At 51.9% G+C, this 139992-nt stretch overlaps 2 protein-coding genes and 28 pseudogenes across 33 annotated transcripts in view; 24 read left to right on the forward strand and 6 right to left on the reverse strand.

Moving 5' to 3' along the window:
• The first annotated feature begins 7508 nt into the window (after window positions 1-7508).
• LOC311431218 (feather keratin 1 pseudogene) lies at window positions 7509-7829 on the forward strand (annotated as a pseudogene). Its single transcript has one exon. The product of its transcript is annotated as a feather keratin 1 pseudogene (transcript).
• A 1904-nt stretch (window positions 7830-9733) lies between these two features.
• LOC311431220 (feather keratin 1 pseudogene) lies at window positions 9734-10054 on the reverse strand (annotated as a pseudogene). Its single transcript has one exon. The product of its transcript is annotated as a feather keratin 1 pseudogene (transcript).
• Window positions 10055-12477: 2423 nt separating this feature from the next.
• Window positions 12478-12798, reverse strand: LOC311431235 (feather beta keratin pseudogene; annotated as a pseudogene). Its single transcript has one exon. The product of its transcript is annotated as a feather beta keratin pseudogene (transcript).
• A 3039-nt stretch (window positions 12799-15837) lies between these two features.
• Window positions 15838-16158, reverse strand: LOC311431239 (feather keratin 1 pseudogene; annotated as a pseudogene). The gene has a single exon. The product of its transcript is annotated as a feather keratin 1 pseudogene (transcript).
• Window positions 16159-19858: 3700 nt separating this feature from the next.
• On the reverse strand, window positions 19859-20164 carry LOC311431241 (feather keratin 1 pseudogene; annotated as a pseudogene). The gene has a single exon. The product of its transcript is annotated as a feather keratin 1 pseudogene (transcript).
• Window positions 20165-22212: 2048 nt separating this feature from the next.
• On the reverse strand, window positions 22213-22533 carry LOC311431229 (feather beta keratin pseudogene; annotated as a pseudogene). The gene has a single exon. The product of its transcript is annotated as a feather beta keratin pseudogene (transcript).
• Window positions 22534-25891: 3358 nt separating this feature from the next.
• Window positions 25892-26212, reverse strand: LOC311431233 (feather keratin 1 pseudogene; annotated as a pseudogene). The gene has a single exon. The product of its transcript is annotated as a feather keratin 1 pseudogene (transcript).
• Window positions 26213-29938: 3726 nt separating this feature from the next.
• Window positions 29939-30259, forward strand: LOC311431221 (feather keratin 1 pseudogene; annotated as a pseudogene). The gene has a single exon. The product of its transcript is annotated as a feather keratin 1 pseudogene (transcript).
• Window positions 30260-32799: 2540 nt separating this feature from the next.
• On the forward strand, window positions 32800-33120 carry LOC311431223 (feather keratin 1 pseudogene; annotated as a pseudogene). The gene has a single exon. The product of its transcript is annotated as a feather keratin 1 pseudogene (transcript).
• Window positions 33121-37197: 4077 nt separating this feature from the next.
• On the forward strand, window positions 37198-37503 carry LOC311431243 (feather keratin 1 pseudogene; annotated as a pseudogene). The gene has a single exon. The product of its transcript is annotated as a feather keratin 1 pseudogene (transcript).
• Window positions 37504-39631: 2128 nt separating this feature from the next.
• LOC311431217 (feather keratin 1-like) lies at window positions 39632-54537 on the forward strand (annotated as a pseudogene). The gene is made up of 2 exons: window positions 39632-39732; window positions 54212-54537. The product of its transcript is annotated as a feather keratin 1-like (transcript).
• LOC311431224 (feather keratin 1 pseudogene) lies at window positions 39961-40281 on the forward strand (annotated as a pseudogene). Its single transcript has one exon. The product of its transcript is annotated as a feather keratin 1 pseudogene (transcript).
• LOC311431249 (feather keratin 1 pseudogene) lies at window positions 43360-43665 on the forward strand (annotated as a pseudogene). Its single transcript has one exon. The product of its transcript is annotated as a feather keratin 1 pseudogene (transcript).
• On the forward strand, window positions 50245-50565 carry LOC311431238 (feather keratin 1 pseudogene; annotated as a pseudogene). The gene has a single exon. The product of its transcript is annotated as a feather keratin 1 pseudogene (transcript).
• A 2868-nt stretch (window positions 54538-57405) lies between the features above and the next one.
• On the forward strand, window positions 57406-61437 carry LOC311431240 (feather keratin 1-like; the record flags this gene model as incomplete). Of its 2 annotated transcripts, XM_084508547.1 has the most annotated exons (2): window positions 57406-57685; window positions 61379-61437. In XM_084508547.1, 2 exons carry the CDS (start codon window positions 57406-57408, stop codon window positions 61435-61437), a joined length of 339 nt encoding a protein of 112 aa, XP_084364673.1. The 2 variants fall into 2 exon arrangements, with proteins under 2 accessions (XP_084364673.1, XP_084364674.1); XM_084508548.1 differs by lacking the exon at window positions 61379-61437 and having other exon boundaries at window positions 57406-57711.
• A 2903-nt stretch (window positions 61438-64340) lies between these two features.
• LOC311432479 (feather keratin 1 pseudogene) lies at window positions 64341-64709 on the forward strand (annotated as a pseudogene). The gene has a single exon. The product of its transcript is annotated as a feather keratin 1 pseudogene (transcript).
• Window positions 64710-67523: 2814 nt separating this feature from the next.
• LOC311431230 (feather keratin 1 pseudogene) lies at window positions 67524-67844 on the forward strand (annotated as a pseudogene). The gene has a single exon. The product of its transcript is annotated as a feather keratin 1 pseudogene (transcript).
• Window positions 67845-70822: 2978 nt separating this feature from the next.
• LOC311431245 (feather keratin 1 pseudogene) lies at window positions 70823-71128 on the forward strand (annotated as a pseudogene). The gene has a single exon. The product of its transcript is annotated as a feather keratin 1 pseudogene (transcript).
• Window positions 71129-76454: 5326 nt separating this feature from the next.
• On the forward strand, window positions 76455-76760 carry LOC311431242 (feather keratin 1 pseudogene; annotated as a pseudogene). Its single transcript has one exon. The product of its transcript is annotated as a feather keratin 1 pseudogene (transcript).
• A 4403-nt stretch (window positions 76761-81163) lies between these two features.
• Window positions 81164-81484, forward strand: LOC311431228 (feather keratin 1 pseudogene; annotated as a pseudogene). The gene has a single exon. The product of its transcript is annotated as a feather keratin 1 pseudogene (transcript).
• Window positions 81485-84540: 3056 nt separating this feature from the next.
• Window positions 84541-84846, forward strand: LOC311432480 (feather keratin 1 pseudogene; annotated as a pseudogene). The gene has a single exon. The product of its transcript is annotated as a feather keratin 1 pseudogene (transcript).
• A 3096-nt stretch (window positions 84847-87942) lies between these two features.
• Window positions 87943-88248, forward strand: LOC311431246 (feather keratin 1 pseudogene; annotated as a pseudogene). The gene has a single exon. The product of its transcript is annotated as a feather keratin 1 pseudogene (transcript).
• A 3972-nt stretch (window positions 88249-92220) lies between these two features.
• Window positions 92221-92541, forward strand: LOC311431236 (feather keratin 1 pseudogene; annotated as a pseudogene). The gene has a single exon. The product of its transcript is annotated as a feather keratin 1 pseudogene (transcript).
• Window positions 92542-95509: 2968 nt separating this feature from the next.
• LOC311431247 (feather keratin 1 pseudogene) lies at window positions 95510-95815 on the forward strand (annotated as a pseudogene). Its single transcript has one exon. The product of its transcript is annotated as a feather keratin 1 pseudogene (transcript).
• Window positions 95816-99468: 3653 nt separating this feature from the next.
• Window positions 99469-100184, forward strand: LOC311431216 (feather keratin 1-like; annotated as a pseudogene). Its single transcript has 2 exons — window positions 99469-99581; window positions 99773-100184. The product of its transcript is annotated as a feather keratin 1-like (transcript).
• Window positions 100185-105842: 5658 nt separating this feature from the next.
• LOC311431222 (feather keratin 1 pseudogene) lies at window positions 105843-106292 on the forward strand (annotated as a pseudogene). The gene has a single exon. The product of its transcript is annotated as a feather keratin 1 pseudogene (transcript).
• A 2834-nt stretch (window positions 106293-109126) lies between these two features.
• LOC311431248 (feather keratin 1 pseudogene) lies at window positions 109127-109432 on the forward strand (annotated as a pseudogene). The gene has a single exon. The product of its transcript is annotated as a feather keratin 1 pseudogene (transcript).
• A 2456-nt stretch (window positions 109433-111888) lies between these two features.
• On the forward strand, window positions 111889-112338 carry LOC311431225 (feather keratin 1 pseudogene; annotated as a pseudogene). The gene has a single exon. The product of its transcript is annotated as a feather keratin 1 pseudogene (transcript).
• Window positions 112339-115907: 3569 nt separating this feature from the next.
• LOC311431227 (feather keratin 1 pseudogene) lies at window positions 115908-116228 on the forward strand (annotated as a pseudogene). The gene has a single exon. The product of its transcript is annotated as a feather keratin 1 pseudogene (transcript).
• A 6683-nt stretch (window positions 116229-122911) lies between these two features.
• ARHGAP39 (Rho GTPase activating protein 39) overlaps window positions 122912-139992 on the forward strand; it is an 82179-nt gene continuing 65098 nt past the window's right edge. For all 3 annotated transcript variants that reach the window (XM_084508526.1, XM_084508528.1, XM_084508527.1), the window contains exon 1: window positions 122912-123021. In XM_084508526.1, coding sequence (XP_084364652.1) covers window positions 123011-123021 — 11 coding nt within the window. In that variant the 5' untranslated portion in view covers window positions 122912-123010. The remainder of the gene's footprint in view (window positions 123022-139992) is intronic.

Here is a 139992-nt window from a genome sequence, read left to right on the forward strand (position 1 = left end):
TCTCCTCCTCCTCAGCTATTCACATATGCAAGGCTTTAGGGCTCTTGCACATTTTCCTGAACAAACTGAGACTGTAATAGGCTGCAAGGGAATCTCACAAAAATATCCACAGAGCCTTCTGCTGGCTGTTTCACACAGAAAGATGAATGGAGCAGGAATTGCAGTTCTCAATGGCCACATAGCCTTTGCCAAGACTTCCAGGGCTAAAGGCAAAGACACACAACAGGAAAGAGGGCCTGCAAGCAACTATATGGCCACAAGCACAATGAGGATCGAGCACGAGAGTCGTTACAAGGGTTCTGGCACAAAGATGCACCTCACATTGCACTCACCCTTCCAAGTCTCATTCGACCAGCACAGAAACCTTTCTCTCCACTCCACAAAGTCACCAACCTGTCTCACAGCAGGCCCCCAGCCCAGCATGGCATTCCTCTCCTAAGCCTCTTGCCTGCCAGTCACCCCAGTGCCCAACAACAGAGAAGCACAGTCACCCTTCCCACCTCACCTCATCTCCTTCAGCAACAAGCCCTGCTCACCTGAGGGACAGTGCACAGGACATACACATGCATCGCAGGAAGGCAGGCCACCCACAAGTTCCCAGACAGCGATTTACCAATCCCATCAAACGTCTCTAAAAACCTGGGATGGTCCTTCACGAAACAGCGTGTCCCCTGCCTCCTCCCTGCACATCTCTCCTGCACAGTCCATGCTATTGCAGCCCTCCAGTCACACAAGCTGTTCCACCAGCCTCAGGTAATCCCAGTTCTCTGAGCTGACACAGGGCTCTTGTGCCTCCTGCCTACTTCCCAAGCTCTATGCTTTTGCATACAGGCACCTCAGGTGTATCCTTTTCCCACCTCTTGTTTCTTCCTAGGACTTCTCTGGCTCAGTCAGCACACCCTATGTACTGACAACCCACCCTGTGTTTCCCCACTTACCTGCAACCTACAGTCTTCCAACAGAACCAGCTTACATCCCTAGTCATCTGGTTTCACAGTATTGTGGAATGGTTGAGGTTGGAAGGGACCTCTGGACGTCACCTCATTCATCCCCTCCACTCAAGCAGCACCACCAAGACCAGATTACCCCGGACTGTCTCCAGGTGGCTTTTGAGTACCTCCAAGGAGAACTTGGTCACCCACACTATAAAAAAGGTTTCTACAGATTTACACAGAACATCTGGTCTTCTACTTTGTGCCCATTGCCTCTTGTCCTGGCACCACAGAATCACAGAATGGTTGAAGTTGGAGGGAACCTCTGAAGATCATCTAGTCCAACCCTCCTGCCAAGCAGGATCACCTAGAGCACATTGTACAGGATAGCATCCAGGCATGTTTTGAATATCTCCAGAGAAGGAGACTTCACGACCTCTCTGGGCAACCTGTTCCAGTGCTCTCTCACCCTCACAGTAAAGAAGTGCCCTCTCGTATTCAGATGAAACTTTCTGTGCTTCAGTCTATGCCCCTTGCCTCTCATCCTGGCACCGGGCACAACTGAAAAGAGTCTGGGTCCATCCTCTTGACACCCTCCCTTCATATATTTATATGCATTGATGAGATCTCCCTTCAGTCTTCTCTTTTCCAAGCTAAACAGGCACAGTCCTCTCAGCCTGTCCTCATATGACAGGTGCTCTAGTCCTCTAATCATCTTCATAGCCCTCCTCTGGCCTTGCTCCAGTAGTTCCATGTCCCTCTTGTACTGGGGAGCCCAGATCTGGACACAATACTCCAGGTGTGGCCTCACCAGGGCTGAGTAGACAGGCAGGATCACCTCTCTCGACCTGCTGGTAACACTCTTCTGAATGCACCCCATGATACCAATGGCCTTCTTGGCCACAAGGGCACATTGCTGACTCATGGTCAGCCTGCTGTCCACCAGGACTCCCAGCTCCCTCTCTGCAGAGCTGCTCTCCAGCAGATCAGCCCCCAGCCTGTATTGGTACTTGGGGTTATTTCTCCCTAGGTGCAGGACCCTGCACTTGCCTTCATTGAACTTCATGAGGTTCCCCTTGGCCGATCTCTCCAGCCTGCCCAAGTCCCTCTGAATGCCAGCACAGCCCTCTGGGGTATCAGCCACTCCTCCCAGCTTTGTGGCATCAGCAAACTTCCTGAGGGTGCACTCTGTTCCATTGTCGAGGTCACTGATGAATAAATTGAACAAAACTGGACCCAGTACTGATGCCTGGGGGACACTTCTAGCCACAGGCCTGCAACTAGACTCCTCACCACTGAGCCCAACCCACTAAGCTCTGCCATCCAGCCAATTAGCAATCCACCTCACTGTCCACTCATCTAGCCCACACTTCCTGAGCTTGCCTATGAGGATGTTATGGGAGATAGCATCAAAAGCCATGCTGAAGTAAAGGTAAATGACATCCACTGCTCTCCCCTCATCTACCCAGCTAGTCATCTCATCATAGAAGGTTATCTAATTAGTTAAGCACAATTTCCCCTTGGTGAATCCATGCTGACTACTCCTGGTCACCTTCTAATCCTCCACATGCTTGGAGATGACCTCTAGGATGAGCTGCTCCATCACCTTTCCAGAGATGGAGGTGAGGCTGACTGGTCTGTAGTTTCCTGAGTCCTCCTTCTTGACCTTTTTGAAGACTGGTGTGACACTGGCTTTCTTCCAGTCCTCAGGCACCTCTCTTGCACAACTCACAAGAGCCTGGTTTCATCCTCTCTGCATCCTCCCTTCAGGTATTCATAGACATACAGGTATGTGAGTTCTCTCATGAGCCAAGTCTTCTCCAGGCTCAACAGTCCAAGGTCCCTTAGCATTTCCTCATTGAGAAGGCCCAGGTTGGGCCTTACCACTGCTGAGTAGAGGGGAAGGATCACCTCTCTTGATGTGCTGGCAACACTCCCTCTAATATAATGCAAGACACCATTAACCCTCCTACCTTCAAGGGCACATTGCTGCCCCGTGTTCAATCTGGTGTCCACCAGGACACCCAGGTCCTTTTCTGCTAAGCTGCTTTCCAGATGGGCAGCCCCCAGCATTTCCTAGTGCCTGGGTCTGTTCCTCCTGAATTGCAGGGCTTGGCACTTCCCCGTTTGAACTCCAAGAGCTTCCCATCAGCCTGTTTCTCCAGCCTGTCAAGGTCCTTCAGGATGGCAAGACAATGCTGTGGCAGGTCAGCCATTCCTCAGCGTTCTGTCAGCAGGAACCATGCAGAGGGTATGCTCTGCTGCATCACCCTCACCGTAAATGAAGATGTTCACCAGGACTGGACCCAGCATTCTCCTCTGGGATCAATTTCTGACCCTTGACCTTAGGCCTGGCTGCTCACCCCATTTTTGATCCACCTCACTGCTTGGTCATCAAGCCGATACTTCAACAGCTTCTTCATAAAAATCTGATGGGAGACAGTGTCAAAAGCCTGGCTGAAGGCAGGCAGACAGACAACATCCACTACTCTCCTGTCACTTACCAAGCCAGTTGTTTCAGCCCAGAAGGTTATCAGGCCAGTATGTCAAGTATGACTTCCCCTTTGGGAATCCATACTGATGATGATGTTCTTGTCCTCTGTGTGCCTGGAAATGAATCACCTTCCCAGGGATCAGGCTGACTGGCTTCCAGTTCCTCGGGTCCTCCTTCCTGCCTTTCTTCGAGGAGGAGTGACTTTTGCTTTCCTCCAGTCCTCAGGCATCTCCTTCACTCCCCATGACCATTTGCACATTAATGAGAGTGGTGTTGCAATGACATCAGCCAGCTCCATCAGCACTCCTGGTTGCATCTCATTGCAGCCCTTAAACTTGTTTATGTCTGCTTGACTAGGGGACATCTTCCTTGCTCCTGAGTTTTGCGCTGGTCTCTGGGACACTGGATTCCTGAAGGCTGCTCTTGCTATTGGAGACTCAAGTGAAGAAGACATTCACTACCTCTACCTTTTCCACGTCCTCCGTCAACCATCTCCACCTCATTCAGTGCCTTCACTACTCCTCCTTTTACAGCTTTACACTTCGAGAACCCTTTCTCATTGCCTTTGACATCCCTGGATGTTTGTAAGTGAGTGGAAAAAGAGCTCTTTAAAAATAAATAAATAAGGGGGGAGGGAGGAGCAAGTGAGGCTGGCAAAATGCTGATTAAAAAGTAGTCGTGAAAATAGCATAGATAGACCACAAATGTAGGGTCCTGTCATGGCTCCCTCATACTGCAGGGTCCCAGACCCAATGTCCCCATGGCTTGCTAGGGCCACCGTCTCACTAAGTGCATATTACCCACTCAGTCTATGAGAGCTATAAAAAATACTGTCCAGCCTTCATCTGCAGTCCAGAAAACCCACATGGTCTCAACATTCTCGAGACTGCAACCCAGGCAGCATGAAATGTCCTTTCTTGTAGCTACAACCTTACAAGCAAGAAGGGCGCTACGCCACTGACACTGCACACCCAATGGGAAAGGCAAGGGCTGCAGAGATGCTAAGCAAGTTGGGACGAAATAGTCTACCTAGACTTCAGCAAGGCCTTTTGACACAGTCTCCAATAGTATTCCCCTGGAGAAGCTGGCACCCCATGTACTGTACCATGTACCATGGTACCCTGTACCATGACAGGTACACTCTTTGCTGGGTTAAAAACTGGCTGGACAGCCGGACCCAGAGAGTGGTGGTGAACGGAGTGAAATCCAACTGGCAACCGGTCACCAGTGGTATTCCCCAGGGGTTGGTGTTGGGGCCCATCCTCTTTAATATCTTTATTGATGATTGGATGAGGGAATTGAGTGCACCCTCAGAAAGTTTGCAAATGACACCAAGTTGGGGGGAAATGTTGATTTGCCAGAGGGTAGGAAGGCCCTGCAGAGAGACCTGGACAGGATGGGTCAATGGGCAGAGGCCAACGGGATGAGGTTCAACATGGCTAAGTGCTGGTTCCTGCACTTTGGCCACAACAACCCCATGCAGTGCTACAGGCTTGGGGAAGAGTGGCTGGAAAGCTGTGCAGATGAAAAGGATCTGGGGTTGCTAATTGATGCTCACCTGAGCATGAGCCAGCAGTTTGTCCAGGTGGCCAAGAAGGCCAACGGCATCCTGGCCTGTATCAGTAATGGTGCAGCCAGCAGGACCAGGGAGGTAATCATCCCCCTGTACTTAGCTCTGGTGAGGCTGCACCTCAAGTACTGTGTTCAGCTTTGGGCCTGTGAGAAAAATCTCAATTTTCTTCAGACAGGATCTTCTGTGAAGCTATTTTATTCGTGATTGCAATGGGGGGAGTCCTGTCAATCAGGAGCGCATTTTAGTAAATGAATCACAACCTTTTATTCCCTAGTACCCAACACCTATCACCTCCCCTGTTTCCTCATTGACTGAATAGTACAGGTTCACGAGCTACTTGACACTCCTCTATACCATGTATGTACATTTTTTCTTTTTTTTTTCAACACTTTAATTTCTCCTTTCTTATGTTTTGAGAACTTGTGATCTTTGTTTTACTGTTCTCACACTGCTCATCCTGTATTTCTCAAGCTTCTACCTTATTTTAGAACAGTGAGGCCTTCTACTATCCACTTATCTACTTAGCATTTCTCCTTATTAGGACTACACAACTACCTTGGAATACAGAAAAGTAATTCTCTACTGCAAAAACACAACTTTGTTTCTCACAGGCCCCTCACTACAAGAAGGACATTGAGGCCCTGGAACCTGTCCAGAGAAGGGCGACAAAGCTGGTGAAGGGCCTGGAACACAAATCCTATGAGGAGCACCTGAGTGAACTGGGGTTGTTTAGTCTGGACAAGAGAAGGCTCAGGGGAGACCTTACTTCTCTCTACGACTACCTAAGAAGAAGTGGTGGGTAGCTGGGGGTCAGCCTCTTCTTGCAGATAAATAGTGAGAGGACTAGAGAGAATGGCCTTGAGTTGCGCCAGGGGAGGCTTAGGTTGGCAATTAGGAAACATTTCTTCTCAGAAAGAGCAGTCAGGCATTGGAACAGGTTGCCCAGGGAAGTAGTGAAGTCACCGTTCCTGGGGGTGTTCAAGGAAAGGTTGGACCTGGTACTTAGGGACATGTTTTAGTGGATGACATTGGTAGCAGGGGGATGGTTGGACCAGGTGATCTTGAAGGTTTTTTCCAACCTCAGTGATTCTGTGAATCTGTGAAGCAATTTTATTCATGATTGAATAAAAGGCATCCTGCAAGTAGGAGTTCACAGCAAAAGTATATCATAACCTTATATTACCTATTACCCAACTCCTGATTCCTCCCTGGTTCCTCATTGACTGAGTAATACAGGTTCACAAACTACTTGACACTTATTATTATACCATGCATATACAATTTTACTTGACCAACTATTAATATCTCTTTTTCCTTTTCCTTTTCCTTTTCATCTCATGACAAGAAGGCCCTGATTATTTCTTTATACTGATTTTGCACTTCTCGTCCTCTTTGTAAGCTATGCTCCTTATCTGGGGACAGTGGCACTGGCACTGGTTAACATACTCCCCACTCCTATGCCACTGTCATGCCTGGGCAATCACTTTTTAATATGCAAGGTTCGTGGAATTTTCCACTGAAAAATTCCATTCAATGGCAAAGACACCACTTTTTTTTCTTTTCTTTTCCTTTCTTTTCTTTTCCTTTTTCTTTTCTTTTCTTTTCTTTTCTTTTCTTTTCTTTTCTTTTCTTTTCTTTTCTTTTCTTTTCTTTTCTTTTCTTTTCTTTTCTTTTCTTTTCTTTTCCTTTCCTTTTTTTTTTTTTTTTTTTTTTTTTTTTTTTTCTCACATAAGCTGACAAAGCAGCACACATAATGGGAAAGACAGGGGCTAGACTCAGACTTGCTGAGTTGGGTTGAAGGCATGGACAGAGTAAATGTGATGCAACTGGTAGCACATCACGTCCAGACACCTGGGAAGCCCAGAACAGATTGCTGGGGATACCAGCAAATGGCCCCCCCTTCTCAAAACAAAGCCACCGACCACACCTCATGAGTGCCAACCATGACCTCACTGATGACAACGCACCTCTCCCATGCCTTGGATGCATCTTCTACCCACCCTTTTACACACCTTAAAGAACTACACTTTGGTCTTTATTACTCTCACTTAAAATGTACTGCCAAGTTCAGACGCAAACTCAACAGTAGAAAATGAAAAGATTGAGTTCTGGGAACAACAACTCACCCAACCTCATTACTTGATCGTCTTTGGCATGTAAGAGCAGCTCACGCCAAATGCTGTCATTCACAAAGGGTTTCTTGTCCCGTGGACACTCAAAGACCAGCATAAAATCCGGCCCTGCACCTCGATCCCTCACACACTCTTCCAGACGCCTTCTCCCCTGCACCCAACAAGGTAAGCCTGAACCCTGATTGCCTCCTTTTACTCTCCACCTGTCCTCTGCCCCCAGCATGAGCAGCCATTCTGCCTCCCCAAAGCCAGGCTCCCCAAATCCTCACCCTAGGCCTCTTGGCCTCTCTTGGCCTCTCCCAGCACCGCTTCTCACACCCACAACACCCTCCACCTTCCCAACACCCTCTCTTCCAGGGACCCTCCACAACACAGACATGTCCTGCTACAACCTCTGCCGCCCCTGCGGACCCACCCCGCTGGCTAACAGCTGCAACGAGCCCTGTGTCAGGCAGTGCGAGGACTCCCGCGTCGTCATCCAGCCTCCTGCCGTGCTGGTCACCCTGCCAGGACCCATCCTCAGCTCCTTCCCCCAGAACACCGCTGTTGGATCCTCCGCATCAGCTGCTGTGGGCAGCAACCTCAGCGCCCAGGGAGTGCCCATCTCCTCCGGCGGCTTCGGAGGCTTTGGCCTTGGAGGCTTTGGCCTGGGAGGCCTGGGCTGCTTCTCTGGCAGAAGAGCCTGCTACCCCTGCTAAGGACCAACACCCCTGACAGCAGCTAACAATGCCCTGCAGCCAACTTCATGGACTGAGGATGCTCTGATCTCTGTGCTCTGGGAATACCTTCCACACAAAATGCATTGCTGCTGATGGTCACTGTGCCTGCACCTCTGACCAGGGCACTACTGTTTCTGCTCCTTTCAGAACTCAGTTCTCAGTTTCTGAACTGAAACAGAGAACTCTGCAAGTTGAAGTCCTGAGAACATACAAGGCAACCTGAGCATTAAAGCAGATGTAATCATCAAATGATTGAAAGTTTTGGGTTAGAAGGGATGTTAAGCATCATGTAGGTCCAACCAATCTGCCATGGGCAGGCATTTTTTGCAGTGGATCAGGATGCCCAAAGTCCCATCCAAGTTGGCCTCAAACACTTCCAAGGGGTGAGGCATCCACAGCTTTTTTGGGTTAGCTCACCATCCTCAGGGTAAAGAATTTCTTCCTTATATCTAATCTAAATCAAGTCTCTTTTAGTTTAAAACTGTTAACACTTGTCATATCACTACACGCCCTGATAAAGAGTTCCTCCCCACCTTTCCTGTAGCCTCTTCTAAGTACTAGAGGGCCTCTATACCGTCTCCTGGAGCCTTCTCTTCCCCACGCTGACCAAGCCTGGCTCTCTCAGCCTGTGTTTGCAGGAGAGGTGCTCCAGCTCTCTGACCATCTCATGCTCTGACAGGTCCAGATCTGTCTTATGCTGGCTGAAGACTCAAGCACTTAACACAGTCTTCCAGGTGGGATATGATGAGCAGAGTAGAGGGAGAATCACATCCCTCTGTTTGCTATCTGCACTTCTATAGGTGCAGCCCAGGAAACAGCTTTCTGGGCTGTCAGTGTACATCGCTGGCTCATGTAAAGACGTTTCTCCACCAGTAACCCCCAAGTCATTCTCCGAGCAGCTGCTCTCAATCCACTTGTTGCTCAGGCTGTATTGGTGTTGGGGATTGTCTTGACCCAAATGCAGGACCTTGCAATCAGCCTTCTTGAAATCCTTGAAGTTTCCTTGGGCCCACCGGATAAGCCTGTCAAGGTCATTCCAGGTGGCATCCCTTTTTCCTCTAAGGTGTCAGCCACCCAACTGAGCTTGGTGCCATGTGCAAACTTGCTGAGGGCCCATTCAATCCCACCGTGTATGTCAGGGATGAGGAGTTGAAATAAAACTGGTCCCAGGACAGACTCCTGTGAGATAGCACTCCACCCTGGTCTTTACCTGGGCATAGAGATGTTGGGTGCTTCTCCTTGAATGTTCTCACCCAGACAATTAGTTGTCTGAGAAGCAGACCGTCTGATAAATCTATGACTTCTTGTTTAAAAACAGAGTGCAGTCCAGCTGCATCTTGATCATAACCAGCTTGGGCCCTGCTGGCCTGCTGAGCCCTGCTTAATGTTGAGTGAATTAGAAGGAGTGTTGGGAGCAGAAAGGAAGAGGAGACATCACAGACTGAAATTCAGAAGAACTTTATTGTGGAAAAAGAATGAAAAGGCGTGCAGAGAAGAGGTCTGTTCTGTGGTGCAAGTAGTGCAACCATCAGGCTGTGTCCCATTGTAGAGCAGATTTGCCCAGAGCCCCAAGGTCTTCCTCCACTGCAATAGAATCAGCACATGGGAGGTGCCAGTGGGTTTGTGGCTGCAAATAAGTCGCTGCAGGGGAGAGTACTGGACATGGAAGATGGTGGTAGGAGTAGAAAGAAATGAGAGAGGAGTAGACCGTGTGTCCAGGCAGCATGGACTGGCCCACTTCCTGCTATAGTGTAGAGTGCCATGAGAAGAAGAGCCATGGCTGGTGAGCCCATCTGCCTTAAACAGTGAAATAGTGCACCCTCAGGCTGAGTTCTGGCTTGCACAGTGTTGCAGGCTTCTGTCAGCAGTGTTGGCATGGGTCCTTAGCAGGGGTAGCAGGCTCTTCCGCCAGAGATGCAGCCCAGGCCTCCCAAGCCATAGCCTCCAAGGCCAAAGCCTCCGAAGCCGCCGGAGGAGATGGGCACTCCCTGGGCGCTGAGGTTGCTGCCCACGGCAGCTGATGCGGAGGATCCAACGGCAGTGTTCTGGGGGAAGGAGCTGAGGATGGGTCCTGGCAGGGTGACCAGCACGGCAGGAGGCTGGATGACGACGCGGGAGTCCTCGCACTGCCTGACACAGGGCTCGTTGCAGCTGTTAGCCAGCGGGGTGGGTCCGCAGGGGCGGCAGATGTCGTAGCAGGACATGTCTGTGTTGTGGAGGGTCCCTGGAAGAGAGGGTGTTGGGAAGGTGGAGGGTGTTGGTGGCATGAAGAGCTGTGCTGGGGGAGGCCAAGGGAGTGGGGAGGCCTGTGATTTTATGAGAGCATGGCAGTGGCGAGGCGGAAGGGCTGCTGAGGCTGGGGACTGAGGGCATATGGAGAGTTACCCCGGTGGGGCAGGCGAAGGAGGGGGTCGGGGTTCAGGCTCACCTTGTTGGTCGCAGGGGAGAAGACGTCGAGAGGAGTGTGTGAGGGTGCGAGGTGCAGGGCCGGCTTTTATGCTGCTCCTTGAGTGCCTGCGGGGCAAGAAACCCTTTGTGAATGACAGCATTTGGCGTGAGCTGCTCTGAAATGCCAAAGCCTGGCAAGTAATGAGGTGAGGTGTGGTGTCCTTCCCACAACGCACCCTTTTCATTACCTCCTGTTGAGGACATGTCTATTTGCCTTGGTGGCATCTTTTAAGTGAGAGTGGCTCTTTGGATGGATTTGCATGGAGAGTGCGTTTGAGGGCAGTCGGCAGACGCGGCCAAAGCATGAGAGAGGTGGGTTGTCATGAAGTGAGGTCATTGTGTGTCACTCGTGTGTTGTGGTTTGCGGCTGTATTGTTGTGAGGAGGGGGCCCTATTTTCTGGCATCACCATACTGCAGGCTTGTCTGGGCTTCCCAAATGTGCTGGGCATGAGGCACAGGAATACTTATTTATGATGATGTTACCCCTCTCATTTATAACGTGTAGCCACCAGTAGGTGTAATCTCTTAGGAGTTCAGCAGAGATTTGATTAAGTTCCTCAGAATATCCTTCTGGACAAAATGTTAAGCACGCAGCTAGACTAATATCTAATGTGATGGTTGAGCAGTTGGCTGATAGGTCAGACTCAAAATGTAGTTGTAAATGGGGTTACCTGTGCCTGGCAGGGAGTCACTCTGGGGGTTCCCGAGGGCTCCATTTTGAGTAGAGAAGCCTCGCACATAGATGTTGAGAAATTAGAGGGCCGGGCTTTGAGCAACAGCATGAAATTTAACAAGGGCAACTGGCGAATTCCCCATCTGAGACAGGGCAACCCTGGATCTATGTCCAGACTGGGAGAGGAGAGGCTGGAGAAGACCCACCATGAAAGAACATGGGTCTTGGATGCAGGTAGGGTGACCAAAACCTCATCCTTGTGTGCAGAAGACTTTCTTGAAGCATGGAGATCTTCCTGCCCTGTGATGGGAGCAGTGGAGAGGGAGTCGATCCCTGGTGGTGTTTGGCTTGTGAGCATGTTATAGCAGCAGAGAGAACCAGACATAGGAGACAGTGCAAGTCAAGGAAAGAAGTGGGAGAATGGTAGAACGTAAGTCAGCCATGTTTCCAAACATCATGAAATAACCCACTTCCTTGCTTCTCTGGTTCATGCCTTGAGAGAAACAGCCGTGGATGTGGAGCTGATGACCCAATGGGTCAGCGACGGCACAAAGGAGCATCCATACTCCACAAAGAGTCTCGCAACATATGTGTGGTGTCCGTGTAACAGACAACTGTGTTAAATAATACAGGCCTTAATAGAGGCCCCAGGGGGACACCATGCCTCCCTGGTCTGCACCTGAGCACCGAGCTGTTGAGTGCAAATCTTGCTATGTGACCACGTAGGCAACTCATTATCTGCTGAGTGGGCACTGGGAGGCCCTTTATAGCTTGCTGAAACAGACCCTAATCAAACGTGGGATAAGTAAGTGCTGTATTCTCCTCACAGAGGCCAGCCCTGCAGCTCCTTCTACCAAAACCTTGCCGCGTAAACCCAAAACACTAGGGGAGGTCTCGTGGCATTTTTCAACCTGCCCTACCTATATCTTGACCAAGCATATGTGGGGCCTCACAAGGGCAGAGTAGAGGGGGACAATCAACTCCCTCACTATGCTAGCCAATCCTCTGTTGATGCAGCCAATGATGTAATTGACATTCCGGTCTGCAGGCGTGCACTTCTGGGTCCTGTTGAGCCTTTCATCTACCAGAACAACCCAAGTCCTTCTCTGCAGGGCTGCTCTCAATGAGTTCTTCTCCCAGTCTGTACTCCTGTCTGGGATTGCCCTGAACGAGGTGCAGAACCTTGCACTTGGACTTGTTGAACCTCATTCTGTTCTGATTGGCCTGCTTCTCCAGACCATCCAGGTTCCATTGGATGAAGATTGTTGTGTGAAGAAAGGAGGAGTGTCAGGCTGGCATGCATTAGAACTTTATTGAGGAAGACTCATGAAAAGGAAGGAGCACAAGCAGCAGGGCCCTGGTCAGAGGTGCAGACACAGTGACCATCAGCAGCTGTGCATTTTGTGTGGAAGGTATTCCCAGACCCTGGAGATCAGAGCATCCTCAGTCCATGAAGTTGGCTGCAGGGCATTGTTAGCTGCTGTCAGGGGTGTTGGCGTGGGTCCTTAGCAGGGGTAGCAGGCTCTTCTGCCAGAGATGCAGCCCAGGCCTCCCAAGCCATAGCCTCCAAGGCCAAAGCCTCCGAAGCCACCAGAGGAGATGGGCACTCCCTGGGCGCTGAGGTTGCTGCCCACGGCAGCTGATGCGGAGGATCCAACGGCGGTGTTCTGGGGGAAGGAGCTGAGGATGGGTCCTGGCAGGGTGACCAGCACGGTAGGAGGCTGGATGGCGACGTGGGAGTCCTCGCACTGCCTGACACAGGGCTCGTTGCAGCTGTTAGCCAGCGGGGTGGGTCCGCAGGGGCGGCAGATGTCGTAGCAGGACATGTCTGTGGTGTGGAGGGTCCCTGGAAGAGAGGGTGTTGTGAAGGCGGAGGGTATTGGTGGCATGAAGAGCTGTGCTGGGGGAGGCCAAGGGAGTGGAAAGGCCCAGAGTGGGGCTATGGAGAGCCTGGTGGTTGGGAGGTGGAAGGGCTGTTGAGGCTGGGGACAGAAGGTTTGTGGAGAGATGGGCCAGGTGCGGTGGGTGAAGGAGCAGAGCAGAGTTCAGACTCACCTTGTTGGGTGCAGGGGAGAAGGCTTCGGCAGGAGGGTGTGAGGGTGAGAGGCGCAGGGCCCGCTTTTATGCTGGTCCCCGAGTATCCACGAGGCGAGAGAGCCTTTGCGCATGACAGTATTTGGCGTGAGCTGCTCTTACATGCCACAACCCCTCAAGTAATGAGGTGGGGTGTGATCTCCCCACAATGTTCTGCCTCCATTTCTTCCTGTTCAAGATGTTAGAAGTGGTGGAACATTTCAAGTGAGAGTATTAAAGACCAAAGGATAGCTTTTGAGAGTTTGTGTATGGGCAGGTAGATGGTGCATGCATGACATGGGAGAGGTGCATTGTTGTCCATGTGGTCATAGTTTGGCACTCATGAGGTGTTGTCGTTGGCTTTGTTGTGAGGAGGAGGCCCCCCTTGTTGGCATCCACAGTAGGTTGGCCAGTGCTTCTCAGGTATGCTGGGTGTGATGCGCTACCACTTGCATCACATTCACTCCCTCCGTGCCTTCATCCCAACTCACCAGCCTGCGTTTAGCCCTTTTTTTTCCCTGTTGGGTGTGCTGCATTGGTGGCTTGGTGGCCATCTTGCACGTAGAGGCTGTATGTGGGAGCATGTGTATGGGAGCAAGACCCCTGTCTTGTCCCTGGGGCCGCAGTCCAAAGAGGCAGAGAAGAGGTGTTTGCATAGCAGGGTGTTGTAGTCGCAGGCCTGTCTCAGGGCTGACAAGACTAAGTGCATTGGGAGCCCTGCCATGCTTCTTCAAATGTTGCCTTGGCAACACCATATTGCTCCCTTTTCTGTGGCCAGCACAAGGACTTTGGCCTAATGCAGTTTGGTGGGAATCCCTTGGGCTTTCTGTTGAGGCCTGGGAGAGGCTGTGAGATTTGTGAGGGGCAGGCACAGACATGTGGGAGTGTCCAGAAGGTCTGGGCCCAAAGCACTGGGGTGTTCTTTGAGTTGAATTTCAAGGGGGAATGCAATTTCTGTGCATGGTTTTCAGTGTTGACACATACAATGTGGACGTTTCAGAGGGGAGCTGGAGGTGTGCATGCTGCTTGTGGCTGTGGACCTGAGGCCCCAGTGATCGTGTTTGTATTTCGAGGAGTGGGGGGATGGCAAGTGCAGCCCCTGATCTGCCAAGGTGACTGTTTTGTAGGCTGTCTCATTCAAGCTTGTTGATGAGAATGCTGGGGAGTCTGTTTGGCTGGTTATGAAGGAGTACGTGGGACCCAACGGGCTACACCTGCAAATGCTGAATGTCCCAGGTGATATGTTTGCAATAGCAGTTTCAGTTATTTTTGAAAGGTCATGGTGACCGGGAGAAGTTCCTGAAAACTGGAAGAGACTCATCCCAATCTTTTGTTCAAGAACAGATGAAGGGATGAATATCAGGGAAACTGCAGCCTGGTCAGCCTGATATCAGTCCCTGGGAAGGTTCTGAGGAAATCCTCCCTGAATGTATTCTCAAGTACGGAAAAGTGATGGAGAGTAGTCAGCATGGATTTATAGAGAGCATATCCCGTGTGTGCCTACACAGCATCTTCTACGTAGAAGTGACTGACGTCCTACCTATATGTAGGACTCTGTGATAGTGTTTGTTGTGAAGGTGGAGGATCAGAGAGGCACAAACAACATTGATTATTGGCTCGGCAGTATGCAGCATCAGGTCCCTTTGTAGATGGCTGAAACCGTCCCTTATCAAACATGGGGCAACTGCTTAATTCATCTCACTGAGGCCTCCTCTGTAGTCCCCACTACCAAAACCTTGCCACGTAACAACAGCACAATAGAGGAGGTCTTGTGGCACTTTTCGACCTGATCTAGAACCATGTACTTAAACAGGGTCAAGAAGGAATCATCATCAAATGGCTCACCTTGGAAGGGACTTTAAGGATCATCTTACTCCAGCCCTCGGCCATAGGCAAGGATGCCACCCACTACATCACGTTGGCCAAGGTCCCATCCAGGCTGGCCTTGAACACCACCAGAGCTGGGGTAACCAAAACTTACCTGTACCATTGCCTCACCACCCTCACAGTGAAGAATTTCCTCCTAATGTCTAGTCTAAATCTATCCTCTTTTAGTTGAAGACCACTACCCCTTCTCCTATCATTATCTACACAAGTAAAGAGACATTCTCCATCCTTTTTGAAGACCCCTTTAACTATTGAAAGATCTCAACGAATTCTCAGCAGAACCTTCACTTCTCCAGGCTGAACATCCCCAGCTCTCTGAGCCTTCTTTTACAGGAGAGGTGCTCAAGATGGTGCCTCACAAGAACAGAAAAGAGGGGGGCAATCAACTCCCTCACTATGCTGGTTACTGCTCTGTTGATGCAGCACTGCATGCAGTTGGCCTTCTGGGCTGCAAGCGTGCACTGCTGGATACTGTAGAGCCTTTCATCCACCAGAACAACCCAAATCCTTCTCTGCAGGACTGCTCTCAATGAGTTCTTCTCCCAGTCTGTACTCCTGTCTGGGATTGCCCTGACCCACGTTTACCACTTGGACTTGTTGAACCTCATTCAGTTCTGATTGGCCTGCTTCTCCAGCCTGTCTAGGTTCCTTTGGATGAAGTGTGTTGTGTGAAGAAAGGAGGAGTGTCAGGCTGGCATGCATTAGAACTTTATTGAGGAAGACTCGTGAAAAATGAATGAGCAAAAGGAGCAGGGCGCTGGTCAGAGATGCAAGAAGAGTGACCATCAGCAGCTGTGCATTTTGTGTGGAAGGTACTCCCAGACCCCGGAGATCAGAGCATCCTCAGTCCATGAAGTTGGCTGCAGGGCATTGTTAGCTGCTGTCAGGGGTGTTGGCGTGGGTCCTTAGCAGGGGTAGCAGGCTCTTCTGCCAGAGAAGCAGCCCAGGCCTCCCAAGCCATAGCCTCCAAGGCCAAAGCCTCCGAAGCCGCCGGAGGAGATGGGCACTCCCTGGGCGCTGAGGTTGCTGCCCACGGCAGCTGATGCGGAGGATCCAACGGCGGTGTTCTGGGGGAAGGAGCTGAGGATGGGTCCTGGCAGGGTGACCACCACGGTGGAAGGCTGGATGGCGACGTGGGAGTCCTCGCACTGCCTGACACAGGGCTCGTTGCAGCTGTTAGCCAGCGGGGTGGGTCCGCAGGGGCGGCAGATGTCGTAGCAGGACATGTCTGTGGTGTGGAGGGTGCCTGGAAGAGAGGGTGTTGGGAAGGTGGAGCGTGTTGGGGCTTTGAGGAGTGGTGCCTATGTAGGGAAGGGGAGCAGGGAGGCCTGTGTGTGTGGGGAGCATGGTGGTGGGGAGGTGGTAGGCCTGCTGGGTTTAGGGGCATAACACCTGTGGAGAGATGGGTTCAATGGGGCGGGTGAAGGAGGGAATTGGGGTTAAGACTCACCTTTGTTGCAGAGGAGAATGCGTTGAAAGGAGTGTGTGAGGGAGCGAGGTGCAGAGCCGGCTTTTATGCTGCTCCTTGAGTGCCCGCAGGGCAAGAGAGCCTCTGCGCATGACAACATTTGGCGTGAGCTGCTCTTGCATGCCAAAGCCTGGCAAGTAATGAGGTGGGGTGTGGTGTCATTCCCAGAATTTGACCTTTTCATTTCCTCCTGTTTGGACATGGTGTTGGGTCCTGACGGCACCTTCAAAGTGAGGGAATAAGAGGCTGGAGAATTTCTTTGAAAGTTGCACAGGAGGTCAGGTGTATGTTGTGTCCAAAGGCTGCTTGAAGTGCGGTGTCATGAGTGAGGTCTTTGCGTGGCATTCCTTTGGTGTGGCCCAGCCACAGTGGGCTTTGTGGCTGTAGGCAAGTCATTGGAGTGGAGAGCATTGGGCATAGAAGAGGATGCTATGAAAAGAAGGATCGAGAGATGAGTAGGTCCTACACTGGCCATGTTTCCTGACTTTTCCATGTTTCCCCTTTTCCTCCAAAGCTGAAGTCCCCAGAGAACACAAGACTTGATGCTCGCCTTGATGGGATTTCTCGGGCTGGGTGGTGTGGTCTGTGAGCAGCCCTGAGGTTCATGAAAGGCAGAGGACAAGATGGACTATGAGAAAAGTAGTCATCATATTATTGGGGATGGTGTTTGGGATTTATGTCAAGGGGGAGACCTATTTCTCTGCCCAGTGTTTAATTTTCTGGAAGATGATTTGGACATTTCGGTGACAAACTGGAGGCATGTGAGCAAAAACTGCAAAGGGTGAGTGAACATCAAGGCCTTCCACTGGTTCGCCAATGTGAGTGTTTCGTGGGCTGTCTCTCAGGTGAGTAGTGCACATTGCCGAGGAAGATGGAGAAGCTGTGCCACTGGATGTACTGAAGTGCACAGAACCTGTCAGGTTGCACCTACAAATGCTGAGAGTCTGTACTGTGTCTGGCTGGGATGTTATCTTTCCCTGCAGCAGCCCATACAGTGCTGTGCTCTGCACTTGTAGCTAGAAGAGCATTGTTATCACACCAGTGCTGTGTCTACGGCGGAGCAGTGCCGGCACATCAGGACTCTCTCTAACCCTCCTAGGGGGTGGACAAAAAGGTGAGAAGAGCAACATCACCAGGGCAGCTGACTTAAACCAGACAAAGGGATATTCCATACCATGTGGTGTCACACTCAGCAATAAAAATGGAAACAGGAAGAAGAGGGGAGGGCTGGGCTCTCATTGTGAAAACGTCGATCCTTCTCCCAAAAACAGGCTACATGGGTTGAGGCCCTGCTTCAAGGATGTGGTCAAGCATTACTCATTTGAGGGAAGTAGAGAGTAATTTCTTTCCTCTGCACCGCCACATAGCCTTTAGTTTTTATTTGTTTTGTTGTTTTTTTTTCCCTTTCCCCCTCCCTTTTCCCCTTTCCTTTTTTTTTCCTCTTTAGTTAGATTGTTTAGTTAATAATATTCATTTCTTAATAATAATAATTATTATTTTTCCCTTTAATTAAATTATCCTTATCTCAACCTGTGCGTTGTTCATTACTTTTCTTCTTCCCCTCCTCATCTCAGGAAGGGGGGTGAGAGAGCAGTTGTGGTGTTTAGCTGCCTAGCATGGTAAAACCACCACAGAGTCCTGGCTGATATCTTCACAAGGCTTTCAGTTTTCTTTGAAAGTTGATGGCAACTGGGTTCCTGAAGATTGCAAGAGACTCATCCCACTGTGATGTTCAACAGATGGAGAAGGAAGGTGTGGGGAACTGCAGGCTGGTTGGCCTGCCATCAGTCTCTGGGAAGGTATAGAAGTAAATCTTCTTGGGAAGCATTGCCAAGCACACAAAGGAGAAGAACGTTAAGGGGAGTATTCAGCATGGAGTTAGAGAACTGAAGTCATGCCTGGGCCTTCTCAGTGTCTTCCACATTGAAATAACTCTCCTGGTAGATGAGGGAAGATCAGCAGCTGTTGCTTATGTTGCCTTTAGTAAAGGCTTTGATGCTCCCTCCAATGACATGGTCATTCAGAAACTGAGAAAGTACAGGATTCTTTGAGAATGAGCTGGGGTTGAGGATTTGGTGAGCCCTAGATCCAGCCTCATCCCAGAGGTACAACCCTCATTCCATGACAGTGATTGCAGTGTCTTGATGGAATTTGTCAGCCATGGTGGCCAGGAAATCCTGATGGGAAAGAGAGTTATTCAGTGCATGTTGACTTCTGACTCATGCAGAAGTCCTTAGCTAGCCCAGACCTTTGGTTGGGCAAGTGAAGGGCTTGTGTCACATGCCAGAAGAACAGCAGCAGCCCATTGCTGCTGTTGTCAGTGACATAGTTGGTAGGAGAGCTCTTGTGTCCCTTTAGCTCACCATCCCCAGGGTGAAGAATTTCTTCCTTATATCTAATCTAAATCTACTCTCTTTTAGTTTAAAGCTGTTAACACTTGTCATATCACTACACGCCCTGATAAAGAGTTCCTCCCCACCTTTCCTGTAGCCTCTTCTAAGTACTAGAGGGCCTCTATACCGTCTCCTGGAGCCTTCTCTTCCCCAGGCTGACGAAGCCCGGCTCTCTCAGCCTGTGTTTGTAGCTGGAAATCCTTTCCTCTAAGGTGTCGGCCACCCCACTGAGCTTGGTGCCATGCACAAACTTGCCGAGGGCCCGCTCAATCCCACCGTGTATGTCAGGGATGAGGAGGTGAAATAAAACTGGTCCCAGGGCAGACTCCCTTGAGATAACACTCCATCCTGGTCTTCACCTGGGTATAGGGATGTTGGCTGCTTCTCCTTGAATGTGCTCATCCAGCCAATATGTTTTATGCTATGTGGTCCTTCTGTCAAATCTATGACTCTTCTTGTTTTAAAACAATGCTATATGTATGAGTGCTGTCAAGAAGCTTCTTGAACAACAACAGACTTGGGCCCTGCTGGCCTGCCGAGCCCTGCTTAATATTGAGTGAATTAGAAGGAGTGTTGGGAGCAGAAAGGAAGAGGAGACATCACAGGCTGACATGCACAAGAACTTTATTGTGGAAAAAGAGTGCAAAGGTATGAGAGCAGAATGGACCTGTTCCGTGGTGCAAGAAGTGGTGCAACCATCAGGCTGTGTCCCATGGTACAACAGATTTTCCCAGAGCCCCAAGGTCTTCCTCCACTGCAATAGAATCAACACATGGAAGGTGCTGGGTGGGTTTGTGGCTGTGAGCAAGCCATTGCAGGGGAGAGTAGTGGACATGGAAGATGGTGGTAGGAGTAGAAGGAAATGAGAGAGGATGGGCTGTCCGTGAGCCATGTGTCCAGGCAGCACGGACTGGCCCCCTTCCCTGCTAGAGTGTGGAGTGCCATGAGAAGAAGAGCCGTGGCTGGTGAGCCCATGTGCCTTGAACAGTGCAGAGGTGAATCCTCAGTCTGAGTTCTGGCTTGCATGGTGTTGCAGGCTCCTGTCAGTGGTGTTGGCATGGGTCCTTAGCAGGGGTAGCAGGCTCTTCCGCCAGAGATGCAGCCCAGGCCTCCAAGGCCAAAGCCTCCAAAGCCACCAGAGGTGATGGGCACTCCCTGGGCGCTGAGGTTGCTGCCCACGGCAGCTGATGCAGAGGATCCAACGGCGGTGTTCTGGGGGAAGGAGCTGAGGATGGGTCCTGGCAGGGTGACCAGCACGGCAGGAGGCTGGATGACAACGCGGGAGTCCTCGCACTGCCTGACACAGGGCTCGTTGCAGCTGTTAGCCAGCGGGGTGGGTCCGCAGGGGCGGCAGATGTCGTAGCAGGACATGTCTGTGTTGTGGAGGGTGCCTGGAATAGAGAGTGTTGGGAAGGTGAAGGGTGTTGGGGGCATGAGGAGTGGTGGTGGGGAAGGCCAAGAGAGTGGGGAGGCCTGTGCTTGTGGGGAGCATGGTGTTGGGGAGGTGGAAGGGCTGCTAAGTGTGGAGGCAGAGGGTAAGTGGAGAGATAGGGCCGGTGGGGTGGGTGAAGGATGGGGCCAGGGTTCAGGCTCACCTTGTTGGTCACAGGGGAGAAGGCGTCTGGTGGAGTGTGTGAGGGAGCGAGGTGCAGGGCCGGCTTTTATGCTGGTCCATGAGTGCCCGCGGGGCAAGAAATCCTTTGCACATGACAGCATTTGGCGTGAGCTGCTCTTGCATGCCAAAGCCTGGCAAGTAATGAGGTGAGGTGTGGTGTCCTTCCCACAACGCACCCTTTTCATTACCTCCTGTTGAGGACATGTCTATTTGCCTTGGTGGCATCTTTTAAGTGAGAGTGGCTCTTTGGATTGATTTGCATGGAGAGTGCATTTGAGGGCAGTCAGCAGATGTGGCCAAAGCATGGGAGAGGTGGGGTGTCATGGAGTGAGGTCATGGCGTGTCACTCGTTTGGTGCGATTTGCAGCTGCATTGTTTTGAGGAGGGGGCCCTATTTACTGGCATCGCCATACTGCAGGCTTGTCTGGGCTTCCCAAATGTGCTGGGCATGAGGCACAGGAATACTTATTTATGATGATGTTACCCCTCTCATTTATAACGTGTAGCCACCAGTAGGTGTAATCTCTTAGGAGTTCAGCAGAGATTTGATTAAGTTCCTCAGAATATCCTTCTGGACAAAATGTCAAGCACGCAGCTAGACTAATATCTAATGTGATGGTTGAGCAGTTGGCAGATTGGTCAGACTCAAAATGTTGTTGTAAATGGGGTTACCTTTGCCTGGCAGGGAGTCACTGTGGGGGTTCCCGAGGGCTCCATTTTGAGTAGAGAAGCCTCGCACATAGATGTTGAGAAATTAGAGGGCCGGGCTATGAGCAACAGCATGAAATTTAACAAGGGCAACTGGCGAATTCCCCATCTGAGACAGGGCAACCCTGGATCTATGTCCAGACTGGGGGAGGAGAGGCTGGAGAACGTCCCAGCATGAAAGAACATGGGTCTTGGATGCAGGTAGGGTGACCAAAACCTCATCCTTGTGTGCAGAAGACGTTCCTGGGGCACGGAGATCTTCCTGCCCTGTGATGGGAGCAGTGGAGAGGGAGTTGAGTGAGCAGCAGTGGGGCCCGAGGGACCAGCCTGAAGCTGTGTCAGGGCAGGTTCAGCTTGGATATTAGGGAAAGGCTGTTTCCCGAGAGGGTGGTTTGGCACTGGAATAGGTTCCCCATGCAGATGGCACAGCCCATCCCTGCAGACCCTACTACCAAAACCTTGCCATGTAAACCCAAAACAGTAGGGGAGTTCTTGTGGCATTTTTCGACCTGCCCTACCTATGTGTTTACCAAGCATTTGAGGGGCCTCACAAGGGCAGAGCACAGGGGGCCAATCACCTCCCACACTATGCTGGCCAATCCTCTGTTGATGCAGCACTGCATGCAGTTGGCCTTCTGGGCTGCAGGCGTGCATCTATGGATCCTGTTAAGCCTTTCATCCACCAGAACAACCCAAGTCCTTCTCCGCAGGGCTGCTCTCAATGAGTTCTTCTCCCAGTCTGTACTCCTGTTTGGGATTGCCCTGACCCACGTTTAACACTTGGACTTGTGGAACCTCATGTGGTTCATATGGGCCTTCTTCTCCAGCCCATCCAGGTCCCTTTGAATGAAGAGCGTTGTGTGAAGAAAGGAGGAGTGTCAGGCTGGCATGCATTAGAACTTTATTGAGGAAGACTCGTGAAAAGGAAGGAGCACAAGCAGCAGGGCCCTGGTCAGAGGTGCAGGCACAGTGACCATCAGCAGCTGTGCATTTTGTGTGGAAGATATTCCCAGACCCCAGAGATCAGAGCATCCTCAGTCCATGAAGTTGGCTGCAGGGCATTGTTAGCTGCTGTCAGGGGTGTTGGCGTGGGTCCTTAGCAGGGGTAGCAGGCTCTTCTGCCAGAGAAGCAGCCCAGGCCTCCGAAGCCATAGCCTCCCAGGCCAAAGCCTCCGAAGCCGCCGGAGGAGATGGGCACTCCCTGGGCGCTGAGGTTGCTGCCCACGGCAGCTGATGCGGAGGATCCAACGGCGGTGTTCTGGGGGAAGGAGCTGAGGATGGGTCCTGGCAGGGTGACCACGACGGTGGAAGGCTGGATGGCGACGTGGGAGTCCTCGCACTGCCTGACACAGGGCTCGTTGCAGCTGTTAGCCAGCGGGGTGGGTCCGCAGGGGCGGCAGATGTCATAGCAGGACATGTCTGTGGTGTGGAGGGAGCCTGGAAGAGAGGGTGTTGGGAAGGTGGAGGGTGTTTTGAAGGTGATTAGTGTCAGGGGTGTCTGGAGCGGTGGTGAGGGAAACGAAGGGATTGGGGAGGCCTGGGTTTGCAGGTAGCATGTTGGAGGGGAGGCGGAAGGGCTGCTGAGGATGGGGACAGATGGTGTGTGGAGAGATGGTTTCGATAAGGCAGGTGAAGGAGGAAAATGGGGTTAAGACTCACCTTTTTGGTCGCAGGGGAGAAGGCTTCAGGAGGAGTGTGTGAGGGTGTGAGGCGCAGGGCCGGCTTTTATGTTGGTCCTTGAGTGCCTCCAGGGCAAGAGAGCCTCTGCGCATGACAACATTTGGCGTGAGCTGCTCTTGCATGCCATAGCCTGGCAAGTAATGAGGTGGGGTGTGGTGTCCTTCCCACAACTTGACCTTTTTATTTCCTCCTGTTGAGGACATGGTGTTAGATCCTGACGGCACCTTCAAAGTGAGAGAATTAGAGGCTGGAGCATTTCTCTGTAAGCGGCATGGGTGGGCAGGTATATGATGTGTCGAAAGGCTCATAGATGTGCGGTGTCATGAGTGAGGTCTTTGTGTGGCATTCATGTTGTGTGGCACAGACACACTGGACTTTGTGGCTGTCAGCAAGTTATTGCAATGGACAGCATAGGGCATAGAATTGGGTGCTATGAAAACAAGGAATGAGAGGTAAGTAGGTCCTACACTGGCCATATTTCCCAACTTTTCCATGTTTCCCCTTTTCCTCCAAGCTGCAGTCCTCAGAACAAGCATAGTTTTTGAAGGTTCATGTAGGGGTGGATAGATGTTGCATTCAAGACATGGGAGAGGTGCATTGTTGTCCATGAGGTCATGGTTTGCCACTCATGAGGTGTTCTCGGTGGCTTTCTTGCGAGGAGGGGGCACCCCTTGCTGACATCTCCAGCAGGTTGGTCAGTGCTTCTCAGGTATGCTGGGCGTGATGCACTACCACTTGCATCACATTCACTCCCTCCGTGCCTTCATCCTAACCCACCAGCCTGCGTTTAGCCCTTGTTTTACCCTGTTGGGTGTGCTTCATTGGTTGCTTGGTGGCCATTTTGCATGTGGAGTTTGTAGTTGAGAGAAAGTACACTCCCTGTTTTGCTCCTGGATCCGCTGTCTGAAGAGGCAGAGCAGGGATGTTTGCATAGCAGGGTATTATAGTCGCAGGCCTGTCTCAGGGCTGACAAGACTAAGTGTGTTGGGAGCCCTGCCATGCTTCCAAAAGGGTTGTGTTGGCACCTCCATAGTGCTCCCTTTTCTGTGGCCAGCATGTCGACAGCTGGGGCTTTGGTCTCCAGCCATTTGCTGGGAGTCCCTTGGGCTGTCTGTTGAGGCCTGGGAGAGGCTGTGAGATTTGTGAGGGGCAGGGACAGACATGTGGGAGTGTCCAGAAGGTCTGGGCCCAAAGCACTGGGGTGTTCTTTGAGGTGAGTGTCAAGGGGGAATCCTATTTCTCTGTGTGGTGTTCAGTGTTGACACATACAATGTGGACGTTTCAGAGGGGAGCTGGAGGTGTGCATGCTGCTTGTGGCTGTGGACCTGAGGCCCCAGTGGTCGTGGTTGCATTCTGAGGAGTGGGGAATGACAAGTGCAGCCCCTGATCTGCCAAGGTGACTGTTTTGAAGGGTTTCCCACTGCAGCTTGTTGACGAAGATGCTTGGGAGGCTGTTTGGCTGGTTATGCAGGGGTCTGTGGGACCCAGCAGACTAGACCTGCAAGTGCTGAATGTCCTGGGTGATATATTTGCAATAGCAGTTTCAGTTATTTTTGAAAGGTCATGGTGACTGGGAGAGGATCCTGAAAACTGGTAGAGACTCATCCCACTCTTTTGTTCAAGAACAGATGAAGGAGGAATTTCTGGGAAACTGCAGCCTGGTCAGCCTGATATCAGTCCCTGGGAAGGTTCTGAGGAAACCCTCCCTGAATGTATTCTCAAGTATGGAAAAGTGAAGGAGAGTAGTCAGCATGGATTTATAGAGAGTATATCCCATGTGTGCCTACACAGCATCTTCTACGTAGAAGTGACTGACATCCTACATATAGGACTCTGTGATAGTGTTTGTTGTGAAGGTGGAGGATCAGAGAGGCACAAACAACATCGATTATTGGTTCGGCACTATGCAGCATCAGGTCCCTTTGTAGATGGCTGAAACAGGCCCTTATCAAACATGGGGCAGCTGCTGGATTCTTCTCACAGAGGCCACCTCTGCAGTCCCCACTACCAAAAACCTTGCAATGTAAAAACAGTACAATAGGGGCAGCCTTGTGGTACTTTTTGACACGATCTTGAACTGTGTACTTAAACAGGGTGAGGTGGGAATCATCATAGAGTCATAGAGTGTCTCACCTTGGAAGGAACTTTAAGGATCATCTTACTCCAGCCCCCTGCCGTAGGACAGGATGTCACCCACCAGATCACGTTGGCCAAGGCCCCATCCAGGATGCCCCTGAACTCCACGAGGGATGGGGCATTCACAGTCTTGTCTTGGCAACCTGTTCCAGTGCCTCATAACCCTCACAGTGAAGAATTTCCTCCTAATATCTAGTCTAAATCTATCCTCTTTTATTTGAAGACCACTACCCCTTCTCCTATCATTATCTACACGAGTAAAGAGACATTCTCCATCCTTTTTGAAGACCCCTTTAACTACTGAAAGACCTCAAGGAAGCCTCTGCAGAGCCTTCACTTCTCCAGGCTGAACATCCCCAGCTCTCTGAGCCTTCTTTCATAGGAGAGCTGCTCAAGGTGGAGCCTCACGAGAACAGAAAAGAGGGGGGCAATCAACTCCCTCGCTATGCTGATTACTGCTCTGTTGATGCAGCACTGCATGCAGTTGGCCTTCTGGGCTGCAGTCATGCATTGCTGGATCCTGTTGAGCCTTTCATCCACCAGAACAACCCAAGTCCTTCTCTGCAGGGCTGCTCTCAATGAGTTCTTCTCCCAGTCTGTACTCCTGTCTGGGACTGGCCTGACCCAGTTACACCACGCTGCACTTGGACTTGTTCAACCTCATTCTGTTCTGATTGGCATGCTTCTCCAGCCTGTCTAGGTTCCTTTGGATGAAGAGCATTGGGTGAAAAAGGAGGAGTGTCAGGCTGGCATGCATTAGAACTTTATTGAGGAAGACTCGTGAAAAGGAAGGAGCACAAGCAGCAGGGCCCTGGTCAGAGGTGCAGGCACAGTGACCATTAGCAGCTGTGCATTTTGTGTGGAAGGTATTCCCAGACCCCGGAGATCAGAGCATCCTCAGTCCATGAAGTTGGTTGCAGGGCATTGTTAGCTGCTGTCAGGGGTGTTGGCGTGGGTCCTTAGCAGGGGTAGCAGGCTCTTCTGCCAGAGAAGCAGCCCAGGCCTCCCAAGCCATAGCCTCCAAGGCCAAAGCCTCCGAAGCCGCCGGAGGAGATGGGCACTCCCTGGGCGCTGAGGTTGCTGCCCACAGCAGCTGATGCGGAGGATCCAACGGCGGTGTTCTGGGGGAAGGAGCTGAGGATGGGTCCTGGCAGGGTGACCAGCACGGTGGAAGGCTGGATGGCAACGTGGGAGTCCTCGCACTGCCTGACACAGGGCTCGTTGCAGCTGTTAGCCAGCGGGGTGGGTCCGCAGGGGTGGCAGATGTCGTAGCAGGACATGTCTGTGGTGTGGAGGGTGCCTGGAAGTGAGGCTGTTGGGAATGTGTATGGTGTTGGGGGTGTGAGGAGTGGTGCCTAGGTAGGCAAGGGGAGCGGGGAGGACTCTGCTTGTGGGGATCCTGGTGGTTGGGAGGCGGAAGGGCTGCTGGGGCTGGGGGCAGAGACTGTGTGGAGAGATGGGTCTGATGGGTAAGGAGAAGGAGGGGATCGGGGCTAAGGCTCACCTTGTTGGTCACAGGGGCGAAGGCGTCAGGAGGAGTGTGTGAGGGTGCGAGACACAGGGCCGGCTTTTATGCTGCTCCTTGAGTGCCCACAGGCAAGAGAATCTCTGCGCATGACAGCATATGGCATGACCTGCTCTTACATGCCAAAGCCTGGCAAGTAATGAGGTGGGGTGTGGTGTCCTTCCCACAACTTGACCTTTTCATTTCCTCCTGTTGAGGACATGGTATTAGATCCTGACCGCACCTTCAAAGTGAGAGTATTAGAGGCTTCTGCATTTCTCTGAAAGTTGCATGGGAGGACAGGTAGATGATTTTTGCGAAAGGCTGGTTGAGGTGCGGTGTCATGAATGAGGTCTTTGCATGGCATTCATGTGGTGTGGCACAACCACACTGGGCTTTGTGGCTGTGAGCCAGTCATTGCAGTGGAGAGCAGAGAGGGGGACAATCAACTCCCTCACTATGCTGGTTACTGCTCTGTTGATGCAGCACTGCATGCAGTTCGCCTTCTGGGATGCAGGTTTGCATCTGTGGATCCTGTTGAGCCTTTCATCCAGCAGAACAACCCAAGTCCTTCTCTGCAGGGCTGCTCTCAATGAGTTCTTCTCCCAGTCTGTACTCCTGTCTGGGATTGGCCTGACCCAGGTGCAGCACGCTGCACTTGGACTTGTTGAACCTCATGCAATTCACATGGTCCTGCTTCTCTAGCCCGTCCGGGTTCCATTGGATGAAGATATTTGTGTGAAGAAAGGAGGAGTGTCAGGCTGGCATGCATTAGAACTTTTAGATTAGAACTATCATAGAAGACTCGTGAAAAGGATTCTATGAGAAAGAGCTGCAGTTGAGGATTTGGTGAGCCCAAGATCCAACCTCATCCCAGAGGTACAACCCTCATTCCATGACACTGATTGCAGTGTCTTGATGGTATTTGTCAGGGGTGGTGGCCAGGAAATCCTGATGGAAAAGAGTTACTCAGTGTGTGCTGACTTCTGACCCATGCAGAAGTCCCTTAGCTAGCCAAGACCTTTGGTTGGGCAAGTGAAGGGCTTGTGTCACATGCCAGAAGAACAGGAGCAGCCCATTGCTGCTGTTGTCAGTGACATACTTGGTAAGAGAGGTCTTGTGTCCCTTTTCATACACTTCTACAACTCCAGAGGATCTAGACCTGTGAGGCTCTCAGTTCACAGTTCTCAGTGAGTTCTCAGTTTCTGAATGGCCATGAACTTCTCAGTTTCTGAACTGAGTTTCAGAACTTCTCAGTTTCTGAATGACCATGTCATTGGAGGGAGCATCAAAGCCTTTACTAAAGGCAATGTAAGCAACAGCCACAGCTCTTTCCTCATCTACCAGGAGAGTTATTTCAATGCAGAAGACACTGAGAAGGCCCAGGCATGACTTCAGTTCTCTAACTCCATGCTGAATACTCCCCTTCACGTTCTTCTCCTTTGTGTGCTCGGCAATGCTTCCCAAGAAGATTTCCTTCTGCACTTTCCCAGAGACTGATGGCAGGCCAACCAGCCTGCAGTTCCCCACACCTTCCTTCTCCATCTGTTGAACATCACAGTGGGATGAGTCTCTTGCAATCTTCAGGAACCCAGTTGCCATCAACTTTCAAAGAAAGCTGAAAGCCTTGTGAAGATATCAGGCTGGACTCTATGGTGGTTTTACCGCGCTAGGCAGCTAAACACCACAACCTCTCTCTCATTCCCCCTTCTTAGATGAGGAAGGGAAGAAGAAAAGTAAAGAACAACACGCAGGTTGAGATAAGGATAGTTTAATTAAAGAGGAAAATAATAATAATAAATAAGGAAAGAATATTATTAACTAAACAATCTAACTAAAGAGGAAAAAAAAAGGAAAGGGGAAAAAGGAGGGCAAAAGGGATAAAAAAGGAGAAAAAAATATAAAAATTAAGTCTGTGTGGCAGTGCAGAGGAAAGAAATCACTCTCTACTTCTCTCAAATGAGCGATGCTGGACCATGTCCTTGAAGCAGGGCCTCAATGTACGTAGGCCGTGTTCGGGAGGAAGACTGAAGTTCTCACAATGAGAGCCCAACACTCACTCTTCTTTTTGTTTCCATTTTTATTGCTGAGTGTGACACCACATGGTATGGAATATCCCTTTGTCTGGTTTAAGTCAGCTGCCCTGGTGATGTTGCTCTTCTCACCTTTTTGTCCACCCCCTAGGAGGGTTAGAGAGAGTCCTGATGTGCCAGCACTGCTCCGCCGTAGACACAGCACTGGTGTGATAACACTGCTGTTCTAGCTACAAGTGCAGAGCACAGCACTGTATGGGCTGCTGCAGGGAAAGGTAACATCCCAGCCAGACACAGTACAAACACTCAGCATTTGTAGGTGCAACCTGACAGGTCCTCTTCACTTCAGTACATCCAGTGGCAATGCCTCCCTATATTCCAAAGCAACATGCACTACTCACCTGTTGGACAGCCTGCAAAACGTTCACCTTGGCTAACCAGTTGAATGCCTTCGGAGTTTTAGCTCACATGCACTAGTTCTGCCTCAAATGTCCAAATCATCTTTCAGAAAATCAAACACTGCGCAGAGAAATAGGTTTCCCCCTTGAAACAAATTCCAAATATCCCCAATAACGCAATGGCTGCCAGCTAGCCATTTTTCACACTCGTTCTTCTCTTCTGCCTTTCATGAAAATCAGAACCACTCCCAGACCACACGACCCAGCCTGAGAAATCCCATCAAGCTGACTGTCAACCCTAGGGTTTTCTCTAGGGACTTTAGGTTTGGAGGAAAGGAGGGGAAGCCTATGCTGTCAAGAAACAAGGCCAGTGTAGGACCTATTCACCTCTCATTCCTTCTTTTCATAGCATCTTCTTCTATGCCCAATACTCTCCACTGCAGTGACATGCTCAGTGAGACAAAGCCCAGTGAAGCTGGGCCACACCACATGAACGCTATGCAAAGACCTCACTAATGACACCGCAGCTCATCCAGCCTCTGGCCACATCATCTACTTGCCCTCCCATGCACCTTTCAGAGAAATGCTCCAGCCTCTAATTCTCTCACTTTGAAGGTTCTGTCAGCATCTAACACCATGTCCTCAACAGGAGGACATGAAAAGGTCAAGTTGTGGGAAGGACACCACACCTCAACTCATTACTTGCCAGGCTTTGGAATGGAAGAGCAGCTCACGCCAAATGTTGTCATGCGCAGAGGCTCTCTTGCCCTGCAGGCACTCACGGACCAGCATAAAAGCCGGCCGTGCACCTCGCTCCCTCACACACTCCTTCCGACACCTTCTCCTCTGCGACCAACAAGGTGAGACTGAACCCCGATCCCCTCCTTCACCCGCCTCCCCACATACTCTCTACCCCCAGCCTCAGCAGCCCTTCTACCTCCCCACCACCATGCTCTCATAAAATCCCAGGTCTCCCCGCTCCCCTTGCCTACCTAGGCACCGCTCCTCACGCCCCCAGCACCCTCCACCTTCCCAACAGCCTCTCTTCCAGGCACCCTTCACAAGACAGACATGTCCTGCTTCGACATCTGCCGCCCCTGCGGACCCACCCCGCTGGCTAACAGCTGCAACGAGCCCTGTGTCAGGCAGTGCGAGGACTCCCACGTCGCCATCCAGCCTTCCACTGTGGTGGTCACCCTGCCAGGACCCATCCTCAGCTCCTTCCCCCAGAACACCGCCGTTGGATCCTCCGCATCAGCTGCTGTGGGCAGCAACCTCAGCGCCCAGGGAGTGCCCATCTCCTCCGGTGGCTTCGGAGGCTTTGGCCTTGGAGGCTATGGCCTGGGAGGCCTGGGCTGCTTCTCTGGCAGAAGAGCCTGCTACCCCTGCTAAGGACCCACACCAACACCCCTGACAGCAGCTAACAATGCCCTGCAACCAACTTCATGGACTGAGGATGCTCTGATCTCCGGGGTCTGGGAATACCTTCCACACAAAATGCACAGCTGCTGATGGTCACTGTGCCTGCACCTCTGACCAAGGCCATTCTGCTTGTGCTCCTTCCTTTTCATGAGTCTTCCTCAATAAAGTTCTAATGCATGCCAGCCTGACACTCCTTTCTTCACACAATGCTGTTCATTCAAAGGGACGTGGACGGGCTGGAGAAGCAGGCCCATGTGAACCACATGAGGTTCAACAAGTCCAAGTGTTAAACGTGGGTCAGGGCAATCCCAGATAGGAGTACAGACTGGGAGAAGAACTCATTGAGAGCAGCCCTGCAGATAAGGACTTGGGTTGTTCTGGTGGATGAAAGAATCACAGAATCACAGAATCACAGAATTTCTAGGTTGGAAGAGACCTCAAGATCATCGAGTCCAACCTCTGACCTAACGCTAACAGTCCCCACTAAACCATATCCCTAAGCTCTACATCTAAACGTCTTTTAAAGACTTCCAGGGATGGTGACTCCACCACTTCCCTGGGCAGCCTGTTCCAGTGTCTAACAACCCTTTCGGTAAAGAAGTCCTTCCTAACATCCAACCTAAAACTCCCCTGGTGCAACTTTAGCCCATTCCCCCTCGTCCTGTCACCAGGCACGTGGGAGAACAGGCCAACCCCCACCTCACTACAGCCTCCTTTAAGGTATGTGTAGAGAGCAATAAGGTCGCCCCTGAGCCTCCTTTTCTCCAGGCTGAACAAGCCCAGCTCCCTCAGCCGCTCCTCATAGGACTTGTTCTCCAGGCCCCTCACCAGCTTCATCGCCCTTCTCTGGACCCGCTCAAGCACCTCGATATCCTTCTTGTAGTGGCTCAATAGGATCCAGCAGTGCACAACTGCAGCCCAGAAGGCCAACTGCATGCAGTGCTGCATCAACAGAGGACTAGCCAGCATAGTGAGGGAGGTGATTGGCCCCCTGTGCTCTGCCCTTGTGAGGCCCCTCAAATGCTTGGTAAACACATAGGTAGGGCAGGTCGAAAAATGCCACAAGAACTCCCCTACTGTTTTGGGTTTACATGGCAAGGTTTTGGTAGTAGGGTCTGCAGGGATGGGCTGTGCCATCTGCATGGGGAACCTATTCCAGTGCCAAACCACCCTCTCGGGAAACAGCCTTTCCCTAATATCCAAGCTGAACCTGCCCTGACACAGCTTCAGGCTGGTCCCTCGGGCCCCACTGCTGCTCACTCAACTCCCTCTCCACTGCTCCCATCACAGGGCAGGAAGATCTCCGTGCCCCAGGAACGTCTTCTGCACACAAGGATGAGGTTTTGGTCACCTTACCTGCATTCAAGACCCATGTCCTTTCATGGTGGGCCACTATCCAGCCTCTCCTCCCCCAGTCTGGACATAGATCCAGGGTTGCCCTGTCTCAGATGGGGAATTCGCCAGTTGCCCTTGTTAAATTTCATGCTGTTGCTCATAGCCCGGCCCTCTAATTTCTCAACATCTATGTGCCAGGCTTCTCTACTCAAAATGGAGCCCTCGGGAACCCCCACAGTGACTCCCTGCCAGGCACAGGTAACCCCATTTACAACTACATTTTGAGTCTGACCAATCTGCCAACTGCTCAACCATCACATTAGGTATTAGTCTAGCTGCGTGCTTGACATTTTGTCCAGAAGGATATTCTGAGGAACTTAATCAAATCTCTGCTGAACTCCTAAGAGATTACACCTACTGGTGGCTACACATTATAAATGAGAGGGGTAACATAACCATAAATAAGTATTCCTGTGCCTCATGCCCAGCACATCTGGGAAGCCCAGACCAGCCTGCTGTATGGCGATGCCAGCAAATAGGGCCCCCTCCTCACAACAATGCAGCCACAAACCTCAACACACAAGTGACACGCCATGACCTCACTCCATGACACCCCACCTCTCCCATGCTATGGCCACGTCTGCTGACTGCCCTCAAATGCACTCTCCATGCAAATCCATCCAAAGAGCCACTCTCACTTAGAAGCTGCCGCCATGGCCAAATAGACATGTCCTCAGCAGGAAGAAATGAAAAGGGTGCGTTGTGGGTTGGACAAAACACCTCAACTCATTATTTGCCAGGCTTTGTTGTTTAAGAAGAGCTCACGCCAAATGTTGTCATGCACAAAGGGTTAATTGCCCCGCAGGCACTCAAGGACCAGCATAAAAGCCAGCCCTGTGCCTCGCTCTCTCACACACTCCTTCTGAAGCCTTCTCCCCTGCGACAAACAAGGTGAGCCCGAACCCCACTCCCATCCTTCACCTACCCGACCAACCTTATCTCCCCACACAGCCTCTCCCCCCAGCCTCAGCAGCCCTTTTGCCTCCCCAATGCCATGCTCCCCACAACAGTAGGCCTCCCTGCTCCCTTGGCCTCCTCCAGCAGTGCTCCACACACCCCTAAAACCCTCTGCTTTCCCAACACCCTCTCTTCCAGGCTCCCTCCACACCACAGACATGTCCTGCTACGACATCTGCCGCCCCTGCGGACCCACCCCGCTGGCTAACAGCTGCAACGAGCCCTGTGTCAGGCAGTGCGAGGACTCCCACGTCGCCATCCAGCCTTCCACCGTCGTGGTCACCCTGCCAGGACCCATCCTCAGCTCCTTCCCCCAGAACACCGCCGTTGGATCCTCCGCATCAGCTGCCGTGGGCAGCAACCTCAGCGCCCAGGGAGTGCCCATCTCCTCCGGCGGCTTCGGAGGCTTTGGCCTTGGAGGCTATGGCTTGGGAGGCCTGGGCTGCTTCTCTGGCAGAAGAGCCTGCTACCCCTGCTAAGGACCCACACCAACACCCCTGACAGCAGCTAACAATGCCCTGCAACCAACTTCAGGGACTGAGGATGCTCTGATCTCCGGGGTCTGGAAATATCTTCCACACAAAATGCGTAGCTGCTGATGGTCACTGTGCCTGCACCTCTGACCAGGGCCCTTCTTTTTGTGTTCCTTCCTTTTCACGAGTCTTCCTCAATAAAGTTCTAATGCATGCCAGACTGACACTCCTCCTTTCTTCACCCAATGCTCTTCATCCAAAGGAACCTAGACAGGCTGGAGAAGCAGGCCAATCAGAACTGAATGAGGTTCAACAAGTCCAAGTGCAGCGTGGTGTAACTGCGTCAGGCCAATCCCAGACAGGAGTACAGACTAGGAGAAGAACTCACTGAGAGCAGCCCTGCAGAAAATGACTTGGGTTGTTCTGGTGGATGAAAGGTTTGAACAGGACCCAGCAGTGCACGCCTGCAGCCCACAAAGCCCACAGCATCCTGGGCTGCATCAACAGAGGTGTGACCTTCAGGTCAAGGGAGGTGATTGTTCCCCTCTACTCTGTCCTTATGAGGCCCCACATGGAGTACTACCTGAAGCTTTATGGCCCACAGCACAAGGGGGAATGGTCTCCAAATAAAGAGGATAGATTTAGACTAGACATTAGGAGGAAATTCTTTACTGTGGGGGTGGTGAGGCACTGGAACAGGGTGCCAAGAGAAGTAGTAGATGGCCCATCCCTGGAGGTGTTCAAGGCCAGGCTACATGGGGCCTTGGCCAGACTGATCTGGTGGGTGCCATGCTTTCCTATGGCAGGGCTTTGGAGTTAGGAGATCCTTATATTCCCTTCCAAGACAAGCCATTCTGTGATTCTTTGATGATTCCCACTTCACCCTGTACAAACGCAGGAGAGAAGAGGCAGCGGCCCGTGGAGAGCCCCTGTAGGAATAGACCCCTGGGACAGAGCTGCAGGTTGTGGAGAGGAGCCCATGCAGGAGCAGGGGATCTGGGGAGAGCTGCTCCTTGTGGAGGACCCATGCTGGAGCAGTTTGCTCCTGATATATGAACCCTGTGGTACGGAGTCATATTGAAGCTGTTCTTGAAGAGCTGCTGCCTGTGGGAAGCCCACATAGGCTCGGTTCGGGAAGGATGGCATCCTTTCGGAAGGACCCTTGTGGAGCAGGCACAGAGAGGGACTATGAAGGAACGGCGGACACGAAGCAACAAGAACTGACTGCAGCCCACATTGGTCCTTCCCCTACGCCGCTCAAGTGGAGGAGGTGGAATGGGGTGGATGAAGTAGATATCTTTAGTTTGTTTGTGTTTTGCTTCTTTCTCACTGCTCTAGCTTGTTAGTAATAGATAACATGTTTTATTTATCTCCCTGTGCTTCAGCTTGTTCTGACCATGACTAACACTGCTGAGTGATCTCCCAGTTCTTATGTCAACCCTTGAGCCCTTTTCATTGTATCTTCTCCCCCTTTCCCTTTGAGAAGGGGGAGTGAGAAAGCAGTTATGGCAGAGCTCAGCTGCCCAGCTAGGTGAAACCACCACACCTGGCGAGGATGTCACCAACATCACCACAAGTGGGCACCACCTGGGCTTTCAGCGCATCACCCAAGACCTACATGTGCCCAGCTAAAGCCTTGGGCACATTAAGGCTCTTCTTCTATGCCCTCTGAAGCAATCTGCCCATGTCAGCACATCCTTGACTGCTTTCTTCTGCAACATCATCCTACACCTTCACAACAAACGCTATCACAGAGTCATGTATGTGACATATATGTAAGACATCAGTCAATTCTATGTAGAAGACTCTGCGGAGGCACACATGGAATTTGCTCTTTGTAAATCCATGGTGACTCTTCTCCATCACTTCTCTGTGCTTGAGAATACATTCTGGGAGGATTTCCTTCAGAGCCTTTCCAGATACCTTGAGAAACAAGGTTGTGTTTTTGCAAGAGAAGGTGTTTTCGCACCGTAAAATTTCACTAAACTTGCATATTCAAAAGCGATTGGGCAGGCATGACAGTAGCTTTACAGTGGGGAGTATGGTAAGAACATAAGGGGAAGGTCCTACTGTCCCAAAATAAGCAAGATAGCTAGAAAAACAGGACGAGCAGTGCAAAATTAGTAAAAACAAAAAATTGCGATCCCTCTGGTCATGAAAGAAGGGGAAAAAAAATGAAAAGGAGAAATTAAAGTTTGGTCAAATAAAATTGGGCATATATGGTATAGAAAGGCATCAAGTAGCTTGTGAACCTGTAGTATGCATCCAGTGAGGAAACGGGAGAAACCAGGCGTTGGGTACTAGGGAATACAAGTGATTATGATATACTTTTCCAGTGTACTCCTGCTTCCAGGCTGCACACCATTGCAATCGCAAATAAAACAGCTACACAGAAGACCCTGCCTGGGAAAATTATTGAGATTTTTGTCACAACACTGATGTCAGGCTGCCCAGGCTGCAGATTCGCAGAAAATCTTACTTCATCTGCTCTCAAACAGAAGAATGGGATGACTTTCTTCCAGTTTACAGGAACCTCTCCCAGTCACCATGACCTTTCAAAGATAACTGAAACTGCTATTGCAAACATATCACCTGGGACATTCAGTGTTTGCAGGTGCAGCATGTCAGGTCCCACAGACTCCTGCATAACCAGCTATACAGACTCCCCAGCATCTTTGTCAACAAGCTCCAGTGAGACAGCCTAAAAAAACACTCACCATAGCAGATCAGGGGCTGCACTTGGAATTCCCCACTCCTCAGAATGCAACAACGACCAATGAAGCATCAGGTCCACAGCCACAAGCAGCATGCACACCTCCAGCTCCACTCTGAAACGTCCACATCGTACGAGTCAACATTGAACACCACACAGAGAAATAGACACTCCCCTTGACACTCACCCCAAAGAACACCCCAGTGCTTTGGGCCCAGACCTTCTGGACACTCCCACATGTCTGTCCCTGCCCCTCACAAATCTCACAGCCTCTCCCAGGCCTCAACAGACAGTCCAAGGGATTCCAACCAAACTGCATTAGCCCAAAGCCCTTGCTCTCAACGTGCTGGCCACAGAAAAGGGAGCTCAATGGAGGCGCCAACGCAACCCTTTGGGAAGTATGGCAGGGCCCCCAATACACTTAGTCTTGTCAGCCCTGAGACAGGCCCGCAACTACAACACCCTGCTATGCAAAAACCTCTTCTCTGCCTCTTTGGACTGCAGCCCCAGGGACAAGACAGGGGTCTTGCTCCCATACACTTGCTCCCACGTACAGCCTCTATGTGCACGATTGCCACCAAGACAACAATGAAGCACACCCAATGGGAAAGACAAGGGCTAAACACAGGCTGGTGAGTTGGGATGAAGGCACGGAGGGAGTGAATGTGATGCAAGTGGTAGCGCATCACGCCCAGCATACCTGAGAAACACTGGCCAACCTACTGTGGATGCCAACAAGGGGGGCCTCCTCATCACAACAAAGCCAACGACGACACCTCATGAGTGCCAAACTATGACCTCATGGACAACAACGCACCTCTCCCAGGTCTTCAATGCAACATCTATCCACCCCTACATGAACCTTTAAAAGCTATTCTTCGGTCTTTAATACTCTAACTTGAAATGTTCCGCCACTTCCAACATCTTGAACAGGAAGAAATGCAGGCAGGACATTGTGGGGAGATCATACACCACCTCATTACTTGAGGGGTTGTGGCATGTAAGAGTAACTCACACCAAATTCTGTCATGCGCAAAGGCTCTCTCACCTCACGGATACTCGGGGACCAGAATAAAAGCCAGCCCTGCGCCTCGCACCCTCATACTCTCATCCTGACACCTTCTCCCCTGCACCCAACAAGGTGAGTCTGAACTCTGCTCCGCTCCTTCACCCACAACACCTTGAACATCTCTCCACAAACCTTCTGTCCCCAGCCTCAACAGCCCCTCCACCTCCCAACCACCAGGCTTTCCATAGCCCCACTCTGGGCCTTTCCACTCCCTTGGCCTACCCCGGAACTGCTCTTCATGCCACCAACACCCTACGCCTTCACAATACCCTCTCTTCCAGGGACCCTCCACAACACAGACATGTCCTGCTACGACATCTGCCGCCCCTGCGGACCCACCCCGCTGGCTAACAGCTGCAACGAGCCCTGTGTCAGGCAGTGCGAGGACTCCCACGTCGCCATCCAGCCTTCCACCGTGGTGGTCACCCTGCCAGGACCCATCCTCAGCTCCTTCCCCCAGAACACCGCCGTTGGATCCTCCGCATCAGCTGCCGTGGGCAGCAACCTCAGCGCCCAGGGAGTCCCCATCTCCTCCGGTGGCTTTGGAGGCTTTGGCCTGGGAGGCTTGGGCTGCATCTCTGGCGGAAGAGCCTGCTACCCCTGCTAAGGTCACATGCCAATATCCCTGACAGTAGCCTCCAACACCATGCAAGCCAGCTCTCAGTCTGAGGACCCAATTCCTTGCTGTCCATGGAATACGAGCTGACAAGCCACAGCTCATCATTCCATGGCACAGCAAAGCAAGCAAGCAAGGAAGGGGACAGCCCTTGCTGTCAGGAAACATGGCCAACATACCTCCTTCTTTCTTCCTCTTTCTTCTTTCCATAGCACCACCACCTACCACCACTACTCTCTGCTGCAATGCCTTGCTCACTAGCATAGTCCCTCGGGAACCTTTCTGGGGCTGCTCCCACCATGGGTAGGGAGACCTAAGGGCTCTGGGAAAATCCGCTGTATGCAAGGACATAGGTTAGTGGTCATCCTCCAGCCACCTCAGAATGTGCATCTCCCACATGACTTTCCCTCTGTTTCATGTTTTCCTCAATAAAATCAATCTGCATCCCAAATCCTGAGATGCCTTCTCTTTCTTTCTTCTCCCAGCGCTTTTCCAAATTCACGCGACAAAAAGAACAAAAAGCAGGGCTCAAGTGGCCATCAGGGCCCAAGCCTCTTGGTGTTCAAGAAGTATTTGGACAATGCTCTTACATATCTCCTTGGCACTAAAATGGAAAGACATGATGGGCCACTCAGCAGATAAGGAATTGCCTGCACGGTCACATTCCAAGAGTTGCGCTCAACAGCTCGGTGCCCAGGTGGGGACCAGGGAGGAGTGGTGATCCTCTGGAGTCTCTATTGAGGCCAGTATTATTTCACCGAGTTGTCCCTCACACGGACACCACACGTATAGTGCAAGACTCTGGTGGATGTGGATGCATCTTTGTGCCGTCGCTGACCCACAAGTTCTCAAGCTGCCGGCCTGACGTGCTTCCTTTTCCCTTCTTCTTCCCACTTCCCTCAGCACAGAGGCAAAGCTCTAGAGGTCATCGGGATAGGTTGAAAAGGGCCACAACACCTTCAAATACATCACCCAAGACTTACAAGTGACCAAACACAAGCTTCATCATTCTAAAGCCCTTCTGCCCATGCCTTCTGAAACAATTTCCGCTCATTAGCACACCCTACAGCTGCTTTCTTTTGCACCAAGATTGTACACAGTGACCGATCACAAAGTGACCAGCCTGCAGTTCCCCACACCTTTCTTCTGCATCTGTTGAACATCACAGTGGGATGAACCTCTTCCAGTCTTCAGGAACTCAGTTGCTATCAACTTTCAAAAAAAGATGAAAGTAGCCTTCTGAAGATATCTGCCAGGACTCTCAGCATTTCTAGGTGCAACCTGACAGGTCCTGTGCACTTCAGTACATCCAGTGGCACAGCTTCTCTGTCTTCCTCGGCAACATGCACTACTCACCTGAGAGACAGCCCACAAAACACTCACCTTGGCTGACCACTGGAAGGCCTTGATGTTCATTCACCCTTTGCAGGTTTTGCTCGCATGCCTCCAGTTTGTCACCGAAATGTCCAAATCATCTTCCAGAAAATTAAACACTGGCCAGAGAAATAGGTTTCCCCCTTGACACAAATCCCAAACATCATCTCGAATAGTATGCTGACTACCTGCTGGTCCTTTCTCATAGACCATCTTGTCCTCTGCCTTTCATGAACCTCAGGGCTGCTCACAGACCACACCACCCAGCCCGAGAAATCCCATCAAGCAGAGCATCAAGCCTTGTGTTCTCTGGGGACTTCAGCTTTGGAGGAAAAGGGGAAACATGGAAAAGTCAGGAAACACAGCCAGGGTAGGACCTACTCATCTCTTGTTCCTTCTTTTCATAGCATCTTCTTCTATGCCCAATGCTCTCCACTCCAATGACTTGCCTACAGCCACAAAGCCCAGTGTGGCTGGGCCACACCACATGAATGCCACGCAAAGACCTCACTCATGACACCGCACTTCATGCAGTCTTTGGACACAACATACACTTGACTTCACATGCAACTTTCAGAGAAATGCCCCAGTCTCTAATTCTGTCACTTTGAAGGTAATGCCAGGACCCAATACCATGTCCTCAACAGGAGGAAATGAGAAGGTCAAGTTGTGGGAAGGACACCACACCCCACCTCATTACTTGCCAGGCTTTGGAATGGAAGAGCAACTCACGCCAAATGTTGTCATGCGCAGAGGCTCTCTCACCCTGCGGGCACTCAAGGAGCAGCATAAAAGCCGGCCGTGCACCTCGCTCCCTCACACACTCCACCAGACGCCTTCTCCCCTGTGACCAACAAGGTGAGCCTTAGCCCCGATCCCCTCCTTCTCCTAACCCATTGGAACCACACACCTTCTGGACCCAGCCTCAGTAGCCCTTCCACCTCCCAACCACCATGCTCCCCACAAACACAGGCCTCCCCACTCTCTTTGCCTTCCCGATCACTGATCCTCACACCCAAAACACCCTCATCCTTCAGAACACCCTCTCTTCCAGGCACCTTCCACAACACAGACATGTCCTGCTACGACATCTGCCGCCCCTGCGGACCCACCCCGCTGGCTAACAGCTGCAACGAGCCCTGTGTCAGGCAGTGCGAGGACTCCCACGTCGCCATCCAGCCTTCCACCGTGGTGGTCACCCTGCCAGGACCCATCCTCAGCTCCTTCCCCCAGAACACCGCCGTTGGATCCTCCGCATCAGCTGCCGTGGGCAGCAACCTCAGCGCCCAGGGAGTGCCCATCTCCTCCGGCGGCTTCGGAGGCTTTGGCCTTGGAGGCTATGGCTTGGGAGGCCTGGGCTGCTTCTCTGGCAGAAGAGCCTGCTACCCCTGCTAAGGACCCACGCCAACACCCCTGACAGCAGCTAACAATGCCCTGCAGCCAACTTCATGGACTGAGGATGCTCTGATCTCCGGGGTCTGGAAATATCTTCCACACAAAATGCGTAGCTGCTGATGGTCACTGTGCCTGCACCTCTGACCAGGGCCCTGCTGCTTGTGCTCCTTCCTTTTCATGAGTCTTCCTCAATAAAGTTCTAATGCATACCAGCCTGACACTGCTCCTTTCTTCACACAACAATCTTCATTCAAAAGGACTTGGACGGGCTGGAGAAGCAGGCCCATGTGAACCACATGAGGTTCAACAAGTCCAAGTGCAAGGTGCTGCCACTGTTTCAAGGCATTCCCAGACAGGAGTACAGACTGGGAGAAGAACTCATTGAGAGCAGCCCTGCAGAGAAGGACTTGGGTTGTTCTGCTGGATGAAAGGCTCAGCAGGATCCAGCAATGCATGACTGCAGCCCAGAAGGCCAACTGCATCCTGGGCTGCATCAACAGAGCAGTAACCAGCATAGTGAGGGAGTTGATTGTCCCCCTCTTTTCTGTCCTCGTGAGGCTCCACTTTGACCAGCTCTCCTACAAAACACGGCTCAGAGAACTGGGGATGTTCAGCCTGGAGTAGTGAAGGCTCTGCGGAGGCTTCCTTGAGGTCTTTCAGTAGTTAAAGGGGTCTTCAAAAAGGATGGAGAATGTCTCTTTACTCGTGTAGATAATGATTGGACAAGGGGGGAATGGTCTTCAAATAAAAGAGGATAGATTTAGACTAGACATTAGGAGGAAATTCTTCAGTGTGAGGGTGATTAAGCACTGGAACAGGTTCTCCAGACAAGACTTTGAATGCCCCATCCCTGGAGGAATTCAAGGCCAGCCTGAACTGGGCCGTGGCCAAGGTGATGTGGTGGGTGACATCCCTTCCTACGGCAGGGGGCTGGAGTAAGATGATCCTTAAAATTCCTTCCAAGGTGAGCCATTCTATGATGATTCCTTCTTGAACCTGTTTAAGTACATAGTTCAAGATCAGGTCGAAAAGTGCCACAAGACCTCCCCTGTTGTGCTGTTTTTACATTGCAAGGTTTTGGTAGTGGGGACTACAGAGGTGGCATCTGTGAGAAGAATCCAGCAGTTGCCCCATGTTTGATAAGGGCCTGTTTCAGCCATCTACAAAGGGACCTGATGCTTCATACTGCCGAGCCAATAATCAATGTTGTTTGTGCCTCTCTGATCCTCCACCTTCACAACAAACACTATCACAGAGTCCTACATATAGGTAGGCCATCAGTCACTTCTACGTAGAAGATGCTGTGTAGGCACACACGGGATATGCTCTCTAAAAATCCATGCTGACTACTCTCCATCACTTTTCCGTACTTGAGAATACATTCAGGGAAGATTTCCTCAGAACATTCCCAGAGACTGATTTCAGGCTGACCAGGCTGCAGTTTCCCAGAAATTCCTCCTTCAACTGTTCTTGAACAAAAGAGTGGGATGAGTCTCTTCCAGTTTTCAGGAACCTCTCCCAGTCACCATGACCTTTCAAAGATAACTGAAACTGCTATTGCAAACATATCACCCGGGACATTTAGTGTTTGCAGGTGTAGCTTGTTGGATCCCACGTACTCCTGCATAACCAGCCAAACAGACTCCCCAGCATTCTCATCAACAAGCTTGAGTGAGACAACCTAAAAAACAGTCACCTTGGCAGATCAGGGGCTGCACTTGCCATCCCCCCACTCCTCGAAATACAAACACGATCACTGGGGCCTCAGGTCCACAGCCACAAGCAGCATGCACACCTCCAGCTCCCCTCTGAAACGTCCACAGTGTATGAGTCAACACTGAAAAACATGCACAGAAATAGGATTCCCCCTTGACACTCACTTCAAAGAACACCCTAGTACTTTAGGCCCAGACCTTCTGGACACTCCCACATGTCTGACCCTGCCCCTCACAAATCGCACAGCCTCCACCAGGCCTCAACAGACAGCCCAAGCGATTCCCACCAAACTGCATTAGCCCAAAGCCCTTGCTGTCAAGGTGCTGGCCACAGAAAAGGGAGCTCAATGGAGGTGCCAACGCAACCCTTGGGAAGCATGACAGGGCTCCCAACACACTTTGTCTTGTCAGCCCTGAGACAGGCCTGCGACTACAACACCCTGCTATGCAAACACCTCTTCTCTGCCTCTTTGGACTGCGGCCCCAGGGACAAGACAGGGGTCTTGCTCCCATACACGTGCTCCCACATACACTTGCTCCCACATACAGCCTCTATGTGCAAGATGGCCACCAAGCCACCAATGCAGCACACCCAACAGGAAAGACAAGGGCTAAACGCAGGCTGGTGAGTTGGGATGAAGGCACGGAGGGACTGAATGTGATGCAAGTGGTAGTGCATCACGCCCAGCATACCTGAGAAGCACTGGCCAACCTACTGTGGATGCCAACAAGGGGGGCCTCCTACTCACAACAAAGCCAACGACGACACCTCATGAGTGCCAAACTATGACCTCATGGACAACAACGCACCTCTCCCATGTCTTGAATGCAACATCTATCCACCCCTACATGAACCTTCAAAAGCTATCCTTCGGTCTTTAATACTCTTACTTGAAATGTTCCGCCACTTCCAACATCCTCAACAGGAAGAAAGGGAGGCAGAACATTGTGGGGAGATCACACCCCACCTCATTACTTGAAGGGTTGTGGCATGTAAGAGCAGCTCACGGCTAATGATGTCATGCACAAAGGCTCTCTCACCTCATGGATACTCGGGGACCAGCATAAAAGCCAGCCCTTCGCCTCGCACCCTCATACTCTCATCCTGACACCTTCTCCCCTGAACTCAATAAGGTGAGTCTGAACTCTGCTCCGCTCCTTCACCCACAACACCTTGCCCATCTCTCCACAAAACTTCTGTCCCCAGCCTCAACAGCCCTTCCACCTTCCAACCACCAGGCTCTCCATAGCCCCACGCTGGGCCTTTCCACTCCTTTGGCCTACCCCAGCACAGCTCTTCATGCCACCAACACCCTCCGCCTTCACAATACCCTCTCTTCCAGGGACCCTCCACACCACAGACATGTCCTGCTATGACATCTGCCGCCCCTGCGGACCCACCCCGCTGGCTAACAGCTGCAACGAGCCCTGTGTCAGGCAGTGCGAGGCCTCCCACGTCGTCATCCAGCCTCCTACCGTGCTGGTCACCCTGCCAGGACCCATCCTCAGCTCCTTCCCCCAGAACACCGCCGTTGGATCCTCCGCATCAGCTGCCGTGGGCAGCAACCTCAGCGCCCAGGGAGTGCCCATCTCCTCCTGCGGCTTCGGAGGCTTTGGCCTGGGAGGCTTGGGCTGCATCTCTGGTGGAAGAGCCTGCTACCCCTGCTAAGGGTCCCATGCCAATATCCCTGACAGTAGCCTCCAACACCATGCCAGCCAGCTCTCAGTCTGAGGACCCAATTCCATGCTGTCCATGGCGTACGAGCTGACAAGCCACAGATCGTCATTCTATGGCACAACAAAGCAAGCAAGCAAGGAAGGGGACAGCCCTTGCTGTCAGGAAACATGGCCAACATACCTCCTTCTTTCTTCCTCTTTTTCCTTTCCATAGCACCACCACCTACGGCCACTACCTATGGCTGCAATGCCTTGCTCACTAGCACAATCCCTCCGGAAACCTTCAGGGGCTGCTCCCACCATGGGTAGGGAGACCTAAGGGCTCTGGGAAAATCCGCTGTATGCAAGGACATAGGTTAGTGGTCACCCTCTAGCCACCTCAGAATGTGCATCTCCCACATGACTTTCCCTCTGTTTCATGTTTTCCTCAATAAAATCAATCTGCATCCCAAATCCTGAGATGCCTCTTCATTATTTCTTCTCCCAACGCTCTTCAAAATTCACCCGATAAAAAGAGCAAACACCAGGGCTGAAGTGGCCATCAGGCCCCAAGTCTCTTGGTGTTCAAAAAGTATTTGGACAATGCTCTTACATATCTCCTTGGCACTAAAATGGAAAGACATGATGGGCCACTCAGCAGATAAGGAATTGACTGCACGGTCACATTCCAAGAGTTGCGCTCAACAGCTCGGTGGCCAGGTGGGGACCAGGGAGGAGTGGTGTCCCTCTGGGGTCTCTATTGAGGCCAGTATTATTTCACCGAGTTGTCCCTCACACGGACACAACACATACAGTGCAAGACTCTGGTGGATGTGGATGCATCTTTGTGCCGTCGCTGACCCACAAGCTCTCAAGCATGCCGGCCTGACGTGCTTCCTCTTCCCTTCTTCTTCCCACTTCCCTCAGCACAGAGGCAAAGCTCTAGAGGTCATCAGGATAGGTTGAAAAGGGCCTCAACACTTTCTCCCACCTACAACCTTCCAAGCACCACGGCCACCAAGCCACCAATACAGCACAACCAACAGGAAAGACAAGGGTAAAGACTGGCTTATCGAGTTGTTAGAAAGGCAGGGACGCAGCAAATGTGATGGAATCATGGAATCCCAGAATAGAACAAGTTGTGAGGGACCCACAAGGAACATTGCGTCCAACTCCTAGCTCCACACAGGACTACCCAAAAATCAAACCGCATTTCTGAGAGTGTTGTCTTGTGCTGCAGCAGGCTTGGTACTGTGATGGTTTCCACGGGGAACCTGCACAACCACCCTCTCAGGAAATAGGCTTTCCCTAATATCCAAGCTGAACCTGCCCTGACACAGCTTCAGGCTGTTCCCTCGGGCCCCATGCTTCTCACCAGACAGAAGAGATCAGCGCCTGTCCCTCTGCTCCCTTCGTGGTGAAGCTGTAAGCTCTGGTGAGGTCTCCTCTTCTCTGGGCTCAACAAAACAAGGGCCTGCAGCCACTCCTCATACGTCCTGTCCTCTACACCTTTTACCATCTCTGTAGTTCTCCTTTTGACAATGTCTAAGAGTTTTGTGTCGTTAGATTGCGGTGACCAATTCTGTACACAACACTTGAGGGAAGGCCGCACCAGTGCGCAGTAGAGCTGGACAATCACTTCCTTTGACAAGCTAACAATGCTGTGCTTGATGTAACCCAGGAAACGGGGGACCTTTGGGTTGCCAGGGCACCCTGTTGACTCTCAGTCCACTTGCTGTCAACCAGAACCCCCATGTCCTTTCATGCTGAGCCACTGTCCAGCCTGTCCTCCCGCAGTCTGGACATAGATCCAGGGTTGCCCTGTCTCAGATGGGGAATTCGCCAGTTGCCCTTGTTAAATTTCATGCTGTTGCTCATAGCCCGACCCTCTAATTTCTCAACATCTATGTGCCAGGCTTCTCTACTCAAAATGGAGCCCTCAGGAACCCCCACAGTGACTCCCTGCCAGGCACAGGTAACCCCATTTACAACTATACTTTGAGTCTGACCAATCTGCCAACTGCTCAACCATCACATTAGGTATTACTCTAGCTGCGTGCTTGACATTTTGTCCAGAAGGATATTCTGAGGAACTTAATCAAATCTCTGCTGAACTCCTAAGAGATTACACCTACTGGTGGCTACACATTATAAATGAGAGGGGTAACATCATCATAAATAATTATTCCTGTGCCTCATGCCCAGCACATCTGGGAAGCCCAGACCAGCCTGCTGTATGGCTATGCCAGCAAATAGGGCCCCCTCCTCACAACAATGCCGCCGCAAACCACACCAAATGAGTGACATGCCATGACCACACTTCATGACACCCCACCTCTCCCATGCTTTGGCCACGTCTGCTGACTGCCCTCAAATGCACTCTCCATGCAAATCCATCCAAAGAGCCACTCTCACTTAAAAGATGCCGCCAAGGCCAAATAGACATGTCCTCAACAGGAGGAAATGAAAAGTGTGGGAAGGGCAACACACCCCACTTCATTACTTGCCAGGCTTTGGAATGCAAGAGCAGCTCATGCCAAATGTTTTCATGCGCCAAGACTCACCCTGCGGCCAATCAAGGAGCAGCATAAAAGCCGGCCCTGCACCTCGCACCCTCACACACTCCACCAGACGCCTTCTCCCCTGTGACCAACAAGGTGAGCCTGAACCCCGACCCCCTCCTTTACCCACCCCACCGGCCCTATCTCTCCACTTGCCCGCTGTCTCCACACTTAGCAGCCCTTCCACCTCCCCAACACCATGCTCCCCACAAACACAGGTCTCCCCACTCTCTTGGCCTTCCCCACCACCACTGCTCACGCCCCCAATACCCTCCACCTTCCCAACACCCTCTCTTCCAGGGACCCTCCACAACACAGACATGTCCTGCTATGACATCTGCCGCCCCTGCGGACCCACCCCGCTGGCTAACAGCTGCAACGAGCCCTGTGTCAGGCAGTGCGAGGACTCCCGCGTCGTCATCCAGCCTCCTGCCGTGCTGGTCACCCTGCCAGGACCCATCCTCAGCTCCTTCCCCCAGAACACTGCCGTTGGATCCTCCGCATCAGCTGCCGTGGGCAGCAACCTCAGCGCCCAGGGAGTGCCCATCTCCTCTGGAGGCTTTGGAGGCTTTGGCCTTGGAGGCCTGGGCTGCATCTCTGGCGGAAGAGCCTGCTACCCCTGCTAAGGACCCATGCCAACACCGCTGACAGAAGACTGCAACACTATGCAAGCCAGAACTCCGACTGAGGATTCACCTCTGCACTGTTCGAGGCACATGGGCTCACCAGCCACGGCTCTTCTTCTCATGGCACTCCACACTCTAGCAGGGAAGGGGGCCAGTCCATGCTGCCTGGACACATGGCTCACGGACAGCCCATCCTCTTTCATTTCCTTCTACTCCTACCACCATCTTCCATGTCCACTACTCTCCCCTGCAATGGCTTGCTCACAGCCACAAACCCACCCAGCACCTTCCATGTGTTGATTCTATTGCAGTGGAGGAAGACCTTGGGGCTCTGGGAAAATCTGTTGTACCATGGGACACAGCCTGATGGTTGCACTACTTGCACCACAGAAAAGGTCCATTCTGCTCTCATACCTTTGCACTCTTTTTCCACAATAAAGTTCTTGTGCATGTCAGCCTGTGATGTCTCCTCTTCCTTTCTGCTCCCAACACTCCTTCTAATTCACTCAACATTAAGCAGGGCTCGGCAGGCGAGCAGGGCCCAAGTCTGTTGTTGTTCAAGGAGCTTCTGGACAGCACTCATACGTATAGCGTTGATTAAAACAAGAAGAGTCATAGATTTGACAGAAGGACCACATAGCATAAAACGCATTGGCTGGATGAGCACATTCAAGGAGAAGCAGCCAACATCCCTATGCCCAGGTAAAGACCAGGGTGGAGTGTTATCTCACGGGAGTCTGTCCTGGGACCAGTTTTATTTCACCTCCTCATCCCTGACATACATGGTGGGATTGAGCAGGCCCTCGGCAAGTTTGTGCATGGCACCAAGCTCAGTGGGGTGGCCGACACCTTAGAGGAAATGATTGCCAGCTACAAACACAGGCTGAGAGAGCCGGGCTTGGTCAGCCTGGGGAAGAGAAGGCTCCAGGACATGGTATAGAGGCCCTCTAGTACTTAGAAGAGGCTACAGGAAAGGTGGGGAGGAACTCTTTATCAGGGCGTGTAGTGATATCACAAGTGTTAACAGCTTTAAACTAAAAGAGAGTAGATTTAGATTAGATATAAGGAAGAAATTCTTCACCCTGGGGATGGTGAGCTAAAGGGACACAAGAGCTCTCCTACCAACTATGTCACTGACAACAGCAGCAATGGGCTGCTGCTGTTCTTCTGGCATGTGACACAAGCCCTTCACTTGCCCAACCAAAGGTCTGGGCTAGCTAAGGACTTCTGCATGGGTCAGAAGTCAGCACACACTGAGTAACTCTCTTTCCCATCAGGATTTTCTGGCCACCACCCCTGACAAATACCATCAAGACACTGCAATCATTTTCATGGCCTGAGGGTTGTACTTCTGGGATGAGGCTGGATCTAGGGCTCACCAAATCCTCAACCCCAGCTCATTCTCAAAGAATCCTGTACTTTCTCAGTTTCTGAATGACCATGTCATTGGAGGGAGCATCAAAGCCTTTACTAAATGCAACATAAGCAACAGCTGCTGATCTTCCCTCATCTACCAGGAGAGTTATTTCAATGTGGAAGACACTGAAAAGGCCCAGGCATGACTTCAGTTCTCTAAATCCATGCTGAATACTCCCCTTCGTGTTCCTTTCCTTTGTGTGCTCGGCAATGCTTCCCAAGAAGATTTACTTCTATACCTTCCCAGAGACTGATGGCAGGCCAACCAGCCTGCAGTTCCCCACACCTTCCTTCTCTATCTTGTTCAACACAGAAGTGGGATGAGTCTCTTGCAATCTTCAGGAACCCAGTTGCCATCAACTTTCAAAGAAAGCTGAAAGCCTTGTGAAGATATCAGCCAGGACTCTATGGTTGTTGTACCGTGGTGAGATAAAGGCAGCTAAACACCACAACCGCTCTCTCACCCCCCGTCCTTAGATGAGGATTGGAAGAAAAAAAGTAATGAACAACGCACAGGTTGAGATAATAATAATTTAATTAAAGGGGAAAATAATAATCATAATTATTAAGGAAAGATTATTATTAACTAAACAATTTAACTAAAGCGGAAAGAAAAGGAAAGTGAAAAAGGTAGGGGAAAAGAGAAAGAATCACAGAATCACAGAATTTCTAGGTTGGAAGAGACCTCAAGATCATCGAGTCCAACCTCTACCTAACACTAACAATCCCCACTAAACCATATCCCTAAGCTCTACGTCTAAACGTCTTTAAGAAGGAAGTTAAAAAAATGAATGCTATGTGAAATGCAGAGGAAAGAAATTTTTCTCTACTTCCCTCAAATGAGCGATGCGTGACCACATCCTTGAAGCAAGGCCCCAATGCACATAGCCAATTTTCAGTAGGAGGACCGACATTTTCACAATGAGAACCCAGCCCTCCCCTCTTCTTCCTGTTTCCACCTTTCATTGCTGAGTGTGACATCATATGGTATGGAATATCCTTTTGGCTGGATGCCAAAAGGCTGCCCTGGATGCCATTTCAGCTGCCCTGGTGATGTTGCTCTTCTCAATTTTTTGCCCACCCCCTAGGAGGGTTAGAGAGAGTCCTGATGTGCCAGCACTGCTCCGCTGTAGACACAGCACTGGTGTGATAACACTGCTGTTCTAGCTACAAGTGCAGAGCACAGCACTGTATGGGCTGCTGCAGGGAAAGCTAATGTCCCAGCCAGACACAGTACAGACTCTCAGCATTTGTGGGTGCAACCTGACAGGTCCTCTTCACTTCAATACATCCAGTGGCACTTCCTCCCCATATTCCAGAGCAACATGCTCTACTCACTTGTTGGACAGCCTGCAAAACACTCACCTTGGCTAACCAGTGGAATGCCTAGACTTTCAAACACTTCGGAGTTTTAGATCACATGACACGGCACCTCAACCAGCCTTTGGACACAACATACACTTGACCTCACATGCAACTTTCAGAGAAACGCTCCAACCTCTAATTCTGTCACTTTGAAGGTGCCGCCAGGACCCAATACCATGTCCTCAACAGGAGGAAATGAAAAGGTCAAGTTGTGGGAATGACACTACACCCCACCTCTTTACTTCCCAGGCTTTGGCATGTAAGAGCAGCTCACACCAAATGTTGTCATGCGTAGAGGCTCTCTCACCCTGCAGGCACTCACAGACCAGCATAAAAGCCGGCCATGCACCTCGCTCCCTCACACACTCCACCAGACGCCTTATCCCCTGTGACCAACAAGGTGAGCCTTAGCCCCGATGCCCTCCTTCTCCTGACCCATTGGAGCCACCTCTCCACACAACTTCTGTCCCCAGCCTCAGCAGCCCTTCCACCTCCCCACCACCATGCTCCCTAAAAACACAAGCCTCCCCACTCTCTTGGCCTTCCTGATCACTGCTCCTCACACCCAAAACACCCTCCACCTTCCCAACACCCTCTCTTCCAGGCACCCTCCACAACACAGACATGTCCTGCTACAACCTCTGCAACCCCTGCGGACCCACCCCGCTGGCTAACAGCTGCAACGAGCCCTGTGTCAGGCAGTGCGAGGACTCCCACGTTGCCATCCAGCCTTCCACCGTGGTGGTCACCCTGCCAGGACCCATCCTCAGCTCCTTCCCCCAGAACACCGCCGTTGGATCTTCCGCATCAGCTGCCGTGGGCAGCAACCTCAGCGCCCAGGGAGTGCCCATCTCCTCCGGCGGCTTCGGAGGCTTTGGCCTTGGAGGCTATGGCTTGGGAGGCCTGGGCTGCTTCTCTGGCAGAAGAGCCTGCTACCCCTGCTAAGGACCCACGCCAACACCCCTGACAGCAGCTAACAATGCACTGCAGCCAACTTCATGGACTGAGGATGCTCTGATCTCCATGCTCTGGGAGTACCTTCCACACAAAATGCATAGCTGCTGATGGTCACTCTGCTTCCACCTCTGACCAGGGCCCTGCTGCTTGTGCTCCTTCCTTTTCATGAGTCTTCCTCAATAAAATTCTAATGCATGCCAGCCTGACACTCCTCCTCTCTTCACACAACAATCTTCATTCAAAAGGACTTGGACGGGCTGGAGAAGCCGGCCCTTGTGAACCACATGAGGTTGAACAAGTCCAAGTGCAAGGTGCTGCCACTGTTTCAAGGCATTCCCAGACAGGAGTACAGACTGGGAGAAGAACTCATTGAGAGCAGCCCTGCAGAGAAGGACTTCGGTTGTTCTGGTGGATGAAAGGCTTAGCAGGATCCAGCAATGCACGACTGCAGCCCAGAAGGCCAACTGCATCCTGGGCTGCATCAACAGAGCAGTAACCAGCATAGTGAGGGAGTTGATTGTCCCCCTCTTTTCTGTCCTCATGAGGCTCCACCTTGAGCAGCTCTCCTACGAAACACGGCTCAGAGAACTGGGGATGTTCAGCCTGGAGTAGTGAACGCTCTGCGGAGGCTTCCTTGAGGTCTTTCAATAGTTAAAGGGGTCTTCACAAAGGATGGAGAATGTCTCTTTACTCCTGTAGATAATGATTCGACAAGGGGGGAATGGTCTTCAAATAAAAGAGGATAGATTTAGACTAGACATTAGGAAGAAATTCTTCAGTGTGAGGGTGATTAAGCACTGGAACAGGTTCTCAAGACAAGACTTTGAATGCCCCATCCCTGGAGGAATTCAAGGCCAGCCTGAACTGGGCCTTGGCCAACGTGATGTGGTGGGTGACATCCCTTCCCACGGCAGGGGGCTGGAGTAAGATGATCCTTAAAGTTCCTTCCAAGGTGAGCCATTTGATGATGATTCCTTCTTGAACCTGTTTAAGTACGTGGTTCAAGATCAGGTCGAAAAGTGCCACAAGACCTCCCCTGTTGTGCTGTTTTTACATTGCAAGGTTTTGGTAGTGGGGACTACAGAGGTGGCCTCTGTGAGAAGAGTCCAGCAGCTGCCCCACGTTTGATAAGGGCCTGTTTCAGCCATCTACATAGGGACCTGATGCTGCATACTGCCGAGTCAATAATCGATGTTGTTTGTGCCTCTCTGATCCTCCACCTTCACAACAAACACTATCACAGAGTCCTACATATAGGTAGGACGTCAGTCACTTCTACGTAGAAGATGCTGTGTAGGCACACACGGGATATGCTCTCTATAAATCCATGCTGACTACTCTCCATCACTTTTCCGTACTTGAGAATACATTCACAGAATCACAGAATCACAGAATTTTCTAGGTTGGAAGAGACCTCAAGGTCATCGAGTCCAACCTCTGACCTAACGCTAACAGTCCCCACTAAACCATATCCCTAAGCTCTACATCTAAACGTCTTTTGAAGACTTCCAGGGATGGTGACTCCACCACTTCCCTGGGCAGCCTGTGCCAGTGCCTCACAACCCTTTCAGTGAAGAAGTTCTTCCTAACATCTAACCTAAAACTCCCCTGGCTCAACTTAAGCCCATTCCCCCTCGTCCTGTCAGCAGGCACGTGGGAGAACAGGCCAACCCCCACCTCGCTACAACCTCCCTTGAGGTACCCATAGAGAGTGATAAGGTCGCCCCTGAGCCTCCTCTTCTCCAGGCTGAACAAGCCCAGCTCCCTCAGCCGCTCCTCGTAGGACTTGTTCTCCAGGCCCCTCACCAGCTTCGTTGCCCTTCTCTGCACCCACTCAAGCACCTCCATGTCCTTCTTGTAGCGAAGGGCCCAAAACTGAACACAGTACTCGAGGTGCGGCCTCTCCAGAGCTGAGTACAGGGGGACGATCACCTCCCTAGCCCTGCTGGAAGGGAATTCAGGGAAGATTTCCTCAGAACATTCCCAGAGACTGATTTCAGGCTGACCAGGCTGCAGTTTCCCAGAAATTCCTCCTTCAACTGTTCTTGAACAAAAGAGTGGGATGAGTCTCTTCCAGTTTTCAGGAACCTCTTCCAGTCACCATGACCTTTCAAAGATAACTGAAACTGCTATTGCAAACATATCACCCGGGACATTTAGTGTTTGCAGGTGTAGCTTGTTGGATCCTACGTACTCCTGCATAACCAGCCAAACAGACTCCCCAGCAATCTCATCAACAAGCTTGAGTGAGACAGCCTAAAAAACAGTCACCTTGGCAGATCAGGGGCTGCACTTGCCATCCCCCCACTCCTCGAAATACAAACACGATCACTGGGGCCTCAGGTCCACAGCCACAAGCAGCATGCACACCTCCAGCTCCCCTCTGAAACGTCCACAGTGTATGAGTCAACACTGAAAATCATGCACAGAAATAGGATTCCCTCTTGACACTCGCTTCAAAGAACACCCCAGTGCTTTAGGCCCAGACCTTCTGGACACTCCCACATGTCTGACCCTGCCCCTCACAAATCGCACAGCCTCTCCCAGGCCTCAACAGACAGCCCAAAGGATTCCCACCAAACTCCATTAGCCTAAAGCCCTTGCTCTCAACGTGCTGGCCACAGAAAAGGGAGCTCAATGGAGATGCCAATGCAACCCTTTGGGAAGCATGACAGGGCTCCCAACACACTTAGTCTTGTCAGCCCTGAGACAGGCCTGCGACTACAACACCCTGCTATGCAAACACCTCTTCTCTGCCTCTTTGGACTGCGGCCCCAGGGGCAAGACAGGGGTCTTGCTCCCATACACTTGCTCCCACATACACTTGCTCCCACATACAGCCTCTACGTGCAAGATGGCCACCAAGCCACCAATGCAGCACACCCAATGGGAAAGACAAGGGCTAAACGCAGGCTGGTGAGTTGGGATAAAGGCACGGAGGGAGTGAATGTGATGCAAGTGGTAGTGCATCACACCCAGCATACCTGAGAAACACTGGCCAACCTACTGTGGATGCCAACAAGGGGGGCCTCCTCCTCACAACAAAGCCAACGACGACACCTCATGAGTGCCAAACTATGACCTCATGGACAACAACGCACCTCTCCCATGTCTTCAGTGCAACATCTATCCACCCCTACATGAACCTTCAAAAGCTATCCTTCGGTCTTTAATACTCTCACTTGAAATGTTCCGCCACTTCCAACATCTTGAACAGGAAGAAATGCAGGCAGAAAATTGTGGGGAGATCACACCCCACCTCATTACTTGAGGGGTTGTGGCATGTAAGAGTAACTCACACCAAATTCTGTCATGCGCAAAGGCTCTCTCACCTCACGGATACTCGGGGACCAGCATAAAAGCCTGCCCTTCGCCTCGCACCCTCATACGCTCATCCTGACACCTTCTCCCCTGCACCCAACAAGGTGAGTCTGAACTCTGCTCCGCTCCTTCACCAACAACACCTTGAACATCTCTCCACAAACCTTCTGTCCCCAGCCTCAACAGCCCTTCCACCTCCCAACCACCAGGCTCTCCATAGCCCCACTCTGGGCCTTTCCACTCCCTTGGCCTACCCCTGAGCTGCTCTTCATGCCACCAACACCCTATGCCTTCACAATACCCTCTCTTCCAGGCACCCTCCACAACACAGACATGTCCTGCTACGACATCTGCCGCCCCTGCGGACCCACCCCGCTGGCTAACAGCTGCAACGAGCCCTGTGTCAGGCAGTGCGAGGACTCCCACGTCGTCATCCAGCCTCCTACCGTGCTGGTCACCCTGCCAGGACCCATCCTCAGCTCCTTCCCCCAGAACACCGCCGTTGGATCCTCCGCATCAGCTGCCGTGGGCAGCAACCTCAGCGCCCAGGGAGTGCCCATCTCCTCCGGTGGCTTTGGAGGCTTTGGCCTGGGAGGCTTGGGCTGCATCTCTGGCGGAAGAGCCTGCTACCCCTGCTAAGGTCACATGCCAATATCCCTGACAGTAGCCTCCAACACCATGCAAACCAGATCTCAGTCTGAGGACCCAGTTCCATGCTGTCCATGGCATACGAGCTGACAAGCCACAGCTAGTCATTCCATGGCACAGCAAAGCAAGCAAGCAAGGAAGGGGACAGCCCTTGCTGTCAGGAAACATGGCCAACATACCTCCTTCTTTCTTCCTCTTTCTTCTTTCCATAGCACCACCACCTACCACCACTACTCTCTGCTGCAATGCCTTGCTCACTAGCATAGTCCCTCGGGAACCTTTCTGGGGCTGCTCCCACCATGGGTAGGGAGACCTAAGGGCTCTGGGAAAATCCGCTGTATGCAAGGACATAGGTTAGTGGTCATCCTCCAGCCACCTCAGAATGTGCATCTCCCACATGACTTTCCCTCTGTTTCATGTTTTCCTCAATAAAATCAATCTGCATCCCAAATCCTGAGATGCCTCTTCATTATTTCTTCTCCCAACGCTCTTCAAAATTCACCCGATAAAAAGAGCAAACACCAGGGCTGAAGTGGCCATCTGGCCCCAAGTCTCTTGGTGTTCAAAAAGTATTTGGACAATGCTCTTACATATCTCCTTGGCACTAAAATGGAAAGACATGATGGGCCACTCAGCAGATAAGGAATTGCCTGCACGGTCACATTCCAAGAGTTGCTCTGAACAGCTCGGTGCCCAGGTGGGGACCGGGGAGGAGTGGTGTCCCTCTGGGGTCTCTATTGAGGCCAGTATTATTTCACCGAGTTGTCCCTCACACGGACACCACACGTATAGTGCAAGACTCTGGTGGATGTGGATGCATCTTTGTGCCGTCGCTGACCCACAAGTTCTCGAGCATGCCGGCCTGACGTGCTTCCTCTTCCCTTCTTCTTCCCACTTCCCTCAGCACAGAGGCAAAGCTCTAGAGGTCATCAGGATAGGTTGAAAAGGGCCTCAACACTTTCTCCCACCTACAACCTTCCAAGCACCACGGCCACCAAGCCACCGATACAGCACACCCAATGGGAAAGACAAGGGTAAAGACTGGCTTATCGAGTTGTTAGAAAGGCAGGAACGCAGCAAATGTGATGGAATCATGGAATCCCAGAATAGAACAAGTTGTGAGGGACCCACAAGGAACATTGCGTCCAACTCGTGGCTCCACACAGGACTACCCAAAAATCAAACCGCATTTCTGAGAGTGTTGTCTTGTGCTGCAGCAGGCTTGGTGCTGTGATGGTTTCCACGGGGAACCTGCACAACCACCCTCTCAGGAAATAGCCTTTCCCTAATATCCAAGCTGAACCTGCCCTGACACAGCTTCAGGCTGTTCCCTCAGGCCCCACTGCTGCTCACCAGACAGAAGAGATCAGCGCCTGTCCCTCTGCTCCCTTCGTGGTGAAGCTGTAAGCTCTGGTGAGGTCTCCTCTTCTCTGGGCTGAACAAAACAAGGGCCTGCAGCCACTCCTCATACGTCCTGTCCTCTACACCTTTTACCATCTCTGTAGTTCTCCTTTTGACAATGTCTAAGAGTTTTGTGTCGTTAGATTGCGGTGACCAATTCTGTACACAACACTTGAGGGAAGGCCGCACCAGTGCGCAGTAGAGCTGGACAATCACTTCCTTTGACCAGCTAACAATGCTGTGCTTGATGTAACCCAGGAAACGGGGGACCTTTGGGTTGCCAGGGCACCCTGTTGACTCTCAGTCCACTTGCTGTCAACCAGAACCCCCATGTCCTTTCATGCTGAGCCACTGTCCAGCCTGTCCTCCCGCAGTCTGGACATAGATCCAGGGTTGCCCTGTCTCAGATGGGGAATTCGCCAGTTGCCCTTGTTAAATTTCATGCTGTTGCTCATAGCCCGACCCTCTAATTTCTCAACATCTATGTGCCAGGCTTCTCTACTCAAAATGGAGCCCTCAGGAACCCCCATAATGACTCCCTGCCAGGCACAGGTAACCCCATTTACAACTACACTTTGAGTCTGACCAATCTGCCAACTGCTCAACCATCACATTAGGTATTACTCTAGCTGCGTGCTTGACATTTTGTCCAGAAGGATATTCTGAGGAACTTAATCAAATCTCTGCTGAACTCCTAAGAGATTACACCTACTGGTGGCTACACATTATAAATGAGAGGGGTAACATCATCATAAATAATTATTCCTGTGCCTCATGCCCAGCACATCTGGGAAGCCCAGACCAGCCTGCTGTATGGCTATGCCAGCAAATAGGGCCCCCTCCTCACAACAATGCCGCCGCAAACCACACCAAATGAGTGACATGCCATGACCACACTTCATGACACCCCACCTCTCCCATGCTTTGGCCACGTCTGCTGACTGCCCTCAAATGCACTCTCCATGCAAATCCATCCAAAGAGCCACTCTCACTTAAAAGATGCCGCCAAGGCCAAATAGACATGTCCTCAACAGGAGGAAATGAAAAGTGTGGGAAGGGCAACACACCCCACTTCATTACTTGCCAGGCTTTGGAATGCAAGAGCAGCTTATGCCAAATGTTTTCATGCGCCAAGACTCACCCTGCGGCCAATCAAGGAGCAGCATAAAAGCCGGCCCTGCACCTCGCACCCTCACACACTCCACCAGACGCCTTCTCCCCTGTGACCAACAAGGTTAGCCTGAACCCCGACCCCCTCCTTTACCCACCCCACCGGCCCTATCTCTCCACTTGCCCGCTGTCTCCACACTTAGCAGCCCTTCCACCTCCCCAACACCATGCTCCCCACAAACACAGGTCTCCCCACTCTCTTGGCCTTCCCCACCACCACTCTTCACGCCCCCAATACCCTCCACCTTCCCAACGCCCTCTCTTCCAGGCACCCTCCACAACACAGACATGTCCTGCTACGATATCTGCCGCCCCTGCGGACCCACCCCGCTGGCTAACAGCTGCAACGAGCCCTGTGTCAGGCAGTGCGAGGACTCCCGCGTCGTCATCCAGCCTCCTGCCGTGCTGGTCACCCTGCCAGGACCCATCCTCAGCTCCTTCCCCCAGAACACTGCCGTTGGATCCTCCGCATCAGCTGCCGTGGGCAGCAACCTCAGCGCCCAGGGAGTGCCCATCTCCTCTGGAGGCTTCGGAGGCTTTGGCCTTGGAGGCCTGGGCTGCATCTCTGGTGGAAGAGCCTGCTACCCCTGCTAAGGACCCATGCCAACACCGCTGACAGAAGACTGCAACACTATGCAAGCCAGAACTCCGACTGAGGATTCACCTCTGCACTGTTCGAGGCACATGGGCTCACCAGCCACGGCTCTTCTTCTCATGGCACTCCACACTCTAGCAGGGAAGGGGGCCAGTCCGTGCTGCCTGGACACATGGCTCACAGACAGCCCATCCTCTCTCATTTCCTTCTACTCCTACCACCATCTTCCATGTCCACTACTCTCCCCTGCAATGGCTTGCTCACAGCCACAAACCCACCCAGCACCTTCCATGTGTTGATTCTATTGCAGTGGAGGAAGACCTTGGGACTCTGGGAAAATCTGTTGTACCATGGGACACAGCCTGATGGTTGCACTACTTGCACCACAGAAAAGGTCCATTCTGCTCTCATACCTTTGCACTCTTTTTCCACAATAAAGTTCTTGTGCATGTCAGCCTGTGATGTCTCCTCTTTCTTTCTGCTCCCAACACTCTTTCTAATTCACTCAACATTAAGCAGGGCTCGGCAGGCGAGCAGGGCCCAAGTCTGTTGTTGTTCAAGGAGCTTCTGGACAGCACTCATACGTATAGCGTTGATTAAAACAAGAAGAGTCATAGATTTGACAGAAGGACCACATAGCATAAAACGCATTGGCTGGATGAGCACATTCAAGGAGAAGCAGCCAACATCCCTATGCCCAGGTAAAGACCAGGGTGGAGTGTTATCTCACGGGAGTCTGTCCTGGGACCAGTTTTATTTCACCTCCTCATCCCTGACATACACGGTGGGATTGAGCGGGCCCTCGGCAAGTTTGTGCATGGCACCAAGCTCGGTGGGGTGGCCGACACCTTAGAGGAAAGGATTTCCAGCTACAAACACAGGCTGAGAGAGCCGGGCTTGGTCAGCCTGGGGAAGAGAAGGCTCCAGGACATGGTATAGAGGCCCTCTAGTACTTAGAAGAGGCTACAGGAAAGGTGGGGAGGAACTCTTTATCAGGGCGTGTAGTGATATGACAAGTGTTAACAGCTTTAAACTAAAAGAGAGTAGATTTAGATTAGATATAAGGAAGAAATTCTTCACCCTGGGGATGGTGAGCTAAAGGGACACAAGAGCTCTCCTACCAACTATGTCACTGACAACAGCAGCAATGGGCTGCTGCTGTTCTTCTGGCATGTGACACAAGCCCTTCACTTGCCCAACCAAAGGTCTGGGCTAGCTAAGGACTTCTGCATGGGTCAGAAGTCAGCACACACTGAGTAACTCTCTTTCCCATCAGGATTTTCTGGCCACCACCCCTGACAAATACCATCAAGAAACTGCAATCATTTTCATGGCCTGAGGGTTGTACTTCTGGGATGAGGCTGGATCTAGGGCTCACCAAATCCTCAACCCCAGCTCATTCTCAAAGAATCCTGTACTTTCTCAGTTTCTGAATGACCATGTCATTGGAGGGAGCATCAAAGCCTTTACTAAAGGCAACATAAGCAACAGCTGCTGATCTTCCCTCATCTACCAGGAGAGTTATTTCAATGTGGAAGACACTGAAAAGGCCCAGGCATGACTTCAGTTCTCTAAATCCATGCTCAATACTCCCCTTCGTGTTCCTCTCCTTTGTGTGCTTGGCAATGCTTCCCAAGAAGATTTACTTCTATACCTTCCCAGAGACTGATGGCAGGCCAACCAGCCTGCAGTTCCCCACACCTTCCTTCTCTATCTTGTTCAACACAGAAGTGGGATGAGTCTCTTGCAATCTTCAGGAACCCAGTTGCCATCAACTTTCAAAGAAAGCTGAAAGCCTTGTGAAGATATCAGCCAGGACTCTATGGTTGTTGTACCGTGGTGAGATAAAGGCAGCTAAACACCACAACCGCTCTCTCACCCCCCGTCCTTAGATGAGGATTGGAAGAAAAAAAGTAATGAACAACGCACAGGTTGAGATAATAATAATTTAATTAAAGGGGAAAATAATAATCATAATTATTAAGGAAAGATTATTATTAACTAAACAATTTAACTAAAGCGGAAAGAAAAGGAAAGTGAAAAAGGTAGGGGAAAAGAGAAAGAATCACAGAATCACAGAATTTCTAGGTTGGAAGAGACCTCAAGATCATCGAGTCCAACCTCTACCTAACGCTAACAATCCCCACTAAACCATATCCCTAAGCTCTACGTCTAAACGTCTTTAAGAAGGGAGTTAAAAAAATGAATGCTATGTGAAATGCAGAGGAAAGAAATTACTCTCTACTTCCCTCAAATAAGCGATGCTTGACCACATCCTTGAAACAAGGCCTCAATGCACATAGCCAATTTTCAGTAGGAGGACCGACATTTTCACAATGAGAACCCAGCCCTCCCCTCTTCTTCCTGTTTCCACCTTTCATTGCTGAGTGTGACATCATATGGTATGGAATATCCTTTTGGCTGGATGCCAAAAGGCTGCCCTGGATGCCATTTCAGCTGCCCTGGTGATGTTGCTCTTCTCAATTTTTTGCCCACCCCCTAGGAGGGTTAGAGAGAGTCCTGATGTGCCAGCACTGCTCCGCCGTAGACACAGCACTGGTGTGATAACACTGCTGTTCTAGCTACAAGTGCAGAGCACAGCACTGTATGGGCTGCTGCAGGGAAAGCTAATGTCCCAGCCAGACACAGTACAGACTCTCAGCATTTGTGGGTGCAACCTGACAGGTCCTGTGCACTTCAATACATCCAGTGGCACTTCCTCCCCATATTCCAGAGCAACATGCTCTACTCACTTGTTGGACAGACTGAAAAACACTCACCTTGGCTAACCAGTGGAATGCCTAGACTTTCACACACTTCAGAGTTTTAGATCACATGACACGGCACCTCAACCAGCCTTTGGACACAACATACACTTGACCTCACATGCAACTTTCAGAGAAACGCTCCAACCTCTAATTCTGTCACTTTGAAGGTGCCGCCAGGACCCAATACCATGTCCTCAACAGGAGGAAATGAAAAGGTCAAGTTGTGGGAAGGACACCACACCCCACCTCTTTACTTGCCAGGCTTTCTCATGTAAGAGCAGCTCACACCAAATGTTGTCATGCGTAGAGGCTCTCTCACCCTGCAGGCACTCACGGACCAACATAAAAGCCGGCCGTGCACCTCGCTCCCTCACACACTCCACCAGACGCCTTCTCCCCTGTGACCAACAAGGTGAGCCTTAGACCCGATGCCCTCCTTCTCCTGACCCATTGGAGCCACCTCTCCACACACCTTCTTTCCCCACCCTCAGCAGCCCTTCCATCTCCCCACCACCATGCTCCCTAAAAACACAGGCCTCCCCACTCTCTTGGCCTTCCCGATCACTGCTCCTCACACCCAAAACACCCTCCGCCTTCCCAACACCCTCTCTTCCAGGCACCCTCCACAACACAGACATGTCCTGCTACAACCTCTGCAACCCCTGCGGACCCACCCCGCTGGCTAACAGCTGCAACGAGCCCTGTGTCAGGCAGTGCGAGGACTCCCACGTTGCCATCCAGCCTTCCACCGTGGTGGTCACCCTGCCAGGACCCATCCTCAGCTCCTTCCCCCAGAACACCGCCGTTGGATCCTCCGCATCAGCTGCCGTGGGCAGCAACCTCAGTTCCCAGGGAGTGCCCATCTCCTCCGGCGGCTTCGGAGGCTTTGGCCTTGGAGGCTATGGCTTGGGAGGCCTGGGCTGCTTCTCTGGCAGAAGAGCCTGCTACCCCTGCTAAGGACCCACGCCAACACCCCTGACAGCAGCTAACAATGCCCTGCAGCCAACTTCATCGACTGAGGATGCTCTGATCTCCATGCTCTGGGAGTACCTTCCACACAAAATGCATAGCTGCTGATGGTCACTCTGCTTCCACCTCTGACCAGGGCCCTGCTGCTTGTGCTCCTTCCTTTTCATGAGTCTTCCTCAATAAAGTTCTAATGCATGCCAGCCTGACACTCCTCCTTTCTTCACACAACAATCTTCATTCAAAAGGACTTGGACGGGCTGGAGAAGCAGGCCCATGTGAACCACATGAGGTTCAACAAGTCCAAGTGCAAGGTGCTGCCACTGTTTCAAGGCATTCCCAGACAGGAGTACAGACTGGGAGAAGAACTCATTGAGAGCAGCCCTGCAGAGAAGGACTTGGGTTGCTCTGGTGGATGAAAGGCTCAACAGGATCCAGCAATGTAAGCCTGCAGCCCAGAAGGCCAACTGCATGCAGTGCTGCATCAACAGAGCAGTAACCAGCATAGTGAGGGAGTTGATTGTCCCCCTCTTTTCTGTCCTCATGAGGCTCCACTTTGACCAGCTCTCCTATGAAAGAAGGCTCAGAGAACTGGGGATGTTCAGCCTGGAGAAGTGAAGGCTCTGAAGAGACTTCCTTGAGATCTTCCAGTACTTAAAGGGGTGTTCTTAAAAAGATGGAGAGTATCTCTTTACTCATGTAGATAGTGATAGTTGAAGGGGTAATCGTCTTAAACTAAAAGAGGATAGATTTAGACTAGACATTAGGAGGAAATTCTTCAGGTTGAGGGTGATGAGGCACTGGAACAGGTTGTCAAGACAAGTAAAATGATCCTTAAAGTTCCTTCCAAGGTGAGACAGTCCATGACTCTATGATGATTCCCACCTCACCCTGTATAAGAACACGGTTCAAGATCAGGTCTAAAAGTGCCACAAGACCGCCCCTGTTGTGCTGTTTTTACATTGCAAGGTTTTGGTAGTGGGGACTACAGAGGTGGCCTCTGTGAGAAGAATCCAGCAGCTGCCCCACGTTTGATAAGGGCCTTTTTCAGCCATCTACAAAGGGACCTGCTGCTGCATAGAGCCGAGCCAATAATCGATGTTGTTTGTGCCTCTCTGATCCTCCACCTTCACAACAAACACTATCACAGAGTCCTACATATAGGTAGGACGTCAGTCACTTCTACGTAGAAGATGCTGTGTAGGCACACATGGGATATGCTCTCTATAAATCCATGCTGACTACTCTCCATCACTTTTCCATACTTGAGAATACATTCAGGGAGGATTTCCTCAGAACCTTCCCAGAGGCTGATATCAGGCTGACCAGGCTGCAGTTTCCCAGAAATTCCTCCTTCAACTGTTCTTGAACAAAAGAGTGGGATGAGTCTCTTCCAGTTTTCAGGAACCTCTCCCAGTCACCATGACCTTTCAAAGATAACTGAAACTGCTATTGCAAACATATCACGTGGGACATTCAGCATTTTCAGGTGTAGCCCGTTGGGTCCCACGTACTCCTGCAAACCCAGCCACACAGACTCCCCAGAATCCTCATCAACAAGCTCCAATGGGACAGCCCACAAAACAGTCACCTTGGCAGATCAGGGGCTGCACTTGCCATCCCCCCACTCCTCAGAATGTAACCACGACCACTGGGGCCTCAGGTCCACAGCCACAAGCAGCATGCACACCACCAGCTCGCCTCTGAAACGTCCACAGTGTATGAGTCAACACTGAAAAACATACACAGAAATAGGATTCCCCCTTGACACTCACCTCAAAGAACACCCCAGTGCTTTGGGCCCAGACCTTCTGGACACTCCCACATGTCTGACCCTGCCCCTCACAAATCTCACAGCCTCTCCCAGGCCTCAACAGACAGCCCAAGGGATTCCCACCAAACTCCATTAGGCCAAAGCCCTTGCTGTCAAGGTGCTGGCCACAGAAAAGGGAGCTCAATGGAGGTGCCAATGCAACCCGTGAAGAAGCGTGGCAGGACTCCCAATGCAATTAGTCTTGTCAGCCCTCAGACAGACCCGCGACTCCAACACCCTGCTATGCAAACACCTCTTCTCTGCCTCTTTGGACTGCGGCCCCAGGGACAAGACAGGGGTCTTGCTCCCATACATTTGCTCCCACATACAGCCTCTACGTGCAAGATGGCCACCAACCACCAATGAAGCACACACAACGGGAAAGACAAGGGCTAAACGCAGGCTGGTGAGTTGGGATGAAGGCACAGAGGGACTGAATGTGATGCAAGTGGTAGCGAATCACTCCCAGCATACCTGAGAAACACTGGCCAACCTACTGTGGATGCCAACAAGGAGGGCTTCCTCCTCACAACAAAGCCAACGACCACACCTCACGAGTGCCAAACTATGACTTCATGGACAACAACGCACCTCTCCCATGTCTTGAATGCAACATCTATCCACCCCTACATGAACCTTCAAAAGCTATCCTTCGGTTTTTAATACTCTCACTTGAAATGTTCCGCCCCTTCCAATATCCTCAACAGGAAGAAATGGAGGCAGAACATTGTGGGGAGATCACACCCCACCTCATTACTTGAGGGGTTGTGGCATGTAAGAGCGGCTCACGCCAAATACTGTCATGCGCAAAGGCTCTCTCGCCTCGTGGATACTCGGGGATCTGCATAAAAGCCGGCCCTGCGCCTCTCACCCTCACACACTCCTGCCGAAGCCTTCTGCCCTGCACCCAACAAGGTGAGTCTGAACTCTGCTCCGCTCCTTCACCCACAACACCTTGCCCATCTCTCCACAAAACTTCTGTCCCCAGCCTCAACAGCCCTTCCACCTCCCAACCACCAGGCTCTCCATAGCCCCACTCTGGGCCTTTCCACTCCTTTGGCCTACCCCAGCACAGCTCTTCATGCCACCAACACCCTCCGCCTTACTAACACCCTCTCTTCCAGGGACCCTCCACACCACAGACATGTCCTGCTACGACATCTGCCGCCCCTGCGGACCCACCCCACTGGCTAACAGCTGCAACGAGCCCTGTGTCAGGCAGTGCGAGGCCTCCCACGTCGTCATCCAGCCTCCTACCGTGCTGGTCACCCTGCCAGGACCCATCCTCAGCTCCTTCCCCCAGAACACCGCCGTTGGATCCTCCGCATCAGCTGCTGTGGGCAGCAACCTCAGTTCCCAGGGAGTGCCCATCTCCTCTGGTGGCTTTGGAGGCTTTGGCCTTGGAGGCCTGGGCTGCATCTCTGGTGGAAGAGCCTGCTACCCCTGCTAAGGGTCCCATGCCAATATCCCTGACAGTAGCCTCCAACACCATGCCAGCCAGCTCTCGGTCTGAGGACCCAATTCCGTGCTGTCCATGGCGTACGAGCTGACAAGCCACAGCTCGTCATTCCATGGCACAGCAAAGCAAGCAAGCAAGGAAGGGGACAGCCCTTGCTGTCAGGAAACATGGCCAACATACCTCCTTCTTTCTTCCTCTTTTTCCTTTCCATAGCACCACCACCTACGGCCACTACCTATGGCTGCAATGCCTTGCTCACTAGCACAATCCCTCCGGAAACCTTCAGGGGCTGCTCCCACCATGGGGTAGGGATTCCTGAGGACTCTGGGAAAATCTGCTGTATGCAAGGACATAGGTTAGTGGTCACCCTCCAGCCACTTCAGAATGTGCATCTCCCACATGACTTTCCCTCTGTTTCATGTTTTCCTCAATAAAATGAATCTGCATCCCAAATCCTGAGATGCCTCTTTATTATTTCTTCTCCCAACGCTTTTCCAAATTCACGCGACAAAAAGAACAAAAACAAGGGCTCAAGTGGCCATCAGGCCCCAAGCCTCTTGGTGTTCAAGAAGTATTTGGACAATGCTCTTACATATCTCCTAGGCACTAAAATGGAAAGACATGATGGGCCACTCAGCAGATAAGGAATTGACTGCACGGTCACATTCCAAGAGTTGCACTCAACAGCTCCGTTCCCAGGTGGGGACCAGGGAGGATTGGTGTCCTTCTGGGGTCTCTATAGAGGCTAGTATTATTTCACTGAGCTGTCCCTCACACGGACAGCACACATATGTTGCAAGACTCTGGTGGATGTGGATGCATCTTTGTGCCGTCGCTGACCCACAAGCTCTCAAGCATGCCGGCCTGACGTGCTTCCTCTTCCCTTCTTCTTCCCACTTCCCTCAGCACAAAGGCAAAGCTCTAGAGGTCATCAGGATAGGTTGAAAAGGGCCACAACACTTTAAAACACATCACGCAAGTCCTACAAGTGACCAAACACAAGCTTCATCATTCTAAAGCCCTTCTGCCCATGCCTTCTGAAACAATTTCCCCTCATTAGCACACCCTACAGCTGCTTTCTTTTGCACCAAGATTGTACACAGTGACCGATCACAAAGTGACCAGCCTGCAGTTCCCCACACCTTTCTTCTGCATCTGTTGAACATCACAGTGGGATGAACCTCTTCCAGTCTTCAGGAACCTCATCACAGTCTACAACTTCCTCGTAAGGAGTTGTCAAGAGGCAGGAGACCTTTTCTCCATTAACACTAGTGACAGGACCCGTGGGAACGGGGTTAAGCTGAGGCAGGGGAAATTTAGGCTGGACATCAGGAGGGGGTTCTTCACAGAGAGGGTGGTTGCACACTGGAACAGGCTCCCCAGGGAAGTGGTCACTGCACCGATCCTGTCTGAATTTAAGAAGAGATTGGACTGTGAACTTAGGCACATGGTCTGAACTTTTGGGTAGACCTGTGCGGTGTCAAGAGTTGGACTTGATGATCCTTAAGGGTCCCTTCCAACTCAGGATATTCTATGATTCTATGATAACCCAGTTGCCATCAACTTTCAAAGAAAGATGAAAGTAGCCTTCTGAACATATCTGCCAGAACTCTCAGCATTTCTAGGTGCAACCTGACAGGTCCTGTGCACTTCAGTACATCCAGTGGCACAGCTTCTCCATCTTCCTTGGCAACGTGCACTACTCCCCTGAGAGACAGCCCACGAAACACTCACCTTGGTTAACCAGAGGAAGGCCTTGATGTTCATTCACCCTTTGCAGGTTTTGCTCGCATGCCTCCAGTTTCTCACTGAAAAGTCCAAATCATCTTCCAGAAAATTACACACTGGGCAGAGAAATTGGTTTCCCCCTTGACATAAATCCCAAACATCATCCCCAGTTATATGATGGCTACCAGCTGGCCCTTTCTCATAGTCCATCTTGTCCTCTGCCTTTCATGAACCTCAGGGCCGCTCACAGACCACACCACCCAGCCCAAGAAATCCCATCAAGCAGAGTGTCAAGCCTTGTCTTCTCTGGGGACTTCAGCTTTGGAGGAAAAGGGGAAACATGGAAAAGGCAGGAAACATTGCCAGGGTAGGATCTACTCATCTCTTGTTCCTTCTTTTCATAGCATCTTCTTCTATGCCCAATGCTCTCCACTCCAATGACTTGCCTACAGCCACAAAGCCCAGTGTGGCTGGGCCACACCACATGAATGCCACACAAAGACCTCACTCATGACACCGCACTTCAAGCAGCCTTTGGACACAACATACACCTGACCTCACATGCAACTTTCAGAGAAACGCTCCAGCCTCTAATTCTGTCACTTTGAAGGTGCCGCCAGGACCCAATACCATGTCTTCAACAGGAGGAAATGAGGTCAAGTTGTGGGAATGACACCATACCCCACCTCATTACTTGCCAGGCTTTGGCATGCAAGAGCAATTCACGCCAAATCTTGTCATGCGCAGAGGCTCTCTCACCCCGCGGGCACTCACGGACCAACATAAAAGCCGGCCGTGCACCTCGCTCCCTCACACACTCCACCAGACGCCTTCTCCCCTGTGACCAACAAGGTGAGCCTTAGCCCCGATCCCCTCCTTCTCTTGACCCATTGGAGTGACCTCTCCACACATCTTCTGTCCCCAGCCTCAGCAGCCCTTCCATCTCCCCACCACCATGCTCACTAAAAAAAACAGACCTTCCTGTTCTCTTTGCCTTCCCGATCACTGCTCCTCACACCCAAAACACCCTCCGCCTTCCCAACACCCTCTCTTCCAGGCACCCTCCACAACACAGACATGTCCTGCTACAACCTCTGCAACCCCTGCGGACCCACCCCGCTGGCTAACAGCTGCAACGAGCCCTGTGTCAGGCAGTGCGAGGACTCCCACGTCGTCATCCAGCCTCCTGCCGTGCTGGTCACCCTGCCAGGACCCATCCTCAGCTCCTTCCCCCAGAACACCGCCGTTGGATCCTCCGCATCAGCTGCCGTGGGAAGCAACCTCAGCACCCAGGGAGTGCCCGTCTCCTCCGGTGGCTTTGGAGGCTTTGGCCTTGGAGGCTTTGGCTTCGGAGGCCTGGGCTGCTTCTCTGGCAGAAGAGCCTGCTACCCCTGCTAAGGACCCACGCCAACACCCCTGACAGCAGCTAACAATGCCCTGCAACCAACTTCATGGACTGAGGATGCTCTGCTGCTTGTGCACCTTCCTTTTCATGAGTCTTCCTCAATAAAGTTCTAATGCATGCCAGCCTGACACTCTTCCTTTCTTCACACAACAATCTTCATCCAATGGAACCTGGACGGGCTGGAGAAGCAGGCCCATGTGAACCACATGAGGTTCAACAAGTCCAAGTGCAAGGTGCTGCACCTGGTTCGGGGCAATCCCAGACAGGAGTACAGGCTGGGAGAAGAACTCATTGAGAGCAGCCCCGCAGAGAAGGACTTGGGTTGTTCTGGTGGATGAAAGGCTCAACAGGATCCAGCAATGTAAGCCTGCAGCCCAGAAGGCCAACTGCATGCAGTGCTGCATCAACAGAGCAGTAACCAGCATAGTGAGGGAGTTGATTGTCCCCCTCTTTTCTGTCCTCATGAGGCTCCACTTTGACCAGCTCTCCTATGAAAGAAGGCTCAGAGATCTGGGGATGTTCAGCCTGGAGAAGTGAAGGCTCTGCGGAGGCTTCCTTGAGGTCTTTCAATAGTTAAAGGGGTCTTCACAAAGGATGGAGAATGTCTCTTTACTCGTGTAGATAATGATAGTTGAAGGGGTAATGGTCTTCAACTGAAAGAGGATAGTTTTAGCCTAGACATTAGGAGCAAATTCTTCAGTGTGAGGGTGGTAAGGCACTGGAACAGGTTGTCAAGACAAGACTTTGAATGCCCCGTCCCTGGAGGAGTTCAAGGCCAGCCTGGACTGGGCCTTGTCCAACATGATCTGTTGGGTGACATCTCTTCCTACGGCAGAAGGCTGGAGTCAGATGATCCTTAAAATTCCTTCCAAGGTGAGCCATTCAATGATGATTCCTTCTTGACCCTGTTTAAGTACATAGTTCTAGATCAGGTCGAAAAGTGCCACAAGACCTCCCCTGTTATGCTGTTTTTACATTGCAAGGTTTTGGTAGTGGGGACTACAGAGGTGGCCTCTGTGAGAAGAATCCAGCAGCTGCCCCACGTTTGATAAGGGCCTTTTTCAGCCATCTACAAAGGGACCTGATGCTGCATACTGCCGAGCCAATAATCAATGTTGTTTGTGCCTCTCTGATCCTCCACCTTCACAACAAACACTATCACAGAGTCCTACATATAGGTAGGCCATCAGTCACTTCTACGTAGAAGATGCTGTGTAGGCACACATGGGATATGCTCTCTAAAAATCCATGCTGACTACTCTCCATCACTTTTCCGTACTTGAGAATACATTCAGGGAGGATTTCCTCAGAACCTTCCCAGAGGCTGATATCAGGCTGACAAGGCTGCAGTTTCCCAGATATTCATTCCTTCATCTGTTCTTGAACAAAAGAGTGGGATGAGTCTCTTCCAGTTTTCAGGAACCTCTCCCAGTCACCATGACCTTTCAAAAATAACTGAAACTGCTATTGCAAACATATCACCTGGGACATTCAACATTTGCAGGTGTAGCACGAAGGGTCTCACGTACTCCTGCATAACCAGCCAAACAGACTCCCCAGCATCTTCGTCAACAAGCTGCAGTGGGAAATCCTTCAAAACAGTCACCTTGGCAGATCAGGGGCTGCACTTGCCATTCCCCACTCCTCAGAATGCAACCACGACCACTGGGGCCTCAGGTCCACAGCCACAGGCAGCATGCACACCTCCAGCTCCCCTCTGAAACGTCCACATTGTATGAGTCAACACTGAAAACCATGCACAGAAATAAGATTCCCCCTTGATACTCACCTCAAAGAACACCCCCGTGCTTTGGGCCCAGACCTTCTGGACACTCCCACATGTCTGACCCTGCCCCTCACAAATCTCACAGCCTCTCCCAGGCCTCAACAGACAGCCCAAGGGATTCCCACCAAACTCCATTAGGCCAAAGCCCTTGCTGTCAAGGTGCTGGCCACAGAAAAGGGAGCTCAATGGAGGTGCCAATGCAACCCGTGAAGAAGCGTGGCAGGACTCCCAATGCAATTAGTCTTGTCAGCACTGAGACAGACCCGCGACTCCAACACCCTGCTATGCAAACACCTCTTCTCTGCCTCTTTGGACTGCGGCCCCAGGGACAAGACAGGGGTCTTGCTCCCATACACTTGCTCCCACATACAGCCTCTACGTGCAAGATGGCCACCAACCACCAATGAAGCACACCCAACGGGAAAGACAAGGGCTAAACGCAGGCTGGTGAGTTGGGATGAAGGCACAGAGGGACTGAATGTGATGCAAGTGGTAGCGAATCACTCCCAGCATACCTGAGAAACACTGGCCAACCTACTGTGGATGCCAACAAGGAGGGCTTCCTCCTCACAACAAAGCCAACGACCACACCTCACGAGTGCCAAACTATGACTTCATGGACAACAACGCACCTCTCCCATGTCTTGAATGCAACATCTATCCACCCCTACATGAACCTTCAAAAGCTATCCTTCGGTCTTTAATACTCTCACTTGAAATGTTCCGCCCCTTCCAATATCCTCAACAGGAAGAAATGGAGGCAGAACATTGTGGGGAGATCACACCCCACCTCATTACTTGCCAGGCTTAGGCATGTAAGAGCAGCTCATACCAAATACTGTCATGCGCAAAGGCTCTCTCGCCTCGTGGATACTCAGGGACCAGCATAAAAGCCGGCCCTGCGCCTCTCACCCTCACACACTCCTGCCGAAGCCTTCTCCCCTGCACCCAACAAGGTGAGTCTGAACTCTGCTCCGCTCCTTCACCCACAACACCTTGCCCATCTCTCCACAAACCTTCTGTCCCCAGCCTCAACAGCCCTTCCACCTTCCAACCACCAGGCTCTCCATAGCCCCACTCTGGGCCTTTCCACTCCCTTGGCCCCCCCCAGCACAGCTCTTCATGCCACCAACACCCTCCGCCTTCACAACACCCTCTCTTCCAGGGACCCTCCACAACACAGACATGTCCTGCTACGACATCTGCCGCCCCTGCGGACCCACCCCGCTGGCTAACAGCTGCAACGAGCCCTGTGTCAGGCAGTGCGAGGACTCCCACGTCGTCATCCAGCCTCCTACCGTGCTGGTCACCCTGCCAGGACCCATCCTCAGCTCTTTCCCCCAGAACACCGCCGTTGGATCCTCCGCATCAGCTGCCGTGGGCAGCAACCTCAGCGCCCAGGGAGTGCCCATCTCCTCTGGTGGCTTTGGAGGCTTTGGCCTTGGAGGCTTGGGCTGCATCTCTGGCGGAAGAGCCTGCTACCCCTGCTAAGGTCCCATGCCAATATTTCTGACAGTAGCCTCCAACACCATGCCAGCCAGCTCTCGGTCTGAGGACCCAATTCCGTGCTGTCCATGGAATACGAGCTGACAAGCCACAGCTCGTCATTCCATGGCACAACAGAACAAGCAAGCAAGGTATTGGACAGCCCTTGCTGTCAGGAAACATGGCCAACATATCTCCTTCTTTCTTCCTCTTTCTTCTTTCCATAGCACCACCACCTACGGCCACTACCTACAGCTGCAATGCCTTGCTCACTAGCACAATCCCTCCGGAAACCTTCAGGGGCTGCTCCCACTATGGGGTAGGGAGACCTGAGGGCTCTGGGAAAATCTGCTCTACGCAAGGACATTGGCTGGTAGTCACCCTCCAGGCACCTCAGAATGTGCACCTTCCACTTGACGTACCCTCTGTTTCATGTTTTCCTCAATAAAATCAATCTGCATCCCATATCCTGAAAGCCTTGTCTTCCTTTCTTCTCCCAACGCTCTTCCAACTTCACCCGACAGAAAGAAAAAAAAAGCAGGGCTCAAGTGGCCATCAGGGCCCAAGCCTGGTGGTATACAAATAGCGTTTGGAAAACGCTCTTACATAGCTCCTTCTGACTGAAGTAGAAAGACATGATGGGCCACTCAGCAGGTCCTTAACTGACTACATGATCACATTCCAAGAGTTGCGCTCAAGAGCTTGGTGCCCAGCTGGAGACAAGGGAGGCATGGTGTCCCTTTAGGGTCTCTCTTAAGGCCTGTATTATTTAACACGTCTGTCACACAAACACCTCACATATGGTACAAGACTCCTCGTGGATTGTGGATGCGCCTTTGCATTGTCACTGACCCACTGGCTCATTAGCTCCACAACCACAGCTATTTCTTTCAAGGCATGAACCAGAGAAGCAAGGACGTGGGCTATTCCATGATGTTTGGAAACATGGCCCACTTACATTCTACCATTCTCCCACTTCTTTCCTTGGCTTGCACTGTCTCCTACATGCAGTACGCTCTGCTGCTATGATGTGCTCACAAGCCAAACACCACTGCCAAACACCACCAGGGATCTACTCCCTCTCCGCTGCTCCCATCACAGGGCAGGAAGTTCTCCGTGCTCCGGGAAAACCTTCTGCGCACAAGAGTGAGATTTTGGTCACCCTACCTGCATCCAAGACCCCCAGGGACTGTTCCACTTGATGCTCCTTCCTTTCCATGCACTTTCCTCAATAAAAGTCTCAAGCCTGCCAGCCTGACACAACTTCTCTTCCCTTCTTCCCACTTCCCTCACCACAAGGCCAAAGCTCAAGAGGTCATCGGGATAGATCAAAAAGGGCAAAAACACCTTAAAATATATCACCCAAGAACTTCAAGTGACCAAACACGGGCTTCATCATGCTAAGGCTCTTCTCCCCATGCCTTCTGAAACCATTTCCCCTCATTAGCACACACTACCACTGCTTTCTTCTCTACTATGATCCTACACTGTCACAACAAACACTATCTCAGAATGATATAGTCAGGAAGGACATCTTGACACCAGGTAGGGCAACAGCTGTGGTCAAGAACGGTCAGCAAGCTGTCCAGGATCATGTGCAGTGGCATGCTGCCTCTTTTCAGACCACCCCACTGTTTGTTTGTGTAACCTGTACTTGTCAGCTTCTCTGCAAGCGTGTCATGGGAGCAAGCATCAAAGTCTTTCCTAAAGGTAAGGTAAGCAACAGCTGTTGCTCTCCCCTTGTGCACCCAGCAGGTCACTTCAACGTAGACGACACTGAGAAGGCTCCAGTATGATCTGCTCTTCATAGATCCATGCTGACTACTCCCCATCTCTTTCTTGCCATTCATGTGCTTGTCGTGTGCTTTCCAGGAGGATTTCTTTCAGAACCTTCCCAGTGACGCATGACAGACCGAACAGCCTGCAGAGTTGTGGTGGTTTTAGCGTGCTGGGCAGCTAAACCCCACAACCGCTCTCTCACTCCCCCTCCTTTAGATGAGGAGGGGGAGAAGTAAAGCAAAGAACAACTCACGGGTTGAGATAAGGATAATTTAATTAAAGGGAAATAATTATAATAATTAAATAAAGACTACCATGAACTAAACAATCTAACTAAGGGGAAATAAAAAGGGAAAGGGGAAAAGGGAGGGGAAAAGGAAAAATAAAAAGAAGGGAGGAAAACAAACAAGCAAAATAAATGAAGGCTATATGGAAGTGCAGAGGAAAGAAATTACTCTCTACTTCCCACAAATGAGCGATGATTGACCACGTCCTTGAAGCAAGGCCTCAACGCACGCAGCCGGTGTTCGAGAGGAGGACCGACGTTTCCCAACGAAAGCCCACCCCTCCCCTCTTCTTCCTGTTTCCACCTTTTATTGCTGAGTGTGACATCACATGGTATGGAATATCCCTTTGATTGGTTTAGGTCAGCTGCCCTAGTGATGTTTCTCTCCTCACTTTTTGCCCACCCCCTCGGAGGGTTAGAGAAAGGCCCAATGCTGTGCCACTGCTGCTCAGCAGTAGACACAACACTGGTGTGATAACACTGCTGTTCCAGCTACAAGTACAGAGTACGGCACTGTATGGGCTGCTGCCGGGAAAGTTAACATTCCAGCCAGACCCAGTACAAGAGTCCCAGTCCTTCCTTCTCCTGCTTCTTGAACATAGGAGTGGGGTGAGTTTCATCGAGTTTCCAGGTCCTGTCCCAGTTGCCATAACCTTTCAAAGATAATTGAAAATGGCCTTGCACAGACATCAGCCAGAACCCTCACCTTCCTTGGGTGCAGCCCATCAGATCCTGATTACTTCTGCATATCCAGATGCACAACCTACCCATCTGCCTCTGCAAGAAGCTCTGCTCACCTGAGAGACAGCCTGCAAAACACTCAGCTCAGCTGCCCTCAGGCAGGCCTTGCCATCATTCCTCCCTTTGGAATGCAAACACCAGCGCAAGGTCTACTAATCTAGATGCCTCCAGCTCCCCTCTGAAATATCCAAATCCTCTTTCTGACCATCAAACATGGGGCAGAAAAATCGCTGTCACCTTGACACTCACCCTAAAGAAGACCCCCAACACCTGGGTCCCCAGCTAGCCCTTCCCCACAGTTCCACTCCCTCAGCCCCTCATGAGTCTCAAGATATCTTGCTTGCATCCCCAATCAACCCAAGGGGCCCCTATCAAGCAGTGTGTTGGGCCAAAGCCTAGCCTGGGAACATGCTGGCATCAGCAAAGGGAAGCGCTACGGAGTGGCCAAAGCAAGTCTTTGAGAAGAATGGCAGGACTGCTGACATCAAAGGGCTTGCGAGCTCAGTACCAGGCCGCAGGGGACAACAGCCTGCTCTCACAAACAGCCCTCTCCTGCCTGCTTGGGCAGCCACCCACAGGGATGGCCCCAGGTTTGCACTAGACAAAGCAGGCAGCTTCCTTTCTCCCACCTACAACCTTCCAAGCACCACGGCCACCAAGCCACCGATACAGTACACCCAACGGGAAAGACAAGGGTAAAGACTGGCTTAGCGAGTTGTTAGAAAGGCAGGGAGGCAGGAAATGTGATGGAATCATGGAATCCCAGAATAGAACAAGTTGTGAGGGACCCACAAGGAACATTGCGTCCAACTCGTGGCTCCACACAGGACTACCCAAAAATCAAACCGCATTTCTGAGAGTGTTGTCTTGTGCTGCAGCAGGCTTGATGCTGTGATGGTTTCCATGGGGAACCTGCACAACCACCCTCTCAGGAAATAGGCTTTCCCTAATATCCAAGCTGAACCTGCCCTGACACAGCTTCAGGCTGTTCCCTCAGGCCCCACTGCTGCTCACCAGACAGAAGAGATCAGCGCCTGTCCTCCGCTGCCCTTGTGAGGAAGCTGTAAGCTCTGGTCAGGTCTCCTCCTATCTGGGCTCAACAAACCAAGGGGCTACAGCCACTCCTCATACATCCTGCCCTCTAAACCCTTCACCATCTCTGTAGTTCTCCTTTTGACAGTCTAAGAGTTTTGTGTCGTTAGATTGCGGTGACCAATTCTGTACACAGCATTTGAGGGAAGGCCGCACCAGTGCGCAGTAGAGCTGGACAATCACTTCCTTTGACCAGCTAACAATGCTGTGCTTGATGTAACCCAGGAAACGGGGGGAACTTTGGGCTGCCAGGGCACCCTGTTGACTCTCAGTCCACTTGCTGTCAACCAGAACTCCCATGTTCTTTCATGCTGGGCCGTTCTCCAGCCTCTCCTCCCCCAGTCTGGACATAGATCCAGGGTTGCCCTGTCTCAGATGGGGAATTCGCCAGTTGCCCTTGTTAAATTTCATGCTGTTGCTCATAGCCCGGCCCTCTAATTTCTCAACATCTATGTGCCAGGCTTCTCTGCCCAAAATGGAGCCCTCAGGAACCCCCATAGTGACTCCCTGCCAGGCACAGGTAACCCCATTTACAACTACACTTTGAGTCTGACCAATCAGCCAACTGCTCAACCATCTCATTAGATATTAGTCTAGCTTTATGCCTGACTTTGTCCAGAAGGATATTCTGAGGAACTTAATCAAATCTCTGCTGAACTCCTAAGAGATTACACCTACTGATGGCTACACATTATAAATGAGAGGGGTAACATCATCATAAATAAGTATTCCTGTGCCTCATGCCCAGCACATCTGGGAAGCCCAGACCAGCCTGCTGTATGGCGATGCCAGCAAATAGGGCCCCGTCCTCACAACAATGCAGCCGCAAACCGCACCAAACGAGTGACACACCATGACCTCACTTCATGACACCCCACCTCTCCCATGCTTTGGCCACGTCTGCTGACTGCCCTCAAATGCACTCTCCATGCAAATCCATCCAAAGAGCCACTCTCACTTAAATGATGCCGCCAAGGCCAAATAGACACGTCCTCAAAAGGAGGAAATGAAAAGGGTGCGTTGTGGGAAGGACAACAAACCTCACCTCATTACTTGCCAGGCTTTGGCATTTCAGAGCAGCTACGCCAAATGCTGTCATGCGCAAAGGGTTTCTTGCCCCGCAGGCACTCACGGACCAGCATAAAAGCCGGCCCTGCACCTCGCACCCTCACACACTCCACCAGACGCCTTCTCCCCTGTGACCAACAAGGTGAGCCTGAACCCTGGCCCCATCCTTCACCCACCCCACCGGCCCTATCTCTCCACTTACCCTCTGCCTCCACACTTAGCAGCCCTTCCACCTCCCCAACACCATGCTCCCCACAAACACAGGTCTCCCCTCTCTCTTGGCCTTCCCCACCACCACTCCTCATGCCCCCAGCACCCTTCACCTTCCCAACACCCTCTCTTCCAGGGACCCTCCACAACACAGACATGTCCTGCTACGACATCTGCCGCCCCTGCGGACCCACCCCGCTGGCTAACAGCTGCAACGAGCCCTGTGTCAGGCAGTGCGAGGACTCCCGCGTCGTCATCCAGCCTCCTGCCGTGCTGGTCACCCTGCCAGGACCCATCCTCAGCTCCTTCCCCCAGAACACCGCCGTTGGATCCTCCGCATCAGCTGCCGTGGGCAGCAACCTCAGCGCCCAGGGAGTGCCCATCTCCTCCGGAGGCTTTGGAGGCTTTGGCCTGGGAGGCCTGGGCTGCATCTCTGGTGGAAGAGCCTGCTACCCCTGCTAAGGACCCATGCCAACACCGCTGACAAAAGACTGCAACACCATGCAAGCCAGAACTCCGACTGAGGATTCACCTCTGCACTGTTCGAGGCACATGGGCTCACCAGCCACGGCTCTTCTTCTCATGGCACTCCACACTCTAGCAGGGAAGGGGGCCAGTCCGTGCTGCCTGGACACATGGCTCACGGACAGCCCATCCTCTCTCATTTCCTTCTACTCCTACCACCATCTTCCATGTCCACTACTCTCCCCTCCAATGGCTTGCTCACAGCCACAAACCCACCCAGCACCTTCCATGTGTTGATTCTATTGCAGTGGAGGAAGACCTTGGGGCTCTGGGAAAATCTGTTGTACCATGGGACACAGCCTGATGGTTGCACTACTTGCACAACAGAACAGGTCCATTCTGCTCTCATACCTTTGCACTCTTTTTCCACAATAAAGTTCTTGTGCATGTCAGCCTGTGATGTCTCCTCTTCCTTTCTGCTCCCAACACTCCTTCTAATTCACTCAACATTAAGCAGGGCTCGGCAGGCGAGCAGGGCCCAAGTCTGTTGTTGTTCAAGGAGCTTCTTGACAGCACTCATGCATATAGCGTTGTTTTAAAACAAGAAGAGTCATAGATTTGACAGAAGGACCACATAGCATAAAACGCATTGGCTGGATGAGCACATTCAAGGAGAAGCAGCCAACATCCCTATGCCCAGGTAAAGACCAGGGTGGAGTGTTATCTCACGGGAGTCTGTCCTGGGACCAGTTTTATTTCACCTCCTCATCCCTGACATACATGGTGGGATTGAGTGGGCCCTCGGCAAGTTTGTGCATGGCACCAAGCTCAGTGGGGTGGCCGACACCTTAGAGGAAAAAGGGATGCCACCTGGAAGGACCTTGACAGGCTTAGCAGGTGGGCCCAAGGAAACTTCAAGGATTTCAACAAGGCTGATTGCAAGGTCCTGCATTTGGGTTGAGACAATCCCCAGCATGAATACAGACTAAGCAACAACTGGATTGAGAGCAACCTCTCAGAAAATGACTTGGGGGTACTTGTGGAGAAACATCTTAACATGAGCCAGCGATGTAAACTCACAGCCCAGAAAGCCAGCCGTTGCCTGGGCTGCACCAATAGAAGTGCAGCTAACACACAGAGGGATGCGATTCTCTCTCTCTACTCTGTGCTTTTCCAATCCCACCTGGAAGACTTTGTTGAGTGCCTGGGCCCCCAGCATAAGACAGATCTGGACCTGTTAGAGCATGAGATGATCAGAGAGCTGGAGCACCTCTCCTACAAACACAGGCTGAGAGTGCCAGGCTAGGTCAGCCTGGGGAAGAGAAGGCTCCAAGAGATTGTATACAGACTGTGTAGTACATAGAGCAGGCTACAGGAAAGGTGGGGAGGAACACTTTATCAGGGTGTGTAGTGATATGACAAGTATTAACAGCTTGAAGCTAAAAGAAAGTAGATTTAGATTAGATATAAGGAAGAAATTCTTTTCCCTTAGGATGGTGAACTAACCCAGACAAGCTGTGGATGCCTCACCCCTTGGAAGTGTTAGAGGCCAGCTTGGATGGGGCTTTGGGCATCCTGATCCACTGGAAAGAATGCCTGCCCATGGCAGATGTTTGGAGCTACATGATGCTTAACATCCCTTCCAACCCAAAACACTCAATCATTTGATGATTCCATCTGCTTTAATGCTCAGGTTGCCTTGTATGTTCTCAGGACTTGGACTCGAAAAGCCTCATGGGTCTAGATCGTCTACAGTTGTAGGAGTGTATAAAAAGGGACACAAGACTTCTCTTACCAAGTATGTCACTGACAACAGCAGCAATGGGCTGCTGCTGTTCATCTGGCATGTGACACAAGACCTTCACTTGCCCAACCAAAGGTCTGGGCTAGCTAAGGGACTTTTGCATGGGTCAGAAGTCAGCACACACTGAGTAACTCTTTTCCATCAGGATTTTCTGGCCACCACCCCTGACAAATACCATCAAGACACTCCAATCAGTGTCATGGAATGAGGGTTGCACCTCTGGGATGAGGCTGGATCTAGGGCTCACCAAATCCTCAACTGCAGCTCATTCTCAAAGAATCCTGTACTTTCTCAGTTTCTGAATGGCCATGTCATTGGAGGGAGCATCAAAGCCTTTACTAAAGGCAACATAAGCAACAGCTGCTGATCTTCCCTCATCTACCAGGAGAGTTATTTCAATGTGGAAGACACTGAGAAGGCCCAGGCATGACTTCAGTTCTCTAACTCCATGCTCAATACTCCCCTTCACGTTCTTCTCCTTTGTGTGCTCGGCAATGCTTCCCAAGAAGATTTCCATCCGCACTTTCCCAGAGACTGATGGCAGGCCAACCAGCCTGCAGTTCCCCACACCTTCCTTCTCCATCTTGTTCAACATAGAAGTGGGATGAGTCTCTTGCAGTCTTCAGGAACCCGATCACCATCAACTTTCAAAGAAAACTGAAAGCCTTGTGAAGATATCAGCCAGGACTCTGTGGTGGTTTTTCCGCGCTTGGTAGCTAAAAACCACAACTGCTCTCTCACTCCCCCTCCTTGGATGAGGAGGGGAAGAACTGAAGAACAACTCCCTAGTAGAGATAAAAATAATTTAATTAAAGGGAAAAGCTAATGATAATTCATATTAAGGAAAGATTATTATTAACTAAACAATTTAACTAAAGAAAAAAAAAAAAAGGAAAGGAGAAATGGGAGGAGGAAAGGGAAAATAATAAATAAATAAATAAATAAATAAATAAATAAAGGCTTTGTGGCAGTGCAGAGGAAAGAAATTACTCTCTACTTCCCTCTAATGAGTGATGCTTGACCACATCCTTGAAGCAGGGCCTCACCCTGAAGCAGGGCCTCAACGCACGTAGCCGGTGTTTGGGAGGAGGACTGACGTTTTCACAATGAGAGCCCAACAATCCGCTCTTTTTCCTGTTTCCATTTTTATTGCTGAGTGTGACATCATATGGTATGGAATATCTCTTAGCCTTGTTTAAGTCAGCTGCCCTGGTGATGTTTCTCTTCTCAATTTTTTGCCCACCCCCTAGGAGGGTTAGAGAGAGTCCTGATGTGCCAGCACTGCTCCGCAGTAGACACAGCACTGTAGAGATAACACTGCTGTTCTAGCTACAAGTGCAGAGCACAGCACTGTATGGGCTGCTGCAGGGAAAGCTAACATCCCAGCCAGACACAGTACAGACTCTCAGCATTTGTGGGTGCAACCTGACAGGTCCTGTGCACTTCAGTACATCCAGTGGCACAGCTTCTCCGTCTTCCTCGGCAATGTGCACTACTCACCTGAGAGACAGCCCGCAAAACACTCACCTTGGCTAACCAGTGAAAGGCTTTGATGTTCACTCACCCTTTGCAGGTTTAGCTCGCATGCCTCCAGTTTCCATCTGAAATGTCCAAATCATCTTTCAGAAAATTAAACACTGGGCAGAGAAATAGGTTTCCCCCTTGACACAAATCCCAAACATCATCTCCAATAATATGATGCCTACCAGCTGGCCCTTTCTCATAGTCCATCTTGTCCTCTGCCTTTCATGAACCTCAGGGCCGCTCACAGACCACACCACCCAGCCCAAGAAATCCCATCAAGCAAAGTGTCAAGCCTTGTCTTCTCTCGGGCCTTCAGATGTGGAGGAAAAGGAGAAACATGGAAAAGTCGGAAAACACCGCCAGGGTAGGACCTACTCACCTCCCCTTCCTTCTTTTCGTAGCACCCGCTTCTATGCCCAATGCTGTCCACTGCAATAACTTGCTGACAGCCACAAAGTCCAATATGGATGGGTCACACCACATGAATGCCACACAAAGACCTCACTCATGACACCGCACCTCTACCAGTCTTTCGACACATCACCTACCTGCCCTCCCATGCCACTTTCAGAGAAAGGCTCCAGCCTCTAATTCTGTCACTTCGAAGGTAACGCCAGGATCTAACACCATGTCCAAACAGGAGGAAATGAAAAGGTCAAGTTGTGGGAAGGACACCACACCCCACCTCTTTACATGCCAGGCTTTGGCATGCAAGAGCAGCTCACGCCAAATGTTGTCATGCACAGAGGCTCTCTCACCCTGCGGGCACTCAAGGAGCAACATAAAAGCCGGCCCTGCACCTCGCTCCCTCACACACTCCTTTCAACACCTTCTCCTCTGCGACCAAGGTGAGCCTCAACCCCAATCCCCTCCTTCACCCGCCCCATCGAAACCATCTCTCCACAGGTGCTATGCCCCTAAACCCAGCAGGCATACCACCTCCCCACGACCATGCTCCCCACACACACAGGCCTCCCCATTCTCCTTGCTTACCTAGGCACCACTCCTCACACCCCCAACACCCTACACATTCCCAACAGCCTCTCTTCCAGGCACCCTCCACACCACAGACATGTCCTGCTACGACATCTGCCGCCCCTGCGGACCCACCCCGCTGGCTAACAGCTGCAACGAGCCCTGTGTCAGGCAGTGCGAGGACTCCCACGTCGCCATCCAGCCTTCCACCGTGGTGGTCACCCTGCCAGGACCCATCCTCAGCTCCTTCCCCCAGAACACCGCCGTTGGATCCTCCGCATCAGCTGCCGTGGGCAGCAACCTCAGCGCCCAGGGAGTGCCCGTCTCCTCTGGGGGATTCGGAGGCTTTGGCCTTGGAGGCTATGGCTTTGGAGGCCTGGGCTGCATCAACGGAGGAAGAGCCTGCTACCCCTGCTAAGGACCCACACCAACACCCCTGACAGCAGCTAACAATGCCCTGCAGCCAACTTCATGGACTGAGGATGCTCTGATCAACGTGCTCTGGGAGTACCTTCCACACAAAATGCACAGCTGCTGATGGTCACTGTGCCTGCATCTCTGACCAGGGCCCTGCTGCTTGTGCTCCTTCCTTTTCACGAGTCTTCCTCAATAAAGTTCTAATGCATGCCAGCCTGACACTCCTCCTTTCTTCACACAACAATCTTCATCCAATGGAACCTGGACGGGCTGGAGAAGCAGGCCCATGTGAACTGCATGAGGTTCAACAAGTCCATGTACTGAACGTGGGTCAGGGCAATCCCAGATAAGAGTAGAGACTAGGAGAAGAACTCATTGAGAGCAGCTCTGCAGAGAAGGACTTAGGTTGTTCTGCTGGATGAAAGGCTCTACAGGATCCAGCAGTGCATGCCTGCAGCCCACAAGGCCAACTGCATGCAGTGCTTCATCAACAGAGGACTGGCCAACATAGTGAGGGAGTTGATTTTCCCCCTCTTTTCTGTTCTCGTGAAGCAGCACCTTGAGCACCTCTCCTGTGAAAGAAGGCTCAGAGAGCTGGGGATGTTCAGCCTGGAGAAGTGAAGGCTCTGCGGAGGCTTCCTTGAGGCTTTTCAGTAGTTAAAGGGGTCTTCACAAAGGATGAAGAATGTCTCTTTACTCGTGTAGATAATGATAGGAGAAGGGGTAATGGTCTTCAACTAAAAGAGGATAGATTTAGACTAGACATTAGGAGGAAATTCTTCACTGTGAGGATGGTGAGGATGGTGAGGATGTTGTGGTTAAACACAACAGGTAAGTTGTGGTTACCCCAGCCCCAGTGGTGTTCAGGGCCAGCCTGGATGGGACGTTGGCCAACGTAATGTAGTGGGTGGCATCCTTGCCTATGGCCGGGGGCTGGAGAAGATGATCCTTAAAGTCCCTTCCAAGGTGAGCCATTCGATGATGATTCCTTCTTGACCCTGTTTAAATACATGGTTCTAGATCAGGTCGAAAAGTGCCAGAAGACCTCCTCTATTGTGCTGTTGTTACATGGCAAGGTTTTGGTAGTGGGGACTACAGAGGAGGCCTCTGTGAGATGAATTCAGAAGTTGCCCCGTGTTTGATATGGGCCTGTTTCAGCCATCTACAAAGGGACCTAAAACTGTCCAGTGCCGAGCCAATAACTTATGATGTTTGTGCCTCTCTGATCCTCCACCTTCACAACAAACACTATCACAGAGTCCTACATATAGGTAGGATGTCAGTCACTTCTACGTAGAAGATGCTGTGCAGGCACACAGGGGATATGCTCTCTATAAATCCATGCTGACTACTCTCCATCACTTTTCCGTACTTGAGAATACATTCAGGGAAGATTTCCTCAGAACCTTCCCAGGGACTGATGTCAGGCTGACCAGGCTGCAGTTTCCCAGATATTCATCCCTTAATCTGTTCTTGAACAAAAGAGTGGGATGAGTCTCTTCCAGTTTTCAGGAACCTCTCCCAGTCACCATGACCTTTCAAAAATAACTGAAACTGCTATTGCAAACATATCACCTGGGGCATTCAGTGTTTGCAGGTGTAGCTTGTTGGGTCCCACGCACTCCTGCATAACCAGTTACACAGACTCCCCAGCATCTTCTTCAACAAGCTGCAGTGGGAAACCCTTCAAAACAGTCACCTTGGCAGATCAGGGGCTGCACTTGCCATTGCCCACTCCTCAGAATGCAACCACGACCACTGGGGCCTCAGGTCCACAGCCACAAGCAGCATGCACACCTCCAGCTCCCCTCTGAAAGGTCCACATTGTATGTGTCAACACTGAAAACCATGCACAGAAATTGCATTCCCCCTTGAAATTCAACTCAAAGAACACCCCAGTACTTTGGGCCCAGACCTTCTGGACACTCCCACATGTCTGTCCCTGCCCCTCACAAATCTTACAGCCTCTCCCAGGCCTCAACAGACAGCCCAAGGGATTCCAACCAAACTGCATTAGGCAAAGGCCCTTGTGCTGGCCACAGAAAACGGAGCAATATGGTGTTGCCAATGCAACATTTGAAGAAGCATGGCAGGGCTCCCAATGCATTTAGTCTTGTCAGCCCTGAGACAGGCCTGCGACTACAACACCCTGCTATGCAAACACCTCTTCTCTGCCTCTTTGGACTGCGGCCCCAGGGACAAGACAGAGGTCTTGCTCCCATACACTTGCTCCCACATACAGACTCTATGTGCAAGATGGCCACCAAGCCACCAATGTAGCACACCCAACGGGAAAGACAAGGGCTAAACGCAGGCTGGTGAGTTGGGATAAAGGCATGGAGGAAGTGAATGTGATGCAAGTGGTAGCGCATCACGCCCAGCATACCTGAGAAACACTGGCAAACCTACTGGGGTTGCCAACAAGGGGGGCATCCTCCTCACTACAAAGCCAACGACCACACCTCCTGAGTGCCAAACTATGACCTCATGGACAACAACGCACCTCTCCCATGTCTTGAATGCAACATCTATCCACCCCTACATGAACCTTCAAAAGCTATACTTCGGTCTTTAATACTCTCACTTGAAATGTTCCGCCACTTTCAACATCCTCAACAGGAAGAAATGGAGGCAGAACATTGTGGGGAGATCACACCCCACCTCATTACTTGAGAGGGTTGTGGCATGTAAGAGCAGCTCACGCGAAATGCTGTCATGCGCAAAGGGTTTCTTGCTCCGCAGACTCTCGGGAACAAGCATAAAAGCCGGCCCTGCGCCTCTCACCCTCACACACTCCTGCCGAAGCCTTCTCCCCTGCACCCAACAAGGTGAGTCTGAACTCTGCTCCGCTCCTTCACCCACCGCACCTGGCCCATCTCTCCAGAGAACTTCTCTCCCCAACCTCAGCAGCCCTTCCACCTCCCAACCACCAGGCTCCCCATAGCCCCACTCTGGGCCTTTCCACTCCTTTGAACTCCCCCAGCACAGCTCTTCAAGAAAAGAACACCCTCTGCCTTACTAACACCCTCTCTTCCAGGGACCCTCCACAACACAGACATGTCCTGCTACGATATCTGCCGCCCCTGCGGACCCACCCCGCTGGCTAACAGCTGCAACGAGCCCTGTGTCAGGCAGTGCGAGGCCTCCCACGTCGTCATCCAGCCTCCTACCGTGCTGGTCACCCTGCCAGGACCCATCCTCAGCTCCTTCCCCCAGAACACCGCCGTTGGATCCTCTGCATCAGCTGCTGTGGGCAGCAACCTCAGTTCCCAGGGAGTGCCCATCTCCTCTGGTGGCTTCGGAGGCTTTGGCCTGGGAGGCCTGGGCTGCATCTCAGGTGGAAAAGCCTGCTACCCCTGCTAAGGTCGCATGCCAATATTCCTGACAGTAGCCTCCAACACCATGCAAGACAGCTCTCGGTCTGAGGACCCAATTCCGTGCTGTCCATGGAATACGAGCTGACAAGCCACAGCTCGTCATTCCATGGCACAACAAAGCAAGCAAACAAGGTATTGGACAGCCCTTGCTGTCAGGAAACATGGCCAACATACCTCCTTCTTTCTTCCTCTTTCTTCTTTCCATAGAACCACCTCCTACGGCCACTACCTACAGCTGCAATGCCTTGCTCACTAGCACAATCCCTCCGGAAACCTTCAGGGGCTACTCCCACCATGGGGTAGGGAGACCTAAGCGCTCTGGGAAAATCTGCTCTACTCAAGGACATTGGCTGGTAGTCACCCTCCAGGCACCTCAGAATGTGCACCTTCCACTTGACGTACCCTCTGTTTCATGTTTTCCTCAATAAAATCAATCTGCATCCCATATCCTGAAAGCCTCGTCTTCCTTTCTTCTCCCAACGCTCTTCCAACTTCACTTGACAGAAAGAAAAAAAAGCAGGGCTTAAGTGGCCATCAGGGCCCAAGCCTGGTGGTATACAAATAGTGTTTGGAAAACGCTCTTACATAGCTCCTTCCTGCTGAAGTGGAAAGACATGATGGGCCACTCGGCAGATCCTTAACTGGCTGCATGATCACATTCCAAGAGTTGCGCTCAAGAGCTTGGTGCCCAGCTGGAGACAAGGGAGGCATGGTGTCACTTTAGGGTCTCTCTTAAGGCCTGTATTATTTAACACTTCTGTCACACAAACACCTCACATATGGTACAAGACTCCTCATGCATTGTGGATGCGCCTTTGCATTGTCACTGACCCACTGGGTCATCAGCTCCACAACCACAGCTATTTCTTTCAAGGCATGAACCAGAGAAGCAAGGACGTGGGCTATTCTATGATTCTTGGACACATGGCCCACTTACATTCTACCATTCTCCTACTTCTTTCCTTGGCTTGCACTGTCTCCTATGTCCAGTTCTCTCTGCTGCTACAACGTGCTCACGAGCCAACCACCACCAGGGATCAACTCCCTCTCTGCTGCTTGCTTCCGTCATAGGGCATGAAGTTCTCCGTGCTCTGGAAAAGTCTCCCGCACACAATGATGAGATTTTCGTCACCCTACCTGCATCCAAGACCCCCAAGGGAAGTTCCACTTGATGCTCCTTCCTTTCCATGCACTTTCCTCAATAAAAGTCTCTGCCAATAATCGATGTTGTTTGTGCCTCTCTGATCCTCCACCTTCACAACAAACACTATCACAGAGTCCTACATATAGGTAGGATGTCAGTCACTTCTACGTAGAAGATGCTGTGCAGGCACACAGGGGATATGCTCTCTATAAATCCATGCTGACTACTCTCCATCACTTTTCCGTACTTGAGAATACATTCAGGGAGGATTTCCTCAGAACCTTCCCAGGGACTGATATCAGGCTGACCAGGCTGCAGTTTCCCAGAAATTCCTCCTTCAACTTTTCTTGAACAAAAGAGTGGGATGAGTCTCTTCCAGTTTTCAGGAACCTCTCCCAGTCACCATGACCTTTCAAAAATAACTGAAACTGCTATTGCAAACATATCACCTGGGGCATTCAGTGTTTGCAGATGTAGCTTGTTGGATCCCACGTACTCCTGCATAACCAGCCACACAGACTCCCCAGCATCTTCGTCAACAAGCTGCAGTGGGAAACCCTTCAAAACAGTCACCTTGGCAGATCAGGGGCTGCACTTGCCATTCCCCACTCCTCAGAATGCAACCACGACCACTGGGGCCTCAGGTCCACAGCCACAAGCAGCATGCACACCTCCAGCTCCCCTCTGAAACGTCCACATTGTATGTGTCAACACTGAAAACCATGCACAGAAATAGGATTCCCCCTTGACACTCACCTCAAAGAATACCCCAGTTTTTGGGCCCAGACCTTCTAGACACTCCCACATGTCTGTCCCTGCCCCTCACAAATCTCACAGCCTCTCCCAGGCCTCAACAGACAGTCCAAGGGATTCCCACCAAACTCCGTTAGGCCAAAGCCCTTGCTGTCAACGTGCTGGCCATACAAAACGGAGCTCAATGGAGGTGCCAATGCAACCCTTTGGGAAGCATGGCAGGGCTCCCAACGCACTTAGTCTTGTCAGCCCTGAGACAGGCCCGCTAGTACAACACCCTGCTATGCAAACACCTCTTCTCTGCCTCTTTGGACTGCGGCCCCAGGGACAAGACAGGGGTCTTGCTCCCATACACGTGCTCCCACATACAGACTCTACATGCAAGATGGTCACCAAGCCACCAATGAAGCACACCCAACAGGAAAGACAAGGGCTAAACGCAGGCTGATGAGTTGGGATGAAGGCACGGAGGGACTGAATGTGATGCAAGTGGTAGCGCATCACGCCCAGCATACCTGAGAAGCACTGGCCAACCTACTGTGGATGCCAACAAGGGGGTCCTCCTCCTCACAAAAAAGCCTCCGACCACACCTCATGAGTGGCAAACCATGACCTCATGGACAACAACGCACCTCTCCCATGTCTTCAATGCAACATCTATCCACCCCTACATGAACCTTCAAAAGCTATCCTTCAGTCTTTAATACTCTCACTTGAAATGTTCCGCCACTTCCAACATCCTGAACAGGAAGAAATGGAGGCAGAACATTGTGGGGAGATCACACCCCACCTCATTACTTGAAGGGTTGTGGCATGTAAGAGCAGCTCACGGCTAATGATGTCATGCGCAAAGGCTCTCTCACCTCATGGATACTCGGGGATCAGCATAAAAGCCGGCCCTGCGCCTCTCACCCTCACACACTCCTGCCGAAGCCTTCTCCCCTGCACCCAACAAGGTGAGTCTGAACTCTGCTCCGCTCCTTCACCCACCGCACCTGGCCCATCTCTCCACAAACCTTCTCTCCCCAACCTCAGCAGCCCTTCCACCTCCCAACCACCAGGCTCCCCATAGCCCCACTCTGGGCCTTTCCACTCCCTTGAACTCCCCCAGCACAGCTCTTCAAGCAAAGAACACCCTCCGCCTTACTAACACCCTCTCTTCCAGGGACCCTCCACAACACAGACATGTCCTGCTACGACATCTGCCGCCCCTGCGGACCCACCCCGCTGGCTAACAGCTGCAACGAGCCCTGTGTCAGGCAGTGCGAGGCCTCCCACGTCGTCATCCAGCCTCCTACCGTGCTGGTCACCCTGCCAGGACCCATCCTCAGCTCCTTCCCCCAGAACACCGCCGTTGGATCCTCCGCATCAGCTGCCGTGGGCAGCAACCTCAGCGCCCAGGGAGTGCCCATCTCCTCTGGTGGCTTCGGAGGCTTTGGCCTGGGAGGCCTGGGCTGCATCTCAGGTGGAAGAGCCTGCTACCCCTGCTAAGGTCGCATGCCAATATTCCTGACAGTAGCCTCCAACACCATGCCAGCCAGCTCTCGGTCTGAGGACCCAATTCCGTGCTGTCCATGGAATACGAGCTGACAAGCCACAGATCGTCATTCCATGGCACAACAGAACAAGCAAGCAAGGTATTGGACAGCCCTTGCTGTCAGGAAACATGGCCAACATATCTCCTTCTTTCTTCCTCTTTCTTGTTTCCATAGAACCACCTCCTACGGCCACTACCTACGGCTGCAATGCCTTGCTCACTAGCACAATCCCTCCGGAAACCTTCAGGGGCTGCTCCCACCATGGGGTAGGGAGACCTAAGCGCTCTGGGAAAATCTGCTCTACGCAAGGACATTGGCTGATAGTCACCCTCCAGGCACCTCAGAATGTGCAACTTCCACTTGACGTACCCTCTGTTTCATGTTTTCCTCAATAAAATCAATCTGCATTCCATATCCTGAAAGCCTCGTCTTCCTTTCTTCTCCCAACGCTCTTCCAACTTCACGCGACAGAAAGAAAAAAAAGCAGGGCTCAAGTGGCCATCAGGGCCCAAGCCTGGTGGTATACAAATAGCGTTTGGAAAACGCTCTTACATAGCTCCTTCCTGCTGAAGTAGAAAGACATGATGGGCCACTCAGCAGATCCTTAACTGGCTGCATGATCACATTCCAAGAGTTGCGCTCAAGAGCTTGGTGCCCACCTGGAGACAAGGGAGTCATGGTGTCACTTTAGGGTCTCTCTTAAGGCCTGTATTATTTAACACGTCTGTCACACAGACACCTCACAAATGGTGCGAGACTCCTCATGCATTGTAGATGCGCCTTTGCATTGTCACTGACCCACTGGCTCATTAGCTCCACAACCACAGCTATTTCTTTCAAGGCATGAACCAGAGAAGCAAGGACGTGGGCTATTCTGCGATTCTTGGACACATGGCCCACTTACATTCTACCATTCTCCCACTTCTTTCCTTGACTTGCACTGTCTCCTATGTCCAGTTCTCTCTGCTGCTACGATGTGCTCACGAGCCAAACACCACCAGGGATCGACTCCCTCTCCGGTGCTTCCATCATAGGGCATGAAGTTCTCCGTGCTCCGGGAAAGTCTGCTGCACACAAGGATGAGATTTTGGTCACCCTACCTGCATCCAAGACCCCCAGGGGCTGTTCCACTTGATGCCCCTTCCTTTCCATGCACTTTCCTCAATAAAAGTCTCAAGCCTGCCAGCCTGATGCTTCTCCTCTTCTCTTCATCTTCCCACTTCCCACAGTACAAACCAAAGATCAAGAGGTCATTGGCGTACGTCAAAAAGGACCACAACACCGTAAAATACATCACCCAGAACCTACAAGTGCCCAAACAGAAGCTTCATCATGCTAACGCTCTTCTCCCCGTGCCTTCTGAAACAATTTCCCCTCATTAGCACACACTACCACTGCTTTCTTCTCTACTATGATCCTACACTGTCACAACAAACACTATCCCAGAATGATGTAGTCAAGAAGAAAACTCTTGACACCGGGGAGGGAAATAGCTGTGGTCAAGAAAGGTCAGCAGGCTGTCCAGTACCATGTGCAGTGGCATGCAGCCACTTTTCAGACCACCCCACTGTTTGTTTGTGTAACCCATACTTGCCAGAGTCTCTGCAAGTGTGTCACGGGAGCAAGCATCAAAGCCTTTCCGAAAGGTAAGGTAAGCAACAGCTGTTGCTCTCCCCTTGTGCACCCAGCAGGTCACTTCCATGAAGAAGACACTGAGAAGGCTCCAGTATGATCTGCTCTTTGTAGATCAATGCTGACTACTCCCCATCTCTTTCTTATCATTCATGTGCTTGTGGTGTGCTTTCCAGGAGGATTTCTTTCAGAACCTTCCCAGTGATGCATGACAGACCGACCAGCCTGCAGATTCCCAGACCTTCCTTCTCCAGTTTGTTGAACATCACAGTGGGATGAACCTCTTCCAGTCTTCAGGAACCCAGTTGCCATCAACTTTCAAAGAAAGATGAAAGTAGCCTTGTGAAGATATCAGCCAGCACTCTCAGCATTTTTGGGTGCCACATTACAGGTCCTATGCACTTCAGAACATCCCGTGGCACATCTTCTCCATCTTCCTCAGACACATGCACTACTCACCTGAGAGACAGCCCGTGAAACACTCACCTTGCCTTGCAATGGAAGGCCTTGATATCCACCCCGTCTTCTGAGTTGCAGATTGTGAAATGTGTTCATCTGATTCGTGTCAATATGGAACAATGCTAGGGCCGCATGGTATGCTGAATGTGACCTTCTGCCTTACATACCCTTGAATAACCACAAGTCTAAGAAAAACAGAGTGGTTAATGTATATAGTTCTTGTATCTTACAAAGGAATGTTTTAGCAATTCCTGTCAATAGATGTTTGAAGGGAAATCTATTTGTGGGCTTCTCCTTGAAGTCTCTGATATCTGGGGGGATTCAGAATAAGTGCTAACTATTATGACTATTGCATGGGACACTATGCAAGTCTGCTGTTATCTGGCCAGGAGATTAAGGAGAAAGGGAAAGCTGAGGGATAACTAAAAGACAAAGCTTGCAGGGAACGCTGCACAAGTCTCTGACATACAGCCAAGTTGGACAAAGGAGAAGGACAAGAAAACAAAAGCCTGGGAGGAAGACTATGAGCCTTCAGCACGAGAGACACCCAGAGACCTCAGAGGGACCACCGGAGACTGATACGCATGCTCCAGTTGGAGGGTTTGGATTCCGGAAACTAATTAATAACCCCGTTTTTTTCTAGAAGTAGTAATGAATATTTGTTAGCCTTGGAGCATAAAATTCATCTGCTTGATGTAACTGGCATGGGTCTTGGTGGAGCAGAGACTCCCGGCGCACCGAGCGCTGTTTGCATAGCTCTATTCCTTTCATAAATAGTAAAATTTGATTATAGTTCTATTTTGAAGACTGAGCCATTTATAACAAGATCATACAATTCCAGGTTTGTCTGAAATTTCCAAACCATCTTTCACAAAATCAAATGCTGGGCAGAGAAATAGGTTTTCCCCTTGACACAAATCCCAAAATCATCCCCAATAACAAGATAGCTCCCACGTGGAACTTTCTCACACTCCCTCTTGTCCTCTGCCTTTCATGAACCTCAGGACCGCTCACAGACCACACAACTCAGCCCGAGAAATCCCATCAAGCCGAGCGTCAAGCCTTGTGTTCTCTGGGAACTTCAGCTTTGGACGAAAAGGGGGGGAAGCCCATGGTGTCAGGAACCAAGGCCAGTGTAGGACCTACTCACCTCTCATTCCTTCTTTTCATAGCACCCAATTCTATGCCCGATGCTGTCCATTGCAATAACTTGCTGACAGCCACAAAGCCCAGTGTGGCTGGGCCACACCACATGAATGCCACGCAAAGACCTCACTCATGACACCGCACCTCAGCCAGCCCTTGGCCACATCATCTACCTGCCCTCCCATGCACCTTTCAGAGAAATGCTCCAGCCTCTAATTCTCTCACTTTGAAGGTGCCGTCAGGATCTAACACCATGTCCTCACTAGGAGGACATGAAAAGGTCAAGTTGTGGGAAGGACACCACACCCCACCTCTTTACTTGCCAGGCTTTGCAATGGAAGAGCAGCTCACGCCAAATGTTGTCATGCGCAGAGGCTCTCTCGCCCTGCAGGCACTCACGGACCAGCATAAAAGCCGGCCCTGCACCTCGCTCCCTCACACACTCCACCACACGCCTTCTCCCCTGCAAACAACAAGGTGAGTCTAAACCCCGATCCCTTCCTTCACCTGCCTCCCAACACAGTCTCTGCCCCCAACCTCAGCAGCCCTTCCACCTCCCCACTACCATGCTCTCGTAAAATCCCAGGCCTCCCCACTCCCTTGGCCTCCTGCACCACCACTCCTCATGCCCACAACACCCTCCACCTTCCCAACACCCTCTCTTCCAGGCACCCTCCACAACACAGACATGTCCTGCTACGACATCTGCCGCCCCTGCGGACCCACCCCGCTGGCTAACAGCTGCAACGAGCCCTGTGTCAGGCAGTGCGAGGACTCCCACGTTGCCATCCAGCCCTCCACCGTCGTGGTCACCCTGCCAGGACCCATCCTCAGCTCCTTCCCCCAGAACACCGCCGTTGGATCCTCCGCATCAGCTGCCGTGGGCAGCAACCTCAGCGCCCAGGGAGTGCCCGTCTCCTCCGGTGGCTTTGGAGGCTTTGGCCTTGGAGGCTTTGGCTTCGGAGGCCTGGGCTGCTTCTCTGGCAGAAGAGCCTGCTACCCCTGCTAAGGACCCACACCAACACCCCTGACAGCAGCTAACAATGCCCTGCAACCAACTTCATGGACTGAGGATGCTCTGCTGCTTGTGCACCTTCCTTTTCATGAGTCTTCCTTAATAAAGTTCTTATGCATGCCAGCCTGACACTCCTCCTTTCTTCACCCAATGCTCTTCATCCAAAGGAACCTAGACAGGCTGGAGAAGCAGGCCCATGTGAACCACGTGAGGTTCAACAAGTCCATGTACTGAACGTGGGTCAGGGCAATCCCAGACAGGAGTACAGACTGGGAGAAGAACTCAATGAGAGCAACCTGCAGAGAAGGACTTGGATTGTTCTGCTGGATGAAAGGCTCTACAGTATCCAGCAGTGCACGCCTGCAGCCCACAAGGCCAACTGCATGCAGTGCTGCATCAACAGAGCAGTAACCAGCATAGTGAGGGAGTTGATTGCCCGCCTCTTTTCTGTCCTCGTGAGGCTCTACTTTGACCAGCTTTCCTATGAAAGAAGGCTCAGAGAGCTGGGGATGTTCAGCCTGGAGAAGTGAAGGCTCTGCGGAGGCTTCCTTGAGGCCTTTCAGTAGTTAAAGGGGTCTTCACAAAGGATGGAGAATGTCTCTTTACTCGTGTAGATAATGATAGGAGAAGGGGTAATGGTCTTCAACTGAAAAAGGATAGATTTAGACTAGATATTAGGAGGAAAATCTTCACTGTGAGGGTGGTGAGGCAATGGTACAGGTAAGTTGTGGTTACCCCAGCTCCGGTGGTGTTCAAGGCCAGCCTGGTTGGGACCTTGGCCAACGTAATATGGTGGGTGACATCCCTTCCTACGGCAGGGGGCTGGAGTAAGATGATCCTTAAAGTTCCTTCCAAGGTGAGACAGTCTATGATTCTATGATGATTCCTTCTTCTCCCTGTTTAAGTACATGGCTTAAGATCAGGTCGAAAAGTGCCACAAGACCTCTCCTGTTGTGCTGTTGTTACATGGAAAAGTTTTGGTAGTGGGGACTACAGAGGAGGCCTATGTGAGATGAATTAAGCAGCTGCCCCATGTTTGATAAGGGCCTGTTTCAGCCATCTACAAAGGGACCTAAAACTGTCCAGTGCCGAGCCAATAACCGATGTTGTTTGTGCCTCTCTGATCCTCCACCTTCACAACAAACACTATCACAGAGTCCTACATATAGGTAGGACGTCAGTCACTTCTACGTAGAAGAAGCTGTGCAGGCACACAGGGGATATGCTCTCTATAAATCCATGCTGACTACTCTCCATCACTTTTCCGTACGTGAGAATACATTCAGGGAGGATTTCCTCAGAACCTTCCCAGGGACAGATATCAGGCTGACCAGGCTGCAGTTTCCCAGAAATTCCTCCTTCAACTTTTCTTGAACAAAAGAGTGGGATGAGTCTCTTCCAGTTTTCAGGAACCTCTCCCATTCACCATGACCTTTCAAAAATAACTGAAACTGCTATTGCAAACATATCACCTGGGGCATTCAGTGTTTGCAGGTGTAGCTTGTTGGGTCCCACGTACTCCTGCATAACCAGCCACACAGACTCCCCAGCATCTTCGTCAACAAGCTGCAGTGGGAAACCCTTCAAAACAGTCACCTTGGCAGATCAGGGGCTGCACTTGCCATTGCCCACTCCTCAGAATGCAACCACGACCACTGGGGCCTCAGGTCCACAGCCACAAGCAGCATGCACACCTCCAGCTCCCCTCTGAAACGTCCACATTGTATGTGTCAACAATGAAAACCACGCACAGAAATTGCATTCCCCCTTGATACTCACCTCAAAGAACACCCCAGCACTTTGGCCCCAGACCTTCTGGACACTCCCACATGTCTGTGCCTGCCCCTCACAAATCTCACAGCCTCTCCCAGGCCTCAACAGACAGTCCAAGGGATTCCCACGAGACTGCATTAGGCCAAAGCCCTTGCTGTCAACGTGCTGGCCATAGAAAAGGGAGCTCAATGGAGGTGCCAATGCAACCCTTTAGGAAGCATAACAGGGCTCCCAACACACTTAGTCTTGTCAGCCCTGAGACAGGCCTGCGACTACAACACCCTGCTATGCAAACACCTCTTCTCTGCCTCTTTGGACTGCGGCCCCAGGGACAAGACAGGGGTCTTGCTCCCATACACGTGCTCCCACATACAGACTCTACGTGCAAGATGGTCACCAAGCCACCAATGAAGCACACCCAACGGGAAAGACAAGGGCTAAACGCAGGCTGATGAGTTGGGATGAAGGCACGGAGGGAGTGAATGTGATGCAAGTGGTAGCGCATCACGCCCAGCATACCTGAGAAGCACTGGCCAACCTACTGTGGATGCCAACAAGGGGGGCCTCCTCCTCACAACAAAGCAAACGACTACACCTCATGACTGCCAAACTATGACCTCACGGACAACAATGCACCTCTCCCATTTTTTGAATGCAACATTTATCCACCCCTGCATGAGCCTTCAAATGCTATCCTTCAGTCTTTAATACTCTCACTTGAAATGTTCTGCCACTTCCAATATCCTCAACAGGAAGAAATGGATGCAGAACATTGTGGGGAGATCACACCCCACCTCATTACTTGAGGGGTTGTGGCATGTAAGAGCGGCTCACGCCAAATACTGTCATGCGCAAAGGCTCTCTCACCTCATGGATACTCGGGGACCAGCATAAAAGCCGGCCCTGCGCCTCTCACCCTCACACACTCCTGCCGAAGCCTTCTCCCCTGCACCCAACAAGGTGAGTCTGAACTCTGCTCCGCTCCTTCACCCACCGCACCTGGCCCATCTCTCCACAAACCTTCTCTCCCCAACCTCAGCAGCCCTTCCACCTCCCAACCACCAGGCTCCCCATAGCCCCACTCTGGGCCTTTCCACTCCCTTGAACTCCCCCAGCACAGCTCTTCAAGCAAAGAACACCCTCCGCCTTACTAACACCCTCTCTTCCAGGGACCCTCCACAACACAGACATGTCCTGCTACGACATCTGCCGCCCCTGCGGACCCACCCCGCTGGCTAACAGCTGCAACGAGCCCTGTGTCAGGCAGTGCGAGGCCTCCCACGTCGTCATCCAGCCTCCTACCGTGCTGGTCACCCTGCCAGGACCCATCCTCAGCTCCTTCCCCCAGAACACCGCCGTTGGATCCTCCGCATCAGCTGCCGTGGGCAGCAACCTCAGCGCCCAGGGAGTGCCCATCTCCTCTGGTGGCTTCGGAGGCTTTGGCCTGGGAGGCCTGGGCTGCATCTCTGGTGGAAGAGCCTGCTACCCCTGCTAAGGGTCCCATGCCAATATTCCTGACAGTAGCCTCCAACACTATGCCAGCCAGCTCTCGGTCTGAGGACCCAGTTCCGTGCTGTCCATGGAATACGAGCTGACAAGCCACAGCTCATCATTCCATGGCACAACAAAGCAAGCAAGCAAGGTATTGGACAGCCCTTGCTGTCAGGAAACATGGCCAACATATCTCCTTCTTTCTTCTTCTTTCTCCTTTCCATAGAACCACCACCTACGGCCACTACTTACGGCTGCAATGCCTTGCTCACTAGCACAATCCCTCCGGAAACCTTCAGGGGCTACTCCCACCATGGGGTAGGGAGACCTAAGCGCTCTGGGAAAATCTGCTCTACTCAAGGACATTGGCTGGTAGTCACCCTCCAGGCACCTCAGAATGTGCACCTTCCACTTGACGTACCCTCTGTTTCATGTTTTCCTCAATAAAATCAATCTGCATCCCATATCCTGAAAGCCTTGTCTTCCTTTCTTCTCCCAACGCTCTTCCAACTTCACCCGACAGAAAGAAAAAAAAAGCAGGGCTCAAGTGGCCATCAGGGCCCAAGCCTGGTGGTATACAAATAGCGTTTGGAAAACGCTCTTACATAGCTCCTTCCTGCTGAAGTGGAAAGACATGATGGGCCACTCGGCAGATCCTTAACTGGCTGCATGATCACATTCCAAGAGTTGCGCTCAAGAGCTTGGTGCCCAGCTGGAGACAAGGGAGGCATGGTGTCCCTTTAGGGTCTCTCTTAAGGCCTGTATTATTTAACACTTCTGTCACACAAACACCTCACATATGGTACAAGACTCCTCATGCATTGTGGATGCAACTTTGCGTTGTCACTGACCCACTGGCTCATTAGCTCCACAACCACAGCTATTTCTTTCAAGGCATGAACCAGAGAAGCAAGGACGTGGGCTATTCTGCGATTCTTGGACACATGGCCCACTTACATTCTAGCATTCTCCCACTTCTTTCCTTGGCTTGCACTGTCTCCTATGTCCAGTTCTCTCTGCTGCTACGATGTGCTCACGAGCCAAACACCACCAGGGATCGACTCCCTCTCCGCTGCTTCCATCATAGGGCATGAAGTTCTCCGTGCTCCGGGAAAGTCTGCTGCACACAAGGATGAGATTTTGGTCACCCTACCTGCATCCAAGCCCCCAGGGGCTGTTCCACTTGATGCTCCTTCCTTTCCATGCACTTTCCTCAATAAAAGCCTCAACCTGCCAGCCTGACGCAACTCCTCTTCTCTTCATCTTCCCACTTCCCACAGTACAAACCAAAGATCAAGAGGTCATTGGCGTACGTCAAAAAGAACCACAACACCGTAAAATACATCACCCAAAACCTACAAGTGCCCAAACAGAAGCTTCATCATGCTAAGGCTCTTCTCCCCGTGCCTTCTGAAACAATTTCCCCTCTTTAGCACAAACTACCACTGCTTTCTTCTCTACTATGATCCTACACTGTCACAACAAACACTATCCCAGAATGATGTAGTCAGGAAGGAACCTCTTGACACCAGGTAGGGCAACAGCTTTGGTCAAGGACGGTCAGGAGGCTCTCCAGGACCATGTGCAGTGGCATGCAGCCACTTTTCAGACCACCCCACTGTTTGTTTGTTTGTGTAACCCGTACTTGTCAGCTTCTCTGCAAGCGTGTCACGGGAGCAAGCATCAAAGCCTTTCCGAAAGGTAAGGTAAGCAACAGCTGTTGCTGTCCCCTTGTGCACCCAGCAGGTCACTTCCATGAAGAAGACACTGAGAAGGCTCCAGTATGATCTGCTCTTTGTAGATCCATGCTGACTACTCCCCATCTCTTTCTTATCATTCATGTGCTTGTGGTGTGCTTTCCAGGAGAATTTCTTTCAGAACCTTCCCAGTGATGCATGACAGACCGAACAGCCTGCAGAGTCCCAGACCTTCCTTCTCCAGCTTGTTGAACATCACAGTGGGATGAACCTCTTCCAGTCTTCAGGAACCCAGTTGCCATCAACTTTCAAAGAAAGATGAAAGTAACCTTCTGAAGATATCAGCCAGCACTCTCAGCATTTTTGGGTGCCACATTACAGGTCCTATGCACTTCAGAACATCCCGTGGCACAGCTTCTCCATCTTCCTCAGCAACATGCACTACTCACCTGAGAGACAGCCTGCGAAACACTCACCTTGCCTAGCAATGGAAGGCCTTGATATCCACCCCGTCTTCTGAGTTGCAGATTGTGAAATGTGTTCATCTGATTCGTGTCAATATGGAACAATGCTAGGGCCGCATGGTATGCTGAATGTGACCTTCTGCCTTACATACCCTTGTATAACCACACGTCTAAGAAAAACAGAGTGGTTAATGTATATAGTTCTTGTATCTTGCAAAGGAATGTTTTAGCAATTCCTGTCAATAGATGTTTGAAGGGAAATCTATTTGTGGGCTTCTCCTTGAAGTCTCTGATATCTGGGGGGGTTTCAGAATAAGTGCTAACTATTATGACTATTGCATGGGACACTATGCAAGTCTGCTGTTATCTGGCCAGGAGATTAAGAAGAAGGGGAAAGCTGAGGGACGACTAAAAAACAAAGCTTGCAGGGAATGCTGCACAAGTCTCTGACATACAGCCAAGTTGGACAAAGGAGAAGGACAAGAAAACAAAAGCCTGGGAGGAAGACTATGAGCCTTCAGCATGAGAGACACCCAGAGACCTCAGAGGGACCACCGGAGACTGATACGCATGCTCCAGTTGGAGGGTTTGGATTCCGGAAACTAATTAATAACCCCGTTTTTTTCTAGAAGTAGTAATGAATATGTGTTAGCCTTGGAGCAAAAAAATCATCTGCTTGATGTAACTGGCATGGGTCTTGGTGGAGCAGAGACTCCCGGCACACCCAGAGCTGTTTGCGTAGCTCTATTCCTTTAATAAATTGTAAACTTTGTTTATAGTCCTATTTTGAAGACTGAGCCATTTATAACAAGAACATATACTTCCAGGTTTGTCTGAAATTTCCAAACCATCTTTCACAAAATGAAATGCTGGGCAGAGAAATAGGTTTTCCCCTTGACGCAAATCCCAAAATCATCCCCAATAACAAGATAGCTCCCACCTGGCCCTTTCTCACACTCCCTCTTGTCCTCTGCCTTTCATGAACCTCAGGACCACTCACAGACCACACAACTCAGCCCGAGAAATCCCATCAAGCCAAGCGTCAAGCCTTGTGTTCTCTGGGAACTTCAGCTTTGGACAAAAAGGGGGGGAAGCCTATGGTGTCAGGAACCAAGGCCAGTGTAGGACCTACTCACCTCTCATTCCTTCTTTTCATAGCACCCAATTCTATGCCCGATGCTGTCCATTGCAATAACTTGCTGACAGCCACAAAGCCCAGTGTGGCTGGGCCACACCACATGAATGCCACGCAAAGACCTCACTCATGACACCGCACCTCAGCCAGCCCTTGGCCACATCATCTACCTGCCCTCCCATGCACCTTTCAGAGAAATGCTCCAGCCTCTAATTCTCTCACTTTGAAGGTGCCGTCAGGATCTAACACCATGTCCTCACTAGGAGGACATGAAAAGGTCAAGTTGTGGGAAGGACACCACACCCCACCTCTTTACTTGCCAGGCTTTGGAATGGAAGAGCAGCTCACGCCAAATCTTTTCATGCGCAGAGGCTCTCTTGCCCTGCAGGCACTCACGGACCAGCATAAAAGCCGGCCCTGCGCCTCGCTCCCTCACACACTCCACCAGACGCCTTCTCCCCTGCAAACAACAAGGTGAGTCTAAACCCTGATCCCTTCCTTCACCTACCTCCCAACACAGTCTCTGCCCCCAACCTCAGCAGCCCTTCCACCTCCCCACTACCATGCTCTCATAAAATCCCAGGCCTTCCCACTCCCTTGGCCTCCTGCACCACCACTCCTCACGCCCACAACACCCTCCACCTTCCCAACACCCTCTCTTCCAGGCACCCTCCACAACACAGACATGTCCTGCTACGACATCTGCCGCCCCTGCGGACCCACCCCGCTGGCTAACAGCTGCAACGAGCCCTGTGTCAGGCAGTGCGAGGACTCCCACGTCGCCATCCAGCCTTCCACCGTGGTGGTCACCCTGCCAGGACCCATCCTCAGCTCCTTCCCCCAGAACACCGCCGTTGGATCCTCCGCATCAGCTGCCGTGGGCAGCAACCTCAGCGCCCAGGGAGTGCCCGTCTCCTCCGGTGGCTTTGGAGGCTTTGGCCTTGGAGGCTTTGGCTTCGGAGGCCTGGGCTGCTTCTCTGGCAGAAGAGCCTGCTACCCCTGCTAAGGACCCACGCCAACACCCCTGACAGCAGCTAACAATGCCCTGCAACCAACTTCATGGACTGAGGATGCTCTGCTGCTTGTGCACCTTCCTTTTCATGAGTCTTCCTTAATAAAGATCTTATGCATGCCAGCCTGACACTCCTCCTTTCTTCACCCAATGCTCTTCATCCAAAGGAACCTAGACAGGCTGGAGAAGCAGGCCCATGTGAACCACGTGAGGTTCAACAAGTCCATGTACTGAACGTGGGTCAGGGCAATCCCAGACAGGAGTACAGACTGGGAGAAGAACTCAATGAGAGCAACCTGCAGAGAAGGACTTGGGTTGTTCTGCTGGATGAAAGGCTCTACAATATCCAGCAGTGCACGCCTGCAGCCCACAAGGCCAACTGCATGCAGTGCTGCATCAACAGAGCAGTAACCAGCATAGTGAGGGAGCTGATTGCCCCCCTCTTTTCTGTCCTCATGAGGCTCTACTTTGACCAGCTTTCCTATGAAAGAAGGCTCAGAGAGCTGGGGATGTTCAGCCTGGAGAAGTGAAGGCTCTGCGGAGGCTTCCTTGAGGCCTTTCAGTAGTTAAAGGGGTCTTCACAAAGGATGGAGAATGTCTCTTTACTCGTGTAGATAATGATAGGAGAAGGGGTAATGGTCTTCAACTGAAAAAGGATAGATTTAGACTAGATATTAGGAGGAAAATCTTCACTGTGAGGGTGGTGAGGCAATGGTACAGGTAAGTTGTGGTTACCCCAGCTCCGGTGGTGTTCAAGGCCAGCCTGGTTGGGACCTTGGCCAACGTAATATGGTGGGTGACATCCCTTCCTACGGCAGGGGGCTGGAGTAAGATGATCCTTAAAGTTCCTTCCAAGGTGAGACACTCTGTGACTCTATGATGATTCCTTCTTCTCCCTGTTTAAGTACATGGTTCAAGATCAGGTCGAAAAGTGCCACAAGACCTCTCCTGTTGTGCTGTTGTTACGTGGAAAAATTTTGGTAGTGGGGACTACAGAGGAGGCCTCAGTGAGATGAATTAAGCAGCTGCCCCATGTTTGATAAGGGCCTGTTTCAGCCATCTACAAAGGGACCTAAAACTGTCCAGTGCCGAGCCAATAACCGATGTTGTTTGTGCCTCTCTGATCCTCCACCTTCACAACAAACACTATCACAGAGTCCTACATATAGCTAGGACGTCAGTCACTTCTACGTAGAAGATGCGGTGTAGGCACACATGGAATATGCTCTCTAAAAATCCATGCTGATTACGCTCCATCACGTTTCCGTACTTGAGAATACATTCAGGGAGGATTTCCTCAGAACCTTCCCAGGGACTGATGTCAGGCTGACCAGGCTGCAGTTTCCCAGAAATTCCTCCTTCAACTTCTCTTGAACAAAAGAGTGGGATGAGTCTCTTCCAGTTTTCAGGAACCTCTCCCAGTCACCATGACCTTTCAAAAATAACTGAAACTGCTATTGCAAACATATCACCTGGGACATTCAGTGTTTGCACGTGTAGCTTGTTGAGTCCCACGTACTCCTGCATAACCAGCCACACAGACTCCCCAGCATCTTTGTCAACAAGCTGCAGTGGGAAACCCTTCAAAACAGTCACCTTGGCAGATCAGGGGCTGCACTTGCCATTCCCCACTCCTCAGAATGCAACCATGACCACTGGGGCCTCAGGTCCACAGCCACAAGCAGCATGCACACCTCCAGCTCCCCTCTGAAACGTCCACATTGTATGTGTCAACACTGAAAACCATGCACAGAAATAGGATTCCCCCTTGACACTCACCTCAAAGAACACCCCAGCACTTTGGGCCCAGACCTTCTGGACACTCCCACATGTCTGTCCCTGCCCCTCACAAATCTCACAGTCTCCACCAGGCCTCAACAGACAGCCTAAGGGATTCCCACCAAACTGCATTAGGCCAAAGCCCTTGCTCTCAATGTGCTGGCCACAGAAAAGGGAGCATTATGGAGTTGCCAACACAACCCTTTAGGAAGCATGGCAGGGCTCCCAACACACTTAGTCTTGTCAGCCCTGAGACAGACCCGCGACTCCAACACCCTGCTATGCAAACACCTCTTCTCTGCCTCTTTGGACTGCGGCCCCAGGGACAAGACAGGGGTCTTGCTCCCATACACTTGCTCACTCATACAGCCTCTACGTGCAAGATGGTCACCAAGACACCAATGCAGCACACCCAACGGGAAAGACAAGGGCTAAACGCAGGCTGATGAGTTGGGATGAAGGCACGGAGGGACTGAATGTGATGCAAGTGGTAGCGCATCATGCCCAGCATACCTGAGAAGCACTGGCCAACCTACTGTGGATGCCAACAAGGGGGACCTCCTCATCACAACAAAGCCAACGACCACACCTCGTGAGTGCCAAACTATGACCTCATGGACAACAACGCACCTCTCCCATGTCTTGAATGCAACATCTATCCACCCCTACATGAACCTTCAAATGCTATCCTTCAGTCTTTAATACTCTCACTTGAAATGTTCCGCCACTTCCAACATCCTCAACAGGAAGAAATGGAGGCAGAACATTGTGGGGAGATCACACCCCACCTCATTACTTGAGGGGTTGTGGCATGTAAGAACAGCTCACGGCAAATGCTGTCATGCGCAAAGGCTCTCTCACCTCATGGATACTCGGGGATCAGCATAAAAGCCGGCCCTGCGCCTCTCACCCTCACACACTCCTGCCGAAGCCTTCTCCCCTGCACCCAACAAGGTGAGTCTGAACTCTGCTCCGCTCCTTCACCCAACACACCTTGCCCATCTCTCCACAAACCTTCTCTCCCCAGCCTCAGCAGCCCTTCCACCTCCCAGCCACCATGCTCTCCATAGCCCAACTCTGGGCCTTTCCACTCCTTTGGCCTCCCCCAGCACAGCTCTTCAAGCAAAGAACACCCTCCGCCTTACTAACACCCTCTCTTCCAGGGACCCTCCACACCACAGACATGTCCTGCTACGACATCTGCCGCCCCTGCGGACCCACCCCGCTGGCTAACAGCTGCAACGAGCCCTGTGTCAGGCAGTGCGAGGCCTCCCACGTCGTCATCCAGCCTCCTACCGTGCTGGTCACCCTGCCAGGACCCATCCTCAGCTCCTTCCCCCAGAACACCGCCGTTGGATCCTCCGCATCAGCTGCCGTGGGCAGCAACCTCAGTTCCCAGGGAGTGCCCATCTCCTCTGGTGGCTTCGGAGGCTTTGGCCTTGGAGGCCTGGGCTGCATCTCTGGTGGAAGAGCCTGCTACCCCTGCTAAGGTCCCATGCCAATATTCCTGACAGTAGCCTCCAACACCATGCCAGCCAGCTCTCGGTCTGAGGACCCAATTCCGTGCTGTCCATGGCGTACGAGCTGACAAGCCACAGCTCGTCATTCCATGGCACAACAAAGCAAGCAAGCAAGGTATTGGACAGCCCTTGCTGTCAGGAAACATGGCCAACATACCTCCTTCTTTCTTCCTCTTTCTCCTTTCCATAGCACCACCACCTACGGCCACTACCTACGGCTGCAATGCCTTGCTCACTAGCACAATCCCTCCGGAAACCTTCAGGGGCTGCTCCCACCAGGGGGTAGGGAGACCTGAGGGCTCTGGGAAAATCTACTGTATGCAAGGACATAGGTTAGTGGTCACCCTCCAGCCACCTCAGAATGTGCATCTCCCACATGACTTTCCCTCTGTTTCATGTTTTCCTCAATAAAATGAATCTGCATCCCAAATCCTGAGATGCCTCTTCATTATTTCTTCTCCCAGCGCTTTTCCAAATTCACGCGACAAAAAGAACAAAAAGCAGGGCTCAAGTGGCCATCAGGGCCCAAGCCTCTTGGTGTTCAAGAAGTATTTGGACAATGCTCTTACATATCTCCTGGGCACTAAAATGGAAAGACATGATGGGCCACTCAGCAGATAAGGAATTGACTGCACAGTCACATTCCAAGAGTTGCGCTCAACAGCTCGGTGGCCAGGTGGGGACCGGGGAGGAGTGGTGTCCCTCTGGGGTCTCTATAGAGGCCAGTATTATTTCACTGAGCTGTCCCTCACACGGACACCACACATATGTTGCAAGACTCTGGTGGATGTGGATGCATCTTTGTGTCGTCGCTGACCCTCAAGTTCTCAAGCACGCCGGCCTGACGTGCTTCCTCTTCCCTTCTTCTTCCCACTTCCCTCAGCACAAAGGCAAAGCTCTAGAGGTCATCGGGATAGGTTGAAAAGGGCCACAACACCTTCAAATACATCACCCAAGACTTACAAGTGACCAAACACAAGCTTCATCATTCTAAAGCCCTTCTGCCCAAGCCTTCTGAAACAATTTCCCCTCATTAGCACACCCTATAGCTGCTTTCTTTTGCACCACGATCGTACACAGTGTCCGATCACAAAGTGACCAGCCTGCAGTTCCCCACACCTTTCTTCTGCATCTGTTGAACATCGCAGTGGGATGAACCTCTTCCAGTCTTCAGGAACCCAGTTGCCATCAACTTTCAAAGAAAGATGAAAGTAGCCTTCTGAAGATATCTGCCAGGACTCTCAGCATTTGTAGGAGCAACCTGACAGGTCCTGTGCACTTCAGTACATCCAGTGGCACAGCTTCTCCGTCTTCCTGGCAATGTGCACTACTCGCCTGAGAGCCAGGCCATGAAACACTCACCTTGGCTAACCAGTGGAAGACCTTGATGTTCACTCACCCTTTGCAGGTTTAGCTTGCATGCTTCCAGTTTCCAACCGAAATGTCCAAATCATCTTTCAGAAAATTACACACTGGCCAGAGAAATAGGTTTCCTCCTTGACACAAATCCCAAATATCATCCCCCAAAAGATGATGGCTCCCAGCTGGCCCTTTCTCACACTCCCTCTTGTCCTCTGCCTTTCATGAACCTCAGGACCGCTCACAGACCACACAACTCAGCCCGAGAAATCCCATCAAGCCGAGCGTCAAGCCTTGTGTTCTCTGGGAACTTCAGCTTTGGACGAAAAGGGGGGGAAGCCTATGGTGTCAGGAACCAAGGCCAGTGTAGGACCTACTCACCTCTCATTCCTTCTTTTCATAGCACCCAATTCTATGCCCGATGCTGTCCATTGCAATAACTTGCTGACAGCCACAAAGCCCAGTGTGGTTGGGCCACACCACATGAATGCCACGCAAAGACCTCACTCATGACACCGCACCTCAGCCAGCCCTTGGCCACATCATCTACCTGCCCTCCCATGGAACTTTCAGAGAAATGCTCCAGCCTCTAATTCTCTCACTTTGAAGGTGCCGTCAGGATCTAACACCATGTCCTCACTAGGAGGACATGAAAAGGTCAAGTTGTGGGAAGGACACCACACCCCACCTCTTTACTTGCCAGGCTTTGCAATGGAAGAGCAGCTCACGCCAAATGTTGTCATGCGCAGAGGCTCTCTCGCCCTGCAGGCACTCACGGACCAGCATAAAAGCCGGCCCTGCACCTCGCTCCCTCACACACTCCACCACACGCCTTCTCCCCTGCAAACAACAAGGTGAGTCTAAACCCCGATCCCTTCCTTCACCTGCCTCCCAACACAGTCTCTGCCCCCAACCTCAGCAGCCCTTCCACCTCCCCACTACCATGCTCTCATAAAATCCCAGGCCTCCCCACTCCCTTGGCCTCCTGCACCACCACTCCTCACGCCCACAACACCCTCCACCTTCCCAACACCCTCTCTTCCAGGCACCCTCCACAACACAGACATGTCCTGCTACGACATCTGCCGCCCCTGCGGACCCACCCCGCTGGCTAACAGCTGCAACGAGCCCTGTGTCAGGCAGTGCGAGGACTCCCACGTTGCCATCCAGCCCTCCACCGTGGTGGTCACCCTGCCAGGACCCATCCTCAGCTCCTTCCCCCAGAACACCGCCGTTGGATCCTCCGCATCAGCTGCCGTGGGCAGCAACCTCAGCGCCCAGGGAGTGCCCGTCTCCTCCGGTGGCTTTGGAGGCTTTGGCCTTGGAGGCTTTGGCTTCGGAGGCCTGGGCTGCTTCTCTGGCAGAAGAGCCTGCTACCCCTGCTAAGGACCCACGCCAACACCCCTGACAGCAGCTAACAATGCCCTGCAACCAACTTCATGGACTGAGGATGCTCTGCTGCTTGTGCACCTTCCTTTTCATGAGTCTTCCTTAATAAAGTTCTTATGCATGCCAGCCTGACACTCCTTTCTTCACCCAATGCTCTTCATCCAAAGGAACCTAGACAGGCTGGAGAAGCAGGCCCATGTGAACCACGTGAGGTTCAACAAGTCCATGTACGGAACGTGGGTCAGGGCAATCCCAGACAGGAGTACAGACTGGGAGAAGAACTCAATGAGAGCAACCTGCAGAGAAGGACTTGGGTTGTTCTGCTGGATGAAAGGCTCTACAGGATCCAGCAATGCACGACTGCAGCCCAGAAGGCCAACTGCATGCAGTGCTGCATCAACAGAGCAGTAACCAGCATAGTGAGGGAGTTGATTGCCCGCCTCTTTTCTGTCCTCGTGAGGCTCTACTTTGACCAGCTTTCCTATGAAAGAAGGCTCAGAGAGCTGGGGATGTTCAGCCTGGAGAAGTGAAGGCTCTGCGGAGGCTTCCTTGAGGCCTTTCAGTAGTTAAAGGGGTCTTCACAAAGGATGGAGAATGTCTCTTTACTCGTGTAGATAATGATAGGAGAAGGGGTAATGGTCTTCAACTGAAAAAGGATAGATTTAGACTAGATATTAGGAGGAAAATCTTCACTGTGAGGGTGGTGAGGCAATGGTACAGGTAAGTTGTGGTTACCCCAGCTCCGGTGGTGTTCAAGGCCAGCCTGGTTGGGACCTTGGCCAACGTAATATGGTGGGTGACATCCCTTCCTACGGCAGGGGGCTGGAGTAAGATGATCCTTAAAGTTCCTTCCAAGGTGAGACAGTCTATGATTCTATGATGATTCCTTCTTCTCCCTGTTTAAGTACATGGTTCAAGATCAGGTCGAAAAGTGCCACAAGACTTCTCCTGTTGTGCTGTTGTTACGTGGAAAAATTTTGGTAGTGGGGACTACAGAGGAGGCCTCAGTGAGATGAATTAAGCAGCTGCCCCATGTTTGATAAGGGCCTGTTTCAGCCATCTACAAAGGGACCTAAAACTGTCCAGTGCCGAGCCAATAACCGATGTTGTTTGTGCCTCTCTGATCCTCCACCTTCACAACAAACACTATCACAGAGTCCTACATATAGCTAGGACGTCAGTCACTTCTACGTAGAAGATGCGGTGTAGGCACACATGGAATATGCTCTCTAAAAATCCATGCTGATTACGCTCCATCACGTTTCCGTACTTGAGAATACATTCAGGGAGGATTTCCTCAGAACCTTCCCAGGGACTGATGTCAGGCTGACCAGGCTGCAGTTTCCCAGAAATTCCTCCTTCAACTTCTCTTGAACAAAAGAGTGGGATGAGTCTCTTCCAGTTTTCAGGAACCTCTCCCAGTCACCATGACCTTTCAAAAATAACTGAAACTGCTATTGCAAACATATCACCTGGGACATTCAGTGTTTGCACGTGTAGCTTGTTGAGTCCCACGTACTCCTGCATAACCAGCCACACAGACTCCCCAGCATCTTTGTCAACAAGCTGCAGTGGGAAACCCTTCAAAACAGTCACCTTGGCAGATCAGGGGCTGCACTTGCCATTCCCCACTCCTCAGAATGCAACCACGACCACTGGGGCCTCAGGTCCACAGCCACAAGCAGCATGCACACCTCCAGCTCCCCTCTGAAAAATCCACATTGTATGTGTCAACACTGAAAACCATGCACAGAAATAGGATTCCCCCTTGACACTCACCTCAAAGAATACCCCAGTTTTTGGGCCCAGACCTTCTGGACACTCCCACATGTCTGTCCCTGCCCCTCACAAATCTCACAGCCTCCACCAGGCCTCAACAGACAGCCTAAGGGATTCCCACCAAACTGCATTAGGCCAAAGCCCTTGCTCTCAATGTGCTGGCCACAGAAAAGGGAGCATTATGGAGTTGCCAACACAACCCTTTAGGAAGCATGGCAGGGCTCCCAACACACTTAGTCTTGTCAGCCCTGAGACAGGCCTGCGACTCCAACACCCTGCTATGCAAACACCTCTTCTCTGCCTCTTTGGACTGCGGCCCCAGGGACAAGACAGAGGTCTTGCTCCCATACACTTGCTCACTCATACAGCCTCTACGTGCAAGATGGTCACCATGCCACCAATGTAGCACACCAAACGGGAAAGACAAGGGCTAAACGCAGGCTGCTGAGTTGGGATGAAGGCACGGAGGGACTGAATGTGATGCAAGTGGTAGCGCATCATGCCCAGCATACCTGAGAAGCACTGGCCAACCTACTGTGGATGCCAACAAGGGGGACCTCCTCATCACAACAAAGCCAACGACCACACCTCATGAGTGCCAAACTATGACCTCATGGACAACAACGCACCTCTCCCATGTCTTGAATGCAACATCTATCCACCCCTACATGAACCTTCAAATGCTATCCTTCAGTCTTTAATACTCTCACTTGAAATGTTCCGCCACTTCCAACATCCTCAACAGGAAGAAATGGAGGCAGAACATTGTGGGGAGATCACACCCCACCTCATTACTTGAGGGGTTGTGGCATGTAAGAACAGCTCACGGCAAATGCTGTCATGCGCAAAGGCTCTCTCACCTCATGGATACTCGGGGATCAGCATAAAAGCCGGCCCTGCGCCTCTCACCCTCACACACTCCTGCCAAAGCCTTCTCCCCTGCACCCAACAAGGTGAGTCTGAACTCTGCTCGCTCCTTCACCCAACACACCTTGCCCATCTCTCCACAAACCTTCTCTCCCCAGCCTCAGCAGCCCTTCCACCTCCCAGCCACCATGCTCTCCATAGCCCAACTCTGGGCCTTTCCACTCCTTTGGCCTCCCCCAGCACAGCTCTTCAAGCAAAGAACACCCTCCGCCTTACTAACACCCTCTCTTCCAGGGACCCTCCACACCACAGACATGTCCTGCTACGACATCTGCCGCCCCTGCGGACCCACCCCGCTGGCTAACAGCTGCAACGAGCCCTGTGTCAGGCAGTGCGAGGCCTCCCACGTCGTCATCCAGCCTCCTACCGTGCTGGTCACCCTGCCAGGACCCATCCTCAGCTCCTTCCCCCAGAACACCGCCGTTGGATCCTCCGCATCAGCTGCCGTGGGCAGCAACCTCAGCGCCCAGGGAGTGTCCATCTCCTCCGGCGGCTTCGGAGGCTTTGGCCTTGGAGGCCTGGGCTGCATCTCTGGTGGAAGAGCCTGCTACCCCTGCTAAGGGTCCCATGCCAATATCCCTGACAGTAGCCTCCAACACCATGCCAGACAGCTCTCGGTCTGAGGACCCAATTCCGTGCTGTCCATGGCGTACGAGCTGACAACCCACAGATCGTCATTCCATGGCACAACAGAACAAGCAAGCAAGGTATTGGACAGCCCTTGCTGTCAGGAAACATGGCCAACATACCTCCTTCTTTCTTCCTCTTTCTCCTTTCCATAGCACCACCACCTACGGCCACTACCTACGGCTGCAATGCCTTGCTCACTAGCACAATCCCTCCGGAAACCTTCAGGGGCTGCTCCCACCAGGGGGTAGGGAGACCTGAGGGCTCTGGGAAAATCTACTGTATGCAAGGACATAGGTTAGTGGTCACCCTCCAGCCACCTCAGAATGTGCATCTCCCACATGACTTTCCCTCTGTTTCATGTTTTCCTCAATAAAATGAATCTGCATCCCAAATCCTGAGATGCCTCTTCATTATTTCTTCTCCCAGCGCTTTTCCAAATTCACGCGACAAAAAGAACAAAAAGCAGGGCTCAAGTGGCCATCAGGGCCCAAGCCTCTTGGTGTTCAAGAAGTATTTGGACAATGCTCTTACATATCTCCTGGGCACTAAAATGGAAAGACATGATGGGCCACTCAGCAGATAAGGAATTGACTGCACAGTCACATTCCAAGAGTTGCGCTCAACAGCTCGGTGGCCAGGTGGGGACCGGGGAGGAGTGGTGTCCCTCTGGGGTCTCTATAGAGGCCAGTATTATTTCACTGAGCTGTCCCTCACACGGACACCACACATATGTTGCAAGACTCTGGTGGATGTGGATGCATCTTTGTGTCGTCGCTGACCCTCAAGTTCTCAAGCACGCCGGCCTGACGTGCTTCCTCTTCCCTTCTTCTTCCCACTTCCCTCAGCACAAAGGCAAAGCTCTAGAGGTCATCGGGATAGGTTGAAAAGGGCCACAACACCTTCAAATACATCACCCAAGACTTACAAGTGACCAAACACAAGCTTCATCATTCTAAAGCCCTTCTGCCCAAGCCTTCTGAAACAATTTCCCCTCATTAGCACACCCTATAGCTGCTTTCTTTTGCACCACGATCGTACACAGTGTCCGATCACAAAGTGACCAGCCTGCAGTTCCCCACACCTTTCTTCTGCATCTGTTGAACATCGCAGTGGGATGAACCTCTTCCAGTCTTCAGGAACCCAGTTGCCATCAACTTTCAAAGAAAGATGAAAGTAGCCTTCTGAAGATATCTGCCAGGACTCTCAGCATTTGTAGGAGCAACCTGACAGGTCCTGTGCACTTCAGTACATCCAGTGGCACAGCTTCTCCGTCTTCCTGGCAATGTGCACTACTCGCCTGAGAGCCAGGCCATGAAACACTCACCTTGGCTAACCAGTGGAAGACCTTGATGTTCACTCACCCTTTGCAGGTTTAGCTTGCATGCTTCCAGTTTCCAACCGAAATGTCCAAATCATCTTTCAGAAAATTACACACTGGCCAGAGAAATAGGTTTCCTCCTTGACACAAATCCCAAATATCATCCCCCAAAAGATGATGGCTCCCAGCTGGCCCTTTCTCACACTCCCTCTTGTCCTCTGCCTTTCATGAACCTCAGGACCGCTCACAGACCACACAACTCAGCCCGAGAAATCCCATCAAGCCGAGCGTCAAGCCTTGTGTTCTCTGGGAACTTCAGCTTTGGACGAAAAGGGGGGGAAGCCTATGGTGTCAGGAACCAAGGCCAGTGTAGGACCTACTCACCTCTCATTCCTTCTTTTCATAGCACCCAATTCTATGCCCGATGCTGTCCATTGCAATAACTTGCTGACAGCCACAAAGCCCAGTGTGGTTGGGCCACACCACATGAATGCCACGCAAAGACCTCACTCATGACACCGCACCTCAGCCAGCCCTTGGCCACATCATCTACCTGCCCTCCCATGGAACTTTCAGAGAAATGCTCCAGCCTCTAATTCTCTCACTTTGAAGGTGCCGTCAGGATCTAACACCATGTCCTCACTAGGAGGACATGAAAAGGTCAAGTTGTGGGAAGGACACCACACCCCACCTCTTTACTTGCCAGGCTTTGCAATGGAAGAGCAGCTCACGCCAAATGTTGTCATGCGCAGAGGCTCTCTCGCCCTGCAGGCACTCACGGACCAGCATAAAAGCCGGCCCTGCACCTCGCTCCCTCACACACTCCACCACACGCCTTCTCCCCTGCAAACAACAAGGTGAGTCTAAACCCCGATCCCTTCCTTCACCTGCCTCCCAACACAGTCTCTGCCCCCAACCTCAGCAGCCCTTCCACCTCCCCACTACCATGCTCTCATAAAATCCCAGGCCTCCCCACTCCCTTGGCCTCCTGCACCACCACTCCTCACGCCCACAACACCCTCCACCTTCCCAACACCCTCTCTTCCAGGCACCCTCCACAACACAGACATGTCCTGCTACGACATCTGCCGCCCCTGCGGACCCACCCCGCTGGCTAACAGCTGCAACGAGCCCTGTGTCAGGCAGTGCGAGGACTCCCACGTTGCCATCCAGCCCTCCACCGTGGTGGTCACCCTGCCAGGACCCATCCTCAGCTCCTTCCCCCAGAACACCGCCGTTGGATCCTCCGCATCAGCTGCCGTGGGCAGCAACCTCAGCGCCCAGGGAGTGCCCGTCTCCTCCGGTGGCTTTGGAGGCTTTGGCCTTGGAGGCTTTGGCTTCGGAGGCCTGGGCTGCTTCTCTGGCAGAAGAGCCTGCTACCCCTGCTAAGGACCCACGCCAACACCCCTGACAGCAGCTAACAATGCCCTGCAACCAACTTCATGGACTGAGGATGCTCTGCTGCTTGTGCACCTTCCTTTTCATGAGTCTTCCTTAATAAAGTTCTTATGCATGCCAGCCTGACACTCCTTTCTTCACCCAATGCTCTTCATCCAAAGGAACCTAGACAGGCTGGAGAAGCAGGCCCATGTGAACCACGTGAGGTTCAACAAGTCCATGTACGGAACGTGGGTCAGGGCAATCCCAGACAGGAGTACAGACTGGGAGAAGAACTCAATGAGAGCAACCTGCAGAGAAGGACTTGGGTTGTTCTGCTGGATGAAAGGCTCTACAATATCCAGCAGTGCACGCCTGCAGCCCACAAGGCCAACTGCATGCAGTGCTGCATCAACAGAGCAGTAACCAGCATAGTGAGGGAGTTGATTGCCCCCCTCTTTTCTGTCCTCATGAGGCTCTACTTTGACCAGCTTTCCTATGAAAGAAGGCTCAGAGAGCTGGGGATGTTCAGCCTGGAGAAGTGAAGGCTCTGCGGAGGCTTCCTTGAGGCCTTTCAGTAGTTAAAGGGGTCTTCACAAAGGATGGAGAATGTCTCTTTACTCGTGTAGATAATGATAGGAGAAGGGGTAATGGTCTTCAACTGAAAAAGGATAGATTTAGACTAGATATTAGGAGGAAAATCTTCACTGTGAGGGTGGTGAGGCAATGGTACAGGTAAGTTGTGGTTACCCCAGCTCCGGTGGTGTTCAAGGCCAGCCTGGTTGGGACCTTGGCCAACGTAATATGGTGGGTGACATCCCTTCCTACGGCAGGGGGCTGGAGTAAGATGATCCTTAAAGTTCCAAGAAATTGCGTTCCCCCTTGAAATTGAACTCAAAGAACACCCCAGGGCTTTGGGCCCAGACCTTCTGGACACTCCCACATGTCTGTGCCTGCCCCTCACAAATCTCACAGCCTCTCCCAGGCCTCAACAGACAGCCTGAGGGATTCCCACCAAACTGCATTAGGCCAAAGCCCTTGCTCTCAACGTGCTGACCACAGAAAAGGGAGCATTACGGAGTTGCCAACACAACCCTTTAGGAAGCATGGCAGGGCTCCCAATGCACTTCATCTTGTCAGCCCTGAGACAGGCCCGCGACTATAACACCCTGCTATGCAAACACCTCTTCTCTGCCTCTTTGGACTGCGGCCCTAGGGACAAGACAGGGGTCTTGCTCCTATACATTTTCTCCCACATACAGCCTCTACATGTAAGAAGGCCACTAAGCCACCAATGAAGCACACCAACAGGGAAAAACAAGGGCTAAACGCAGGCTGATGAGTTGGGATGAAGGCACGGAGGGAGTGAATGTGATGCAAGTGGTAGCGCATCACACCCAGCATACCTGAGAAGCACTGGCCAACCTACTGTGGATGCCAAACATGGGGGCCTCCTCCTCACAACAAAGCCACCGACCACACCTCCTGAGTGCCAACAACAATGGACAACATCAACAACAAATCGGACAACAATGCACCTCTCCCATGTCTTGAATGCAACATCTATCCACCCCTACATGAACCTTCAAAAGCTATACTTCGGTCTTTAATACTCTCACTTGAAATGTTCCGCCACTTCCAACATCCTCAACAGGATGAAATGGAGATGGAGCATTGTGGGGAGATCACACCCCACCTCATTACTTGAAGGGTTGTGGCATGTAAGAGCAGCTCATGCCAAATCCTGTCATGTGCAAAGTCTCTCTCACCCTGCAGGTATTCGCTGACCAGCATAAAAGCCAGCCCTTGTCCCTTCTGCAGTTCTGACAAGCTTTGCTGGAATTTTTCACATCTCTTCTTGAAAGAATTACCCATTTCTTGACTTTAAAATCTGACTGCAAGTTGTTCTACTTTTACTTCACCATCAGCATAATCCGTGGCCATCCAAATTAAAGCATTGTTTGATGTATCAGAGGGTATTAAAATCATTTATTTGTTGATAACGTGGTTTGCACACACTTTAAGAACTTGGTCCCTTCTCATTAGGACTCTGTAATATTTCTTCTGTGTATGGAAGATGATCTTTATCTCTCCAACACAACGCTCCTTCTACAGAGCCAGCAGTGAGCTCAGGTGGCCAAGAAGGCCAACAGCATCCTGGCTTGTATAAGAAACAGTGTGGCCAGCAGGGCTAGGGAAGTGATTATCCCCCTGTACTCGGCTCTGGTGAGGACGCACCTCGAGTACTGTGTTCAGTTTTGGGCCCCTCGCTACAAGAAGGACATGGAGGTGCTCAGAAGAGTCCAGAGAAGGGCAACAAAGCTGGTGAGGGGTCTGGAGAACAAGTCTTACGAGGAGCGGCTGATGGAGCTGGGATTGTTCAACCTGGAAAAGAGGAGGCTCAGGGACGACCTTATCAGGGACAACCTCAAGTCTGACTTCAGTTCTCTAAATCCATGCTTAATACTCCCCATCATGTTCTTATCCTTTGTGTTCTGGGCAGTGCTTCCCAAGAGGATTTCCTTCCACACCTTCCCAGAGACTGATGTCAGGCCAGACAGCCTGCAGTTCCCCAGATATTCCTTCTCTGTCTTGTTCAACATAGGAGTGGGATCAACCTCTTCCAGTCTTCAGGAACCCAGTCGCCATCAACTTTCAAAGAAAGATGAAAGTAGACTTGTGAAGATATCAGCCAGGACTCTCAGCATTTTGTGTGCAACCTGACAGGTCCTGTGCACTTCAGTACATCCAGTGGCACAGTTTCTCCATCTTCCTCAGCAACATGCACTACTCACCTGTCGGACAGCCTGCAAACGGGTCACCTTGGCTAAGAAGTGGAAGGCTTTGATATCACACAACCTTTGAGTTGCAGACCGCAAGGACTTCAACACCCAGCCCAAGAAATTCCATCAAGCAGAGCATCAAGCCTTGTGTTCTCTGGTGGCTATGGTTTTGAAGGAAAGGGAGGTAGCATATGGTGTCAGGAAACATGGCCAGTGTAGGACCTACTCACCTCTCATTCCTTCTTTTCATAGCACCCAATTCTATGCCTGATGCTATCCACTGCAATGACTTGTTCATAGCCACAAAGCCCAGTGTGGCTGGGCCACACCACATGAATGCCACGCAAAGACCTCACTCATGACACCGCACCTCAGCCAGCCCTTGGCCACATCATCTACCTGCCCTCCCATGCACCTTTCAGAGAAATGCCACGGCCTCTAATACTCTTACTTTGAAGGTGCCGCCAGGATCTAACACCACGTCCTCAAAAGGAGGAAATGAAAAGGTCAACTTGTGGGAAGGACACCACACCTCAACTCATTACTTGCCAGGCTTTGGCATGTAAGAGCAGCTTACGCCAAATCTTGTCATGCACAGACATCTCTCACCCCGCGGGCACTCAAGGACCAGCATAAAAGCGGGCCCTGCACCTCGCATCCTCACACACTCCTCCCGACGCCTTCTCCCCTGCACCCAACAAGGTGAGTCTGAACCCCAATCCTTTTCTTCAACCACTCCACGGGGCCCATCTCTCCATATGCCCTCTGCCCCCACACTTAGCAGCCCTTCCACCTCCCCATCTCCATGCTCTCATAAAATCCCAGGCCTCCCTGCTCCCTTGGCCTCCCCCACCACCGCTCCACACACCCCCTATACCCTCTGCCTTCCCAACGCCCTCTCTTCCAGGGACCCTCCACAACACAGACATGTCCTGCTACGACATCTGCCGCCCCTGCGGACCCACCCCGCTGGCTAACAGCTGCAACGAGCCCTGTGTCAGGCAGTGCGAGGACTCCCGCGTCGTCATCCAGCCTCCTACCGTGCTGGTCACCCTGCCAGGACCCATCCTCAGCTCCTTCCCCCAGAACACCGCCGTTGGATCCTCCGCATCAGCTGCCGTGGGCAGCAACCTCAGCGCCCAGGGAGTGTCCATCTCCTCCGGCGGCTTCGGAGGCTTTGGCCTTGGAGGCTTTGGCTTGGGAGGCCTGGGCTGCATCTCTGGCGGAAGAGCCTGCTACCCCTGCTAAGGACCCATGCCAACACCCCTGACAGCAGCCTCCAACACTGTGCCTGCCAGCTCTCAGGCTGAGGACGCTCCTCTGTGCCGCTCATGGCACACGGGCTCACCAGCCGTAGCTCATTCCATGGCACAAGAAAGCCAGCAAGGAAGGAAGGGGCCAGCCCTTGCTGTCAGGAAACATGGCCAGCATACCTCCTTCTTTCTTCCTCTTTCTCCTTTCCGTAGCACCACCACCTGCAGCTGCTACTCTCTGCTGCAATGCCTTGCTCACTAGCACAATCCCTCGGGAAACCTTCTGGGGCTGCTCCTACCACGGAGTAGGGAGACCTTGGGGCTCTGGGAAAATCTGCTCTGCGCAAGGAAAATAGGCTGGTGGTTGCCCTCCTGGCACCTCAGAATGTGCACCTTGACGCTCTCTCAGTTTCATGTTTTCCTCAATAAAATCAATCTGCATCCCATATCCTGAAAGCCTCCTCTTGCTTTCTTCTCCCAACGCTCTTCCAACTTCACCAAAAAAGAAAAAAAGAAGAAGAAAAAAAGCAGGGCTCAGAGGTGATCATCGCCCAAGCCCATTGGTGTTCAGGAAGCATTTGGATGATGCTCTTATTTATCTCCTTGTCACTACAATATTAAGACATGACGGTCACTCAGCAGATAGTGTATTGGCTGGATGGTCACATTCCAAGAGTTGCGGTCAACAGCTCAGTGCCCAGGTGGGGATTAGGGAGGAGTGGAGTCTTTATTGAGGCCCTCATTTTCTAGAATCATAGAATTTGAAGGGACCTACAAGGATCATCCAGTCCAACTCCTGGCACCACACAGATCTACCCAAAGATTCCGACCATATGACTAAGAGCACAGTCCAAACCCTTCTTAAACTCCAACAGGCTTGGTGCCATGACCACGTCCCTGGGGAGCCTGTTCCAGAGCACGAGGCAGTGCCTCTCTCTCAAACATGATGCAGAGGTAGCGCTGCTCTTCGGGCCAGGCACCACTTGCTGTAACTTGTGTGCCAGTTCCAGGGACCGGGACAGTGGCAGTAGCAGTGATGCCACAAGGAATTGAGCATCGTGCTGTTTTCTCCACAGCCTGTTGCCCTTGGGCATTCTGAACCCTCCTCATCTGGAAGCTGCCATCCCATGGGATGTGTTAGACATGGAGAAAAGCGTCCCTGTGCTTGCCTTCAACAACATGCCCCCATCTGCATGTCCCCGTAGCCTTTGGCTGATCCTAAAGCATCCCTCTCCCAGGGCCTGCAGAACATTTTGACACCACATGATAAATTTAACTGGGGTGGAGCGGGGAGGCTGGGGCTGGTAAGAGGGAGTTGATGCTGCTGTGGCTTTTGGAAATGTAGCTTGATGGAAGGGTGCATTTATTTTATTATTTTTTTTTTCATTGCTTCTCTTGTTTAATCATTGGGGGTTTGAGAGACGTTTCAAGTCTTTATATAGCTTAAAAATATTAAAACATAATAAGTCTTCTGTTTCCATGGCAACAGGGACAGCAGGTATTCATGGGCCTGGGATGCTGGCACCCTGCATTCATCACAAGGTTTCCAAGACAGAACAATTTTCTTCAAGGTTCCCAGAAAGCACCGCGCAGAGAGAAGGGAGCCCCGGCCAAATGGCAGCCCCAGGGCTGGAGCAGCGAGCCTGGGGATGTTGCAGCTTGCGGGGACCTGGGGCTCTGGCACCCGTTTATCCATGCCTCCTGCTCGTATCAATGACAGTGACTGATGGCCTGGGCGCTGGTGGGTGGCAGGGGTCTCTGGGACATCATTTGGGAGCCCCCATTGCATCCTGCAGGCAGCTCTGGTTTGCAAAGCAAGCAAACCTCTGCAAAGCAAGCCTGATATCATCACGGACACGGGGCTGCGTGGCTCCCAGCCAGTTGCTGGGCACGTCTGAGCCTCCCCAGCTCTGCCCCTCCAGGCACTGCCTCCCTGCTCTCCCAGGATGAAAATGGAAGAGAAGGCAAAGCCTTTCCCTGATTTTTGTGCAAGCTGCTTGCCAGTGGGATTTGGCGAGCCACAGACCTGTGGGAGCTGGTCAGCCATACACCAAGGGGATTAGGTGAGCCACATTCAATCCCTTTTTCATTAAAGTTTCAGAGTTTCCCCTGTGAAGGCATCTGAAGCAAAGGACAAAGCACGGTCAGCTATAACACTCTTCACAAAGCTAGGGCACATTTGTGTGATTTGTGGGATTTACACCTCGGGGCTGTCGGCATCCTCGTGAGCGATCCTCAAATTAAAAGCACGAGCTGGCAAGTTTGTTCTCTGCTGTTTCCTCCGAAAACGCCGCGGGAATGGGGTCTTAGCTCGAGAGCGGGTGGAAATGCGGCACCGGAGCTGCTGCTGGGCTCTGATCTTCTAAACCCATCGCCGGTGCTCTGTCCAGTGGGCATGGCTAAAAAAAAGTGCAAAAATTTCCCTCGCATGACAAGGAGCCCAAGGGGGGACAGAGGCATGGTGGGGCTGTGCCTCAAAGGAGCCCGTGACAAAATCCTTTGGGTCTCCAAGCCTCCTGGAGCAGGACATCGCTGGAGGATCTGCAGGCAATCAGCAGGTGGACCCACGGGACCCCACTGCTTTGGCCACCCCAAGGGACGTTCCTCCAGGGGTCCCTCTGCATGAAGTCGGATTTTGGGATCCTCATTGAGGCTGCTTGCTTGCTATGCCTCGTGCTGCTCAGAGCTCCACCCGCAAGCCCTAGGGATGCGCGGATGCATCTGTTCCTTTTTTTTTTTTTTTTTTTAATGGAAAATGAACAAGGCTTTTTTTGTAAGTAGAATTCGAGGAGCCATCGTTCCCTGGGCAGCTGAAGTGTGTTTGATCGTGTTTAAGTGACACTGCAGGGGCTGAAAACGCGTTAGTTAAGTAATTACGGGAAAGCTTTAAAATTCAGCACCAAACTGGTTCCAGATTTTCACATTTCTGCTGGGTTAAAACATGCAGGTGACACGCGTCGCTCGTTGTGACCATGTCCCCAGGTCGCAAAGCTCCAGCATCTGGAGCCACGAAATGTCCTGGCAAAATCAGTCTGCAAAATACAAAAGGATAAAAAGTTGCGAGCATGGATGAATGACTCTGCTAACCCAGAAGGTTACACAATAGGACCCAAATCTTACTTGTTTTTAGAGAAAATCCCACTATGTGAGCTACGTGTGGCTCAGGGCTTTGAGCCTGCTCCTGCACTGGAAATCTGGCTTTCTGGAGGTGCTGGGCAGGGTGCAGAAAACCTCGGCTGCGACGCCAATATCTTCTTTAATGATGAGGATGATGGGGCAGAGCCTTCCCTCAGCAAGGTTGAAGGTGACACCAGACTGGGTGGAACACCACAGGGCCGTGCTGCCATCCAGAGGGACCGGGACAGGCTGGAGGAAACGGGCTGATGGCGATCTCCTGGGGTTCAGCCAGGAAAAATTGGGGAAAAAAAAAAAAAAAAAAAAAAACAGGCACCGTGGCATCCTGGAGACGGGGTCACCCCTGGATTGGGGACACGTCCCCTGTCCCCTGTGGAGCACAGTGGTGCAGACCAGCCTGCACTGGGATGAGCGACTGGGTTAACTGGGGCCATGTGCCTTCACGTCAGCGGGTCCCCGATCAATGCGGTTCTCCTGGGGGCTGTTCACATGCTGCAGTTAATGCACGGCAGCGAGGGGTGAAGGGGACATCCCTGGCCTGCCGGGCTCTGCCCTGCTGTCCCCGGGGTTTGGGGTGGGGGTCAGGGGGCTGCTTTCCACCTTCGTCTCCAAAAGGTTGGAGGTAAAAGGTCTTGGTTGGGTTTGTGGCCTTAGAATGGGAGGAATGATCCTAAATGGGAGGAATGACCCTAAATGGGAGGAATCACCCTAAGTGGGAATGACCCTAAACAGGAGGAATCACCCAAAGTGGGAGGAATGATCCTAAATGGGAGGAATCACCCTAAACGGGAAGAATGACCCTAAATGGGAGGAATCACCCTAAGTGGGAATGACCCTAAATGGGAAGAATGACCCTAAATGGGAGGAATGACCCTAAATGGAAGGAATGATCCTAAATGGGAGGAATGACCCTAAACGGGAAGAATGACCCTAAGTGATTTTGGCCAAATTCCTTCAAATTCACAAGTCGGGATTTAGATTCGGGCTGGAAACCTCTTTTTTTTTTTTTTTTTGTGGGTGGTTTGGTGCCGGCCGCTGCCAACAAACTGAAGGAAACGAGCTGCTGCTTCTCCAAATTCGGCATTTTTTTTTAATTAATTCCTGAGTACGTTTTGAAGGGGTCAAAAGCTGCCCCCTGCCACGGATGTGGGTGGAGGTCAGGGGGGGCTGTGAGGCATGGGGGGCGCCCTGTGATGCACAAATCCTGGGGGACAGGGGGCACCAGGTGCTGTGGGGCCCCGGCTTTGTGCTTTTGCATGTGCAAGTGCACGTGTGCATGCGTGTGTGCACCGAGCAGTGCATATATGTGTGCAATGTTGCACGCTGCATGTGCACGGGTGTATATACAGGGATGCGTGGTGTGCAAACACTGCATGTGTGTGCAACGGGTACACAGCCCTATGGGTGTGCACACGCATGTGCAATGTGCACAGAGGGGCAGTGTGCACACTGGGTGAGAGGTGTATATAGTGCTACAGGCGTGCATGTGCACACATATGTGCATGGGTGTGCATTTGCACACATACGTGCATGTGTGTGCGCTGTGTGCAGTGTCCTGTGGGTATGTAAGTGCAATGTGCACACATGTACATGTGTGTGAACGTCATGCAACATGCATATAGACCTCCAGGTGTGTGTATGCACAGTTATATGTGGTGTGCACATATGTGCATGTGTGTGCACTGCATGCAATGTGCATATAGCCCTATGGGTGCATTTATGCACACTTATATGCAGTGTGCACACATGTGCACGTGTGTGAACCTCGTGCAACATGCATATAGCCCTACGGGTGTGTGTATGCACGCAATGTGGATGCATGTGCACTGCGTGCAACATGCATATAGCCCTAGGGGTGTGTATATGCACACTTGTATGCAGTATGCACACAAGAACATGTGTGTGCACTGCGTGCAATATGCATATAGCCCTACGGGTGTGTGTATGTATGCACACTTACATGCAGTGTGCACACATGTGCATGTGTGTGCACTGTGTGAAGTGTCCTACGGCTATGTAAGTGCAATGTGCACATGCTCATGTGTGTGCGTGCGTGCAACGTGCATACAGCGCTACAGGTGTGTGCATGCACACTTATATGCGGTGTGCACACATGTGCATGTATGTGCACTGCGTGCAATGTGTATATAGTCCTACAGATGTGTGTATGCACACTTGTATGTGGTGTGCACACATGTGCATGTGTATGCACTGCGTGCAACACGCATATAGCCCTACAGTTGTGTGCATGCACACTTACATGCGGTGTGCACGTATGTGCATGCGTGTGCAATGCATGCAACGTGCATATAGCCCTACAGGTGTGTGTATGCACACTTACATGTGGTGTGCACATGTGCATGTGTGTGCACTGTGTGTTGTGTCCTATGGGTATGTAAGTGCAATGTGCACGCATGTGCATGTGTGTGCACTGTGTGCAACATGCATATAGCCCTACGGGTGTGTGTATGCACATTTATATGTCGTGTGCACACATGTGCATGTGTGTGCACTGTGTGCAATGTGTATATAGCCCTACGGGTGTGGGTATGCACACTTACATGCGGTGTGCACACATGTGCATGCATGTGCACTGTGTGTTGTGTCCTATGGGTATGTAAGTGCAATGTGCACACATGTGCATGTGTGTGAACGTCATGCAACATGCATATAGACCTACGGGTGTGTATATGCACACTTATATGTGGTGTGCACATATGTGCATGTGTGTGCAATGCATGTAACATGCATATAGCCCTATGGGTGTGTGCATGCACACTTATATGCAGTGTGCACATATATGCATGTGTGTGCATGTGTGCTGTGTGCAGAGAGTGACCGTGCAGCGTGTATGTGTGTGTAAATGCACATGCGTGTGTGCTGTATGTGCACATGTATGCACCATACATGCACCATACGTGCACAGTGTGTAAGCCAGGTGTACCCATGTGCTCACGTGCATGCACTTTGCACACTGTACGGCGTGCGTGCATCTGTGCGCAGCGTGCTTGCACGCATACATGCACACGCACCTCGTGCATGCCTGCACTTTTTAACCTAAAAGAGGGCAGATTTGGCTCAGACGTGAGAAATTCATTGCTGGGGCTGCCCAGGGCGAGCCCACTGCTGCGCGGCCCGAATCGCGCGATTCCTCCCCAAAAACCCCCCTTCCCCCTCCCTCCCCCCTCACCCTCATCCCCCTCCCTTTTCCCCGCGTGCGGACTACAACGCGAGGACTACAACTCCCAGCACCCCCCGCGGCTCCCCCCCTCCCTCCTGCGGGGGCGGGCGGGCGGGCGGGCGGGAGAAGGGGCGTGGCTTGAGGCCCCGCCCCCTTGGCCGCTCCCTATTGGCTGCGGCGCCGTTGTCGCTGGTGACGGGGGGACGCGGCGGGGCCGCGGCGCGAGCGCCGGCCTCAGTCGGGCGGAGGCGGCGGCGGCGGCGGCTGCGGGGGGAGCGGGGTCCGCGCGCGCGCGCGCTCCGGCGCGCGTGGCGGCGGGGGGGTGGTGGGGGGAGCCGGGATTAATTTTTTTTTAATTTTTTTTGGGGGTAAATTGGGTGAAATTAAAGGTCCATGAGCCATGGGAGCTTGCACCGGGAGCCGGGCCGGAGCCGCCGGCGGGCGGTAGGGCCGCCGGGAACATGGCGGAGAGGTGAGAGCCGGCATCGCGATGTGGGGGGGGGGGGGTTTTGGGGGGGTTTTGGGGGTGATAAAAAGGGCCCAGACCCCCCCCCGGTATCCCCGAGGTGGGATCTGGCTCCCTTTTTATCCCCCACCCCCCCTATATATCCATATGGGGACCCCCCCTTTTTTTGGGGGGGGGTTTTGCCCCCCCCCAAATTTGGGGGGAGGGTGGGTGAGCCCCCCCCATATTTTTTTTTGGGGTGGGGGTCTGGATGCATGCAGGGGGCACCATTTAATTTGGGGGGGGGGCCCTATGTGCTCTGGGGGGGTGCGCTTAGACTTTCATTGGTACCCCCCCCCCTTTTTGGGGTCCATGGGGGGGGTCCCAGCCCAGCCCTGCCCCCCCCCATCATTTTGGGGTCTATAGGGTTGGGGGGGGGCTCCCAACCCCACCCTGATTTCCAGGGGGGCGTTGGCAAAATGGGGGGTGGGGGGGGGGGCGGATCCTGACCCCACCCTGCTGCTTGGGGGGCTGCAGCCCCCCCATTTCTAGGCCCTATATGGGGGCTATGTCCTCCCCCCCCTCCCCCCCCCCACCTTTTTGGGGTTGGCTCCCCCCTCCCTGCTGTTTTTTTGGGGGGGGAGGGGGGAAGATTCACCCCCCCCCCCTCCATATGGGGTTGAGGGGGGGTCTCTCCATCCCCCCTCCCCATAGAGGTCATGGGGGGGGTTGGATTCACCCCATACCCTGCCCCTAATTTGGGGGGGGGGGCACCCCCAACCCCCCCACACACCTTTATTCCCTTGGGGGGGGCTGAATTCCCACCCCCCTTTAATTATGGGGGGGTCGGATCCCACCCTATATCACCCTATAGGGGCTATGGGATTGCCTTACCCCTCCCCATCTCCCTATAGGGTTTTTTTGGGGGAGGAGAGGCTGCTTTTTTTTTGGGGGGGTGCTTTTTTGGGGGGGGGGGGGGCACATCCCCACCCCGCTCCCCGTGGGCTGCAGCTGGGGGAGGATTTTTGCGGCGGTGCAAGGTGTGGCACGGCCAGGGGGTACCCATAAAGGGGGGGATTTTGGGGGGGAAAAAGGATACGGGGCCGAGCCGAGGGGGCTGCATCGGGGCCGGGGGGGCTCGGAGGGGGGGTATTTATTTTCTCGTGCGCGGCGGATCGTGGATTTTTTTATTATTATTTATTTTTTTTTAATTCCCCCCTCCCTTCTCTGCGCTGCTCTGCTGCTCCCCCTTCCCCTCCGTTCCCCGGGCTGCGAAACCTGCAGGTTTTTATTGTTTTTAGCATTTTTTTATATATTTTATTGTATTTTTTTTTAATTTTCCTCGGTGGTAGCGGCTTCCCCTCAACCCTTCGGGTGACCTCTACGGAGAAACCCGCAGCCGCCGCCGCGCGCCGGGCGGCCGGGTGGGCTTTTGAAAAGGGGGGGAGCTGGATGATGCGAAAACGAGGAATATATACCTAAAAACCACAAAATCGGGGAGCTTTTTTTGTGAGCCCGAAAGCAGCAGGTGGCCGGTAGCGAGCGAGGTGTGGCCGTGCCCGTCCCTGATCCCGCTGCGGCCGCGCGGCGATGCGCAGCCCGCTCCTTGGGCCAACGCGCTCGGACCTCGCTGGAAACCTTCACGCGGTGCCCGGGGGGGTGATTGGGAGGTTTTGGGGGCAGATCTGGAGGTTTTGGGGGCAGATCTGGAGGTTTTGGGGGCAGATCTAGAGGTTTGGGGGGGATCTGGTGGTCGGGAGGGATCGGGGGATGCGGTGCTCGGGGGGGATCCGGCGGCGTCGCGGCTCCGGCGCGGTGCCGGGGACGATGTGGGGTGTTGGCTCCGACCGCGCTCGCTGCTGCTGCTCCTGCTCCTGCTGCTGCTGCTGCTCCTGCTGCTGCTTCTTCCACTCCTCCCGCTGCTTTCCACGCTCGTTTCGTAAGCCAGGAGCCACGCATCGCCTCGCCTTCACCCGGTGGTTTTACCTCCCTCCGGTCAACGTTGAGCCCGGGCGCCTCGTGCGCCCTCGGGGTGTCCTGGATCCTAAAATCCCCATCCGTCCCCGCTACCTGGACCCGTTTTGGGTCTGAATTCCTCCTTCGTGTTAAACCGAGCGATTTGCAGGACTCGAGTGGCCCTGGATCATCCCCGGATGGGAAGAGGGGAGGGAGCGACCTCGCCGTCCGCGTGGCGATACCGAGGGGCGGCCAAATTCCCACAATTTATTGCCAACGGGGTTCGAGGCTGCCTGCGACTCCTAAAAACGCGCTCCCTTGCCTGAAATGAGGTCGTTAACTCCTAAGAAGAGAAGCAGAAGTGCCCTGGGCTCTCGGAAGCGGCAGCTCGGAGCGGTGGGGGCTGCCCAAACCGTGCCCCCATTGCGCCAAGGGTCTTCCCGACGCCTCTGGCGGTCGGTGGCTGGTTTGGGGTTGGTTTGGGTTTTTTTTGTCTGCTTTTTCTGCCGTTATCGGGGCAGGAGCTGCTTTTCTGTGCTGGTTTCGGCCGTGAAATGGTTTTTCTGGCGAGCCCTGGGCAGCTGCTGAAGGTAACAGCGGTGCCGGGCGCGATTTCGGGTGGCCTTAACGAGCCGCGGTGCGTCTGTGCCCGCTAACGAACCTGGCACCCTAAAAGCAGAAATGATACGGGCGGTGTTGATTTAAAAAAAAAAAAAAAAATAGGCTGGTTTTTATTCCGATTTCTTTTATTTTATCCTCATTCCTGGGAAAGGATCGTCTCAACTCGTGCTCTTGAGGAACCCCGCGAAGTTAATCCCTTTAGGTAGGGATCCCGGGCGGGTTTTTCTGGGTGGGTTTGGTACGAAGGCCAAAGACTCACGTTGTTTGGTTCCTCTTCTGGAAGACGAGAGTTTCAGCAGTTCCCTTCTAGCCACGGGTGAATATACAAGATTTTTTTTTAATAAAAAAAAAAAAAGCAGAAGAAAACCACCCGGCAACCTCCGGCCGAGAACCCGCAAACCGAGGCGAAACCACGAAGCGCAAGAGGAGGCTGCAGCGCCCCGGGCTGCTTCCAGGAGGAAAATTTCCGCACGAAACGGGGCTGAGAACCCCCTGGGAGCACGGCGGAGGGGCCTGGCTCCGTGGGTGGAGGAGAAGTCGTCGGGTGCGGGGTTTTTCGGCTTGGCCACAGCCACCGTCGCCAAACGGCAGCGCCCAACCCACGCGTTTTTAGGGCAGGGTGATGTGAAAGTGTTTGCCCCTGACAATAAATACCAGCCAGAGCTTCGTTTGGGCTGCTGATTAAGATCGTTACAATGCCCTCCTCCCTGCAGTGTGTTTTATTTTTAAGAGTTAATTTCTCGTTCCTGTCTCCAGCAGCCGCGCTCTTCCCCCCTGCGTTTTTGCTTCACTGATTATTTCCTTACATGCTCTAGATAACGCATTGAGCCTCGACCTTTCCTCCTCATCCTCTGCCTCTCCTCGGGAACATCTCGGCCGTAATACTTCCTCTTCTCTTCCCCTATTCCCTGGCTATTTTTCATCCCAGTTGCCAAGAAGCAAGCAGGCGAGGGATAAATGTGCTCCAGGTGCTTCGAGGGGAAGAAGCTCGCCAGGTAGCATCGGCGCCGTGCCCTTTGAGCCGGTTCTCGTTCCTCCGAGCTGTTCCCAAAACCCCCAAAGCTGGTTTTCTCTCTTTACCAGCCCCTGGCGAGCCGTGAAGGAGCCGCGTTGTGCTGGGAAACGGGAGAGGTGCCGTGCTGCTCGGCTTGCCCGCGGCCGTGCCACTCGTCTGAGCAGGGTCAGGACCCCCTTTTTGGAGACCTCCTGGGATTACCAAGTGCTCTAGGGTAGAATTTTATTCGTTGGCCATTTTGGTCATTGCGACCATAAGTGGTTGAGTTTAAAATTTTCGGTGAGAGGAGGAAAACCTGGAGATGGGGAGAGAAGACTGCAGGATGCTCAGGGCACTTGGTAGTAGGGTCCCCTAATAAACCGCTTTTGTAGGGTCCATCGGCGCTGGTCAGTCTGAGCACTGCCTCCTAAAAAGCACAGGATCGGGCAATTCCAAAATATCACAAGTCAAGGTGGGGCTGAAGGCTGAGCTTGGCTGTCCAGGGATCATCTCTTGGAGTTTGGGCATGAAACAAGAAAAAGTGTAGGGCTGCCAGAAGGAGGGTCGGGCAGCGTGGAAGGACTACGGGGATGCTGTTTGCCTTCGTAGGGAGAAAATTCGTGAGGCCAAACCCCAATTAGAGATGAAGCTGGCCAGGTCTGTGGGAGCCAAAAAATAAATAAAAAAATAAAAAAAAAGGCTTTTTGAAATATATGAACAGAAAAAGGAGGAGCAAACACTGCTCCTTGATGGGGTCGGTCACCTCATAACCAAGGCAAAGCAGGGACGCGTCGTCATACGGTCTCGATTTTTGGGGTAGACCCATTGGGTCTGAATTTTTGGGGGAGCCAGGGGTTGGACTCGATGATCCTTGTGGGTCCCTTCCAGCTCGGGAATATTCTATAATTCTGCTTCCCCGGGGAGAGAAAAAAAGGAAAAAAAAATCAAGTATTTTAAAATAATAAACGCGAAGGAGACGCAAACGGGCATTAACGCGCCGCGTGGTAACCCGGCAGCGTGATTTAGGGCGCAGACGCCGCTATTCCTGCGGTGAAAGATGTGGGATTTTCTGATTGTTGATTAACACCTCATAAAACCGGCGGCAAATGAGGCCTGAAATGGACTGTCAGAGGGAGAAGGCTTTGCTGATGGTATTTTTACCGGCGCTGCGATCCTGGAAGGTTTCGTTCCTGGGTCGAGCGATGGTGCTGGTGGGGTGCTGGGCTGCTCGATTTCTGGATAATGTTTGAGTTTGAAGAAAAAAGCCCTTGTGGAGGGTGAAAGCAGGGAACTGGGGGGTCATCGGGGAGAGCGGCGTGGAGGGAAGGGTGCCGGGGGCATCATCGCATCGCTTGGTGCCTACCCTCAGGTGGCTTTGCACTGCGGGTAGGGCTGGGGGCTGTTAATTAAGAGTAAAAACCTCATCAAGCGTGGGGTAAAAGTGGAGTTTTGCATACCACAGCTCGGTGTTTCCGACCTCGTCCTGATGCTGAGGATGGGGATGCTCTGCACCGAATTATGTGGGTATAATGTGCACAAAAACGCTTGGACGCTGCGCCCATTCTACAGATGGGAAGGGAGGAGACCACGACGTGTCCGAGGCGGTGCAGAGCAGCGATGCTGGGTCCTGGGACCTCATTTAAGGGCTCTAACGGGTCTTGGCCACGCAGCCATCATCCCCTTCACCACCAGGCCACGCGGCGCGGTGCCGAGGGGCAGAGCGATGCCAGCCCGGCCGCTCCATTTGTGCTCCCGGCCTGCCCCTTCCCGAGGCGATGGCATTTTTCTGCCTGCCTCGTTGCGTTTTTATTGATCTCCCTCTCTCCGCCCCGCGCCCTGCTTGAATGTAAATGCCTTCCACCGGCGACGTGTTTGGAAATCCAAGCTTTTTTTTTTTTTTTTTTTTTTTTTTTTTGGCCATCTAGAAACGTTGGCATTAGGATTTTATTGATCTTTCCGTGGCGCTCCTCGCGAGCCTCAGAGCACTTTTCGCAGGCGGCCGGGAGAGATGATTGCATTAGTGCAAGCAGCGCTTATCGACGGCGGTTTCCATCGTGGGGGAGGACGGACAGACAACGCGGTGCGTTCGGGAAGCGAGGGGATTTAGGTGCCCGGAGTCAACCCCTGGTTTTGTCTGGGATCTTTAGACAAAGAGTTTCCCAAAACCGAAATCCTCCGGAGGTTACGAAGGGCTCGTGGGCTCCGGATCGGCACCGCGCTGTCCTTGGCAGCGCGCTCGGGTGCCGGCGTGGACTTGAAAAAAGGGAAGATGCTGCTGCTTGGACAGCCCAGCTCGCTTCCTCTCAGCCTGCTGGGTTTTTTGGGTGTCCATCTGTTAAATTATTCACGTCGAGGAGCGCACCCCAAGCCGGCCGAGCGCGCGCGCATGCGAGGCTCCGGTGGGCGCACGGAGGTATCATGGGTTTTGTTGGTGATTGAGCTGCCTCTTCGGCGCTTTCTGAGTCCTGTTGGTGGACGTCTAGGTGATGTTGAGTTCTGCTTCGTAAGCTTCTTTGCCTCCTAATCTAATGTGAGCATCTGCCAATCCCCGGCCTCTCCCCGGCGGGGACTGGAGGCAGCGCGGAGCCTTCTCCGTGCGCTTGGTGCACTGCAGTTGCTAAGGGCTTAATTAAAATAGAGAGAAAAAAAAAATAAAAAAAAGGGAAGAAAGCAAAACCAAACACAAACGCCTGTGACTCCGGCAGCGCTGAGTGTGGTCAGGAACATTTGGGAAGAATTAGAGAAAGCACCAGGCAGAAAATCACTGTTAGTTGAGGGATGCTGGGCGCGTGCGTCTCCGCCCGGAGCGGCGACGCGTGTGGTTTTCCTGCACTTCCTCCCCCCAAAAAAAAAAAAAAGCAGCGGGGTCTGGGTGAAGCTGGAGGAGGTTTTTTGCTCTGGTTCCTCGTTTTGCATCCCCTCGACGGAGGACGACCTCTGCTGCTTGGGGTTTGGGAGCTGGGGTCGTGTTTCAGCCCTCGCTGGAGGCCGACGCGGGCTGCCCGCGGCCCCGGTTGCGCAAAAAAAAGGAGCGTGGGGGGACAGCGAGAGGGTCCCCAGGATTTTGGAGCTGCCCCGTGCTTCTGGGAACCCTCTCCCAGGGGTACCTGGAAGCTGAAGACCAAAGGAGCGTGCACTCAGGGCGATTTTCCCTTCTGAGGCAGGATGGAGGCTGAGATCTGAGTGGGTTTTTCGCCTTTCTCCTTGGTGGCAATGTATCCCGGTGTTTGTTCCAAAAGGCAGCACTTCCTCTGCCTCTCTTCTTCCTAAAATCCCTTCTTTTCACCCGTTTGACCTCCAACCTAGCTCCTCCTGCTCTGGGAAACGAGGGCAGTCACGTCTCGGCGTACCCCCAGCCCGAAAATCGTGGCGCTGGTGGCGAGGCGCTGGGCTGCTGGATTTGGGAAGCTCTGGATCCTTTCTGAGGCAAAGGATCACGCTAATTTGGGGTCTCCTGGGTGGATAATGTGAGCGCTGGTGCTGGGCCTGGTCCAGATGGAGTGCAGCTTGGTGACATTGAGCCACGGAGAGAAAACCAAGAGCTTCCTATGCACCTCGGTCAGGAAGGACTCGCCTTACCCCCCCCCCGGCGCTGCAGAGAGCTTTCAGATCCCCGCTTTCACCTTCTGAGACGCTGTTGGATCTGTCAAAGCTCCCAGCAGCCCTGCTGCAAAGCTGCAAGGGAAAATTGCAAATGAATACAGCAACACCGCTCTCATTTAGGAGCCCTTTCTCTTCCCTCTCCCGCTTCTTCTGCATTGCTAACGTCTCCTCGACGTCACCTTGAGCCGTCGGCGCCGCTCGGCGCCGTGGGTCAGATGTGGGGAAAGGAGGGTGGAGGGGGGCGCTGAGGAAATCCCCCAGCCCTCATTTTACAAAATAAATAAAAAACAGCATTTTACAGAACAACTTTGTACATTTTTCTCTTAGACTTATATTTTTATTTTTTTTTTAAAGCAGGAAGCTCTCGAGGTTTTTGTTCAAGGTAAGAAATGTGCCGAGAACTTCAAACCCTGACAAGTGCCTCTGCAGTAATTATTTTTCTGTCAAACTGGAGCTCGCCTAAACAATGCACTTTTCTCCTTCAGCGGGAAGGGGGGCGTGGGGACGGGGGGGTTGTCACAGGCAGAAGCAGGAATGGGGCCCGGAGGAGCAGGGTTTCGGAGCCTCCTCGATTGAGGAGGTGCAGCGCCTGCCCTCGCCAAAATTTGTTCATTCTAGAGATTTGACAGCTCGATTGCTGTAGTTTCTTAAAAATGAAGGGCTTGGGGGCAAGTCCTTGCACCTCTGCATCGCTTCTGCTGCTCCTTTCCACCACTGTGGGCTGGGCTCCCAAATTGAGGTTCCGAGTGAGAGCGGCTCCACTTGAGTTGTCTTGACATCCAAAAGGACGTTCCTGTAGTGGAGGGTGAAAAATCAATCCTGGGAACAGGGCTGACTGCTCGTTACCTCCAGCAGAGCACGAATTGGTGCTCAGGAGGCCTGGTGGGGATGAGATCAGAGGAAGCAGGGCTTGTTTTGCCATCTCCACCCCCTCTGTGTTGTCTCCTGTGAAGATGATGCCCTAACCAGCCGCTAAGACGAACCCCGGGCAGAAACCGAGCTCGGTGTGCAGGAGGAACAGGTTGGGCAGCAAAACCCTCTGTTGCCTGCTGCTTCTCGACATCTGCAGCCTCTGCTCCCGATCTGGGAGCCGTGGGTTGTATCGGCCTCGCTGTGGCCGCCCCGTGCTGGTAGGCATCCTCCTGAGCATCCCTACCACCTAATTTAGGATCTGCTCTGGGATTGAGTCGAGGATGGGCAGAAGCAGTGCTCCAGACCACGACGAGAAGCGTGGCTGGCGTTCGTGGGCAGCCCCTCTCCATTTGGGGCTTGGTGCTCTCCGAAACCTTGCTCCTTGCCTGCATATGGATGAGCTTTCCACCAGCTCACGCAGCGCTCCAGGCGCTTTTGTTCCTCGAGCGCGTCTCTCCGGCGCATCAAAGCGCCTTGGAAGCAGGCGGAGGGGGCTCTGCGGCCACTGGGACCGAGGTGCCTGTTCTTTTAGCAACGGGGAAAACAGGAAAAAAATTCTCAACGCATCCTTCTGGATACTCCTGGCATATGTCCCTCCATCTGCACTTAGAGCACGCGGGTAACGTAGCTAAAAACGCGCTCGCGGATAGCGCTGTATAAATTTTCTCCCTGTGGCGTGCAAATATCTGTAAGGCTTTTTTAACTGGGGAGCGAGCAAGCTCTTTCGGGGTGTGGTTTTGCAGAATGCCTCCATCTAAAGCAAGCCTGCTTGGCCACTACAGATAAGTCTTGTGTCTCACCACGTGCTTCGAATCACCCCACTAGTTGGTGCCGATAAGGCAAAGCTGCAGCGTGGAGCCGTGCTTGCTTTGCGCTGCAAACACGATGCTCAGCTCCCCGTGCAGTCAGCCCTTGGAACAAAACCATCTCGTTTTGGCACCCTGGGGTTAGAAGCCAGCGGCTGGGTTCAAAGCTGAATGGGTTTCGTTGAAGAGCCGTCCCTCCCTGCTTCGGCCCCGGCTGCCGAAAACTTGAATTCCCTTCTTTGTTCCCTTTCAGGGAAACGAAAGATGGAACGTACCCAAATGAGGAAAATTGAGGCTAGAGCAGTGAATTGAATATGCAAGCGCTGTGAACAGATGTCCTGGAGCTGGCTTCATTCTGGAGAACTTGCGAGCTGGCAAAGAGGGCAAGCTAGAGGCTAGCGGGGAAGGCTGCAAGCCTTACGTCTGCATTTTGGTGTAAATAAAGTGTAAATCAGTGATTCAAGCGTCCCCATCCACTCGTATAACTGTGATATGAAGGCTGGCTTTCTCTTTTCCTAGTGCGTTTTGGGCTGTCGTAGAAAACATGTAATTTTCAGGATTATTTGCGTGTTTTCAGGTCCCACCCAAAGGTGGACACCGAGGTGACCACGAGCCAGCGCTGGGCCCCCGCTGCTAGGAAGGCCCAGGTAAAATGGGACTACAGAAGGGCCCAGAGGCTTAGGGGGCTCCTCTTTTTGGGGCTCCCCAAACCCACCAAGCCTCGGGGCTGGGCACCCTGCTGTAGGTGGCCCTGATGGGGTGGTGGGGACCTGGAGGAACCCCCAGCCTCGGCCACTCCAAGGCTCTGAAGACCTTCAGCTATAGCATCCACGTGGCAGGAAAACATTTATCACGTAACTGCTTTCCTCTCATCACCAGTCATTCAGCTCAGTTTTGCTCAGCTCTTGGGATCTTGCCTAGCAGCAGCAGCTTTTTTTAACAAAATGCTGTCCTAGCTCTAGAATACTTATTTATTTTCCACGATTCTTCGGTGTTTTGACAACCGAAGTCAACCCCAAGCTCGGCCTCGAGCGCTGACCTGCTCCAGGAGCAGGATTCCTCCTGAAGGCTCCTTGGGCTGCCTTCATCTCGAGGATTTGGCCCTGACATTTCGAATAATTGGGGGTGTGCTCGAGCTCAGCCCGTGCTGATTGCTTTACAAATAGGGATCGGATGACTTTTGGCCAGAGAGCGGTAAGGCTAGAAGCTGTCTGGTAATCTGTTGATTGAAATTGCTGAGAGAGAGGTATTAATGCCACGTTGAGATACCTGGGCTGAAATAAATCTCTCCCAGGTGTGTTAGTGTGCTCCTCCAGCGTTTTTTTATGGCTATGGCATACGGCTTACTCCAGTTCCACTGTGTTTTGGCTAAAACCCTAAAAACTAGCCCTAAAAACCATCCCCCAACCAGGCCTAAACCCTAATAACCAGCCCCTAACCAGGCCTAAGCCCTAAAAACCAGCCCCTAACCAGGCCTAAGCCCTAAAAAACATCCCCTAACCAGGCCTAAGCCCTAAAAACCAGCCCCTAACCAGGCCTAAACCCTAAAAGCCAGCCTCTAACCAGGCCTAAACCCTAAAAACCTTCCCCAACCAGGCCTAAACCCTAAAAAACAGACCCTAACCAGGCCTAAACCCTAAAAACCAGCCCCTAACCAGGCCTAAACCCTAAAAACCAGCCCTTAACCAGGCCTAAAGCCTAAAAACCAGCCCCTAACCAGGCCTAAACCCTAAAAACCAGACCCTAACCAGGCCTAAACCCTAAAAACCAGCCCCTCAGGGTGGGATTTGTGCTGTGGCAAAATTGCATCGTGGAGGCCTTAAAACAGCACCTATGCTTCATGGGCACCTCGGTACCCTCAAGGCCATCCAGCTCATTCCCTGTCCCCTGAAATGGGGTAATAAAGTGGTTTCTGGGCAGTTTCAGCTGCCGTGTGTGCTCAGTGTGGATTCTCACAGCTCTTGCTGTGGAATGGCTTCGTAGGGGAGCCTGGACCAACATAAAACCACATCGTCTTGGGGTGAATTCAGGAGGGAGAGGAGCTGAAATGGGGTTGTTTGTACAGGGATGGAGCACAGGGTCACTGGCCTAGTCCTCCATCTCCTGACGTGTCTTCATCCTTCGTGGTTCTGGGAGTTGATTTTGTAGGACCAGAGCTCTGGGCCCACGACTTTACGTAGCTGCAAAGGGTCTGGTGGCAGAGCTTGGTGGGGACAGGACTCTGGCAGGATGGTGTAAAGGACAGGCTGGCGTTTCTGGAGATCCTAGCATCCCCTTAGAAAACCTCTAGCGCACATCTCAGCCGTGTTGGGAGCACGCGAGCTTAAATGCCTTTGAGGTGAACATCTCCTAATGGTTTAAGTATCTGGCTCTTAAATATCTCTAAGTAGCCTTTATTTTCCCATTCCCTAAGTGATATCTTAATCCTACACTTTGCTGAAATATAATTGCCGTGCTCTCCTGCGACTACAGGCTCTTTCTCCTGGAGCTATGCAGAGGCTGGCCGTCGCTGCTTTCGAAGGATTTATTTTGTGGGAGGTAGAGGCAGGGCCCCGTCCCCTTCTTCATCTCCATCCCCTTCTCCATCCTCTTCCCCATCCCCTTCCCCATCCCTGTCCCCATCCCCTGGACACCAGCTAGCAGCTGCAATGAAGTGGCTTGGCTCGTAGCACTCAAAGCATCTATTTGCACAGCTCTTGGTGCTCTGAAGCATCCCAGCCACGTCACGAAGCGAGCCCTCTTGCCAGGAGGGCGAGGAGTTGGCCGCTGGCCGGCAGGATCCAATTAACTGCAGTGATCGATGGCAATCATCTGAAAACTGCGCTCCCTGGATTACAGAGCAGTAAGGGCATCCATCTGGAGTAAATTTTAAGGCGAGCCACGCTGTTGGAGCTACTTTTTGGATATCATCTTTTAACTTAGCAGGTGTTAGCTTAAATAATATGGCCACGTGAAACTTTCAGCCTGTTTTGACTCAATCCACATCCGTGCTGAGCGACCTATCGACTTCAGGGTCACGCAGTCGTGTTTTCTTTCTAATAAGTCCCTAGGAGGCACTCAGGCTGGGAATAGAGAGGCACAAGCATCCAAGGGGGGCTACAAAAACTGCAGAGGTCTGTCAAAGGACAGGGATCAGCAAGTAGAAGATGAAGGGATGAGCAATAAACGGCCGAAGCCATCGCATGCACGTGGGCTATAAGGTGGAGGGACGAGGCAGCACGTCAGGAGGATGTGGGGAGGTGGGGGGAGCACCAGCACGGCTGCGGTGTTAATGCAGAGGGACGTGAAGTAGCAAGAAGGAAAATGGATGTGAAGGAGGGAGAGGATGCTCCAGGCTACGCATCAGCCTGGTGTGCGGTGAGGGGAACGCGGAGGCTTTTTGATGGTGATGAGGAGCGAAGTGGAGTGCAGGCGCAGGAAGCACGGCGGAGTTCAGAGGGGTCGCCACGAGGACGTGGGCAGCACGTCGGTTCCTACGTGACTGCTGGGTTCTGAAACAACATTTGGGTTTCACCCCTTTGCCTCTACCTCTTCAGTGACTGTGAGAAGTCATTTGGGTACAACAGTGGAAAGAGGGAGCGCGAAGGTATTCCAGAAAATTTAATTCTGGGAGCATAGAGGGAGAATTAACAGCTCTTTCTTTTTTTAGCCATTCTTGTCCTGGAAAGTCATGCGATTAGGAATGCCTCCAAGATACTTGCTTAGACAGTGCAGAAATGCACAAGTTGAAGGATTGCTACCCTAGGGATTTGCTGCAAGTGGCAGGATCTGGGCTGGACTGGAGAAACTGCGTAAGCAAGAGTCTCTCGGAGCAGTGGCAAATCTTGGAGGCAGTAACAGAAGTGTAGGTGTGTAATTCCCTGTCTTGCATCAGCAGGATATACAGCAGGATATAGAGCAGAAACGACTGGAGCAAGAGCAGCGTATACCTCAGTGCAAGCGCTGTTAAAATTGGAAGGGTGAACAGGAGTGGTGCAAGGGAAAAAGTGTTAAAAAGCAAAGTATTCCATGTGCTGCCTTCTGCATCTGGAATATGCAGTCATCTAAGGATGGAGCAGCTTCGGTGAGTAGCTGAAGCTTGAACTCCAACTGAAGTTGAACTCCAACTCCAGTGGCCAGCTCCATGTCCCAAGGGTGCAGTGCCCAGGGTTCCTTCTCTCTGCTTTGCCTCGCAGAGGGTATTTTGCTAAAACTGGTTGTATTCCTGGCCCTTTGCTGGCTCTTAATCTGCTGTTAATGCTGCAGTTGGTGTTTGAGGATCTCATAGCTCTCTCTGTTCAATCTGCTTCATCGAACCAAAAAATCAAAAGGAGAACTTTGTGCTGGGAGGCAGCAATGTATTTCCTCCTAAAAAGCTCAGGGAGAAGTAAGCTGTGCCCTAATGGAAGATGCCAAAGAGCTGGCCTTGCTGAAGAACAGAAAGAGTCTGAGGATGCCACCGAACAGACACAGATGTTCCTGATCTTTTTTGATGAATGGGAGTTTGTATTGCAGGTTAACGCTTGCCTGGAAACATTTTATTTGCATTCAAAGCTGAAGGTGAGATTTTTAGAAAGCAAAAAATCCAGCGTTAGCATTCAGTGATCAATGCAGGCTGAAGTTGGGGGGTAAATTTTGAGGGCAGTGTTGAGCAACGTGTGTGTGGATTGAACATTTGGAAGTGATGCCCAACTCTGTCCAATGGATTGCTTTTTTTCCATCCTTGACTAATGAGTTTGCAAGGATGAACGAGGAGGGGAAAAATAAAGGGCAGTAAAGTGAAGGGGAAAAAAAAAATGAAGACTATAAAGTGAAGGGAATTTTTTGAAGGTTAAGTATCTCTGGTGCTTTAGGAAAGCCATCAGACCTAACCGACAGTGACTGCACGGTCGCGAAGGCAAAATGAATAAAACTTGAACGGACAGACAAAGTAGAGCTCGTTACGTGCCGGGCTCTCCTCGCTGCCGTGGTTGTAGATCCCGATCGATATCGGGGAGGGGGAGGAAGGTTAAAACAAAGCTCCCCTGATGTTGCTTCTAGCCAAAGCTCTGCGCTGCTTTCTTCCCCTGGAAGTCTGTGCTCGTGAAGACTGAATGCTGCCTTTCATAGCCGAGCTGTTGAGACACTTGGAGTATTTTTGGCCGGGGAAGATAATGAAGTCTTAATGCAGCAATCCATTTGATGCAGGAAATCAAAAGGCACAAAGAACTTGAGTTAAAGATCCAAGTGTGGCAGGACACAGAAATAGAAATGACCGTGTGGAGGCTCTCATCTCCTCCCTGCCTTCTTCCCAGCACTCCTTTTGTTCTAGGAGCGGGGTGGGGAGGTGGCAGGGCAGCTCGAAGTGCAGCCCTTAAAGAAGAGGAGGGGTGGAAAAGGGTCTGAAGAGCCTCTATTTAAAAAAAAAAATAAAATCCAGTGTCTTGGTGCTTTGAAATTGTTCCTTGTTCTTTTCAGAGCCTAAAGCTGAGAAACTCAGCAGTTTTCCAGGGAGGGGAATGATGTGCTGGGTGTTTGGCTTGCCGAGGTAGTAACTGTGCTAACATGACACGTGGAGGGGAAGAATGGGAGGCAATTAGGTGGTGATGTGCTGCTCCCTGCTCCATCACACCTCAAATTGCTTTGCTGGAGGGATCTGACCCTCGTCCCCTGCCCGGTGCCTGTGCGGTTCCCTGGGATGAGCCCAGCTTTGCCTTGCCCCAGCCAAGCAACTCATCCACATCAAGGATCTCCTCCCTAAGCTCAGATCAGCTCTTAAATTGGAGGAAGGAGCTCCAGGTTTGCTGTGCCATTGTTCCAGCCCTTTACCCCAGCGTAAGGGATGCCTTTTTCCACCCTCCTCGGGATAAACAGGGCACAGGCATTGTTAAACGCGGGCTCTTCCAACGGGGTCTTCCAATTTTGCGTGACTCAACGACTGCCCCCACTCCGTGAGATTCACTTTTCTTCACAAATTTTCCTCGGTTTAGAAAGATGGAAAAGCTTCAAGCTGTAGGGAGAAAATGTTTGGAGCAGATTTTTTACGTCCGGCTCGAGGACTCTCATGTCAGAGGAGGAGAAAGAAGAATAATTGAAAATATTGAATATTTCATAAGCCATAGTCCAAGAAAAAAAAATTCTAATGCAGCGGTAATACGATTTGTTTTTTAGAGGGCTCTATTGATTTGTCATTAAAAACTGTCATGTTCTGTGTCCATTGTACAAGGAGGGGGGAAAAAAGAGAATGCTTTATAAATAAATGTCTGAGGACATACAGAGTGCACTTGGCATAATGGCTGGACCATAGCAGAGTCGCTTATCTGTCACATCGTGCTTTGGCTGTTAATGGTGTGTAAATTTTCTTTCTATTTAAAGTCACCGTGGGACTTAATTTTTCATGTTTCGAGGGCAAAGAGGGAAATGGAGAAGTGGCAGGGTCTCTTTTGGGCCCCTGCTTGAGGAGACATCCCGGTGGCTGCCTGCCTGTCCCCCATTTCAACTCGTAGCCTTGCCGGATTTTGGGGGAACAAACACCTTTTTTTGTATGTCACACGCTTGCCTCCGGTTATGGCACTCGGTGCTAGTGCCATTTATCAGCCTAAGCAGCAATAAATTATAAATGTGCTAGAAAAAAAAAATAACTTAGTAAATTTTATTCCTCCTTCTCCGCTCATCTCGCCTCATTTTAGCTACGATTTACACCCTATAAGAGTGGTTTTTAAGAGGGTTTTTGGGCTTTTGGTTGGCAAGGGTTTGGTTGGCAAGGGTTTGGGTTCATCTTGCGGTGGTGTTGAGGGTTTGTGCTCTGTGACAGCTCTCTCTGGAAGAATGCCCCTCGGAGGGTGACCTGTGTGTCCCCCTCCACGCAGGGTCTGAGCCATGTCCCACCTCAACAACTGGAGAAGCCCAAAAGGAAAATCTCATCACCCAGCATAGAGTCAGTCCCACAGGAGGACTCTTCATTTGGACGAGGCCTTGGAGGTCTTTGCCAATGTGGATGATCCTATTATTGATTACCATTGATCTGTCTTGGACAGCAGCACTGCAGCACGTAGACCAGGTCTCATTTTGGGTGTGTTGATGCTTCTGTTTTTCTCACCAAGTTTTGGGGCCTTTGGGCACGTGGCCCTCCAGTCTCTCCTGTTTCTGCAGATGTTTGTACCTGGAGCAGCTGTGCTTAGCTCCAGTTGGTGGTGGTAATGAGATTTACTGCAAAACAAGTACTCGGTTTAACTTGTAGCCCCGTTTGTGGTGGTCTCTTCATCTTGGGGTCTTGAAACGAGTCGATAAAAGGGGCTGAGGACCTGGCCTGGAGGCCTGGGTGCTACAGGACTTGAATGAAAACGTAGCAGAGCCGTTGGGCCTCCTGGCTGTACCGTGCCTTCAGAGGGAGTTTTGCTGGATGTCTTCCAGAAGAGCCTTTGAGATCTCCAGAGTTATTCCCTTTTCCTTTGATTGTTGGCTGACAGCACCAATTTTTCATTTTATTGTTGTTTTTTTTTTGTCTGAGCAGGACGTTCTTTGATCGCCTCCGCGTTAGATAAACTTCCTCCCCGAGGCCTTAGGACCGAAACTCTGGCCTTTGTGCAGCCAGCGTGAGCTGCGAGCACATCCAGAGCAGGTCAGCTGTGGAAACCTGGTGTCTCTGCTGCTAAATATTTCTTCCTTCTGCTGAACTGAGCCAGAAGCCTGCAAAGAGCACTGCGGCACCGGGTCACGAGTATTGGATGAACCCCACGCCGTGCGAGATGGGCGAAGCGGGTTCCTAATGGCAGCGACCACATTTCTCCAGCTCCAGCAAGTGCCACGAGATGATCGCTCGTCCTGAAAGGCTGCTGATGTTCCTCCGAGTGCCCGAGCGGTGTCTGGGTGCCGATCTGACTGACTTTCCCACTGCGAAAATTTCCTTTTTGCTCAGGGGAATCAGCGACGAAACGGCAGGTCGGGCTGCTCCTGCAGCCTTATCTCGCCGCCTTGCAGCTCGGCTTCAAGGGCCTGGCTTGGCTTTGTAATGCAAAAGCAAGCTCCCCGATTTTTTTTATTTTTTTTTTAGGGTGGCGTTACCGGATTAACGGCTTCACCGTAAGGCTTGGGCACGCGATAGCTGCCGGTTTAAATAGCGTCTCGGGGAATGCTGCGCGGCGGCGG

Source organism: Aythya ferina (assembly GCF_964211825.1).
Source record: "Aythya ferina genome assembly, chromosome: 2".
Classification (NCBI taxonomy): Eukaryota; Metazoa; Chordata; class Aves; order Anseriformes; family Anatidae; genus Aythya; species Aythya ferina.